Source organism: Lepidochelys olivacea (assembly GCF_965140295.1).
Source record: "Lepidochelys olivacea isolate rLepOli2 genome assembly, chromosome: 12".
Taxonomy (NCBI): Eukaryota; Metazoa; Chordata; order Testudines; family Cheloniidae; genus Lepidochelys; species Lepidochelys olivacea.
Genome location: NC_140422.1, coordinates 32,331,074 through 32,464,306, shown reverse-complemented (window position 1 = coordinate 32,464,306; position 133,233 = coordinate 32,331,074). Strand labels below are relative to the sequence as shown.

Here is a 133,233-nt window from a genome sequence, read left to right as displayed (position 1 = left end):
GTAAAAATGTTTCAACGCCTCTATCTACTCCGTCCCAGAGGCTGGTCCAGATTAGAAGGTGGAAAAAATGAACTTGAGACTACATGTCTGCTGAGCTCTTGCAGTCCCCCAGCAATGATAGGGCCCAGCTGAATGCATGGAGGCAAACAATTGCAGAGTCCTGTACAGCATTACATGAACATGAAGAGAGGAGGGACGCACGCGATGAGAGCAGGTAGGATGCTATGATCAAGCTCATAGGGGAGCAAACTGACATGCTCCGCTGTATGGTGGATCTAATGCAGGAAAGGCAGCAAGACCACAGACTGCTACTGCAACCCTGTATAACCGCCCTCCCTCCTCCCCAAGTTCCATAGCATCCTCACCCAGACGCCCAAGAACACAGGGGTGGGGAAGGCTACGGCGACCCACACACTCAACCCCAGAGGATTGTACAAAGCACCAGAAGGCTGGCAAATCCTAAATTTTTATTTGGTTTCTGGACTTGCCCTTCCCTCCTCCTCCACCCCTCTAACCAAATCCCGCCCCCGCTCTACCTTCTCATTTCTCTCAATGTGTTGTGCAACAAATAATAAAGAACGGTTTTTAAACTATTGTGACTTTATTTCCTTTCATGTATCTAGCTATATAGATATAGGGGGCGGCTAACTTCAAGAGAAAAACAACTATCACACTGTACCCTGACCAGTCATAAAACTTACTTTCACAGCTTCTCTGATGCGCAGCGCACCCTGCTGCGCTCTTTTAATCGCCCTGTTGTCTGGCTGTGTGAAACTGGCTGTTAAGCAAGTTGCCTCAACCTCCTACCCCACCATAAATGTCTCCCCCTTACTCTCACAGATATTGTGGAGCACACAACAAGCAGCAATTACAATTGGAATATTCGTTGTGCTGAGATCTAACTGAAAGTGCGCTGGCGCAGTTTACTGACTCAGACACCCAAAAGCACATTCTATGACCATTCTGCACTTGCTCAGCCTATAGTTGAACTGCTCCTTACTCCCGTCCAGGGTGCCTGTGTACAGCTTCATGAGCCACGGCATTAAGGGGTAGGCTGCACCCCGAGGATAACTATAGGCATTTCAACATCCCCAACAGTAATTTTCTGGTCTTGGAAGCAAGTCCCTTCCTGCAGCTGCTCAAACAGACCAGAGTTCCTGAAGATGTGAGCATCATGCACCTTTCCCAGCCATCCCACAGTGATGTCAGTGAAATGTCCCTTGTGATCCACCAGTGCTTGCAGCACCATAGAAAAGTACTCCTTGCAGTTTACGTAGAGGCTGCCCTGGTGTGCTGGGGCCAAGATAGGGATATGCTTTCCGTCTGTTACCCCGCTGCAGTTAGGGAACCCAGCGCATTAAAGCCATCCACAGTGGTCTGCACATTTCCCCATAATTACTACCCTTGATAGCAGCTGGTCAAGGATTGCGTTGGCTACTTGCAGCACAGCATCCCCCACAGTAGATTTGCCCACTCCAAACTAATTCATGACTGACTGGTAGCTGTTGGGCATTGCAAGCTTCCCCAGGGCTATGGCCACTTGCTTCTCAATTGTGAGGGCTGCTCTCATTTTGGTGTCTTTGCACTTCAGGGCAGGGGACAGCAAGTCAAAGTTCCATGAAAGTGGCCCTACGCATATGAAAGTTTCGCAGCCCCTGGGAATCATCCCATACCTGCCACGCTATGTAGTCCCACCAGTCTGTGCTTGTTTCCCGGGCCCAGAATCGGCGTTCCATGGCATGAACCTGGCCCAACACCACCATGATCTCCCAATTGCCACATGCCGTGCTTCTAGGAACACCTGTGTCCATGTCGTCATCAGTATCGTAATTGCACTGTTGTCGCTTCCTCGCCCGGTTTTGCAGGAACTGCACGTACTACTGGATAATGCGCAAGGTATTTACAATGGTGAAAACTGCAGCGGACACCTGAGCGGGCTCTATGCTTGCTGCGCTATGGCACCTGCATGGGTAATCCTGGAAAAAGGGCGCAAAACCTAGGAGAGCAGAGTGGCAGCGGAAGAGGTGCTGTTCGATTCATGATAGCCAAAAAAAGGCAGGAAAAGGTTGTCTTCTGTAGCTTCCAAGGAGGCGGGAGCCCAGGGCAGACAACATGGAGAGGCTCGGTCGCGCAGCAAGAGCAGGAGAGCAGAGTTGGCGGCGGAAGCTGTGCTGCTTGGTTCATGATGGATGAGCAGAGTTGGCAGCAGAAGCAGTTGAAGAGAAAGAGTAGATATTATAGAGATCACATAGGAAGAGGAGAGGAAATGCGAGGTGGATTCACAGTAGCAGGAGAGCTGCGGTGCACCATACTGCACTGTCTGCTGAAAGCAGTATGGCATCTGCATACCAAAAAGGCGCGAAACGATTGTCTGCCATAGCTTTCATGGAGGGAGGAGCGACTGATGACACACACCCAGAAACACCCGTGAGAATGGTTTTGTCCCATCATGCACTGGGAGCTTATCCCAGAATTACAATGGGCAGCGGGGACTGCAGGATAGCTACCCACAGTGCACCGCTCCGACGTTAGATGCTAGATGTGGACGCACTCCGCCGAATTCATGTGCTTAGGGGGACACACAAATCCGAATGTATAAAATCACTTCCGAAAATTCGAATAGAATAATTTTGAAATAATTTCATACTGTAGATGTACCCTGACTGTGTTGCAGTTAAGCTCATGATGTGACAGCACTAGGTTGACCAAACAGCAAGTGTGAAAAATCGGGGATGGAGGTGAGGGAATAGGCGCCTATATAAGAAAAAGCCCCAAATATGGGACTGTCCCTATAAAATCAGGACATCTGGTCACCCTAGGACAGCCTGTGATGTATATGAAGATTTGCAAATCACCAGCATGCAGTTGGCAGTGGCAATAATGAGAATAAACCAGAGAAAAGGTGTAAAAGGACAGAGCCACATGGGAATCTCAAACTGTGGGAAAGAAGAGGACCCACTTAAAGAAATGCTGAAGGCAGAGAGGCAAGAGGAGAGCCAAGAGAGAAGAGTCATGAAGGTCAAAGGAGAGGACAACATACTGAGGAAAGTTTGAATTTTAAGAACAGGCTGGAAAAACACCTGTCAGGAATGACTTACTTTCACTTGGCACCGCTTCAGCCCAAGGGGATGATGGACTAGATGCCCTCTCAGGGTCCCTTCCAGGCCTATATTTCTACAAGTGACAATGTAAAATCAGCATAGAGATCCAGGGGCGGAGCTAGGTTTTGCAATGGGTCATTGGGCTGGAGAGCAAGCCGACCCCACACTCACCCAGCATTGCAGGGCTCTAATGCATCACAGGGCTGGGCCCAGCTCCCCTCTCCACATGTTGAAACCTGGCACATGAGGTCACAGCACCTCTCAGGTTTGGCCTCGCTGCCCCTTCATTATGACTGAGGGGTGGCCAGGCCAAAGTGACCTCATGCACCACGGTGCAATGCCCAAAGCAGAGAGCCGGAGCCAGGCCCAGCCTGCAGGACAGGGTTCACTCTCCAGCCTCCAAAAGGTGCCATACATACACTAAAGGCTGCCAGGGAGCAGTCACCCCCTGGAACCAATTACCGCTGCCACTGGAAAGACCTAGGATGATGTGGATGGGGTACAGGCCTTGAGATTTGTCTAGGAAGAGCTCATGAGAAAACTTGGTGAGAGTAGTTTGAACAGAAGACCGTGCAGCTGCAGGTGCTCAGACCCTCTGAAAAATCAACCCACATGTGTATTTTGCTGCTTAGATTTAGGTTTTGATAGTTAAACTTTAAAAAGCCATGTTTCAAAGTTTTGGCAAGTGTATTATAGCACTTAGCTAATACAGTATTTTCAGCCTTACAAGGGTCTATTCTACCACTTGCCTGGGGTAAGTAAATTTTTCCATGGCAAGCTAAGTGTTTTTAGTTTGCCTTCATAGATCATAGAATATCAGGGCTGGAAGGGACCTCACGAGGTCATCTAGTCCAAACCCCTGCTCAAAGCAGGACCAATCCCCAATTTTTGCCCCAGATCCCTAAATGGCCCCCTCAAGGGCTGAACTCACAACCCTGGGTTTAGCAGGCCAATGCTCAAACCACTGAGCTATCTGTCCCCCTGTCATCCTGCCCCATCAAATTAGCCATTTGAAAAGTATCTTAAGTTAGCCAGCTTTTTGGGGTTTGCTATACTGGAGTAGCATATAAGTCAAATATTTCAATACCTTTTCCTGGTACCTGACGCTCCAGAGGAAAGAAAACCCACTAACTTCACACTATACCCGATAGTAGTGCCATGCTATACATGGGGAAATGGGGAACTCCTTCCATAAAACAGTGAGCAATCCCCTTACACTGCATTGGATTCAACTTCCCAGTTATATCAGCATATCACTGTCTGAAATGATGTACATGTACAGATGACCCCAACTTCTGAGCAGCAACAACAGACTGACATGGGGGTTGGGAAAATGAAGGAGGTGGGAAAGGAGTTCTGCTTCTCGCTCACTAGGATCGTGTCTCTCAGAGACATTTCAAGGCATGTGGGTGCAACATAACCTTGGGTTGCCCTTCTGTATTAAGACTTCATCATCATGCTAATGATGGCATTTGAATTTGGGGTGGTGAATTTTCATGGTATTTTTACAGAACTGTATTTTTCCTCCCTTTATGTTCAGCCAGTAATATTACATACAGTATTATTACATTTATTTTAAAATAATACTCAGTTAGCAAAGGAAGAAGGTGGGAATTGGATCAAATTTCTGATTTCCCCATCACTTAATAGAATTTCTACCTCTCTGGTAGACCGAGTCCTCTGCTTTGGGAGTTTATTTACCCTACAGCAAGTGCTTTCTAAACAGGTGTAGACAGTAGATTATTTCTTGGTTGATAGTTTTCTACAGCAAATAGTTTCTTGGCCAAATATGGATGGTGGCAGGCAGTCAGAGCATGGCAGGGTGTGATTTCAGTTTCTCTTGATTTATTTTGAAATTCAAAGAGAAGAGTATACAATTTTACCAATAAGATCCTCCCTGAGATCTAAGGCTGTTTGTCAGCACAAAACGGTGCATGCTCAGAGTTCCGCTGGGAGCTTGCCCTGGAAGCGTTTACACTGCTGTACTCTGGTTTTGGATCAAACTCTCTTTGTAAAATGGAAGACAAAGAACATACCACAGGACTACACCCTTGCCTGGCTCCGTGGTAGGGACACCCCGCAGCTCTCATATCTTGGTTTGTCAGAGGCAGGCGAGGGCACTGAAGTGACATGAGATCAGTACACAGGACTATAGTTGTCAGCCTCAGCAGACTTTGTAAGCCAAGGCAATCAAGTTATCACTATGTTGCACCTGGGTAGACCACGTTCTACAGCATCCATTTTAAGTCACCTTCTTTGAAGATGTAAGTGGACAGTTCACAATGCAGGGAACAGAGATAACTAATGGGTATGGAGGAGGTCCACAGGAGGAGAAAGTGAGGAAATAGAGGGGTTTTTTAACTTCAAGATAAAATAATGAATCAGGCCAGTGGTTACATATCAGCCATACCTCAGTACAGCCTGCCACTGGCAGCGTGAGCAGCCATTTTGCTGTTCCTTGAGTGGAGTGGAAAGAGGCCCATACTACTGAATGCTTGAGCTGATGTGCACAGGTTCAACAAAAGAGCCTGAAAGCAGGCTGAGCCCAGCAGGTCTCAGGGGTGGTGCTTTGGTGGCTGCATTGATAACACTATTGCTTTGTGTTTTCTGTTCACTGTCTCTCCCAGGCCTGTGGGTACAGAAAGTTTGTATAATTTGCATAAAACCTCCATGTCCTAATTTGAATATATACATTACCTCATTTACAAAAGTTATCCTCACAAATTCTTCATTTCCTCATCTCCCACCCCTTGCCAAATCCATCCTCCCCCTCAAGTTTCTGCTCCTTCCCTTCTCCCTGGATTTCCCAACTCACCACCCCACACTGGCTCCTGTCAAGTTTCCTCCACATCCCCCTTTTAAATTCCTTGCCCACATCATCTAGAGCCCCCACTTCAAGATTCCCCTCCAACACACTCTCTCCCTCCCCCCACCCCCCACTCTGCCTCTTCCCACCCCTGAGCGTCTCTCCCACCTACAGCACAGTCCCAAACTACACAGTCAAAGAGCGATGCACTACATGATGGCTAGAGCGATGCACTACACATCACACTGCCTGGCACTGCACTCACCGTATCTCTGTGGCCACGGACAGCTGGGAGCTACACTCAAGGGGGAATCTTTAAGGCTAGTCCTGTAGGACTGCCTAGAGCAAGCTATAGCCATAGAAATGCAGCCGAGAGCTCTCCAAATGTAAACAATATTTGGGAGCCAGGTGGAAACCACTCAGTCAGATCCCTCCCAGCCAAAGGGAGGCTTTATATTTCTGAGCACTTTTCTTGGGAATAGAGTTTAGCAGGCATTTAATACTCAGTTCAGTGCAGACTGTTGCCGAGAGGAGCCAGACAAATAACATACATCTATATTAGACAGTGGTGCACTTCTTTTCTAGCACTGCTGCTAATAACAGTGAAAGATACAGCACTGACAGAACTCGGGACATTTTGTGCCTGTCTCCTGTCAAGACTAGCAATGACACTGTTACTAAAAATAGTACCACTGCTGACCAATGGAAACAAAATTTTCCAGCCAAACAAGGCCTAGTCTTGTTCCTTTATTATAAAATAAATATAAAAGTCAGACTGTAAGCACGTTTGCTTTTGTGTATGGAAAAACAGTAGTGAATGTTTCACACAGTTCTCCGTATAGCTGCATGATAATAAAAACATAATGAAGCAATCTGTTTATCCTTGGACTTTGTGTGCATGTCCTATCAGGTATAATTCGTAACAACTTGTAGTTTGTCTACTCAAGAAGTAGATTAATACCTTGCTAAGCAGATGGGCAATGATATTATTACTTATATGTATTTTCAAACACAAGTACTTATCAAAATGACCTTTACTACTGAAGGACCTTGAAATTAAAGTGAAATTATCATCAATGCTTGTAAGCGAAGGTACAAATTGTTGGATTCAGTTTCTATAGTACCCTGACTACATTTTCCCATCTATTATTATTTTACCAGGTATGGACTGTTATCTTACTGAAATTATATTGACTGATATCTCGCTGTGCCAGGAGATGTAAGCTGTATTTTTTTAATCTTTGTTAACGATTGCCTTGTGAACTTGATCTTTTTAAAAAAAAGTCAGATTTATCATCTATGAATAATACTTATAAACAATTATTGACATCTACTGATAAAATCCTTAGCTATAATATCAATAGCTAAATTATAATAATTTACTTGTTTACCACTGTTTTGACCAAAATAATTGTTTCTATAAGGAAAACTTCGTAAAAAATGATGAGACTTGTCTTTTCCTACATTCATCTTCATTCATTCTAAAGACAGAAGATGTTATCAGCAATATTAAATTCATCATTTAAGTAAATACGACACAAAACTGTTAATTAAGGATATGTCGACACAGCAAATAAAAGGTTTATTCTTAACTCTGATTAGCTAAGCAGCCTTAGCTAACCTGGGTTAAAACAGTGAAGATACAGCACCTCTGCTTTTAACTCAGATTAGCAGCTCAAGCTAACTCTTACAGGGAGTTGGGGTTGAACTCACACTGCTAACCTGAGTTAAAGGCCAGGTAGCGGTGTTTTCACTGCTATTGTAACTCAAGTTATTTGCAGCATAGACATACTGAGAGTTAAGGATGCTCAAGTGGTTTCCTATCAAGGGAATTACCAATTGAGCCAACATTAATATCCACACCAACCTCAACTCCTTCAGTCATCAAAACACCCCAACATTCAATGACTGCTGATTCCACAACAGCCTCCTCCTCCTCCATTCCAGTGTGTAACCAAGTACGATCCACACTTTCACTTACTCACCATCACACTCAGCCACGTAATCGTAACGACAACCTCCAACAACGTCAGGCCATTTACGTGTTCTAATGTTCAACCAGCATGTTCTAGAATTTACTGAGACGTTTCTGTCTGTATGAGCATGGAGAATATATCTAAATCTCACGGAGGCTGGAGTTAGGCTATGTTGAGTGAGATTGTGGATGGTGGAGGTATAAAGGGATCTACAGTAGGAGAGATCAATGGGATTCCACTATATTTCCTATTATCTTCTGGTTTACGTTGTTTGGTGAATTTTAAAAGCCTAAAGTGTTTTTTTCCTTCTGTGCATTTTTAGTTTTTCACTCAGACTAATCTGCAGCTGTTTTCAGGAACCCTGCTGCCTAACCCAGTGTGGCCAAGTGGCTAGAACAGTGGACTAGGACTCAGGAGGTTTGGGTTCTCCTCTGTTCTTGGTCATGGGTCTGTTGTATGACTTTGGGCTCTGTGCCTCAGTTTCCCCATCTGTATAATGAAAATAATGATATTTATCTACTTTGCAAAGTTGCTATCTACTGATGAAACATACTGTAGAAGAGCTTTATTATATTATTATTAATGAATCCCACCTGTTGTAATCCTTTTCTCCTGTAGCAACTGACTTCCTGGCCTCATGTCAGTTGTTTTTCTCCTCTAAGCTCAGCAGCAGCTCAATAAGCAGAAGAAAAACTAAGCACCAGTTTAAACATCAGAAACAACAGGTCTGGTTCTGCTCTCACTTACACTTGTGAGAACTAGGAGTTGCAATGGCTGGACGTTCTGAATCAACCCAACTTTTTTGCAGTTCTGTCCATGCTATGGACAACTTTGTGTCCAACTATTCTTGTCCAACACTGAAAAGATAGTTAATGCTTTACCCAAGGAGGTTTAGAATGATAAAATCGCAGCCCAGGTCTCTAATTAAGATACCATCCAACTGTACCATTAGGGAGCTGTCAGGACATATCAGCAGGTATGTCATACAGCCCTTCCACATGCTATCTGAGTTCAAGACTAACCCAGATGCTCAGTGCAGGGGACATCTGACCAGCATGATCATGAGACACTCTTTGCACAGGTTTCTCCCAGTGACCTTGGCAGCAATCAAGTGTAGGAAGGGGCAAGAGATGCAGGAGTCTCAGCTGGGGAGGGAGTAGAAGACTGTAGTTGAAGAAACTTGTATTACTAGACCCAAGACAATTTTTAAATTTCCTCTAACAATATGCCAAGGGCTGAATGGAAGACCAGGAGGCCAGTCTGCCCCAGAGAGCAACCAGGCCGTATTCTCCAAACTGCCCCTTGTTACAAGAGCACTCATTTAGCACTATGCAGTGTTGTAGCCACAAGGTGGGTGAGGTAATATCTTTTATCCTTTATCTGTGAAGAGCAGCTCTGTGAAACTGCAACACTTGTCTCTCTCACCAATAGCAGCTGGTCCAATAAAAGATATTCCCTCCTGCATCTAGTCTCTCATTTGGCACTCACATTTATGCTCACCCCACACAGGCCTGTTTTATTCACCTGTCTGTGATGGTTTATCACTCACTTGTAGAGATGGGTGAATAATTCCCAACAAATGATGTATCGAATGCATTGCACCTCTTTCAGTCTGCAAATTGTCCATGAGCAAATAGATTTGCTGTTTGAACTTTTTCCACCAAATACATAATTTTCATTTATGGCAAAGGGGCCTACAGCTTTTGACTTGTTTAAAAAAAACAAAATAACCCCACAACTGTCAGCCAGGGACCCAGTCAGATTCTGTGCTGTGCCTCTCAGGAGGTGCAGAGAAGCAAAGGAGCAGGTGGAGGGAAGGTGGCTGCAAAATGGTGTTGCTACTTCCTAATATTAGGCTGCTCTCTGGGCTGCATGGCCTTTGCACAAATTAAAGCAGCCCTAGATATTACTCTCATTTAGGGCAGCCTTACCTGGTTCCCTGTGAGCTGTTCTGTAGCCCCCTCTTGCTTTCAACGTATTCCGATCTCACTCCCAGCCTGTGCCTAAGGGCAGCATGTCTATGTTGCCCCTGCTCCACTGGAGGTGTTCCCCAGAGGATTGCTGCAGCCCCTTCACGACACTGAAGCAGAGTAAAGTGGATATAGCAGGGCCTCGAATCCAATTCAATTTATTTTAATGGGACTGTTTTTGTTCTGTGTTTGTACAGCCCCTAGCACCTTGTGGTCCTGGTCCATGACTGGGACTCACAGATGCTACAATAACACAAATAATTAAAACACAAAGCTATTCTTGAATAGACTTAGTCCCATACTAGGTCATGGGAACAAAGAGGACACCTCTTTCAGGTTAGCACTGAACTTTATTTAATTCTTTCTGCCTCCGTGGTGATGTAGCTAAGATAACATGGACACTAATCTCTTCTCTACAGCCCCTTTTCACCTACATAGGCCTTAGTGTAGAATGCATTCCAAGCCACATCAGGCAATTGCTTACAACCCAACCATTCTCCAGTGCTGCAATAATCCATAGTTAGGGCCCTACCAAATTCATGGCAATGAAACATGCATCACGGACTGTGAAATTTGGTCTCCCCCCTGTGAAATCTGGTCTTGTGTGCTTTTACCCTATGCTATACAGATTTCACAAGGCAGGGTGAAACCAACATTTCTCAGACTGGAGGTTCTGACCAAAAGGGAGTTGCGGGGAGGAGGGGGTCGCAAGGTTATTTTAAGGGGGTCACAGTATTGCCACCCTTGATTCTGTGCTGCCTTCAGAGCTGGGTAGCCAGAGAGCGGTGGTTGTGGGCCGGGCGCCCAGCTCTGAAGGCAGCACCACTGCCAGCATCAGCGCAGAAGTAAGAGTAGCAGTACCGCAACCCCCCCTACAACAGCTTTGTGACCCCCAACTCCTCCTTTTGGGTCAGGAGCCCTACAGAAGGTCAGGACCCCTAAAATACCGTGAAATTTCAGATTTAAAAAGCTGAAATCATGAAATTTACAATTTTTAAAATCCTATGACTGTGAAATTAACCAAAATGAACCATGAATTTGGTAGGGCCCTACCCATAGTAGAACATCATGGCTGCTCTAACCCACACTGGGGGCAAACCAACCCATCCTGGGTTAATGGAAGCATATTTCCGCTCCTCTTGGTCCATGTAGCACAGAGATCAACTCCCCTGTAAGACTTTGGAACTGTTTTCAGCACAACTAGGAGACCAAAGTTCAAAAATATGAACCTTAGAGAACTGTAAATGCTTGGATGAGTCAAGCTTTCCTTACAGGAAAGTTTTGTAATAGAACGGAGCTCTGCAGTTGTTTGAACGTAACCCTGTGCTGTGGCTCGAGGGCAGCACATCTATTCTGAAGAGGAGTAAGGCTTACATTTTCAAACTGTGACTTCCAGTTGTGGTTGCTCAACTTGAGACCCTAGGGCCCGATTTTCATGGGGCCGAGCACCCACTGAAGTAAATAGGAGTTGTGGATGCTCAGTACCTCTGAATTATCAGGCTCAATGTCAAGCTGAGGTTCCAAAAACCAACATGCATTAACCAGCCCCAAGCATGCAAAAATAAGGAGTCAAGCCACAAAGTATCAAGAGGTTGGCTTAAGTATAATGAGATTTTAAAACTAAATGTTGGGTTATTTGTGTGTGTCTTGTTTAGCCTTCAGGGATCATATGTTCAAGCTGTGCTCCAGAACCACGAGGGCTAGAAACTTTTTTTTTGGCCGGGGCGGCGGGGGGGGCGGGGGAATGAAAAGTAAATTGTGATGTTCTCAAAATGCCCCGACTCTAGGAACTGGGGATTTAAGTAAAACACCAAATAAAACAAAACTTGTGATAAAATTGTGAGAGCGGGCACCTCTGGTCTGTCTATAATGATTGACGGTTTCTGGAAACCAAGGCCTGACTCAAGCAAAATCTCACATAGAAAATCAAGGGCAAAGTGGGGAACAGAACTCAAAAGTGCTGATCCCCAGTCAATACTCTAACCACTAAACCACATTACCTTTGCAGTCTCCCATGTATTAGTTTTTTGTTTCTACGTGTTTATTGCATCAGCCTGTGGTCAGGCCCCAGTTCCAGCCCCTGCATCAAAGGTCAGCTGGGGCTTATTTGAAGCCCAAGAAAATCATTCCTTCTTAGAAAACCATCATTTACTTTCCTGAAATGCCCCATCTCTGCCTCTGGGATGGCTTCTCAGATAAGCCAACATACACAGAAAAATAAAATGCCACCCTGCACCTAAGCCGGTTTTCCAGGATCTACACACTGATATTCCCCACACTCTTGAAGAAATGGGAAGCGGCTTTCTTTGCCTAGGACGTTGCCCTCCATAGATAGGCCTCATTAGGCATAAAACACAGCTACCTGGGCTCCAGAGGGATCCCCTTGTCTCATCTCAGCTCCCTGGAAACTCTCCTGAGGCCTAGCTGCTCCTGGAGCCTGTCTAGGCCAGTGTTGTGTCCCTTCATTACGAAAATTGGGGCAAAGGTGTGGTGACTATGTAGAACCCCTTTGGGGCCCGGAAGAGTCATGCAGCCCCTGTCCAGATAGACAGACTCATGCAGACTCAAGCTAGCATACTAAAAATAGCAGTGTGGACATTGCAGCTCAGGCTGTAGCTTGGGACCTCAAGACTAGGGGGCTGGGTGGCCTTCAAAACACAACATAACATCCACCCCATTAATTTTAGCACACTAGTTTGAGTCCCGCTAGTGTGAGTCTGTCTACTCAGGGAGGATGGCTCCCTCCCAGAAGTAGTGTAGATATACCCAGACATTTCAGGACAGCAATTTGCTGTCAACATTTTAACACAGTATCCCTCAAAAACTTTGTGCAGCAGTCTGTGGTACGTACCCTCTCTGCAGGTGGGGCTGGAGATGTCCTTAGATTGAAGTGTTTCTATTGTACCCCATTATTGCTGACTAGTCCAGCATTTTTCTGCTGCTGAACTGGACTCATCCTTCTACCTGGTTTTCCCGGTGATGTCACAAATCCTGGACTGTGACAAGTTTCAAAGGGATGGCATCGGCAGGGATTTGATACGGCTGCTGCACATCAGAGATTCTATTCTCACGTCACCTGGCCTATTGACAACATATAAAGCCATTGCCAGGAGAGTTGAGTCTGAGTTGTAGAAATTAAGACTAGCCAAATACGGGCCAGATTAACAACCACCATCATTTAGGGGAAAAGGCCAAGATTTTCAAACACAACAAGTGATTCTGGGTGCCTCAGTTTTTGGCAACTGAATTTAAGACACCTGAAAGGGGCCTGATTTTCAGAAAGCACAGAAGCCCTCTGAAAGAAAGGGCCCTTTAAAACATCACAAGCTTGGCACCCAAACTCACTTTTGAGAGTCTTGGTCATAGCTTCTGATCTCTAGAGAATGTCAAAGACTTCTCCCACTGCTGGTACACTCTCTCTTGGCTGGGTACAGCAGAGCAGGCTCATTCTACATGTAGCACCCAACAGCCACACCAGCCCTGCCATGGTCCCTCTTCCAATAACTCATCCAGGTCAGCATTTAGTTGCACCCCTTTCAGAATAACAAGAAGTCCAACAGATAAGTGTCCAGTCTCTCCATCCAGCCCACAGCCCTTGATCTAGGCCCAGTGGGTCATATGCCCCTTCCTCAGGGCTTCCTGTCATCCCTTCCCAAGGGCTTATGCCACCTCACCCATGGCAGACAGAAGAGCGCAGGTTCACCCTGAACACTGGAATCCAGTCAGGGACCTTAAGACAGACAGTCAAGGTTCAATCCCTCCAGCACCTTGCTGCTACCTTCCTAGACTTCTTCCAATCAAGCCTGCGAACAGGGCTCTCCCACAGCTTCTTCAAACTTACCCTTCCTGCAGGGGCTTGGATTCACAGGGCTCTCCTCTCAAATCCCTCAATAAATCCCAGAATAAGAGTATTAACATAACCCCCATTCTGCCCTCCTCAGGCTTGACTTTGCATCCCTCTTTTAGCCCTCAGTAGAGCACCTCCAAGGTACTTTCTACCTCTGATCCCAGAGAGAGACTGTAAAACTCCTTTGTGAGCCACACTTCCTTTCTTTATAGTAACCCCAGCTCCTCTCCCAGCTGAGATTCATCAGTAATTGGGGCTAATCAATCCTTCAGGTGAAACCAGGTACCTTAATTGAGACCTCACCTCCAGTTAACCTTTTTTGGGCCAGTGTGGTGTAAACACCACATCACACTTCCAAACAGTCTAGCAGTTGTCTTTCAATTCAACAATTACCACCTGCAAAGGTAAAAAAGGGGAAACGTTTTGCAGGGTGCTTTTGACAATCAGGTCTTATTTCATTGTGGTTTGTACCAAGGTCTTTTCTGATGTTTCAGACAGCACAGTGATTTCCCCCAGAAGACTTCACTTGATGGCCACCATCTTGTATGAGCTATAGGACAGGTTAAGACTCCTAGACTCCTAGGAGGACCCCTAGACACAATTCTCAGAAAGATGATGGACTTATTCCAATAGGAGCAAGGGAGTTCACAAATGAAGTAGTTATTATATGGCATCTTGGAGTGACGGTTTGAAAATATGGGAAAGCTTTGTCACTGTTATAGTTAAAGCTACAAGACACAATCACTTTGCAAAGTCCATTTCATTTGGATTAATGTGCTTTAAATTAGCAAGTCATTGGGACAGAACACATGCTATAGGACTGGCTGGTCTGAGACAGCAGATACATTACACAACAAGGATTAACATGTTCTGCCCTTTCTTTTACATTTTTTAGAGAGTTTGTCAGAATGCCTCAGTGCTTTGCAAAAGGCAAACAAAAAACAGAGTGAATGGCTTTAGGCATACAAAAAATCCAGACATCTGAAATGCTCCATTACGGCTAATACTTTCCTGCTGAAACCAGAGTGCTGTACAGTGCTTTCAACAGCTAGTGGTGATCAACTGCACATCCAACAACCTACCTGGGACAATGAGGGAGAGATTTAATTAAGCATTTTTATGTCTCCACATCAAAATATACAAATGCAGATCAAGCACTCATATGTACCAACATGATCTTTTGTATATATCAGAAGCACATGGCTATTTGAACTACTTTTGTTACCCCTATGTATCCCCATTTCATACAGTCCAGGAGAACAACAAACTATTGTATCTCGGTTCAATGAAGCCTCAATACTAACTTCTATCTTGAGGAAGCTATCTTAAATGAAGATGAGTTTATATGGTAAGAAAAATGTAAAAAATCATGTTTTTTACAAAGCATTAAATTCAAGGGGCACTTTCCACTTGAAATCTAGTCAGTTTCCAAAAATTAGTTTAAAGGAGTTTCAGGTACTGCATCTGCCCCTGAAAAAAATCCCTGCTGATTTTGGTTACTTTACAGAGATATTTTGCTGTCTTTAAATGTTTTTCTCTCCTCTGTTACTGTGTGAAAGACCCACACAAATACCAGAAAAGTAACTGACTGTTCACGAGACAGTGAAATGCACAAAGTCAGCAAACTTCTCTAATCTCTTTCACTTATAGGCGTTTGACGGGTTACTCGTGGCAACAATAGATTTAAAAAAAAATCACGCAGCTGCAGAAACTGTTAGCTGGGGATTCATCTGGAGAACCTGCTTTATTCTTTAGGCAGTTCTACTCACCACTGTGCTCTTACAGGCCTGATCCAAGGTCCACTATAGCCAAAGAAAAGACTTCCCTTGACGGCAGTGGACTTTGGATCTGCCTCATCAGTTCTTCCTGTGGCATCTCTAATTCTGGCATTTCTAACAGGATCTGCATGAAACTAGATTCTCAGCTGCAGAGAAAGGATCAAAAGATATGAAAGGATAGATCCATATCTCACAAATATGGCACTGTGTATCATTTGGAGGAACTGCATATTCCCATATCACTGAGTCAGACTCATGTAATAAAGCACAGCCTTCTGTATCTGGGCCTCCTCTCTGAAACCTGTGCTCTCAGAAACAGCATCTGTTCCACGGACTTAAATCAAGTCCAGCTTCCTCAAGGCCAGCCAGATCAACAGGGTATGGGAGGATTAAGGCCCTTTCAGAGAAATGTAATTAAAATATACAGTATTGAACCAAGTAAACAATGCACACATTCAGCTCTGCGCCTCATGACAAACTTTATAGTGCATGATTTGACCTTAAAATACCTTAGTTCTTCTGTGCCCTGCTGAGCTAGTTGAGTGGCTGGGAAGGGGAGTTGCAGGACAGTCTTTGAATTAGAAAAACAACAACGAGGAGTCCTTGAGGCACCTTAGAGTCTAACAAATTTATTTGGGCATAAGCTTTTGTGGGCTTTAACCCACTTCATCAGATGCATGGAGTGAAAAATACAGTAAGCAGGTATAAATATATAGCACATGAAAAGATGGTAGTGGCCTTACCAAGTTGGGGGTCAGTGCTAATAAGGCCAATTCAATTAGGGTGGATGTGGCCCATTCCCTCCACCTGCAACAAACCCCGTTGCCAACTCTGTCCACATATCTATTCAAGGGACACCATCATAGCACCTAACCTCATCAGCCACACCATCAGGGGCTCATTCACCTGCACATCTACCAATGTGATAAATGCCATCATGTGCCAGCAATGCCCTTCTGCCATGTACATTAGCCATACTGGACAGTCTCTATGCATAAGAATAAATGGACACAAATCAGACATCAAGAATTGTAACATTCAAAAACCAGTAGGAGAGCACTTCAGTCTCTCGGGACACTCAATAATAGACTTAAAAGTGGCCATTCTTCAACAAAAAAACTTCAAAAACAGACTTCAGCGAGAAACTGCAGAACTGGAATTAATTTGCAAACTGGACACCATCAAATTAGGCCTGAATAAAGACTGGGAGTGGATGGGTCACTACAAAAAATAATTTTCCCTCTGTTGATACTCACACCTTTTTGTCAGCTGCTGGGAATGGGCCACATCCATCATGATTGAATTGGCTTCGTTAGCACCACAAAAAGTAATTTTCCCTCTGTTGATATTCACCCCTTCTTGTCAACTGTTGGAAATTGGCCACATCCACCCTAACTGAATTGGTCTCGTTAGCACTGACCCCCCCCCCCCCAACTTGGTAAGGCAACTCCCATCTTTTCATGTGCTGTATATTTATACCTGCCTGCTGTATTTTCACTCCATGCATCTCATGAAGTGGGTTATAGCCCATGAAAGTTTATGCCCAAATAAATGTGTTAGTCTCTAAGGTGCCACATGGACTCCTCATTGTTTTTGCTTATACAGACTAACATGGCTACCCCTCTGAAGTCTTTGAATTGACACTCATACTGTAAGTGCTCATGGGCTTCAGTGCATATGGTTTTCTTGGTAAGAAAGGCTTGAAGCATAAGACTTAAAAGTGTCACATTTTTGTAAGACATGATTTATCATCAAACATCAGAGCCTGAATCTCCTTGCACTTACACTAGTGTAAATTGAGCAACCACACTGAATTCAGTGGAGTTACACCATGTAATACCCAGTGCAAGAGGAAAATCAGACCTGGAGACTCTAGGGTAAAAAGAGCTCTAATCCTATTGGGTATGCAGAGCCAGCAGACTTTGGGAAACTTGGAGGACATCCTTTGAATGAAAGCTCAAAAGCACGTATGCAATTTAGCTCATAAAGACTGCGGTCTAGCTTCCCAAAGGCCATCCCACTACTTCTTATTAGAGTGTCAGATCCACAGGCTTACAAATGTAAACTTAAGGTCCCCAAGACATTCTGATAACCAAGGAAATATTTTAATTTGAAAAACAAGTTTGTTTTAACATTAACTGTCTCATCTACTTTCTCTTAAAGCCACAAGGCAGCAATGATAGTATAAATAATGGAGTTCTGTTTAGCTTCACAGGGGATCATGCAAGCATTTTCTTTTTTGTCACCAGATATGGAATTCACCTGGGTTGTTTACTTGTTTTGAATGGAATACATTAAAAATCCCAAAGTGAAACTTAACTGGAACAGCTGAGAGTCTCCTGGCTGTGTGTTAAAACAAGAGCAGAGTGAATATCATATGATAATTATATATATCTTACACTAGCATCCCAAATCTGAAATAATAATAAGAGAAACTCAAGACAATTAGAGAATCTAGATGAGCAGCTTGGCTCTTTCCCATCTCTATAATTCCCTGTCCTCCTAAATTCTGATTTTTCTCCTTCTTCATTCATTCCTACTGATTACAGCTCTTTTTGTTGTTGCGAAGCACTCACCCACAAATGTTCAGGACAATGAATCCTTTGACGGCAAGGCATTATCTTAGCATACCATATGCCCAATGACAACATATATCAACTTTATCTTTTCCACTCATGGATGAGGTGAAAAGTCTAATGACCACTATGCAAACCGGCTTGATTTGGAATGGGACGTTTACACAATGGTTCTCATATCGCCCATTGCAGTGACTTAGCATCAACACTTACTGCATGTAGCCCCAGACGCAATAACCTTTATTTATTAGGAGCAATCTGTTCCCCATGCTATTGCTGGTATTATGTGACAAACAGCAAGGAGGAAAAAGAAAGATTAATGGTGTAACAGGATGACAGCCCAAGCCTTTGAAGAGAGAGGGACAAAAAGGGTGGTGATGTGGTGCAAAAAACCAGTGCTATGGAGGGCTCCAATCACTAAGTTAAGATGTGGCTTCTAATCACTGTTCTCTCCTCTCTTGTTCTCTGCTTGGCTTTGGAGAAAATTGCTCTTGAAGAGGGGATACCTTGTTCAAAGTACCAGGTGGCTTTCAACCTTTCGTGCTACGAGTTTGTGAGACTCCAGCGCACTTTCACGAGTGCCCAGAGCTGGTGCGAGAGAGGAGGGGGGCACCTCATTTTTATTGAAAATGAGGAAACTCAACAGTTCTTGCAGAAACATCTCTCCGAGGACAGGGAGTGGTGGATAGGACTGACCTCAAGTTCCCTTCAGAATGAAACTACAGAAGGTAGGTGATCTCAAAAGAGAAATAGTGCCTTCTTTTAAGTTGGGTTGCAACTTGAAAGAGATAGTACCTCACTGTAGTAATGCAAGGAAACCCTACTGTAGGGTTCTGCTGATGAGTCACTCTTTTGTTCTACTATCATCAGAGGACATCTAGGGGCATATACCAATGTATTACAGAGCTGCTTCTATTATGAGAGGCATCATGACCCTCTGGACCAGGAGTCTGGGCGTCTGGGTTCTATTCCCACCTCTGCTACTGACCTTGGACAAGTCACTTCACCTCTTTGCACTTCTTGTCCCCCTCCCACTCTTTGCCTGCCTTGTGTGTTTTGACAGTAAAATCCTTGGGGCAGAGACTGTCTTCTAAGATGTATTTGTAAAGTGAGTAGCCCAGTAAGACCCAGATCTTTGGCTGGGGCCAGTAGATACTATTGCAATACATAAAAAGAAAAGGAGTACTTGTGGCACCTTAGAGACTAACAAATTTATTTGAAAATAAGCTTTCGTGAGCTACAGGTCACTTCATCGGATGCATTCAGTGGAAAATACAGTGGGGAGATTTATATACATAGAGAACATGAAACAATGGGTGTTACCATACACACTGTAACCAGAGTGCTCACTTAAGGTGAGCTATTACCAGCAGGAGAGCGGGGGTGGGGGCCGGGGGGATCTTTTGTAGTGATAATCAAGGTGGGCCATTTCCAGCAGTTGACAAGAATGTCTGAGGAACAGTGTGCATGTGGGGGGAATAAACATGGGGAAATAGTTTTACTTTGTGTAATGACCCATCCACTCCCAGTCTTTATTCAAGCCTAAGTTAATTCTATCCAGTTTGCAAATGAATTCCAATTCAGCAGTCTCTCGTTGGAGTCTGTTTCTGAAGTCTTTTTTTTTGAAGCATTGCCACTTTTAGGTCTGTGATCGAGTGACCAGAGAGATTGAAGTGTTCTCCAACTGGTTTTTGAATGTTATAATTCTTGACGTCTGATTTGTGTCCATTTATTCTTTTATGTAGAGACTGTCCAGTTTGACCAATGTACATGGCAGAGGGGCATTGCTGGCACATGATGGCATATATCACATTGGTAGATGTGCAGGTGAATGAGCCTCTGATAGTGTGGCTGATGTGATTAGGCCCTATGATGGGGACACCCATGTATGGTAACACCCATTGTTTCATGTTCTCTATGTATATAAATCTCCCCACTGTATTTTCCACTGAATGCATCCGATGAAGTGAGCTGTAGCTCACGAAAGCTTATGCTCAAATAAATTTGTTAGTCTCTAAGGCGCCACAAGTCCTCCTTTTCTTTTTGTGAATACAGACTAACACGGCTGCTACTCTGAAACCTGTCACATTGCAATACATATAACTACTATTGTTATATGGACCCTATTTGGAAGACCTTACTGAGGTCCTATTCAAGCTGATGGCCCATTTTAAACACACTCACATATCCACACTCATGTAGACAAGAAAGACCATCTCAAACACAAGCCAGGACCTAATTTAATGGCTAGGGCAGGAAACTGTAAGCAAGAAAACCTGAGTTTTATTCATAGCTCTGTTACTGATTTTCTGTGTGACCAGGGGTAAAATCATTTTATCTCTCTCTGCCTTAGTTTTCCCATCTATATATTGGGGATAGAAACAATATTTAATATCTACTGTCCCAAAAGCTATAGGAATGTTATGCTTGTAACAGAAAAAAAACCCCAATGTCATGCTTGCTTTCTGCTTAACTCATTTCAAATGACTGCAGGGTTGTTCATCAGTTGTAATCATGGGCTAAATCGTGCTCTCCGTAACTCCAGTGTAAATCCATTGTAGACTTGCTCTATACTATAAAGTTAGAGAATGGAATTAGTCCAGATTTTCACTGGTATAGCAGAGCAGAATTTTGCCCTTTTTTATCAATATATATACACATAATATATACATATACACACACAAACAAGGTAAATTTGAGTGAAATTTAAGGGCCTGTGATGTGCAGGGAATCAAATTAGATGATCAAATGGTCCCTTCTGGCCTTAAACTCAATGAATTTATGAATGAATATAGATTCATAGATTCATAGATATTTAGGTCAGAAGGGACCATTATGATCATCTAGTCTGACCTCCTGCACAATGCAGGCCACAGAATTTCACCCACCACTCCTAAAAAAGACCTCACACCTATATCTGTGCTATTGAAGTCCTCAAATTGTAGTTTGAAGACCTCAAGGAGCAGAGAATCCTCCAGCAAGTGACCCGTGCCCCATGCTACAGAGGAAGGCGAAAAACCTCCAGGGCCTTCCACTCTGCCCTGGAGGAAAATTCCTTCCCGACCCCAAATATGGCGATCAGCTAAACCCTGAGCATATGGGCAAGATTCATCAGCCAGATACTACAGAAAATTCTTTCCCGGGTAACTTGGATCTTACCCCATCTAAAAACCCATCACAGGCCATTGGGCCTATTTACCATGAATATTTAATTACCAAAACCATGTTATCCCATCATACCATCTCCTCCATAAACTTATCGAGTTTAATCTTAAAGCAAGATAGATCTTTTGCCCCCACTACTTCCCTCGGAAGGCTATTCCAAAACTTCACTCCTCTGATGGTTAGAAACCTTCGTCTAATTTCTAATCTAAATTTCCTAGTGGCCAGTTTATATCCATTTGTTCTTGTGTCCACATTGGTACTGAGTTTAAATAATTCCTCTCCCTCTCTGGTATTTATCCCTCTGATATATTTATAGAGAGCAATCATATCTCCCCTCAACCTTCTTTTAGTTAGGCTAAACAAGCCAAGCTCCCTGAGTCTCCTTTCATAAGACAAGTTTTCCATTCCTCGGATCATCCTAGTAGCCCTTCTCTGTACCTGTTCCAGTTTGAATTCATCCTTCTTAAACATGGGAGACCAGAACTGCACACAGTATTCCAGGTGAGGTCTCACCAGTGCCTTATATAACGGTACTAAAACCTCCTTATCCCTACTGGAAATACCTCTCCTGATGCATCCCAAGACGACATTAGCTTTTTTCACAGCCATATCACATTGGCAGCTCATAGTCATCCTATGATCAACCAATACTCCAAGGTCCTTTTCCTCCTCCGTTACTTCTAGTTGATGCGTCCCTAGCTTATAACTAAAATTCTTGTTATTAATCCCTAAATGCATGACCTTACACTTCTCACTATTAAATTTCATCCTATTCCTATTACTCCAGTTTACAAGGTCATCCAGATCCTCCTGTAGGGTATCCCTGTCCTTCTCTACATTAGCAATACCTCCCAGCTTTGTATCATCTGCAAACTTTATTAGCACACTCCCACTTTTTGTGCCCAGATCAGTAATAAAAAGATTAAATAAGATTGGTCCCAAAACTGATCCTTGAGGAACTCCACTGGTAACCTCCCTCCAACTTGACAGTTCACCTTTCAGTAGGACCCGTTGTAGTCTCCCCTTTAACCAATTCCCTATCCACCTTTCAATTTTCCTATTGATGCCCATCTTATCCAATTTAACTAATAATTCCCCATGTGGCACAGTATCAAACGCCTTACTAAAATCTAAGTAAATTAGATCCACTGCGTTTCCTTTATCTAAAAAATCTGTTACTCTCTCAAAGAAGGAGATCAGGTTGGTTTGGCACGATCTACCTTTTGTAAAACCATGTTGTATTTTGTCCCATTTACCATTGACTTCAATGTCCTTAACTACCTTCTCCTTCAAAATTTTTTCCAAGACCTTGCATACTACAGATGTCAAACTAACAGGCCTATAATTACTTGGATCACTTTTTTTCCCTTTCTTAAAAATAGGAACTATGTTAGCAATTCTCCAATCATACGGTACAACCCCTGAGTTTACAGATTCATTAAAAATTCTTGCTAATGGGCTTGCAATTTCTTGTGCCAATTCTTTTAATATTCTTGGATGAAGATTATCTGGGCCCCCCGATTTAGTCCCATTAAGCTGTTTGAGTTTCGCTTCTACCTCAGATATGGTGATGTCTACCTCCATATCCTCATTCCCATTTATCATGCTACCATTATCCCTAAGATCCTCTTTAGTCTTATTAAAGACTGAGGCATGATCCAGTACCTAAATGCGATGCAAAAGGAAACATTTTCTCAGTGAAAATCACTGAGACTTGGAAGACTCTGTTGTGAAAGGTGCTAAGCATTTAAAAATACAATTTTAAAAGAATACAACCAGAGTCTCTTTCCAGGTCTTCATCCCCCACCTCTTCCAATGGCACAAGCTGAGCTCTGTAATGTACTAACAATAAATTCCATAGGCTTTTCAGGAATAGGACGACCAGATAGCAAGTGTGAAAAATTGGGATGGGGGTAGCAGGTAATAGGCACCTATATAAGAAAAAGCCCTAAATATTGGGACTGTCCCAATAAAATCAGGACATCCAATCACCCTATTCAGGAACTGCATATGAGCATTTCCATCAAAATGCAGCTTTATATAAGTTTGTCTGACCAATACTGGTGTTTCTCCCCTCAGTCATGTTTATGAGAATGCATTCTTATTTAAATGGCGATATAATAGACTAGAACCCCCAGTCCACCTTGTGTGTCCATGGACCCCAGAGACATAGGGATTGGCACAGGTTGAGCGGTGCATTTTTGTGGGTGTCCTATGTTAAAATGTTGGAAGCACCTCACTGTTAATATTATTATAACTCTAATCCAAGGACAATTCAGACACATCTTGCAGTGGCTTGAATTTCCATGGACTCAATACCTGCTCAGGAGGAAAACCTGAATCTCTGTCAGAACAACATGCCTACATTACTCCAGCATAAGCATTTGAGAGGATATACAATGTTGGTGACATTGAGCTTGATCCTAGCACCGCAACTCAGGAAAAACTGCCTTTGGCTTCAGTGGGAGATTTGTCAGAGTAAGGACTGCAGGACTTGCATTACAGCTGTGCTTCTTACTGACAATAGCCCATATCTTCCACGAGGTGTGGCTTGAGCCTCTTCGTTGGAACTCACTACTTGGAGTGGCTGTTCCCCTCTCCTCTTATGATTTGGGTTCTGGGTTCTTTTTTGTGATACTTGGTTTCTCCCTCCAAGGTGACTTCCTCATTGTGCTGAGATATAAAAGGGTGCTGTCCCTTGGGAAACTGAATAAGTTGCCACTGTTGGCAAGGAGTATAAAACCCAGTATACAGGAAACAACAAAGTACATCAATACAAACCCCAGCAAAAAATGCCACCAAAACCAACAGTATAACAAAGGTGAACGTTCCTGGGAGCAGGAAATTAGGATCTGGGGAAGGAAAGTGTTAGGATTAATTAACAAGTACTAAAAACATCACCAAATTTCTCACCTCCCACCTCTTCCCAACCCCCAGCTGCCCGCATGGCACCTTTCCAGGCAGATGGTACTCTGAGGGGTTGCTGCAGCACTGAGAATGTTGGCTGGTTTAAACAAAAAAAGGATCCTCTTACAGTGTCTTTGCCTCCAGTTGGAGCAAAGGCCTCTCCTGGCTCCCTGGGCTGCAGTCTTGTGTATGGTGACCACCTTTGTTAGATGGAGGAAAACGACAAGAAAAATAAGGCACAGTGCTTTATTTTAAGGGATATTTTAGGGAAACACCATTTCCCTTAGCATATCACAGATTTTTCTCTCAAGTGTACATTTCTACTGCCCTCAGTATGATATAATGAAATTATCATGCTTCAATTTAATGTTTAAAATGGTACTTATAATACATATCAATAAATCTTAAAATCAGTGACAGGTGGTCACCCTCAAAGGGACAAACCAATGAAATACGGGATGGTCCCTGAAAATAAGGGATGGTGCTCAACTTACTCAGCTGGCTCTCGGTAGCCGAGTCAGGTCTCTGCCACTCAATGCTGGTCTCTGCAGGGCTGGAACTGCCTGACCCATGCCCTAGATCCCACAGAAGTTCAAAGACTCTCTTTGTGGGGAAGGGGAGTTACTCAGAGACTGATTCTGAACTGTTCTGCTTCTCTCTGAGCTGCTCCCAAACTCCAAATTGAAACAAAAACATGCCTTTATATCTCTGAGTCAGGCCGTCCTCTCCCAGAGCAGATGAGCATCCCTGACTGCTTGACCCTATCACCTCTCTACTGACCTAAGCAGGAGTTTCTAGTCCATTCTGTCCCAAATCCAGACTCTAGTAGTCTTAATTGTTGTAGTCTAGACTCTGGAAGCTCAGTCCAGAGTTCCAGGAGCTGGCTAATTCCAAGTGATGGTTACAGACATTTTTGATGTGGTTTACTTTGTTCACAGGATCATTGATTTGGTTGGACACTTCAAATATAAGCTACAGCAACTGGCACGAGGATCAGCCGTCTCTCTTAGCCAATTGTGGGTACATCCTGAAGAATGCTGGCTACGAATGGGGCATGACAGAAAACTGCAGTCAGGAGTTTGACTTCATTTGTGAATTTGGTAAGGTGCACAGCAGATGGTGCTAGAACTTAGCATGCTGCATTTCAGGCAATGTTTAATTCAGCCAGGATTCATTAAAAGTCATCATTCAGTAAATAAATATCAAGCTTATTTAAAAAAAAACATAAAACCCAGGCAGCTGTTCCCTTTGCCTATCTGCTGGCAGAGGGAAAGATCCAGAGAGGGGTTGAGCACCAGAGTCAATGGGAGTTGTGGGTACTCAGCACTTCAATGGTACAGGTTCTAATCCTGACAAAGGAAGTGGTTGTTGTATGATATGGATCTTGATTGCAACGAGGGGCAAGGATGGGACTACCCAAGTCATTTCCACATGTGCCCAAAGCGAAGAATAGAAGCAGGTTCCAGAGATGAAAGGCCACTGCATTCGCTCACTAGGCAACTAGTGACTGGTTAATTTGGTCTCTAAACTCATAGTAGTAACTGGAAATCATTATCTGAGCATGTTCCTTTTGTCTTCTCTCATACCACATCTCCTGTACAGCACTGCAGCCTGCAATTTCCCCTAAGGTAAGGAGTGGGACTAGACCCAATAGTTCCCTCTGGCTCTCCAGCAGGAGACCAAACAAATGCAGCCTATGGTGCCTAATATTACCACCCAGGTAAATCCTGGCTTGGATCCAGCAGCCCTGGAATGGAGTGCTGACTATACTAGTTCATCCAATATACACACCCACATATAAGGAGAATTTGTGCTTCTCATCGGTTTCATGTGAATGAGGCATTTTAAGCTGCTCATTTGCATAAACTAGAGCTAAGGTCACAGGATCTTAGTATTATTCAAGATAGTTAAGTCCAAAGCAGACTGCGAGGAGTTAGGGGGGGATCTCACAAAACTGGATGACAGGGCAACAAAATGACAGATTAAAATTCATTGATGATAAATGCAAAGTAATGATATTGGAAAAAATAATCCCAACTATACACATATAATGATGGGTTCTAAATTAGCTGTTAGCACCCAAGAAAGAGTTCTTGGAGTCCCTGTGGATAGTTCTCTGAATATTTCTGCTCAGTGCACAGCAGTGGTCAAAAAGGCTAACAATGTTAGGAACTATTAGGAATGGGACAGAAAATAAGACAGAAAATATCAGAATGCCATTATATAAATCCATGGTGCACCCACACTGCTTTTGAATACCGTGTCCAGTTCTGGTTGCCCATCTCCAAAGGATTTAATGAAACTGGGAAAAGTTCAGAGAAGTGCAACAATGATGATCAAGGTTATGGAACGGCCATAAAGGAGAGACTAAAAAGGATTAGGGCTGTTCTACTTAATAAAAGAGACAACTAAGGGGGGGTGGATTATGATACAGGCCTATAAAATCATGAATGGTGTGGAGAAAATTAATAGAGAAGTGTTATTTACCCTTTCCCACGCTACAAAAATGTAGGGTCACCCGAGGAAATTAATAGGCAGCAGGTTTAATACAAACAAAAGGAAGCATTTTTTCACACAACGCACAACTAACCTGTGGAACTCATTGCCATGGAATGTTGTGGTGGCCAAAAGCATGACTCAATTTTAAAAAGAACTGGATACGTTCATGAAGGATAGGTCCATCGACGGCGAATAGCCGAGATGGTCAGGGATGCAACCCTACACTTAGGGCAACCCTAAACCTCTAACTATCAGAGGCTGGGAGTGGAAGACAGGGGTGGATCACTTCAGAAGTGCCCTGTTCAGTATACTCCCCCTGAAGCTCTGGGCTACTGTCACAGAAAAGATATTGGACAAGATGGTCTGACCCAGCCCGGCAGCTCTTTTGCAGCAGAGCCTGGCTGCAGGTTGACTAATATACACAGTCTCTGAATCCAGTATCCAGGCAGAGGCTGCAACAAGTTCTAGCAACGCTCCTTCCCTGCTCCACTGTCAAGTACAGTATTTTATGTATTTAAAATTAAAACAGGAATTTTTATTTACAACCAGAATTATCACCTCTCTCTTTGGAAGGAAGTCAGTGTTCATTACCACAGGGCCTAATCCAAAGCCCTTTAAAGTCAAAGGGACTCTTTCTATTGATTTCGCTGCAATGGGGTTTAGATCAGGCCTTTAATGAGCAATATTAGGGTTCAAAACGGATTAATAACAATGGGTTCCCTTACATTATTTGAAGCATAGAAACTCCTGGCATCAATCAACCATTTCAGAGACTGATCCAAATCACTGACTTGTTTTCAATATCTCCAGTCCATATCCACCAAGGCACAAATAAACTTCACTAATAGTTAGAGCAGGGGAGTGGGAGAGAGAACTATGTTCTTTTACCAGTTCTGCATGCTCTGAGTCTGGTCCTATGTCCACGGAGGTCAATGGCAGTCTTTTCATTGGCTACACTGGGTGTTGGCTTGAGCCCTATGTGATCTTTAGCCGCTCACATAACCGCATTGTACGTCAGTTTGCCCAGGTGTAAAACGGGAATCACAGTATTTAGTACCCCCCCACAGGGCTATTGTACGGGTTGAATAATACTTCTAATATGCTTGAATCCTCAGCGTGAATGTCTCTAAGGTCTAACAATCTAGTATAAGTGATCCTGTGACTAGATGTTCAGATACAATGTTGGCAAGTGCAGTATAAAAGCACAGATAGATAGATGGACTTGTAACTAAGCTTTCCTCCCTTCTGTCATTCTTCCCAGAACTTTTCATGCTTCTCTGTCTGCAGTTAGAGCTTCACAGACCTTGTGGAATTTATTCTTTCCATTTTGCTGTTAGATGCATAATAAACCATAGCACCATACTGTAGTCAAAATACACATTTCTAAACAGGTTTTGAATGGATAGTGTTAGTCAATGCGTTACCTGGGGAGGTGGTGGAATCTCCTTCCTTTGAGGTTTTAAAGGTCAGGCTTGACAAAGCCCTGGCTGGGATGATTTAGTTGGGGACTGGTCCTGCTTTGAGCAGGGGGTTGGACTAGATGACCTCCTGAGGTCCCTTCCAACCCTGATATTCTAGGATTCTATGAATTAATCCTACTTTTTTAAAGCATAAATGCCATGCAAAAGTTGCTGAGGGAGCAACTATAATGACAACATTCTTTGTGGAAGGAAAAAAAAAAGCACTAGATAATAACCCCAATTAGAATTTGACAGCAAATTATGTTACAAGCTTATTTAGACAGCTCTAATCTGTAATCTGGTCATGTTGCTATAGATACAGCTAGGCTTAGATTTAGCCATTAAATAAGGAAAGCATACAATTACCACAGTGTGCACACACTGGCACTGCTAATTAAGGCTTTCAAGAGGAATGGTCACAGTTCCATTGGAGAACGATGTACTGAAATCTGGGGCAATTGAAACAATGTTCTTCTGTGGCTCCCATAAGTGACACCAAGGGTTTTCAGGCATCTTCTTTCTTAAATAATTCAGGTCACTGGAAGAATCCTAGACAGTTATCATCTTGCCCCTCAAAGAATAAGGTATGTGTGTTTAGGGGCATGATCTTGCTATGTTTACTCACCCACACAGTCCCACTGAAGTCAATGGGACTTCACATGTGAGTAAGGGGTGCTCCCATGAGTAGGCTGCAGTCAAGCCCGCTATTCAATAAGTAGGCTTTTCTCCTGGGCAGCTTCCTGAGCCTAAAGCAGATCACACATCACCTCGGGGCTGTTTCTGATCTTATAAGTAGCCTGAAACCTTTAACTTTTAAATGAAAAATTTTTGAATGAATTTTTTTTCAACGTTCTTCATTTTTAATTCACTTTTAATTTTTTAAGAAATGAAGTCTGTAAAAATGTTCTTTTTTTGGTTATCAAAACCAAAAAAAAATGATGGTTTTTGTTCTTTGCCCCCTCCCCTTTTCCTCTCATTTCCCCATTTTCTTCTTGTTTTTCTTAGTTGTTGTCATTGTTCTACTGGGTGAAAAGAAAAAAGGGAGAGAAAGGGGGAAAACAACAAAAACTGAAAATTTTTGGTTTACTTTTTTTGTCAAAAAAACCCAGACATTTCAATAAAATGAACTCAAAACAAAAGGCATTATTCATTAAAAAAACTTGATGAAAAATTACAGCCAACTTTACCTTTTTGTTTTCCATCCCAGTGTCACTTAAACTTGTTTTTTTTAATACACACACTCTGCAGAGCCTTCCATCCCTCACTTCCTTCATATTGCAAATACAGCTTTTTGCTCATTCTAAGAGGCATTGAGGAGCCAGCATGCTAACAGTTGAGACTAGAGCAAGAGCTGATCAAAAAAGGGGGAGGGGGAGGGAACTGCAGTTTCCCCCAGCCCCCCGCCCCCATTTTTTCAGAAATTCACAGTTCTTAAACATTTCAACCAGCTCTGTAGTTGTTCAAAAATGGAGAAAGTTTCATGAAAATTCCATCTGCATTCCTCCCCTTTTTAAAAAATGTTGCAATTTTGTCAACATTTCAAAATTCAAAAAAAACCAACCCCACTTCAAAATAACTTTAGTTGAGACCCACCTTCAGGATTCACCTTGGGGGGTCTCATTTCCTGGGCAGGATAAGACAACACAGATTCCTGGTAGCGGAGAAGCTGTTCCTAGTCCCTGTGGCAGAGGATGAAAATAGGGCAGAGCCTGCACTGTATATCCTTGTCTGAGATGACATCTGCTCTTCCTTTTCCATCAGAATCTGGCCACAGCATTGCTTGTGATAATTTCAATGCCACCATGCAATGTGGATCAGGAGAAGTCATTCAGATTGCTGACAGTTTCTATGGGCGGAAGACCCCTCACTACTGTATATTGGAGACTCCCCTCCAGTTTGACATGGAAGAGGATTGTAGCTGGACCAGTGTCAAGGATGAAGTAGCAGGTAAATATCTCATTGCAGCATTTGTCAGAGTTCTACAGTAAACACTACAATGTGGTACCTAAAACAACTTACCTTGCTTTATTTCAATGGATGTTCATGGGTCAAATTCTGCTCACAGTAACACCAGTGCAAGGCCAGAGTTGAGTTTTATATTAGTGTTAGTGACAGCAGAATTTGGCCTATTAGTGGCAAATAAAAACTACATATACGCAAGCTTGATTCTAGCTGCCTTCTCCTATATAGCCCATTGTCCAGTGGTTTCAGCCACTAATCTAGGATTTGGGAGATCTGGATTCATGTCCCTATTCTGCCAGAGGCTTCCTGTGTGACCTTGGGCAAGTCACTTGACCTCTCTGTGCTTCAGTTTCACATTTGTAATGGTACTTTTCTGCCTCACAGAGGTGTTGTGAGGATAAATACATTAAACATTGTGAAGACCTGATGCTGTACTGATGAAAAACCTCTATACAGAAGCCAGGTGTTATTACGATTCAGCTGTGCACTTCTTATGTTTTTAGCTTTACTCGTTTTTTCACAGCATGATCAAAAGCTTTCACTGTCATTTCATTGCAGTTTTCTCAGCAGAATTTAGGTTCATGCCTTGTTCCTTCTTTCTATCAGACTAAGATTTTATGGAACACATTTAATTGTTTATTGCTAAGGCAGAGCCCAGTGGCAGTTGAAGTGAAACCTCATGGAAGAAAAGTACATGTATGTAGATGAAAAAGACTGGTATTTATCCACCAGATTTTAGGCTACAAAGTCTTCTATTCACTTGGGACTTTATTCATCCATTGTTTCCTTTGCACAAATCCCATTAAAGTCAATTTCTTCCCACATTTCTCTTGTCTCTCTGGCATGGAACCTGCACAATATCATTGACTCTAATTCATTATTACATCTTTATGTTTATCTTTCCATCCTATTTAGGATGTCAATTTCATCTACTAAATACCTAAAAATTGGGTTCTACTTTATAATTGACACAACTATAAATCCAATGCACATCCTAGTTCCTTCCACTTTTGTAATAGTAATAAGGTTTTTTTTGCTGGTCTCCATCCAAAGCATGACTGATTCAAAAATCATGCAGCTTGTCTGATCATCTGTTCCTTATAGAATCATAGAATATCAGGGTTTGAAGGGACCTCAGGAGGTCATCTAGTCCAACCCCCTGCTCAAAGCAGGACCAATCCCCACTAAATCATCCCAGCCAGGGCTTTGTCAAGCATGACCTTAAAAACTTCTAAGGAAGGAGATTCCACCACCTCCCTAGGTAACGCATTCCAGTGTTTCACCACCCTCTTAGTGAATTTTTTGTCCCTAATATCCAACCTAAACCTCCCCCACTGCACCTTGAGACCATTACTCCTCGTTCTGTCATCTGCTACTACTGAGAATAGTCTAGATCCATCCTCTTTGGAACCCCCTTTCAGATAGTTGAAAGCAGCTATCAAATCCCCCCCTCATTCTTCTCTTCCACAGACTAAACAATCTCAGTTCCCTCAGCCTCTCCTCATAAGTCATGTGTTCCAGTCCCGTAATCATTTTTGTTGCCCTCCACTGGATGTTTTCCAATTTTTGCACATCCTTCTTGTAGTGTGGGGCCCAAAACTGGACACAGTACTCCAGATGAGGCCTCACCAGTGTCGAATACAGGGGAACGATCACATCCCTCGATCTGCTGGCAATGCTCTACTTATACATCCCAAAATGCCATTGGCCTTCTTGGCAACAACGGCACACTGTTGACTCACATCCAGCTTCTCGTCCACTGTAACCCCTAGGTCCTTTTCTGCTCCTCTTTTCCCCATTTTTCCATTACAGAACTACGTTTGGTCATTTCCTTTCACCACTTCCACAACATGAGTGTAAGGTTCTGTCTCAGGCATTTAAAGTCCTTCTCTCCGGATTTACATATTATCTGTGTAAACTGGTTTCTGAATATGTATTAGACAGACTCTCCACTGAGTCCCTTGTTGGTCCATATAGCTATATTTTTACTAGTTGCCAATTCTAAATGTTGGGCTGTTGCTGAGATTCTGGGCCAGACAAAATCAAAACTAGTTCTATCCTTCTTAACTTTGTTTTTTGTTTGTTAAGCACTTCAGTGCTTTTGAAAAGCAGCCAGTTAACTACATAATGAAGTAAAAAGTAAAATGGGACTTTGCTCAGAAACCGATGGCATGAAAATGCCCCTTTTTTACTTCAATACCTACCTTTTCTTTGAGTTGTTGTGAAGTTTAAAGTTTCGTACTTTAATATATCAAATGCCAGTGCACATGAAACTGTGATGCCTTCCAGGGCAGTGCCACGGACTCCAGGCGTGCCAGGTGGCATCAGACGGGACCTTCTTTGGAGATCCTTGTCCTACATTGGGGAGCTACTTGTCTGTTCAATATCACTGCATGGAAGGTAAGTATTAAAGTTGTAGCCATAGTGCCCATGTACAATGTTTTAACATTGTGACTGGTGACATATCTCCTTAAAATAGCTTTAGAAGTTAGAGACAGGTCTGAACCAAGAATATCAGTCATGGATCTGAAATTCCCCAGTGTCTGAGGAGGTTCAGATCCAGCATTCAGGTTGGGATCCATCACACAGAGAAAGCCCCAAGTGGAGAAGTTCAGGTCCAGACCAAAATTTCCCCCAAATCCCAGGGGTTCCAATGGTGCTGTTCCAAATTCAGGTCCAACTTTAAAGGCAGACATTTGCTTTCTTTTATAATTTAATTATATGTGTGTGAGTGAACTCAGTACTTGTGAAAGATGCTGGCATGTTAGCAGTGGATATTTTAATATATCCACATGTAACCCTTCTGCCAATGGCATCAGCACCAACAAGGGCCAGATTCTTATTTTAGGAGATTTTCAATAATTCCTTAATTCTTGGTTCAAACCCCCATCCAGTAATCTGGGAACCTAAACCACTCTGGGGCCTTTGCTAGGCAAATCTGTACCCACGCTCAAGTACAGAGGTTTAAACAAATTAATTTTATTGGGGCCGGGGGAGAGAAAAGGAAAGTCCAGGTTGAACTAGGACAAATATTTCCAGTTCAATACCTTCCACCATCATTTACCTCAGGGTGTATAAATCAGAGTCCCAAATAATTAGACCCTGAATGGTTGATGCAGTTTGTTCTGCCTCCCATCTCACTTTGTGGGTCCCCAACTTCCTCACTCATAGTTTGTGATTCCAAGAGTCCAGGAGGACAATCAGGGTCCCTATTTTGTAGGTAGCTCTCTGATTTCAGCAGCTAGGACAGGGAGACCTCACCAGAGTCACTAGGCTGACAGATTGTTACTATGAATTCCTCTGTTCCTGCTGTAGTGCATTCAACTACTCTCACTCTGTTGTGACCTACGGGGGAATGCAACTACTACTTTGCTCTGTCTGCTGCTCACGTGACCAAAACTGCTGCAGGGTTCTGACCTCTGCTTGCCACTGGGTAGACAACTGGAACCTCTGGTGATCTCTGCTCCCCTAAAGCAATTACAGCTCTTAGCTCAGCTCTTCTAGATATAAGGGGACCAGTGGTGTTATGAACCCCTCAGAATCCCTACCACTCAGGAACAATGCATTCTCTCTGCCCTTTCTCTCTGGCTTTGTCCAGGGCCTCTTACTGGACTAGGGTTGCCAACTCTGACTGAAGCTATTCTGGAAGATTTTTTCCCCCCAGCATGATGTAATGTCATTTTCTTAAAATATCCTATTAAAATCTTCTGGATTGCTTTCACTAGTCACGAGGAGATGGATACCAATTCCAGGAGACTCCAGGCCAATCCTGGAGGGTTGGCCAACTTATACCCCCACCTCAGCAAACATCACTTTCATCAGGATGACCTCATACCCAGTCATTGTCCAGGCTTTGCCCAGGGAGGCTCCCAACAGGGTAATCTCAAAAATATGGGCCCTAAGTACAAAACTTAGTCAAATTATATATCCCAGTGTCCCCAAACTACTTGCAGTTAATATGTAAATAAGATACTGCCTCGCACAGTTGACTCCCCTGGCTGTCCAGTTGATGACAGCAGAGAACAGAGTTGATAGTTAAATGAGGTACTGCCTCATTTAAACTCTCCTTGCTCTCCAGCAGATGCCATCAGAGAGCTCACTCAGTTACCTCCCATCTCTGGTAGGTATCAAGCCACAGGGCTTACACAGAGAATAGGTGTAGCTGAGGCAGTAAATAGTACAAGTATCCTCAAAACTGCCTCAACAAAGTGGCTCAGCTGTGACAAAGAAGGGCTACTCCTAAATTTCCATGCCCATTCAATCCTTGGCCTCTCTGCTAAGAAGTTATCAGTTAGTGTGACACAGACACTTGTCCCCCCAGAACTGAAATGAGGCCACCAAACAGCCCTCAGATAGTCTTGAACTGGACTGGAGTAGGACCAGTGATCCAGAGGTGAATCTATAGCCTACTACCAGTGCCCTGAGCTACACAGTCCCCCAATTTTTTCTTCCTTCAGCTCCATATTCTCAAGGAAGGCTAGGCTGGAATAAGGATATGGCTAAATACAGATTAATTGCATAAGAAGAGTATGCTTAACAAGAAAGGTCACGTCAGATGACAGCTGTATAGGGCTTTGAATAAATACATATGACTAGGAATTTCAAGTATGTACAAAACACTCAAGAGTATAATTATGTTTCAACAAGAATCATGACAAGCAAAACCACGAGCAGGTGATGATGCTGTGCTCTGTGCATTATGTTTTACAGGTTTGCAGCTGGCCGTGACTGATACGTGCTTTATCTTTGAAAATATTACAGTTTCTCTGAAATGGCTACTCTCTCCCTATTCTGGCAACCTCTCCTGTATCATTAGCACTGGAGATGGACACACTATTGATCCCTATTACCCTCTAACGTAAGATGAAGATTTTGTACATGATTTTACAGAAAGGCTAAGGATTTTTTAGTTTTAGAGGTTTTGGGGGTATTTTGTGTTTCAAGTCACTTAAAATGAGACGCTGCAAATAAAGCAGTGACAGGACATGCAGGCAAGATGGGTGGATTGTGCTGTAACTTGCTTTGAAATTGTTAAAAGCAGCAATGCCTATTCTGCCAAGCTGCCAGGCATGATCTTTCATCTGCTCAGTATGAGTGAATTCCTTTTCCTTCCTAAAGTGAGCTTTAATGTAGATTCTGTACACACACAATTACTGAGAAACCTGTTGCCCTTCTAAGGAGAAACTGGCAAGGAGCTTAAGGCTAATATTTTGTTGTTTTTTTTCCAAAGAGTATTTTGCCATATTATTGAAAATGGTCCCATGGTGCTTTATTTTTCTTTATTTTTTTTCTAATTCCATGAAAACCTGGATTCTTCATTGCTGACAATTTTAAATCAAGACTGGATGTTTTTCTAAAAGCTATCCTCTAGGAATTATTTTGGGGAACTTCAATGGCTGGGATTACACAGGAGGTTAGACTAGAGGGTCACAGTGGTCCCTTCTGGCTTTGGAATCTATGAACTTTTTCTTTTAACAACCAAATATTTTTCTGCAGTATTTGAAAATCACACCTTGCTGCATTGTTCTAGTGCAGGGAAATCCAGAGAGAGAAACAGCCTAAAAACTCATCCATCTACTCACAAATCCAAGATGAGCAAAATGAAAAAAACAAAGAGCAGAAAGGGCAAAAAGTAAAGTGGCTGTTCAATATTCTTTCAGTGTTAATAGCTTATGGTGTTATTAATGACACAGGTAAAGAGCTTTATAAAAAAACATAGTATTATTTTTAGCTTGACCGTGTCTCAGCAAGTGAACATTTTTTATTGTTACCTCATTCCCTCACTCCCCCACTAACCTGGTTTGTCTGTTTCTGCCACCCGTTGTGTCTTGTTTGACATCTAGACTGGGTGCGCTATAGGGCAGGGATTGTCTCCTAAGGCCATGTATTACTCAGAAAAAGTGGTCCAGCTGAGATTGTGCTTAACCCACCGCAGCTAATGCATGTTAGCTAAACCCTATCTAAACTCAACCTTTTTCATAGTCAAGATAAGACCTTTATTACATGTCTATACAATGCCTAACATAACTTGGCCCTGACCTTTGACTGAGCTTCCTAGGTGGTACTGTAATAAATAAATAGTTCATAAATAATGGTCCCAGGGATATTTATTTTCTGCATTTATTTGCATTCCATGGTTTATCTCACCTTCTTATTCTGCTGTGGGCTTTGAGCTGGGCTAGACAGCATGGGGAGAGATTTTCAGAAGCCCTTAAGGGAAGTAATTGGGACTTGTGATCCTAAACCCCTTAGGTGCTTTGGAGGCTCTCCCCTGTGTTATTACAAACCCCAGTGGCTACAGGAGCCTTTACTATAATAGTGTGCCTACCAATGATGCTGCTAGTAGAGCTGCAACAGTGTTAGCAATGAGGAGACATTTTTGCCAACAAATCCAAACTGTCATGAGCAGGGCATGGGCAGTCTGAGCTAGTGGCTGGAGCAGGAGTTGGGAGCAAGCTCAGGGCAGATATCAGGAGATCAGATTCCAGGGCAGACTGACAGTCAGGAGACGGGCAGGGTCAGGTTACCAGGAGATCAGAGTCAGGCAGTAGGAGTAGGTAGCACCAGGGAAGCAGTCCTGGGAAGGGGAGGGGGCACTCACTTGAATGGACAACTTCCTATTCCTGGTTTAAATAGAAACAGGGAACCAATCAGGACCCCCAGCGTTCCACCAGTCAGATGGCAGCATTGGAGTCGTCTGTTGGAGTTCAGCTTTTAGTTCTGAGAACTTGTTAGCAAGTCACTGGGTGGCAGGTTGGAAGTTACTGGTGCCTGTGGACTGGGCTTCGAGACCCGCATTCCCCGACACAAGCATAGATAAGACCATGCTTAGGGAGAGAAAAATAGGCCAGCACTGGGATGATCTTGCAAGATGCTGAGTATCCTCAGCTCCCACTGACTTTAGCAGTAGGTTAAATATGGGGATGAAAAATTGGGAGGGAAGAAATGTAGTGTGACCATCCTCGACATACCGTGTTACAACGTATGAGCTGGGGACAGAGAGACAAACTTAACCTTGGAATAATATGCAAGCAAAATAGGAATCGCTGTGGTTGCAAGAGATAACAATCTCCCTTAGAGCCATAATTCAGGAATGGTGGCCATTGCTTTCAGATCAGACAGCTATAAACCTCTCAATGCAACCTTTCATGACAATTGGATGTCCCCTTTGCATTTTAAGTTTATCCAGCAATGTGACACACCAGTATACCTCTCCTGGAGAGTTTACTGTCTTCGTGGAATGCACAACCAGTGAATGGCACGTCACAGCACAAAAACTGGTGACAGTTCAGGATAAGATGGACCAGCTCAGCATTACTGGGTGCTACAGCAAGTATGAATCAGGAAACAGTTCTCACTGCAGGACCCTGTATGGGGAGATGTTATGGATCCAAGTTGAACTTAATGGAGGTGAGAGTAATCAGTTTGCACAGTTAAGTGGCAGGTTCAGTGGGTACAAGCAGAATCTCCACTAAGCAAATCTGTATTTCTTTAAATGAAAGCTTTCACTAAATGTTAACTTTTTCAAACTAACTTCACCGCATCCCTGTGCTATGGAGTCTATGTTATAGCTTCTGCAACATTTCAGATGTGAGCACAAACCTTTTTCTCTTCTGGATATGTCTGACAATCAAGGAGCACACAGGCCTAAAGAATATACCCTGCTCTTATTGGCACTGTGTTTAATAGTTAGAGCAGGGGCACTGGGAGTCCCATTCCTTGGTTTCTGGCTCTGCACAGACTCATGTGGCCTTGAGCAAGTCACATAACCTGGCTGTGCCTCAACTGCCCATCTGCATAAAAAATATAGCAATATTGACCTACCTCCGATGGAGGTTGTTAGGATTAATTCATATTTGTAAAGCATTCTGAGAACCTTGGGGAAAGCTGCTAAATAACTGCAAAGGATGATAATTATTATATATTAGAGCTGGGTGAATAATTCATTACAAATCACTTATTAGATGAATTTGTCACAAAAAGACCGATTTTTCTCAAATCATAGAATCACAGTCTATCAGGGTTGGAAGGGACCTCAGGAGGTCATCTAGTCCAACCCCCTACTCAAAGCAAGACCAATCCCCAACTAAATCATGTGTTTGTTATTCAAAATTATTTATGGAATAATTTCTATAAATGGTTCTTGGTCTGCAGCTTGTGTTGAACATTTTCAATAATCAATATTTATGCTGTTTTGACTGGACACATAGTGCTTGATCCTGCCAGGGAGCCGGGTGAACACTCTGGCTCCAATCCAGCAAGGCACATAAGCATGTGCTTAACTTTAAGCACAAGTCCCACTGAAGTCAACAGGAATACTCAGAGCCTTAAAGTTAAGCATGTGCTTTGCTGAATCAGGGCCAAAGTGCTCAGCATCTTGCAGGATCATGCCCCATGGCACGTCTCTAGTCCTTAACTGGGTGTTCAGACCTCTTAGAATAAGGCTTCTAGTCTACAGGCTCGTGATTAAGAATTCAATATTATTTGCTTGAATTTTGTTGTTTCACCTTACATTTCTTCCTTCATTTGTTAGAATAATCATAAAAAGCAACCACAAAAGGAGCACAAAAACAGATGAAGTGAATGAATTGAAAAACTGAGATGAATGTTTGCAGAACACTGTTGCAATAGTTGCCCAGCTTGGTTATTTATGCCCCTGAATGTGACACGGAACAGGTAGAGTCGGATGATCTGGGACTAAGTTCTGAAATCCTACTTTCCAGGTACTGGAGTGACCTACACTGTAACAGCTGACAACACAACTCTGATTGACTCCAGCGCAAAGGAAGGAATTGTCCCTCACAATCTGACGCTTGATGGTACCTCTCAGCAGCTGATTGGCCCAGGGGTGCATCAACTGGAAATTCTGGCAACCAGCAACACAACAACGTCCGAGATTTCTGAAAGCATTGTTGTTCATTTAGTTGAACCTATATCCAGTCTTCAGGCTGCATTAGCCTCTCACACACTGGAAATGGGGAAAGACCTGGAAATAAATGTCTCTGTGGCTCATGGTGCACCAGATAAGCTGAAGTTTGAGGTGGTCGGGTCTAATGAAACTTACTCTCACCAGAAAGACAGCCCTAAAGGAGAACCTAGAATATACAGTATTCCTGTTCATTCTGAAGGTACAGCTCACTAGCATGTTACTTTTTCCCGTACACAAAGAGTTTGAATTTTTTTTTTTACTTTAGATTAAGGAAAGCAAGAAAGAACAAAAGTCAAAGCTCCATGCGAAAGAGCAGTGTCTGTATCTCCTTTGCAACAGGCTGCAGCAGTTCTGAGAACAAAATAGCAGCTGTCTCTGCACACAGTCTAAGTTCAGATAGACGGAAAGGTGTCCTACATAGAAAACACGAGCATCGCCGTTTCAGAGCTATATAGGCCACATAGCAGATACTGTATTTTTTCTCTCCTTTAATATTTCTTTATAATTCTTTAAGAAGGCAAATCAATAGTTACTGTCAAGTCTCAGTTTGACAAGAGGTTTATTGTGTGTCTGTAAGTAGGGTGGGACATGCAGCTTGTTGCGCTCTCTGTGTGGCTGCTGTGCAGTTACATATTTTCTGTTTTCACTTCTTTGATACAAGCAGTTATTTTTGTGCAGCCTAAAGGCTCAGGGCCAGTTCTATACCAGTGTGACTCCAATGATTTGACTGGTGTCAGGTCAATGCAAACTTGGTGTAACAAAGTGGAGAACTGGGCCTTCAGTCTTTTATTTTTCTAACAGATACAAGATCCAACACTTAGCAGCTGTGTCTGCCCATGAGCATTAGTGCCTGGTAATGACCAGAGCTGGGCTTTCTGGCATTGCAAGCCATTGTACACCAGGCTTTGTATCATGACAGTGGTAGCACAACTTTCAAACTCTTGATGTGAGTCAGTGCAGTTAAAGTGTTCTGCCTGGTACCTGGAGTTTGGAGGGGGCCCCACAGTATCTGCAAGGCAAATGAGGGGCACACACTGTGCAAGCACATTTCTCTGGGAGAGTGAGGGGACAGTCCTAACAGACTCGGAGTGAGACTTGAGGCAGAAGCCACATTGTCTGGATGGAGTTTGCTCTGATGTGAGTCGTCTTGGACTGGCAATCACACTGGAAGGGTTGTTGTTGGCCCTGACTCCAGCTATTCTGTCTCCCTCGTGGGGGTATTGTAAAAAGCTGCAAGTGTAACACTCACCCACTCACTGTAGTGCTCTCTCCCCCTCTAGTGGTGGCTGGGCCACGCATAGAGGTTGATAAGTCTGCCACAGCTTGGTGAACAGTAAATTTTGCCTTTTATTTAGCTCAGGCAGGAGAAGCTTATGCTTTTTAGATTCAGAGGTCACAGGTTCAATTCCCACTGCTGCTTACTCACCCAGAGGCAAGCTGTTAACAGAACCCTAGAATCTGGGTTCAGAGTAGCAGCCGTGTTAGTCTGTATTCGCAAAAAGAAAAGGAGTACTTGTGGCACCTTAGAGACAAATAAATTGGTTAGTCTCTAAGCTGCCACAAGTACTCCTTTTCTTTCTAGAACCTGGTGGAGTTTGGGATCCAGTGAAGTTCAGTTTGGAAGCAGGCAGGTTACATTGTTCCTGGATTTGTTAACAATACCCTGGGATAGTAGGTGCTGAGCTGTTTTCTGGATTTGAAATTGGTGTAAATAAGACTGTAGTTGGAGGCTCAGAAGAGGGACAGAAGAAAGAGTTCTTTCCTCTGGAGCTAATTTGACTGAATTTTATGGGCCAATAATTGTAATTCTTGTAAAATCCCAAGAGCTCAATGATCAAATAACCCCTAAATAACTTATTTTAAAGAGGTAGTTTATTCCAGTATTGCCTAGTAATTCACAAGGGAGGAAGAGGATTTCTTCGTGAAGGCCTGGAACACAAAGTTGGATATTATGACTCAAACATGTAGGTCTAGTGCACTGCTGCTGCTAATGCCCAATCTACGTTTGGCACCCTGTCCTTCCTAGGTACGTTTGTGGTCAAGGTGCTAGCTTTGAATGCCTTCTCGAACATGAGTCTGGAGATTGGGAGCATCACCGTATTGGCCAACAATTCTCTTAAAGAAGGTAAGAATGCTTACCTAACACTGCTGTCTGCAGTCATATTCTGTGACCCTTTACAATAAATCAGTTCACTGCACTGAGTGTTTGCATGGTCTGCACATACGACTCTAATAATTGCTTCCCTCCAGAGCCAGTGCTGATAATCCTCTTGGACACTCTGGGGAAAGAAACCAGAGCCTACATATATACTAATTATATACTACATATATACTACATATATACTAATCTCCGTAGAGAGGCAAGAGACTGACTAGGCATGGAGAAGTAAAAACATGCTCCTCACCCAGTTCAGGTGTCCCCTTATATAGGGGAGAAGGCATGTTGGCTACGCAATACAAGGAAGCCGACACTACTCATTCTGTTATTGTCTCATTCAGCCCCAGTTGCACTACAGAACCATTGGAAGTTTTGCCACTGACTTCAGTAGAGCAGGATCAGGCCCTATGTGAGAAAATGGACTTCCAAGGACTGTCCATTTTGCACCTCTTACCAGCTCTCAATTCACTTTAAAAATAAAGTGAGAGATACAAGAATGTATAACCTTCTCAAGTCTAAAAATCCTTTAAAAAAAAAAAAAAGGCCAGTAGCTTCTTATTACTTCTGCCTAATGAAGAGAGCTACCCTGGCTTTGAAGTGGTCCCAGCTTGGGGTCTCTCCACATAAGGTTACACATTGCACATGTGCTGTTTGTGCTAGAAAGAATTAGCTATAGATGTGGCCTGTGAAATACCTCCAGATGTTGTGTAATACCTGAATCTCAGCATAACGTGAACTGCTGTTGACAAATAACATGCTGCTAGATAGTTCAAGTCACAGCTACATTCCTACTAGTGTAAAGATAGTGATACATTCGATCCCATGAAAAATGGGCTATTGTAATAACACCGAGCCCTTAATTTCCACTGTTCTTTCTCAAATTGTCTTTGCACCCCCACTTAGGCTGTAAGCTCTTTGGGGCAGAGACTCTCTCCTTGCTCAATGTTTTTACTTAGCACAATGGGATCCCAGTTCATCATTAGGGCTCCTGTGGATCATAATAATACAAATAGAGTTCTGATTTTTATTTCACTTGCACCAGTTTAACTCCATCAACTTCAATGAATTTACTCCTGATTTGCCCCACTGTAAGTGAGAGGAGAATCAGGATCCTCCTCTTTATATTAGTTGCTTGTTGTTATTATTTTGTCCATTGCAACATTTCTGCTTATCATAACCAGGGAGTTTGATTCCTGTAACCCTGACTTTCAGACAGATTGCAGGCAAATCATGATTTATTTAAGTCATAATGCTCAGTCACTGCTGTCTGGCAGCCTCACAAATGGCAGTAAAACATTCTGTTATCTTTTTTATTTTTAACAGATTTGTCTCAGAACAAAGGCAAATCCAAAGCAAACAGCCGAAAGACAAATGTGAGTATTGTTCAAAAGGTATAACCTTAGGTGGAAATGCTAAGAAATACCTCTTCATTGTTAAAGTACTTCCTGAAGAACATTTGCCACGCACATAATTATGAACCCGATTTTTCATGTTGCTGAGTACTATCAACTCCTGTTGACTTATTGGGGTTAAGAACATAAGACTGGCCATACTGGGTCAGAGCAAAGGTCCATCTAGCCCAGTATCCTGTCTTCTGACAATGGCCAATGCCAGGTGCCCCAGAGGGAATGAACAGAACAGGTAATTATCAAGTGATCCATCCCCTGTCGCCCATTCCCAGCTTCTGGCAAACAGAGGCTAGGGACACCATCCCTGCCCATCCTGGCGAATAGCCATTGATGGACCTATCCTCCATGAATTTATCTAGTTCTTTTTTTAACCCTGTTATAGTCTTGCCCTTCTCAACATCCTCTGGCAAGGAGTTCCACAGGTTGTCTGTGTGTTGTGTGAAAAAATACTTCCTTTTTTTGTTTTAAACTTGCTGCCTATTAATTTAATTTGGTGGCCCCTAGTGCTTGTGTTATGAGAAGGAGTAAATAACACTTCCTTATTTACTTTCTCCACACCAGTCATGATTTTATAGACCTCTATCATATCCCAATCTTATTACTGTCTCCTTATACAGCAGCCATTTCATACCCCTAGCTATTTTTGTTGTCCTTTTCGGAACCTTTTCTAATTCCAATATATCTTTTTTGAGATGTGGCAACCACATCTGCATGCAGTATTCAAGATGTGGGCATACCATGGATTTACATAGAGGCAATATGATATTTTCTGTCTTATTATCTATCCCTTTCTTAATGATTCCTAACATTCTGTTTGCTTTTTTGACTGCCACTGCACATTGAGTGGATGTTTTCAGGGAACTATCCACAATAACTCCAAGATCCCGTTCTTGAGTGGTAACAGCTAATTTAGACCCCATCATTTTATATGTATAGTTGGGATTATGTTTTCCAGTGTGCATTACTTTGCATTTATCAACACTGAATTTCATCTGCCATTTTGTTGCCCAGTCACCCAGTTCTGAGAGATCCTTTTGTAGCTCTTTGCAGTCTGCCTGGGACTTAACTATATTCAGTAGTTTTGTATCATCTGCAAATTTTGCCACCTCACTGTTTACCCCTTTTACTAGATAATTTATGAATATGTTAAATAGGACTGGGCGCATTACAGACCCCTGGGGGACATCACTATTTACCTCTCTCCATTCTGAAAACTGACAATTTATTCCTACCCTTTGTTTCCAATCTTTTAACCAGTTACAAATCCATGAGAGAACCTTCCCTCTTATCCCATGACTGCCTACTTTGCTTAAGAGCCTCTGATGAGGGACCTTGTCAAAGACTTTCTGAAAATCTAAATATACTATATCCACTGGATCCCCCTTGTCCACATGCTTGTTGACCCCCTCAAAGGATTCTAGTAGATTGGTGAGGCATGATTTCCCTTTACAAAAACCATGTTGACTATTCCCCAATAAATTATGTTCATCAATGTGTCTGACAATTTTGTTCTTTTGTGCTTTACTATAATTTCAGTTGAGAAGCTTAGCACATCACATGACTGGGCCCTCTAAATCTGAGGCATTGCTACCTAGAATGTTAGATTAACATAGAACCCACACTGCATATCTTTGAGGCAAATACAGTCTTTAGATCTGTTCTAAAGCTCTTAGTAAAAGCAGGCCAATAAAAATAAACAGACTAGAAAACTCATTTCTCCCAATGACTGATCATGCTTGGACTGAAACCCTCTTACAGTTTTTTAAAAAGTCAACTAAATTTTTTTTTTAAAATCCAGCTTCTGAGAAGGTATTCATTAAATAAAATGTCACAAATTTATTTTAATGCCTTTTTACATTGTTTCTGAAGGTTTTTCTGCTCCCCTGTTGATATTTATAAGGATCTTTTCAGCAAAGGAGAAGCTAACAGTCTACTGAGAGTAAAGGATGAAATTGATGATACCCTAAGTGCAGTCAAATTCACAACATTAAATGAACTGTAAAAACTAATTAAAAATAATGGTTTTGTTTTCTTTGCAGTGTAATAATCTTAAGGGTTACTTGTAACGATAGCAAGTACAGAATTTCACACGGACATGATTTTCAAGACAACAGTATCCCTTAAAAACAGACTTCACTCAAAACAGAAACTATGTCAGAAGAACAGGAGACATTACTCGTCTTTATGACTAGAGCCATTATGTGTCAGAATGCTGAGAAAAAGAAAAACCACATCATTATTCATGTGTGACTTATTGTAAGAGGAAGGATTGTCTGGTGGTTATAAGCACAAGACTAGAAGTTGTGACATCTGGGTTCTAGTCTCAGATCTCCTATAGACTTTCTGTATGATCGTGGACAAACCATTATTTAAGCTGATTGGGGCCTAATTTTTTAGCCCTGGCTCTCTCTGCTAATAGCATACTGCAAATCCCTTTTTCTTATTCATTATAAAATAATGAAAGGTTAGACAGCTGTTAACACACATTGCTGCTCTAATTGGTACTTTCACTTCTTGTTTAGGATGACAAAAGGAAAAATAAAATATACATTAAACCTAGTCGCCATGTGGATCCATTCACAACAGTTACCCTTGACTGGCCAGATGACAATGATAATTCTACCTTCACCTGGGCATGTGGTATGTGCAGTGCATGTTTTGACTTTTTCCTCCCATTAGCCAGCTGCCTAATGGTAAACTCACCATCATACTGGATGTGCTGGGCCAGTCTGACTGTAAGAGGGTATAGAACCCACCTGGCTTTAAACAAAAGCTACAAGCTCGTTGTACAGTCAAAATATAAACCTTCATGCTAATTCCACAATACTACTACATGGACCCCAGTCTAATCTTCTCCCTAGGGATGGTTGCTCCTTGAGCTCCATCTCTCAAGATGTGTATCCCCAGCCCTGAGCCTCCTCAGCCGTGGATCTACTTCCACCTGACCCATATTCAGAGTCTTATGAGCCCGCAAAAATTAACTGGCAGATCCCAGCAGAGTTCCAACACCTGACAGCAGAGGGTCAGTGCTGCCGGAGTATGATATCCCCTTTTTACACTGAGGAGAAGCAGGCCTGCTGCATCTGAAGCTGGGGGAGGCTTCGGTTTTTCTGCAGCAATGAAAAAGCATCAAGGTTTAAAATTGGACCGGGACTCAGGAGATCTGGGTTCTTTCCTCTGCCACTGGGCAGGTGGGCCACTCTGGTTAAGTCACTTCACCTCTTTGTGCCTCAGTTTCCCCATCTGTGAAATAGGGATAAAGAAGTTTGCCTCCCTTGTGAGGCATTTTGAGATCTACGGCTGAAAATCGCTACAGAAGAGCCAGATATTATTACCAACATTAAAAAGGAAATGTTTGTGCAGGGGCTTGCTGGCCTGGGTGGCAGGAATGTGTGCAGCAGCAAGTAATCCCCACTGACCACAGCATGGCACAGATCCCGCCTTCCTGCCTGCCCCCACCAAACTCAGCGGTGACCCTGCAAGTGATAGTCAGAAACCATGGAAAAGAAGAGAAGCAGGACGAGCAATGTCTGTACGTGACTGCCAGACAAGAACTGCACCCAGAAATCAGGTCTGCCTTGGAACCGTAGTACTTATTCCCCATTATTATTGCTACATTTCCTCTTGCAACCATTGAAATCAATGAGAGTAATGTGCCGATTTTCAAAAGCACCAAGGGGTCTATCTGCATCTTTAGGCACCTAAATACCTTTGCAAATATGGCCCTTAGGAGCCCAAGTTTCATGAGACTTAGGCCTGGTCTACACTACAGACTTAGGTTAATGTAATCTGCTTCATGTCGACCTCACTGTTAGCATCTACACTAAAATGCAGCTCCCACCAATGTAACTCGTCCACTACACCAACTTAATAACTCCACCTCTGCAAGAGGCATAGCACTTAGATCGATGTAGTTAGGTCAACACAGTGACAGTGTAAACACTGCATTGTTTACATAGACTGTTGCTGCCTTTCAGAAACCGTCCCACAATGCCACACACTAGCAGTTAAATTGGTGCAAGCGCTCCTGGTGAGGACATGCACCGCTGACCAGGAGCGTAGTGTGGACATGTAAAACCAATTCAGTTACTGCAGGGGCTGTGTATCGTTGTAACTTAGGTTGATGTAATTTTGTTGTGTAGACTTGCCCTTAGTCTTCGAAAGCCTGGTCGACACCTAAAACTTAGGTCGGCTGAGCTACATTGGTCAGAGATGTGAATTTAAGCCAACAAAAGCCCCACTGTAGACACTGCTAGGTTGAGGGAAGAATTCTTTCACTGACCTAGTGACCACCTCTTCAGAGGGTGGATTTAGTACAATAACAGAAAACCCTCTTCTGTCACTGTAGCAAGTGTCTACACTACAGCTGTGCCACTGTAGCATGTGTAGTGTAAACTAGGGCTGTCAAGCGATTAAAAAAATTAATCGCGATTAATCGCACTGTTAAACAACAATAGAATACCATTTATTTTAAATATTTTTGGATGTTTACTACATTTTCAAATATATTAATTTCAATTACAACCTAGAATACAAAGTGTACAGTGCTCACTTTATATATCCCTTCATACTTCAACCACCGTTCCAGAGGACATGCTTCCATGTTGATGATGGGTTCTGCTTGATAATGATCCAAAGCACTGCGGACTGACGCATGTTCATTTTCATCATCTGAGTCAGATGCCACCAGCAGAAGGTTCATTTTCTTTTTTGGTGATCTGAGTTCTGAAGTTTCCACATCAGAATATTGCTCTTTTAAGACGTCTAAAAGCATGCTCCACACCTTTCCCTCTCAGATTTTGGACGGCACTTCAGATTTCTTAAACCTTGGGTCAAGTGCTGTAGGTATTTTTAGAAATCTCACATTGGTACCTTCTTTACATTTTGTCAAATCTGCTGTGAAAGTGTTAAGTGAGCGGTAGCTCACGAAAGCTTGTGCTCAAATAAATTTGTTAGTCTCTAAGGTGCCACAAGTCCTCCTTTTCTTTCTGTTCTTAAAACGAACATGTGCTGGGTCATCATCCCAGACTGCTATACCATGAAACATATGCAGAATGCGGGTAAAACAGAGCAGGAGACATACAATTCTCCCCCCAAGGAGTTCAGTCACAAATTTAATTGACGCATAATTTTTTTAACGAGCATCATCAGCATGGAAGCATGTCCTCTGGAACGGCGGCCAAAGAATGGAAGGGGCATACGAATGTTTAGCATATCTGACATGTAAATATCTTCCAATGCCGGCTACAAAAGTGCCATGCAAACGCCTGTCCTCACTTTCAGGTGACATTGTAAATAAGAAGCAGGCAGCAGTATCTCTTGTCAATGTAAATAAACTTGTTTGTCTTAGCAATTGGCAGAATAAGATGTAGAACTGAGTGGACTTGTAGGCTCTGAAGTTTTACACTGTTTTGTTTTTGAGTGCAGTTATGTAACCAAAAAAAATCTACATTTGTAAGTTACACTTTCACGATAAAAAGATTGCACTTCAGTACTTGTATGAGGTGAATTGAAAAATATGACTTCTTTTGTTTATCATTTTTACAGTGCAAATATTTGTATCAAAATAATAATATAAAGTGAGCAGTGTGCACTTTCTATTCTGTGTTGTAATTGAAATCAATATTGAAAATGTAGAAAAAGATCCAAAAATATTAAATACATTTCAGCTGGTATTCTATTGTTATAAGTGCGATTAATCGTGATTAATTTTTTAAATCACGATTAATTTTTTGGAGTTAATTGCGTGAGTTAACTGTGATGAATTGACAGCCCTACTGTAGACACATCCTCAGTACCTCTGTTCGTTTTGAAAACAGGACATAGGCTTCAAAGTCACTTGGGAGTTTTTGAAAATGTTGCTGTTTGTGACTTCTGTGTACCACCTGCCTCATAACCCATGAGTTTGGCAGATTCCGTCCAAAAGACGGAAAAAATAGGGTGGGCTTTTAGCTGGGATTACTGTCATCTATTGGTTCATAACTATTGTCTTGCCTTCCTTTTAGGTGTGAGACAAACTGCAAGCTAGTGAATGTCACTACAGAAGTTGCTTTGAGAGCCACTGTGCAGGAAGGCTCCCAGGCCGTACAGTATAACTGGTATTTAGACAACACATTCCAGTCAAAGGTGAGATGAGTGGGTTGGTCAGGAATGCTGCACCCTCAAAAAATAAACACCCAGATTGAAAGGAAGCCCTTTGAGGTAGGGGAGGGGATGTCTCCCTAGGTACCTTTAAGGCATTTGCTGCCAGTAGAGATAATCATGGTAATTGCATGTGTAAAAGCAGGCACACAGTTGCACATGCATTTTTCAGGCAGATTTCCAGCCTTATCATGTGTATTCAGGTGGATGAATGTTTCACCAAATATAATTCATTCTTTGTCACTATTAGTGCACCGTACTCCCATGTATCATAGTTGGGAAAATCTCCTTCTGATGTCAACAGGTACGTTTTTTGAATAAAGGCTTCAGGTCTGGGTCTATAAATAATGTAGCACACCGAACTCTCTGGATGGAAATCGCAGTAAACAGCCTCTTCTGCTTTGTTAATTTTCCTGTTGGGTTTTCCAGCCTCCCTCCCTCCCTTCAGTCTGCAGTCTGAAGGGTTTCCGACAGAGCTCCTTGACTTTGCTTCAGAGCAACAGATCTACATTGGTATTGAACAGCTCCTTTCTGCAGACACACGGAGAAGCATTTCGGATTAAAGTAACAGGTGGGGAAAGCCAGAGTTTTGAAAACTCCACCAAGATACAATCTCTTTGCAATCTGGAGACATCATAGAATCATAGAATCATAGAATATCAGGGTTGGAAGGGACCTCAGGAGGTCATCTAGTCCAACCCCCTGCTCAAAGCAGGACCAATCCCCAACTAAATCATCCCAGCCAGGGCTTTGTCAAGCCTGACCTTAAAAACTTCTAGGGTAGGAGATTCCACCACTTCCCTAGGTAACGCATTCCAGTGTTTCACCACCCTCCTAGTGAAAAAGTTTTTCCTAATATCCAACCTAAACCTCCCCCACTGCAACTTGAGACAATTACTCCTCATTCTGTCATCTGCTACCACTGAGAACAGTCTAGATCCATCCTCTTTGGAACTCCCTTTCAGGTAGTTGAAAGCAGCTATCAAATCCCCCCTCATTCTTCTCTTCCGCAGACTAAGCAATCCCAGTTCCCTCAGCCTCTCCTCATAAGTCATGTGTTCCAGCGCCCTAATCATTTTTGTTGCCCTCCATTCTTTTCGATTTTTGCACATCCTTCTTGTAGTGTGGGGCCCCAAACTGGACACAGTACTCCAGATGAGGCCTCACCAATGTCGAATACAGGGGAACGATCACATCCCTCGATCTGCTGGCAATGCCCCTACTTATACATCCCAAAATGCCATTGGCCTTCTTGGCAACAAAGGCACACTGTTGACTCATATCCAGCTTCTCCTCCACTGGAACCCCTCGGTCCTTTTCTGCAGAAGTGCTGCCTAGCCATTCGGTCCCTAGTCTGTAGCGGTGCATTGGATTCTTCTGTCCTAAGTGCAGGACTCTGCACTTGTCCTTGTTGAACTTCATCAGATTTCTTTTGGCCAAATCCTCTGATTTGTCTAGGTCCCTCTGTATCCTATCCCTACCCTCCAGTGTATCTACCTCTCCTCCCAGTTTAGTGTCATCTGCAAACTTGCTGAGGGTGCAACCACACCATCCTCCAGATAATTAATGAAGATATTGAACAAAACCGCCCGAGGACCGACCCTTGGGGCACTCCACTTGATACCAGCTGCCAACTAGACATGGAGTATTGATCACTACCCATTGAGCCCGACAATCTAGCCAGCTTTCTATCCACCTTATCGTCCATTCATCCAGCCCATACTTCTTTAACTTACTGGCAAGAATACTGTGGGAGACTGTGTCAAAAGCTTTGCTAAAGTCAAGGAACAACACGTCCACTGCTTTCCCCTCATCCACGGAGCCAGTTATCTCGTCATAGAAGGCAATTAGATTACTCAGGCATGACTTGCCCTTGGTGAATCCATGCTGACTGTTCCTGATCACTTTTCTCTCCTCTAAGTGCTTCAGAATTGATTCCTTGAGGACCTGCTCCATGATTTTTCCAGGGACTGAGGTGAGGCTGACTGCCCTGTAGTTCCCAGGATCCTCCTTCTTCCCTTTTTTAAAGATGGGCACTACATTAGCGTTTTTCCAGTTGTCTGGGACCTCCCCCGATCGCCATGAATTTTCAAAGATATTGGCCAATGGCTCTACAATCACATCCGCCAACTCCTTTAGCACTCTTGGATGCAGCGCATCCGGCCCCAGGGACTTGTGCTCGTCCAGCTTTTCTAAATAGTTCCGAACCACTTCTTTCTTCACAGAGGGCTGGTCACCTCCTCCCCATGCTGTGCTGCCCAGTGCAGCAGTCTGGGAGCTGACCTTGTTCGTGAAGACAGAGGCAAAAAAAGCACTGAGTACATTAGCTTTTTCCATATCCTCTGTCACTAGGTTGCCTCCCTCATTCAGTAAGGGGCCCACACTTTCTTTTACTTTCTTCTTGTTGCTAACATACCTGAAGAAACCCTTCTTTTTACTCTTAACATCTCTTGCTAGCTGCAACTCCAGGTGTGATTTGGCCTTCCTGATTTCACTCCTGCATGCCCGAGCAATATTTTTATACTCTTCCCTGGTCATTTGTCCAATCTTCCACTTCTTGTAAGCTTCTTTTTTGTGTTTAAGATCAGCAAGGATTTCACTGTTAAGCCAAGCTAGTCGCCTGCCATATTTATTATTCTTTCTATACATCAGGATGGTTTGTCCCTGTAACCTCAATAAGGATTCTTTAAAATACAGCCAGCTCTCCTGGACTTCTTTCCTCCTCATGTTATTCTCCCAGGGGATCCTGCCCATCAGTTCCCTGAGGTTGTCAAAATCTGCTTTTCTGAAGTCCAGGGTCCATATTCTGCTGCTCTCCTTTCTTCCGTGTCAGGATTCTGAACTCGACCATCTCATGGTCACTGCCTCCTAGGTTCCCATCCACTTTTGCTTCCCCTACTAATTCTTCCCAGTTGTGAGCAGCAAGTCAAGAAGAGCTCTGCCCCTAGTTGGTTCCTCCAGCACTTGCACCAGGAAATTGTCCCCTACATTTTCCAAAAACTTCCTGGATTGCCTGTGCACCGCTGTATTGCTCTCCCAGCAGATATCAGGGTGATTGAAGTCTCCCATGAGAACCAGGGCCTGCGATCTAGTAACTTCTGCAAGTTGCCGGAAGAAAGCCTCGTTCACCTCATCCCCCCGGTCTGGTGATCTATAGTAGACTCCCACCACGACATCACCCTTGTTGCTCACACTTCTAAACTTAATCCAGAGACTCTCAGGTTTTTCTGCAGTTTCATACTTGAGCTCTGAGCAGTCATACTGCTCTCTTACATACAGTGCAACTCCCCCACCTTTTCTGCCCTTCCTGTCCTTCCTGAACAGTTTATATCCATCCATGACAGTACTCCAGTCATGTGAGTTATCTCACCAAGTCTCTGTTATTCCAATCACATCATAATTCCTTGACTGTGCCAGGACTTCCAGTTCTCCCTGCTTGTTTCCCAAGCTTCGTGCATTTGTATACAGGCACTTGAGGTAACCTGCTGATCGCCCCTCTTTCTCAGTATGAGGCAGGAGCCCTCCCCTCTCACGCGCTCCTGCTCGTGCCTCCTCCCGGTATCCCACTTCCCCACTTACCTCAGGGCTTTGGTCTCCTTCCCCCTGTGAACCTAGTTTAAAGCCCTCCTCACTAGGTTAGCCAGCCTGCTTGCGAAGATGCTCTTCCCTCTCTTCGTTAGGTGGAGCCCGTCTCTGCCTAACACTCCTTCTTGGAACACCATGCCATGGTCAAAGAATCCAAAGCCTCCTCTCCGACACCACCTGCGTAGCCATTCGCTGACTTCCACGATTCGACGGTCTCTACCCAGGCCTTTTCCTCCTACTCGTACATAGTAGGAGAAGAAACACTGTAAAGGACAAATATACTGTTAAATAATTTGATACACTGAGTGCAATGTTTACAGTAACCTTTTCTTTATTTTGCCAGAATATGATGTATAGTATGGTACTCACACACTCACACACACACACAAAAGCATAGAGTAGAGGTATGGCAAAGCTGCTACTGAAACACGTCCCTAGTGGCTATATGTGGTATTGCAACAGCTGTGCCTCAGTTTGTCCCGTGCCTTCTATGGCTGATTTCAGCCATTGGTGTGTTCTGGCCTTCCTGCTAAGCCAGGTAACAGAATCCAACCCTTCTCAGGGCCTCAGAGTACTTCATTTAACGTCCACCAGAATGCAGCAAAACAACTGAGTCTTCAGCCCAGCTGGGCTCGACTGGTCGCCTTCTTTTCAAACCATTCCAACACCAGCCCCAGGTCCTGGATTTGACTGTTACCACTGAAGGTGGTCAGGTCGCACTCTCCCTCCACCCACGGTTTCAGGCAAGCTGCAGTCCCTGATCAGCCCCTATTTCCAGTCAGACTTCCAGCTCAGGGCTCAGCCACCCAGGCTTCTCTCAGCCCTCAAGAGAAAGCTCTCAGCTACCATTCCTCCCTGGCCCCTCCTCTGGCATACCTTTTTTCTTCCTTTATGAAGACTCAGCAACCCTAGCTGTGTTTGACCTCCAATTAGGCCAGATCCCCCTTCAGGCAGGGATGCTGGAACAATTTGCATAGTGGGGATGCTGAGAACCATTGAGCCAAACTGTAATCTCTGTATATGATGGAAACCACTTCAAGCTAGGGGGTGCCTTCAGGTGCAGCCTGGTAGGTTAATTGGCCTCTCAGGCCACTTTAACCCTTTTGTCACCTGTATAGCAGTAATTTGAGGTGAGTGAAGGCTTGTCTATATGAACACTTAGTTTGTGGCAAAATGCAGCGGGAGGGGGAAATCTACCCCACAATGGCATGCTGTGCATCAGGGGTCTATGTGGACCCTGTTGCCATGTGCTAAAAGTACCCTAGTGCACTTTAGCCTACTCCCATTTCAAAGAAGTGTAGTGCCCAGCCACAGGGTCGTTACAGACACTTAGTGCATGGCAGGCTAGTGTGGGGTAGATTTACACTCTAGCTTGCCACAAAGTGTTCGAAAAGACAAGCCCTGATTCAACAACCCTAATCCAAGATTATGTTAATCATCTGATTTAGACACATCTGGAAATAGCCCTATGATGAATATTCAATTTTATAATCCAGCTTCTCTTTACAAGGGAAATAAATCTGTGTTTGCATAGTGCTGTCTATGCTATAGATTAGCCTATAAAGGTATCTCAGCTCTGGTTAGACAACATGCCATTCCCAGAGCCTGAACAAACTGCATCATTACTAGTGTATGATGCTCAGTGCTGGTGAAAGTCATCAGATGATCATCACTGATGTTTTCCCTCTGAACTTTCCAGCAATGACTCAGCATGAATATGGCGATGAAACCTACGTTGTCAGCATGGTGCCCTCACCAGTGGTCCCAGTCTGTGCTATATTCCCAGAGGAGGGATCGGTGTGCACCAGCTTCACAATCTCCTGCAGTACTGCCTGCTCAGAGGACTCCTGCCCCCCTGCACACAGCAGTCTGCTCACGTACTGCTTCTACCTGAAATCAGGTAAGTTCTGGGGCTGGTTTGTTTGACTAGCAGCTTCCCTGTGTGTGCACCCAGCCTTGTACTTCCACCACTAACGAGCAAAGGCTTAACCCACTTCCACTGCTGGCCAGATAATAACTGGACAGATTCTCATACCCTCAACTCAGACAGAGTAGCCCCTTGTTCTGCACATAGGGTTGTTCACTTTAAACTTGTGGAGTAAGATGCAGCCCTTGCTCAACCTGGCCCTATGACAGCAGAAAGAAAAAACATGTACAAACAGGGCATATATGCATAAGAGGGCCATGAACTTTACAATAGTTTCCCTTTAGAAACTGCAGGAGATTTTTAAAGAATCCCTTTAAGGACTGTGGAATCACCTTAGGCAAGGAATCTGAATTTAAGGGTCATTATCTATTTTTCCCCAGAGGAGCTATTTTAATTTAGCAAATCAAAGCAAAGCGACATGATTCCATAGTGATAACTATAGGCCCAATCCTGTGCGGTGCTGAGTGCCTCTTTGGAAGATGCTGAGCTGCTCAGTAGGGTTTGAAGTGTATGACGGGTAACACTGTCTTTCCTCTTTCAGGTTCCCTCCTGAACTGTGGCCCACATCCTGAACTCCTGTCAGTTTATCTTCCTCTTGGAGAAGAGGAAAATAACTTTGTTTTACACATTACAATTACTGTCAGCAATAAGTTTGGTGACACGGTTCAGACTGATGCTACTGTCAAGGTACATGGAAAAATCTTTTCCCTTCTAGCCTTCTGACTGCCGAAAGCTAAACCTGTGATTCTGAGGGTTGGGCCACCTTCCAGAGCTTCCTCTCCCCATTTTATACCCATTACTCTCCTGCGATCCACAGCCACCATCCTTCTGACCAAGGAGGACTAGACAAGCTTCCTTGTAGAATCCCATGTGCAGCCAGCAGTTTCTTCCATCACAGTTTGTTCAGGCCAGAATTTAGGGAGACAGTGAACAGCACAGGCTATGTTTAGTTAGTCTTGGAGTTAAAAAAACCAGAGAAATACTGGAACCTGTCTCCAGGGGGCCCAAAAATAAATCTTCATACTAATTAAAAGAATGTGCACCATTGCTTCATTAGTGTTATTCAATGGAGTTACTCATCACTACGCTGATTACAATGGCATCATACTGGAGTCAGACTGAAGTACTGCAGAGGTGAATTAGGCCCGCTCTCTCTCTTCTCTAACATGAAGGATACTACTACCTATCAGTATCTTTCTTCAGTCAGTCAGGTGGACCAAACCAGAGGCATCTCCAGAAGAGACTGTAACTGTTTTGTAAGTTAAGAGTTGGAAACTTTTGATCAAAACATTTTTTCAGATGAAAACAGAGATTTTTTTTAAGCAAATGCTTCTGCAAATGTTCTTTTCTTTTTCCTGGGTGGTTCTAAAGACGGTTGGAAAATTTCATTGGAAAAAAAAGATCCTTGGAAAAAGATGGAACAAACTCAGTTTCTTTATCAGCTCTCATTATGAACATTGTTAGGATGATAACGGAGGTTGTGAAAGGGTAATAATACCAGCAGGCAGCAGTAACAATGCTCTGAGCATGTCTAATTGCATCATCAGGTTCGACGTGAAGATATGAACACTGGGAACCAGACCCTGCAGGCCACTCTGGCTGAGAAAGCTAATGCTATCCTAAAAGAAGGAAACAACAGCATGTCCCTGTTCCAGCTGTATAAGTCAGTGTCTTCAGTCCTTAATCAGGAGAGGCAGGGAGACACCTTTAATACATCTCTGCAGACTGACACCCGAAGGGAGGTCAGCCAGCTGGTTTATTTTCTTACACTACAATGATGCATTTTCCATTTTCTGTAAAGACACTGGACCATTTCTTGAGTAGCACCAAGGGCTTACATACCTCCTTCCGAAGTCAATGGGAGTTGTAGGTTCTCAGTATCTCTCAGGATTTGGGCCAGCATTTGCCATAGGTTTCAGCTAACAAGAAGCAGCTGTTCATTTTTCACCACTGGCCCTTTTGAGTCATTGACTTTTCATCCCTTCCATGTCAACATTCTCCCTCTTGGCTATCCCAGCACCACCTCCCTGAGTGCTGCTCATGACATTGCACTTACCCAGAGACTGACTGCGGGCAGCCAATCCCTACTAAAGCTAGGGCACTAGCCCACCAGCAGCCAGTGGGGGATGCTCAAAAGGGGTGAAATCTCTTCCCTTCCCTACCCCAGGCCCCTTAGAAATAAGAGATTCCCTCTGTGATTCTCCAAACCCTCTCCCCCTGGGCTGAGGTAATAGAGTCCCAACATCTGCCTTGCTTCTGCAATCCCTAAGTAAACTGCACACGAAAAACATCATTCATGTTGAATGTAGTGGGGATCTCTCAAGGGTGAGAGTATGGCTGGAGCAGGGCACTGGGAGTCAGGACTCCTGCATCCTATTCCCAGCTTGGCCACTATTTGTGTGGTCTTGGGCAGCAAAGCACAACCACACTGGACCTGTTTGCCTGTGTGTATTACACACCTCGCAGCAGTGGGATAAGGCTCCATTCAGGTGTGGTATGAGGCTCAATTAAATGTTTCCACTGCCTTGAGCTCCTCAGTGGGGAAAGAGGCTAGAGAAGTACAACATATCCTGAATTCATCAGCTATGATTCGTTGTTCTTCTGAACCAATTGTCTGCAATTCTGCTTTCAGTGGAGGTGGTATTTGTACACTAAGGCCTATACATTCATCCCAACGGGTAGGAATTCACACAAGTTGCTTTCATTACTGTTAATGGATGTTATATGTGTAAATCCCCTGTGTCTCAGAGTGACAAAATATCCCTGTGATTATACAGTCAATAGCTACAGAAAGTGGCAATTTGTAAGTAGAGCTAATACTAGCTTGAATTATCCATCCTGGGGAGCTTGTTTCTGCCATTAGATCTATAGCAAACTAGACTGTCAATATTCAGCACTATTTACATTTACAGTCTTAATTAACATCTTTGTTCCTGTCTCTAATTATCTCCTTTCATCCCAAGCTGAGAGAGCTGATGCTGACAACTCTGTCTGCTGTTAATGTAACATCAATACAAACTGCTCTTACGATGTCAGAGGTACTGAAAGAAACCACTTACAGGAGTGAAGAGCTCTCTTCCTCAGCACAGGTAAGCAGAGCTTTGATACACATCTTCACCCACTGAACCACACCTCCTGGCCCCTGGCCCTGGGAGAGCATCACTACTTGCAGTAGCCTGTTCTTTATTTAATGTTTCAGAGACCAGGGATCATATCAGGAGACAGTATTGTCTAGAGTGGGAGACAGGGAATCAGGACTCATGGGTTCTATTCCTGCTCTGCCACTACCTCACCAACAGTGAATGGCCATTTGGGTTAAACTTAGTGACAAAGCTATAAAATAGGTATAATAATACTTAGCTGTTTCACAGGTGGGGTAATTCATTCATGCCTATAAGACACTTTGAGATCTTAGGATGAAAGGTATTGCTATAAATGTGCAAAGCTGAGTTATTCCAAAATCCATTTGACTTCATGCTTGTAACTTCCTGGCATTTGCCTCACTGTCATGTACATGCTCTCACTGAACTACATGTTACAAGCAACTTTCCACAAGAGGAGTTTCACAGCAGCAGTACCTGGGCATAGCTGTTCAGCTTTACCATAGGAATCCCTGAATGTTACTTGAACAACATTATATAGTCAAACAAATTTATTTGAGCATAAGCTTTCGTGACCTACAGCTCACTTCATTGGATGCATGCTGTAGCTGTAACTCACGAAATCTTATGCTCAAATAAATGTGTTAGTCTCTAAGGTGCCACAAGTACTCCCTTTCTTTTTGCGAATACAGACTAACATGGCTGCTACTCTGAAACCTGTCATTATATAGTCAGTGGATGGTGCTATTTGTTTCAATTTTCATCCCAGTGTTTTTTGTGCTGTGCTGTTAGGGAAGTGAGTCAATGGGGAAGGGACAGAATAATTCTTTTTTGCAGGCTGTGTTTTCCCAGCACACAATTTATTCACAGCACATTAGCAATAAAAAAGCAGTTTCTCCTGATTTCTGAGATTGTTTCAAATGCAGCCAGCAAATGATGATGGAATATTTCAGCAGTGGCCAGGAACCATAGTCAAGACAATGTAGTTCAGTCAGATTCATGAGCAGAAGCTTAAGATTGAAGTTGCTGGGGTAGCAGATCTGAGGGACAGGCAGCAGCTGCACTGTGTAGTAAAATTTGCACAGCCCCTTGACCACTCTGGGCCAGGCTCCTGCCCGGGTAATTATTACCTTGGTTTCATGATCACAAAATACTCAGTGTCTATACTTAGGCATAAATGGGAATGCACAACACCCTTCTATCTTCAGCATCGAGCACAGGGCATGGAGAGAGGTAATATTTGTTGATAAACTGACAGTTTTCATGGAGAAAAAAATTGAAATACGTTAACTACATACACTTAACAATATAGTAGCATTTCTTGGGTACCGTGACAGGGACACTCATCTCTCGTGGGTGCCTCCTGTCACCTGGGTGGGATGCTGCAATCCCTTTTCTCCCGTGCTCTTGGCACCCCCTGTAGGTTGTTCACCTCACTGGGTGGGTCTTCAGTGGCTCAGCCCTCCAGCCAAGTCACAGTCCAACAGTGAATGGACCCCTTATGGTAGCAAAGAGTTCAACACACTGTCTGCCCTCACCAGTGTCTTCAACCCTGTCTCAGGGCCCCTTTAAATCCTGCCTTGCACTTGGGCTTCCCAGCACAGCCTTGTCCCCTTCTTGGGTCTTAGGCCACTTTGCTGGAGGGCCAGTGGAGGGGACCCAGGCCTGCCCATTCTTATGTGTGCTCACCCAGGGATCTTACTCAGAGCAGCCCTGTATGGCTTCCTTCAGTTTGCTGCTGCTGTTCCCTGGGCCTTTTCCCCTGTAGCCTGTTTCTCTTCACCCTGACCTCAGGGCTTAAGTTTTCAACTCTTCTTCCTCCTCACTGAATGCAAGTACCACCAGAACCCATCTTGTGGCACTCACGTGTGCTCCTGTGACTAGACTCTGCCATTGGGCCAGGTTGTGATATGCTCTCTCACACTGAGCCATTACTTAGGTTGTAAACTGTGTGGGGCAGGGAACACCTGATTGTTCTGTGTTTGTACAGCACCTAGCACAGTGGGGGTCGATGTCCATGACCAGGGCTTAGGCATGATGGTAATACAAATACATAATGATGGCAATACAAATACATAATAACAGTAAAAATACTTTTCTCTGCAAACAGCCCCATTGGACTATTCATGTTGTTTGGCAGTGTTTCCCAAACTTGGGACGCCGTTTGTTCAGGGAAAGCCCCTGGTGAGTCGGGCCAGTTTGTTTACCTGCCGTGTCCGCAGGTTCAGCCGATCGTGGCTCCCACTTGCTGCGGTTCACTGTGCCCGGCCAATGGGGGCTGCGGGAAGCGGCAGCCAATATGTCCCTTGGCCCGCACCGCTTCCCGCAGCCCCCATTGGCTGGGCACAGCGAACCACGGCCACTGGGAGCTGCATCAGCCGAACCTCTGGACGCGGCAAGTAAACAAACTGGCCCGGCCTGCCAGGGGCTTTCCCTGAACAAGCGGCGTCCCTAGTTTGGGAAACACTGCTGTAAGGGACCATATAGCAAGAACAGTGGCTTATTTTAATGCGTATTATTTTTAATACACACACACAACCATTTCCCCATATCTCCTGTTCAGGTGGAAGCCAGTAACTCTCTCAAAGATGTCAGTGAGTTCTTACTCACTGTAAGCACAGAGGACAGTGAGGATTATCAGAAGCGAAAGGATGCAGCTGGCTACCTGTTCAACGCAGTGAGCAATGTGCTCACAGCTTCCATACAAAATGGGACGGAGGACGCTTCACCGTCAGAGGCTGGACAGGTTGTTTTCACGTGGTTCAGTTTCTAATGTACAGTGCGTGTGTGTCTGCCTGGCGTAGAAGATAAAAAAAGCCCTTCTGACTTGGACATGTTTGAAAGTGGCATTGCTTAGAGTGCACGGGGGAGCTACTCAGTGCAAAGGGGTTAGGCTGAACATCAAGGTAAATAGGATGGTGAGATCTGTTAGACTATGGAATAGTCCCTTAAGGGAAGTGATAGCAGCCTCTTAAAACATTACTTGAGATATATGAAAACAGACTGGCCAGAGTAGTATATTCCAGAATATACTGTAAGGAGTAATACTTCCCTTTGTGGATAAATTAGATCACCTACTGTAATAGGATTTTTCCATCTCTGATTCTATCCTTCCCTACTGAACCAAATCCTAGGAAGTTACATGTGCTCAGCACCTCTGAGGCTTTAGCTCCACTGATTTCATCAAGGGACTAAATTGAAATCAGTTACCTTACTTGAACCTTCTGAAAAGCTTCCACCTGATTTTCTATTCAGATTTATGTGGTACGGGTTTTTCATACTTCTACGTGAATTATTTCAAATGCCTTTGTATGCTTCTTATGGGGAACAAGCATTTTAATTCCATCACTGTGAGTAGGGTGTGATATTAATCTAACCTGAGAAGTGAGGATATGAATACTTTATAGGGACAGCACAGGGTATTCAGTATAGAACATTAATACATTAATGGGAGGCTGAAGATACTAATTTTGACAGAAGGGAGACAAAGTGATCTGATGACCAACTTAAGGGGTAGAGTTCGCTAGCGGCTAGAGCACAGGCTTAGCAGTCAAAAGATCTACATTCTAATCCCAGCTCTGACACTGGTCTACTGTGTGATCTCCAGACAATTTCACTTAAACTCTCTATGCTGCAGTTTTTCCATTTGTAAATTAGGGATGATAATACTCCCCAGGCCCGGGGTAGTGTGAAGGGTAAGCAATTGGGCCCTGATTCAACAAAGTATATAAGCATGTGCATTAAGCACAGAATACTCCCTTTGAAGTCATGTACAAAAGGAACTATTCACATACTTTGGCATAAGTAACTTCTTCTGAATCACAGCCATAAAGTTTGTGGTGCTTTGAGATCTTTGGATAGAGTAGTACATTATAAGATTATAATTACTATTATAATATTTAATTTATTCACTGTATGCATTGCTCTCATGAGAATTATGGATATGGACTACACCATGATACCCTTTGCATGCTTTCATAATAGACTGACCTTTAAAACATCTAATCTAATCTATCTATCATTTTGCACTATTCCATCACTTTGGTATCTGAGCACCTGATACTTCACTCTTTCATTCACAAACAGTACTTTTCCAATTTCTCCAATTTTCTCCAATTTTCCAATTAACACTAAGGCATGTTAATTATTTATTGGAGTCATTTTATTGTTTATAATAACTTTATCAGAGGTTACCAAGATTATTACCCAGTCTGCTGCCTTAAAAAGAAACACTGAAAATTGGAATTAGGGAAGTATGGTTATAAATTCAGACAGATCACAAATGGAAATTAATAAAAAGAATGCGTTCCCTGCTCTTTTCAAATAACAAGTGCATATCAGGAGACACCCTTGTCCTTTCCAGAGTTTGGTCTCACACCAGCTGTTGGACACAGTTGAAAACCTGCAAAGCACACTCCTGATTGGGAAGCTGCCAGATGATGAACCAATGGTACTGATCGCTCCCTCTGTTGCAATGTACATAAACAGGTAACAGTCAGCACATTTCAGTTATGGCCTGTGCGTCTACACACCTGACAATCTCCAATCATTCTCAAGGAAAATATCTATCATTTTCTCATTAAATGGAGTCACCCAACCAAATATTATACAGGTGATAAGAAATCCATAGGTGCTGTGATGTTGTAACTGGTTATCCATTGTAAAAACAGTTTTAACTCCAACTAATTTCAGTAAGACTAGACTGAAAATTCTCATATATGATCTGTAGCCAGAGAACGATTCTCTGGGATTACATAGGTCAAGCATCACCCACTTAAATTTGTAGGTATGTGGAAAACACTTGTTGTAAAAGGCTAATTTTTCTTTCTTACTGATGCTGCTCTAGGTAAAAAATTGTCACAGGTTTGGGCAGAAGAAAACGTGAGTTCTCAGGTCATAAAATCATCCCCAAATCTGTTTACTTAGAGCATGATTTTCAACTATGCAGATCACACTTGACATTCAATTGCTCATCTAATTTGTGCAGATGCAACAATAGTGCATAGAAATCAAGTATTTGCTCATGTAAATGGATATTTAGATGCACTTCTCTCCCAATTCACAATATGAGTATAACTGCAAGCCCAAATTAAGTGCGCAATTGCAGGTGGACATTTTTAAAAAATCATGCCCTTTAATCATTCATTACCAGTGGCATGCAGAGCGTTACAGCAAGCAGAGACAAGACCTGAAGTATTTGCCACTGGAGTTAGAAATGGTTCTCCAGCACAGTTACACTCACTCAGCCAGGAAGCCTTTCTGGATGTAACATCAACTATGCTTAGCAACCCTGCACTGGGCTATTAATACTTCTCTGTCTTTGTCTCCATCTGTTCTTATTTTCTCTGCTTGCATCTGACCCCAATTCTGGACAGGTTACAAACAGACAGTATGGACAGCACATCCATTAACATCTCCAATTCTAGCTCGGCCAGCTTTACTCTCCCCTCTGCCTCCTCTCTCAGTGTCTCAGGAGACAGTGATGAGACTGTGGATATAAGGGTAAGTGACTGTTACTCTGACTTGATGTATTCGATGAACACATTCATTCTCTTGTTCTGATGAGTTTGGAGCCTTTTCTCCTTTCACACTGATCACACTGGCACATGTGGTGTCCTGGTTCTTGGCCTTCCAATTATGTCAGCAAATTCACTTGGAATTTATCAGGCTTGAGTAGCCTTTTCCATTTTCTTATTGCATGGGATTTGGTGCAGGTAGTTGAAGGGACCTGGGAGCCTACTGGAAAGGCACCTCCCATCACAGCCCCTGCCTGATTCACTGCTCTCTCGGCTGCCCACAGCAATGGACTCAATTGATAACTCTAACCCATTCACCATTTGGTTGCATTCACTGTCATGAGGAGTCAGCTGATCACAGTGTCTATACCATTATTTAACCAGCAAGGCTGAAACACTGCTTTCCCCAAGCGGCATATGAGTCAGTTGGAGCTACTCAGATCTTATAGGGGACAATAGGGGCCCAGGTTTCCTGCCAGTTGGGTGTCTTCCATTGTCTGATCTAGGACACACGCTATTCCCTAGTACATTTTTGTGTTGTTATGATATTTTTATATTCCTCTTTCTAAGGGTCTCCCAGGCTGATTCAAAACAATCAGCCTGGTGAAATCCTATATACTGCTGCAGGCTAAGTGTCTCCTTCCAATTCCCCCTCTCTATTTCAGCTCTGTTACGTCATGACCCAAAACTTACTTACATCAGTGGAAACACTCCCATTATCTTCACAGGCTTTGGATGTCCCTCCTTTTTCCCCCTGCATCTCTGTACTCATGACTCTAACATACTCTGATATGCACCCCAGGCAGTAGATTTATATATGTTGTCAACTCCAGTAATTTCAGGAGAGGCACAGCAATTTGACTTTGATGGAATAACTCTGGATTAACACTGGTGTGACTGAATTTGGCCCCAAATATCTAAATCAATGGTTCTCAACCAGGGGTACACATACCCCTGGGGAAAAGCAGAGGTCTTCTAGGGTGTACATCAACTCATCTAGATATTTGGCTAGTTTTACAACAGGCTACATAAAAAGCACTAGCGAAGTCAGTACAAACTAAAATTTCATACAGAAAATGACTTGTTTATACTGCTCTATATACTATACACTGAAATGTAAGTACATTTATATTCAAATTGACATTTTAAAATTATATGGTAAAAATGAGAAAGTAAGCAATTTTTCAGTAATAGCGTGCTGTCACACATTTGTATTTTTATGTCTGATTTTGTGAGCAAGTAGATTTTAGGTGAGGTAAAACTTGTGGGAACGCAAGACAAATCAGACTCCTGAAAGGGGTACAATAGTCTGGAAAGGTTGAGAGCCACTGATCTAAATGACCCATGAAGAGGATTACATATGAATGGAAAGTGATTGCTGCATGCTAGAGATACATTAGAGATGGGTCTGAGCTGCAATATTGATATGCAGATCACAATCCAAACTTTCCCACAATGTAAGGTCTGGGATTGGTCCATTATTGAGATATGGGCCAGCTTCAAACTTGGATCTGGATCTGAACTTCCCTGAAGTCCAGGGTTGTTTGGCTCTTGGGTTTGGTTCTGACTTCATCTCCAATCTACATGGAAATCTAAAAATTGTGACTATAATAAAGTATCTTGTACAACTCAAATGCTGCTTGTCATTCATGTCTCCTTGTAGATGGTGAGCTTTTCAGTGAATCCCTTTTCCTTAAGTGACACCAGTTTTGAGATCAGTGGAACCGTGGGAGGCCTAAGTCTTACTAGTGTGGATGGATTGGTCATACCAGTTAATGACCTTACTGAAAACATTGAGGTAAATCCAATCCTCTCTTTCAGTGTGAACTGGAGTCTAATTAGATCCGTGGGTGGCACGTGCTCTATAAATGTCAGTTGTGTTATCATCATCATCATCTCTCCAAGTAGCAAGCTCAGTAGAGAAATGGTAATGTTGTGTTTACTGCCAACACACAAAGAGAGAGCATGGTGTATGCACATGCTAGGAAGGACTACATGTGGTTTGCAGGGTGAACACAATAAGCATCCCTTTCATGAGGTCTATGTGTGGGACCCTAAAGTGCATCTTACTTGTACAAGTGATTCAGCCTTTCCTTCTCCTTCATCATGTGGATGAACAAGGAGAAACATGAGAATCCTACTGGCTAAGGAAGATGGCTGCTGGCTATGGTCAGCCTGAAACACACTGTGATGTCTAAATAATAAAACCATCATAATCCTGCCTCGGGGTAGGGCAATGGACTTAATGACCTCTTAAGGCCCCTTCCAGCCCTACATTTCTTTGATTCTATCATCCCAATATTGCATGCCCATATTACTATTTCCTAGGCCTCCTAGCCCGTGTGTAAAATCATTAAACTAATGCCTAAATCATTCAACAATGCATTTACATATCAATTTGTGTTTCAGGATGACCATAATCTCAACTCTTTAGATTTAGCAGGTATCTGTATTGTTACTCATCTGGAAGACACAGTCTGGAATCGTTTTGATGAGTAGCATGCCATTCATTTCCTAAAAACTCACATATGGAACACTTGCAAATGTACTTCAAGCCTGCCCACATTCCTCTCTAACCCATGTATGCACTCAGCAAAAAGAGCTTTGAAATGAACCAATGTAGAGTTCATATGGACTTTTCAGAAGCTTGTTCTAAGTATCAAGCAAATTGCATTTGAGCAGGCATGCAATAGGGAAGTCTTATTTACGATAGCTGTCCACCAGGATGGATTTGCTTGGGAATGCTTTCCCCACAGTATGTTTTGAAAGAAGAAATTAAACGGTTTTTAGAAATAAATCCCATAAAATGTGCTTTGATCTTAGCATGTAGCCACATCGTGTTACTATGTAATAGGATCCAGGCACTGTCATACATTTTTAGGAATGAATTTCTGTGTTCAAATATAGATAATGCTGCCAAGACTTTCAGCACCTCAGGAAGACAGAAGCCTGTTGAATCTGGGCAATTTTAGTGCTCTCCAAGTCAATGTCACCTCAGAAAATACATCTCTAGTGATCCACCTGGAAACTGAACAGGATATTCCACTAATACTGTACTTGGGATATGGCTACCATCCAAATGAGACTAACTATGATATGAAAGCTCATCTGCCCCTTAAGAAAAACACTGGAGGTAAGATCATTTACCGAGGACATTTGATTCTGGGCACTCTAGGCTCATCTGCAAACTACATGAGCACCCTTAACTCACACTTTCCAATAGAAGCTTAGCACACTCAATATGAGCTCTTAGGCCCAGATCCACAGAGGTACTTAAGCTCCTAACTTCCACTGATTCAAATGGAAATTAGGATCCTAAACACCGTTGTGGATCTGGGCCTTAATTCTCACATATAGTGCTGTCATCCACATTTTTGACAGATAAGAACAAATATAAATTGTAGAGATGAGCTCAAGCTCAGAAGTTTGGATGTGTAAATGGCAATGAACCGCCTCAAAGACTGAAAGAGTTCCAATCTGTGTCCTGGTTCAGGCCATCTCTAGTAAACACTATGCACAAACAGAAGCAAAGAACAGGTGCTTTGAATAATTAACCTAATAAATTAACCAGAATAATAACCTATACTGACAGTTGTTCTGATAACTGTTCTGTTATTCTATTTAATTTATTTATTGGCATGTATACAATATATCTGTACATTGCTGAAACAAATGCTTTCTTACATAGCCTGCAACTAAATATTTCTGTTCAAGATAAGTCAAACACATGGGTTCTTAGCCCAGAAGAACTCATTTTCGGAGAAGGGACTTACTATCTCATGATGGAACAAGACATGGAAATGGATTCTACAACCAACCGTGATCTAACCATAGCTGTCACTTCCTTTGTATCACAGTGTGTGTTCTGGGATGAGCTACGGGGCAACTGGAATAGCTACGGGTGCCATGTAAGTAGAGAGAAGCAGAAGAATGTTGTCATGGATCTTTCCTCAATACATTTCAAAGCCAGCCTAGATAACAATAACATTTGTTAAAACGAGTGAACATGTTTCTTTGAACTCTTGATAGCACCATGAAACAAGACCAATTTGGGATGGGAGAAGGTCATGAAGCTCTGGTTAGTCCAATATAAAGGGGAACTTAGACACGTTTTCTCTAGGATGTGCTTCTAAGTGAGAAGTGGTTGAAGCATTTTGAATGGATTATGTTTAGTACTATAATACCGACTTCCGCTTAGGTCTTAGAATCACTGTCCTCTACTGGATTTTGTAGGATCTGCTTACATATAACAATGCTTCACACCTATCTCAGCTAGCTTTCCTGTTTCTTTAGCTTGGTAGGTAAGTAAGCTGTAAACTTTGAAGCCAAAAGTTGAGAATGTTTTGAACATGATCATTCTTTGGCTTTCAGGTAGGTCCAAAAACAACCCCCAGCAGCACCCAGTGTCTCTGCAACCACCTGACCTTCTTTGGCAGCACCTTCTTTGTCACGCCCAACACCATTGATGTCAGCAAAACAGCGGAGCTTTTTGGCACATTTGTGGACAACCCCGTGGTAGTGACAACTGTGGGCTGTATCTTTCTTGTGTATGTGCTGGTGGCTATTTGGGCTAGAAGGAAAGACATTCAGGATGATGCCAAAGTAAGCATTGTGCTAATAGATAATGTGATAGGAAGTATTTCCCCTCTGTCTGGCCTGCTCTGCTGTGGTCACATTAATGCAGTCACTTAGGACAGAGCGAGCAGTCAGCTCCCTTTGGAGCTGATGCCACTAATTCTCCCTAAAGGGATTGTGATCCAGGAGTGATTAAAGAGCTAGCATTGGATTGTGTAATTTTTGTGTAATGTCTTTCTCTGTCATCTTCAGTGTGTTCCCGACAGTATACATGAAGAAGGAGGGAGTCTAAAGTTTTAGTGGTTTGTTTTCATTAAACTTTTACATCAAGAATATAACACAAGACTGAGTTTATCACTCAGGGTGTCCCCAAATGCTGTTCATTTCTATGTCTCTCTCTAGCCTACTTCTAGACATAGCCAAAAAATGGAGGGGAAGTCCTGTGGAAAATACTGACAAAAACAAAAGAGTTTTTGTCTAAATATTTCATGGAAAATTTTGGCTTTCTGCAGAAATTTGAATACTGAAAAATTTGGGGGTTTGGCCAGTATATCTCAGCTTTCAAACATTCAGCTTTTCAACAACAAAAATCAAAATTTCCCATGGAAAGTGGACTTTTTTAAAAAAAATTAATTACATCATAAACCTAGTTTTGTATCAAAAAACAATTTTGATGAAAAATTTTCTACCAGCCCTACCTATTCCCCTTGCCTCCACACTTCCTGCTAGGTATATTCAGTGTTCACAAGATGGCACCGTGTCACATTTCCCATCCAGGAGCCTGGAGAAAGCCCTGCTCCAGGCACTGTTACTATTTTACCATTCATAGGATTCTCCTGGTGGTGTTGTCTCTCTTTCCAGGTGAAGATCACAGTGTTGGAGGATAACGACCCCTTTGCGCAGTATCGTTATCTTGTGACAGTTTTTACAGGGCACCGTCGTGGGGCAGCCACAACCTCCAAGGTACTGATGGAATTACAGATCTGTAGGTATCTTCTGAATGTTTAATAGACCGTGAACATATAGAGCTCCAGCTTCAGAAACATTTGTCTCATCAGGAAATTGACCATGTCATATTTAAACCTAGCGTGTAAGGGAGCCAGCAGGCTACCAAAGAGAGCTTTGGCTCCTCCAAGGGAAAAAGCAAGTAATGAAGCGTTTTCTCTTCCCCTCCCTAGGCCTGGGAAGGGGACCTCTGGATCTGGCGGCAGAGGTAACAGCAGCAGTAGGCAGTGCCTGGCTCTGGAGGAGGAATGGGGAAGTCCAGAGGATTCACTGGGCACGATTAGATCTGCAGCCTCACTCACTCTGCTGCAAAACAGGCCGAATGAGTGAAGCTCTCCCTACATGCACAACGACGTAAGAGCAGTTGCTCTTATGCTACTCAGCAGCTGCGACAGCTTCCATTACACTCAGTTCACAGGATATGGCAAGGCTGTCGTGGCATCCTGCCAACTGTAGGCCAACGCCTGAGCTCCTGACTCAGTTTTCACTAAGTCCCTTTGGGGGGCAGCTTGGCTTCAGTTGGAATTTGCCAGAACAGAGGCTCAGTAAGGAGTTCAGGATTGGAACCCATGTCAATACAAAGTATCCACGTCCAAGCCATGAATGCAAACAAATGGTGCCTTGCTGTCAATTATCAATACACTCATCCGGTATGTCTTTCAGGTGACTCTCACGCTTTACGGCCTCGAAGGAGAGAGTGAACCCCACCACCTGACTGACCCTGACACACTAGTCTTTGAGCGTGGAGGAGTGGATGTTTTCCTGCTCTGTACCCTGTTTCCTCTTGGGGAACTGCAGCATATCCGACTGTGGCATGATAATTCAGGAGACAGTCCATCCTGGTAAGCAAGGGGAGAGGCTATGAGGAGACAGAAGATTATCCTTTCTGATAACACTTTGCCCTTCTGTTGCACTTGTCAAACATTCATGTATTTATCCTCTCCCCACCCTAGGAAGTTGGAATGAGTTATCTCCATTTTGCAGATGGAGAAGCTCAGTCACAGACAGGCAAAGGGTCAGAGTCTGACACCCAAACTCTCAGTGAATTGCACTTCCAGTGACCTGAATTCCATAGCGTCTTCCCCACATGAGTTAGTTCTTTATTTTTATGGCACAGGTATGTGAATCGCGTGCTGGTCCATGATCTGGCTCAGGATCAGAAATGGTATTTCCTCTGTAACTCTTGGCTGGCCATTGATGTTGGAGAGTGTGTCCTAGACAAAGTGTTCCCAGTTGCTACTGAGCAGGACATGAAGCAGTTCAGGTAACTTCTGCCTTGAGTTTGGTTATTGGCAGCAATCCATTTGAAAAAAGAAGGGATGCAAAGAGGGCCTAACCCAAAGCCCTTTAACGTCAATGAGGTCTCAGCCTTGACTTCAATGGACTTTGGACCAGAGCCAGAGTGAGGACTGCTTAGCTGCGTCTGACTGTTAAAGTGTGGTATTACTGCTCTGCAAACACTGAGGAGAGGGGAGAAAGACAGTTGGAAGTACCCAGTACAAACCCCAGCGCCAAATCCGCTTTACTATGTTTTTTCCCTGACAGACTAACAGAAATTGCTTTTGATGTATTTGGTCCTCACCCTACAATTACAGGGACAGGAGCTACCTTTTAGGCCTCTGCAAAAGGCATTGGTCTCGTGGATTTTGGGGGACTTGGCTATATCCAGTGCTAACACGACCATCTCACACAACCCAAACAATGAGAATCCTGTTGAGTGTCATCTCATTGTTATTTAAAATCTGTATTGTGGGAGCACTTAGAGGTGTCAGCCAGGGTGGGGACCCAAACTGATCTCTCTTTCCCCCTCTCCTTTCTAAGCACTTCCTTGCATCCCCCTCCTTCTTCCCAGTAACCTGTTTTTCATGAAGACTTCCAAGGGTTTCCAGGACGGGCATATCTGGTATTCGATTTTCAACCGCTCCCCACGAAGCACCTTCACGCGAGCTCAGAGAGTGTCGTGCTGCTTCTCCCTGCTGCTCTGCACCATGCTGACCAGTATCATGTTCTGGGGGGTGCCGAAGGACCCAGCTGAGCAGAAAATGGACTTAGGTAAGGCTGAGTGACTGCTCGGGCTGGGCAGGGGGGAAGGGGAGACACAGAGCCAGGAAGCAGTTTCATTGGGGGATCACTCAGCAACAAGGTTTTTCCAAAGGGGAGGGGCTCTAAGTCTGGCATTTTCACTTTGCTCTGGGACTATTTTTACCCTTCCTCTCTGCCTGACGATGGCAGGTAAGATCGAGTTCACATGGCAGGAGGTGATGATCGGCTTCGAGAGCTCCCTCCTCATGTTCCCCATCAACCTGCTCATCGTGCAGATCTTCAGGAACATCCGATCCCGGGTGACCAAGGAGCAGAAGGAGAAGAAACCAGGGAAAAGTGGCCGAGTGTCTCCAAATCTGCCCCCTCCCCCTCAGGCAATCCAGAGCATCACACTCACCCCTGAGGCTGTGATAAAGGCAAGTCCCTCTGCGCATGGACTGTTACAGGGAAATGGTTGAGAGTACTGATCTGCCCCAACGGTGTATAAAATACAGTGCACTGCCCCCTGCTGGTGGCTGTGTGCACCAGCATGAACTCACTGTTTACTATATGTGGCAAGTTTCAGAGTAACAGCCGTGTTAGTCTGTATTCGCAAAAAGAAAAGGAGTACTTGTGGCACCTTAGAGACTAACCAATTTATTTGAGCATAAGCTTTCGTGAGCTACAGCATCCGATGAAGTGAGCTGTAGCTCACGAAAGCTTATGCTCAAATAAATTGGTTAGTCTCTAAGGTGCCACCAGTAGTCCTTTTCTTTATGTGTGGCAAGAAAGCACTATTTTGTCCTGTACCAGATGTGCTTCATAATTCCTTAAGTAATAAGCAAAACATTCACTGAGGGGGTGTCTCTTTGTTAGAGGTCCTCTTGACTCTGAAGGATGGGATTAAAGAATGAGGGGTACTTAGCTAGGATTACCATTGTCAGGGTCAAATTCTCCATGTAGGGGACTCTCGCTGATTTCATGTACCTCCCTAGGCAGATATGGAGCCTTATGGGTATGTACTGAGGGACTAATATCACTGTGTTGTGTGGTCACAGTCTAACATCAAAGAAATGGATAACATTTGTTCCCATGATACAACTAACAACATGAGACATATGTGTAGTCATGTTGCTTAATGCACAACTGAAAGGCACTCCACTCCTGTCATGATGAGCATGGTATAAGAACCTATATAGAATAGAATAGACTCCCCAGCCCTGGTGAATTGTGTGTATTTTCACATCCTGCAAGCTTATATTGTTGGACTTAAACCTGTCAGATCAGGGCTGTCCCATGGGACTGTCTAAGCCTGTGAGAGTCTAAGGCCTTATCCACACGGGGGCAGCACTGTAGCTACAGAATCAGTGCAAACCCCCATTGTAGATGTGGTACACCCACCAGTGAAGCTTACCATGGTTTTAAACTACATCAGTGCAAGTAACCAGAGCCACTAGGTGACTGCCATGCTGTTGCTGCATCTTCCAGGATATCAGGAGAATTGCCAATTCACTGTTTAAAACCCTGAAGACTCCGCTACCCTCCTCAGAAACAGACCCTGGAAAATCTACTGACATCAACACACTCTTGGCCTTGGTTGAGGATATCATCTGCCAGCAGAACAGAGCTGGGCAAGAGTTTTATGATGAGAGTAAAAAGAAGGATGATCCTATTATCATCACACTAGGGTCTGTAGATATACAAGGTAAATCGCAAGCTAAGAAAAGCCTCACAGAAATGCCTGTAAGTGAAGCCACCGCAATCGCTAGATATGAGGACCACTCTCTTACTTCATTTTGAGTTAAGGACAGTTCAGTGTAAATACTTTGTTTCCTTTGCGGTAGAGTGAATGGTGGCTCTCAGCTGTCCTGCTTTTAAAACCAATGCAGGCTTTTCGGTGTTTATGACGAGTCAGTGTCCATGTAGCATCAAGAGCCTCATGTCTCAGTGATTCTATAATCATGTTGTCCTTTCCCTCATCCTTCCTCTCTCTGTGCTGTTGTCCCCTCCAGTTCCAACTCAGGGCTTGATTCTGCCACCAGGGCTCACGTTGATTATTAACTTAGTCTGTAAATTGCCCCAATGATTGCAATCCCAGTTTGCCATTGGCTTTTTCAATAGATTTATGCAGTTACAGACTGCACAGGTAGCCTATGAACAAGGATGTTTGGTCTTGGACTCATCTGTTGAGGTTCTGAGGTTATTGTCATAAAATATTGTTTGCCAGATGTGAGGAGAATGCTACTGCTACATGGTTGTATAAGTTATGAAAGCTAGATTATTAGTATTAGCAGTCACCATAGATGTGCATCACCTTCAGTGTAATTCCCCGCCCTGAAAATCCTAGGCCCTGATTCTGCCACTCTTATTCACACTTTATTCCATGAGCAACCTCATTTATTTCCCTTTTCCCGCCCTCCCCCACTTCCCTGGAGAAAAAACAAGAAGCCCAACTCCGGAGAAAGGAATGGGTGAAAGGCTGAAACACAGTGACTACAACCGCTACTTGTACATGCAACTCCAGCACGTGGAGATGGAGTTGGAATTACTGGGACCTCATAAATTCCAGAAGACTCAGAGTTACGTCCAAGCTGTTAGGCAGGTCCAGCACATGAAAGGCCTCCTGGAAAGCCACCTCTGCTCTTCAGGATCCATCAGTGAGAGGTAACAATCACTCTCATCATTGGTATACGTAGATGCAGGTCACTGATTCAAATCCAGCCCAAGCTGGTGGTGATTGAAAGTCATTACCATCTGATGACTCCTTGATAATTGTATAAACACTCTTGGAGGAGCAGCAAGGGAATTTCAATTGAATGATTACTGCATACTAGAGATGTAGGGGCAACTCATCACTCTTTTGTTTATACCAGTGGTTCCCAAGCTGCTTCCTGCAGCTCCCATTGGCCGAGAACAGCAAACCGCGGCCACTGGGAGCTGCGATCAGCCAAACCTGCAGATGCGGCAGGTAAACAAACCGGCCCGGACCGCCAGGGGCTTTCCCTGAACAAGCAGCACCCCTAGTTTGGGAACCACTGGTTTATACATTTATACCTCCAAAACTAAATGTTCCAATGTAGTAAAACATTATAGTAAAGAGCTGAGGACAAGCTCTGAGCTCCAAAGTGCTCAAGGGTCTGTAAAATAATGGATGTGTGGAAACCTGTTAACAAACAACAGAGACAGAAATGGGTCAGAAAAATCTGATTTTTAAGTAGGAAGTATTCAACAATTTAGTGATGCTACTCTTCATGGTCTCTAAGCCCTTTTTTATAGGGGCATCCAACAGCCACAATGTAGTGGTGGGTCTGTCAGCATTTACATTAGAAATCCTATTATTCTGGGGTTTTAGAAATAAAGCCCATAAAATGTGCTTTGATCTTATATCTATATGCCTGTTTGTATCTGTATACCTGTGATTTGTGTACCTGTTTTTGCCACTTTCTGAATACTATTCATATCATTGTATCTGTCAAAATTATTTGAAAATAGTTAATAGTTTTTAAAATCTGACTTTCACATAAGGTGTTTCTTATCCCTGTTAAGTCCAGAGTTTGCACTTTATTTTGTCTTATTTGTGGTTTGCTTCTGTCTCACCAGTAAAATGACTTTCTCACGATGGTTGACTCTCCAGGTGCTCCCCCACTCCAAGTTTCTCTGGGGATGGCAAGAAAGGTTCCTCTTTCAAAGGCTTGCCCTGGTGGTTTGTTTTCATTGGCTGGTTTCTCATAGCTGCCACCAGTGGTGTGTCCGGATTCTTCACCATGCTTTACGGGCTACATTATGGCAAGGAGAACTCCATCAAGTGGCTGATCTCCATGGCCATCTCCTTCTTTGAAAGTCTATTCATCACACAGCCCTTAAAAGTAAGGTCACTATCAATACAAAACACTGGCTAGGGAAGGGTTGATCCTGCAGCCCTCTCAGGCACATCACTCCCATTGAAGTGAACTTGAGTTTTACATTCAAAAGGACTGCAGGACAGAGCTCTTAAGCAAGAGATCCTTCCTGTAAGTTAGGGGTTTTGTTACAATTGAGTTATAATGTCGTGTTGATTTGTCTTGGCAGGAATCTTGTTCCCGTTAGCTTCATTTCATTCTTATTTTGCAAAAAGAAAAGGAATACTTGTGGCATCTTAGAGACTAACCAATTTATTTGAGCATAAGCTTTCGTGAGCTACAGCTCACTTCATCGGCTGACGAAAGTTTCCAGTGGGAAAGGTATGGCCAGAGGCAAAAACCAATCACATTTAGTGGGATTCACACAGCATCTTGGGGTCCACTCTCTTTCTGATTTCTTGTTCATGGAATTAGCCTGTGTTTATAGAGCAAATTAAAAGGCAAAATTCTCCTCCCCAATCTGCAGTGCATGGATCAGAGACAAGCATTTAAGGCAAGGTCTAGACCTCTCCTCATGCAGAATGTGCAGACTCTGAACAAATAGCTAATGTCTTCCAGGTGTTGGGATTTGCTGCTTTCTTCGCTCTGGTTCTGAAGAAGGTGGAGCATGAAGACGAGGAAAACACTGCTATTGCTGGACCTCTGTCTGCACCAGGTAATTGTGTGTCAGATGTAAAACATGTGGGGACTAATTAATTAATGTGAAATGTCTTATCTGAGACTTTGAAGTGCTTTATTCATGCATATGGTCAAGATGGACAAATGTGACCAACCGCCTATAACCTTTGTCTGCTCCTGATCCCTAGACCAGCTGCTCTAATTTACACCAGCTAATAACAACACAGGCCAGGGACCCCTGGAGTGCCCAGCGGATCTAGCTCCATAATTTCCCCTGAGCATGTCTCCAACATGCCCTCTAGATTGGGGGGAGGGGGGGTAAGCAGCTACATTGGTTCTGTTAGTTAGGGATTTCCCCTTGCTTGAGGAATTCTCAGGTGCCCCGTGAGGGCAGCTTTAGGGCCCTTTTGAATGTTTAGAGCATAAAAATCTATTGGAGTACAGAAAAGCTGCTGTAGGCACAATGAAAAGGAGAGCATAAAACCTGATCATACGTTTTCTTAGGAAGAAACTCTACATAGCACATAACAGGAGGGCCACAGAACCAGAAAAGGAAAAATCTTGGATCAAAAAGAACTGTCTATCCCCATGGGTCTTTCTTCTATATCTCAATTCACACCCCTTTGACCTAGCACTGTTGTGAGATTGCCCTTGTAACTGGATGGGTTTAATCCTATTATTTGGGACTCGTCTACTTTCAGGACTCTGATGTCAGACCCTTCCTCCCCACCATCACTTGCTCTGTCCCCTCTCAGAAGTGGGAATGAACAATGTTCTCATTCTTAGTAGTAGTAGACCAAGAACCGTGAATGGGTCCTGTTGCTATGGCTGACTGCTATTGCCTCCCGCACTCTCACCTGCATGCTGCAAACTTCAGTTACAGTTTCAATATCCAAGTAACAGAATTCAAAAGAAGGGAATAATATTTAGCAGACTAGCTGAAAACTTAAGAACTAAAATAATGGAGTAGGATTTCAGAGAGATGCATATATGAAGAAACCAATTTAAATGATTCAGCTCTTATCCAAAATATAAAAAACAAAATTGCATATGGAAGAAAGAATGCACACAGCTTTCCATTCCTGAACACAATGCAATTTACATTAGTGCTGTGCTAACTTCCCAATGTTTATATCATGGGTTGTTTTGCAACAAACTCCACAACAACTCCACAACTTAATGAAAATGCACAGGGTGATATGCTGCACTTTTCACTAGATTTTGTAAACCCGGGCCTGCAAAAATATCAATAAAACCCAGCTTCTATCTTAGACAAGTTCCCTATATGTTCTTCCTTGCCATTATATGTAACTCCTTAGTTTACTACTGGTTTCACTTCTCAACTGTTGTTCTACCCAAGATGGAACTAATGTGCTACATTTCTCATAATGCAACTGGTGGCTCATGTGGCCTTACTACACTTTATTTAAATAGTGTGTATAAATAAAATGTATTGTAGTTAGTGGGGAGCTCCATTGTCCAGTGTGCAGAGTACTGCCTTAATACTAGAACTCGTTACCACAGTTCTCAGGCTTCTGATAGGCACCTCCTACTGAGCAGATCCTGAAGAGTCCTTAGGACACCTCCGTTTGCCTAAGTAGGAGGCCCAATGAGACAAATTGGGTTACATAGTCTCTTTGTGTTGATGAGGACGGGGCTCTTAACTCTCACTCCCCTAGTCCCTTTGGCTACTCTCAGATTCTCTAATCTCAAAAGGGGACAAGGGCTTGGGGCTTGCTGGACCTATCTTACCCAGCCAGTACACCCGGGGTTGCTGTCTCCTTATAAGCATGGGGCGGGGGCAGAGGGGAGCTGGTAAATGACCTTCCCAAGGGCAGATCCCCCCAAAAGCTTCCAGGAGTCTCCTCTGCGAGCGTAGAACCACCCTGGACTCTCTCCTAGAGCTGTTCTGCTACTGCTGGGAACTTCCCATTTTTAAGACCTTATTCCACCCTTGACATGACTGACAGGGCCGAGGGGCAAAGCCAGCCTTCCCCAAGGCAACTCTTAAACCCCTTCCATCACTGAGCAGGGTTTATATACCCCATCACACTCCCTCCCCAATATATCACAAGAAAGACATCCCAGTAAGGAGTCGTGGACCTCCCAAACTGGTAGAATGAAGGAAATGGTGCTATTCCCCAGAGAGAGGGGCTTTGTGTTTGATTTGCTATTTTCTTTCAGCCGGATCTTAAGAGGCCAGCAAGTTCTAGGCCTGCTTTAATTTATTCACCAGGTGGGGAAGGGGGGTCAGTGGGTAGAGGAAGCAGTTTTCACCTGGAAAATTGCCTTTTGCTGTAGCAAATGCACCAACCCTCTTACAATTTCCGGCACTGGACTGGACGTCTGCCAGGCTTCCCTGTATCTTTCTGAAGTGTAAATCCTGCTGCCTGTGATCAGCCCTGCAAGCTGTGCGCAGGTCATTCCCCATTGTGTTGGGATCTATTTTTATCTTTCTCTTCATCTGAATCTTCTTTTTCCCCTTCTTACAACCCAGATGGGTGTTAAATCATTTATGGTACTTGATATTTGTAGCCTGTTTGAGCTAAAATCCTCGGTTCCTTGTCCTAGCTAGTCGGTAAGTTTCCATTATTTTTCATTTTCTGGATGTTCAGCCTTTGCTGCTAGGCTTAGTTATACATGTATAAATATACCGTGTAAGTGTCTGCATGTATGTACCGTATGTACATACGCTCTGGGCCAGAGTGTGGGGCAGAACCTCAGTGGGTGGAAATTGTCTTGGCTCAGTGAACTCTGATGGGACTATGACAATTTACACTGGCTGAGGGTCTCTCCCATGGCTTTACCATTTACTGCTGTGTGAGATGGGTGCTGGGGGACACGCTCTCCTGGCAGTTCGCAGAGGCACTGCGGGAGTGCACACAGGGACTGGAATGGCAGAATCTGCTGCCCTGTGCTGAAAGGGGCTGGGACCAAGGCCCCGACCTTCCCAGCTGTCTTTGAAGCCTGTGCTGCTAACCCCGGCCCCATTGTACTAACTGCACAGGACACAAAGACTGGGGACATGCTGCCTACCCCCTACCTCTGTGGGCTGGCGTAGGCTGGTAGACAGAGCCATTTCCTTTCTGGCCCTTCTCTCTCCCCCCTCCCTTTGTTCCTATTTGTCATTTCTTATTTTTATCTATTTTTTTCTTTTTTGCTCTTCTGCATGTTTTTTGCTGACTTTTCTCACTCAGCAGAAGGCTTCATGCTGTTGGGCATTGGATCTGTGGGGGTGGGGCATCCTTTGGAGCCACCCCAGGCTGGGCTGAGAGCCGTGGGAGCAGAGAAGAGAAGCCTGGACTGTTGGGTTGTGGCCTGAGCCTGCAGCCCCGTGTTTATAAGCTGCCCACACAGCTATCTACATAAGGGACACAGTGGGAGCGTGAATGGAAAGTCAGCAACTTTCAGACTGGTCACTTTACCTGAAGAAGTAGCAGCATGTGGATCTGGTAGTTTCCCCCCAGCACTGATCCTTTCCTCAGCCCTTCACCTCCATTGTCCTTTGAACTAGCCTGTTGCCCCAGCCCAGGGTTAGTCTCCCCCACCCCGGATGAGAAACCCTGTATAACTAGAAATGTTTCCCTGAAATGGCTGGGGTTCCCTAAAAATAAAAAGTAGGACTTGGAGGAGCTACTGACATGTTGGCTTTTATCGCTCTTGCACACAGGCGACTCAAACCCTCTATTTGGAGCTCGAAGGGATAGCAGAAGCAACATCTACCAGCCACCCCCTGCCACAGACATTCAGAGAATGAAGAACAATCACATCAAGGAGCAGAAAGCGTTTGCCTTAATCAGAGAAATACTGGGTCTGCAATCTGCCCACAGATGATCTTCTTGTTTTAGTGACAAAGCTCTTTCATGTGTTTGCAAATCAGTGCTAATATTATCCTGCTGGACTCCTTGGGTGGGGAAGGGAGAGCTTTACACAGGCATACCTATTGGATATATGGATTGTAAATAGTGCATTCAGAGGGTGAAAGCGATAATGGGGTAATAGCTGGCGATGCCAGTGGGGTTAAAGGTGGGTTTTCTGAGGAAGGGGTGAACACAGCTTGCTTGTATTTTAAGAGAACAGGCCAGAGGAGTGTGAGAGTTTATGAAGAAGGCCGAGGGAGAGGATGAAGGAAGTTAGTAGCTGGGAGAAGATGGGTTTGCTCCTTCCTGTGAGCAAGAATTACTCATAGTTACTATCCTAGGCGCCATTCTTCCTCCCTCTGAAGGCAAAGAAAAAAAAATTGCCTTGATTTCACTGAGAGCATCTTTGAGCCTCAGGTCCTTTTTATAACCTGAGTTACTGCTGGTGTCCTATCCATTTGTCTGTTCTTTTCTTGAACCCTACTCAGATTCTGACTGATGTGATGTGGGAAAGACACAACAGTCTAAGCCAACCCATGTAAATTCAACACTGATCTGATATAGTCCAGAGAAAGAAATTTTTCTAGACATCTTCTTAGCCTAATACTAAGTGATAGCAATAATTGTCATGTTGTTCTGTACTAGACGAATGATATCAATTCTAACCTAAAAGCATATTTGCTGTTCTTTCCAGCCTACCTGGGATTTTTATGGATGCTACTGTTGGTTGCCTATGGACAAAGAGATCCCAATTCCTACTACCTGAACAAACACATTGAAAGCAGCTTTACGGATGGGTTTCGGGATATCTACTCTTATCAGGACTTCTTCACATGGGCAAGAACTACCTTAGTCAACAAGTTATATGGCTCATATCAAGGTGCAGAGTTCTGACTGGATTTCACATTGTTTGACTTGGCATTCAAAACTCTGACTTTTGTGCATGCCCCCAACTTGTCCATGTGTATTGGGCTTCTGGGGAGGGACATTAGGGTCCAAGTCTGGTGTCCTGATAATTTACACAAGTTAGTGTCATCCAGTACATTACCCTATCAGCTGATCAATATCTGCATAGCTGAATGGATACAACTCAGACTGTGCATTTAAACACAATGGGCCAAATTCATCTCTGGTGTAACTCCATGGAAGTCAGTAGAATGGCCTCAAGTTGATTTTGTCCTGATACTTTAATTAACTTTTTTATGTAATGTACAAGATCTGTGTCTTATTGTAACGTTACATAATCTGTGTCTAGTGTTGTACTAAAATATATGTCTGATGGTTTTTCCATGAGCTTCTGTCATTTAAAACAAGGCCAAAGAGCTAGATGGCAGGAGTGATACTACCAGCTTTTCCCCCAGATCTGTGCTCGTGGCTTAGGTCACCAATGAATACAAGTATTGGGGTTCTCGTCCTGCTCCCCATCAGGGCAAATCCCAGAACATACATTCAGCCCATTTTTGGTGCTCCAAAGTGTCTCTGTGCTATTGAAGTGCGTTGGCAGAGTTGTGTGTAGGGTAACTTTGATACAATAGACCAAGACTCATGAGTTCTAGGTTCTATTCCTGGCTCTTGCCTATGTGGTGACCTTAGACAAGTTGCTTCCCCTCTCTGACCCTCAGCTTCCTCAGCTCTATAATGGGGATAATGATACTGACTGCTTGTGAAATACTTTGACATCTATGGATGAAAAGCTCTAAATAAGAATTAGCTCTTATTATTACATTATGCCTGACTCAAACCAAGTCAATTAATCCTTTGTTTTCTTGAGGATTAAATTCACATTGGTTTTGTTTTATTTAAGAAACAGAATCAAATAATAAACAAGACAAAAAACAATCTTTCAGTGAGGAATAAATGGGAGTTGAGACTATGGTGATTATTGAGCCTGCCATAATGTCAACACTGACTCTTCTACATAACTCTTTTAGGCTTCATTACAGATGGCAACTCCAAGTTGGTAGGCAGTGCCCGAATTCGTCAAGTGAGAGTGAAGGGGAACACCTGCCCGATAGCTCCCAAACTGCAAGGCTCAGTCCAAGAATGCCATGCTACGTATTCTCCCCAAGCGGAAGACACGTCAGACTATGGGGAACACTGGAATATCTCAGCCTTCGATAACTCCTCTGCCTTGACTTCTGCATGGAAATATCAGAGCCAGTCCAAACTTAGAGGGCATCCAGTGTGGGGCAAACTTGCCATCTATAGGGGAGGAGGATATGTGGTTCACTTGGGAACTGATCCAAAGAATGCAACCAGGTAGCATTTTTATTGTATTTGGGTTTTGCTACTGTTGTGATTTTGATTTGATTCATGTTTTATGTCTATTGTCACCATGTGTTAGATCATGTATTAACCAAAATCTAATTCAGGATTATAACCTGATTTTCTAAGATTAGAACTATGTGCATGCACATGGATTCCAGATTTACACAAGCAATTACTAAACAATCAAAAAAATTAGAGCTGGAAAAGACCTAGTACTTCCTCCCACTCAGTGCAACATTACTCCCTCTTCCGCACACTCCAGCATTTGGTTTAGTCTACTTTTCAATGTTTAAAGCAATAGGTTTTCTACCTCTTCTGTTGACAGATCATTGCATAGTTTAACTGGATGCCATTGTTAGGAAATATTTCAACCTAATCTTTCAGCCTAATCTTCCCCTGCTCATGTTCGTCTTAGTAAGATCTTCTTGGTCAACCCTATGCTTTTCATTTCCCTCCTCAGTGTTTATGCTCTTCATAGATTCATAGAGTCACAGATACTAAGGTCAGAAGGGACCATTATGATCATCTAGTCTGACCTCCTGCACAACGCAGGCCACAGAATCTCACCCACCCACTCCTGCGAAAAACCTCACCTATGTCTGAGCTATTGAAGTCCTCAAATCGTGGTTTAAAGACTTCAAGGAGCAGAGAATCCTCCAGCAAGTGACCTGTGCCCCATGCAACAAAGGAAGGCAAAAAACTCCAGGGCCTCTTCCAATCTGCCCTGGAGGAAAATTCCTTCCCGACCCCAAATATGGCGATCAGCTAAACCCTGAGCATATGGGCAAGATTCACCAGCCAGATACCCAGGAAAGAATTTTCTGTAGTAACTCAGATCCCACCCCATCTAACATCCCATCACAGGCCATTAGGCCTATTTACCATGAATATTTAAAGATCAATTAATTACCAAAATCATGTTATCCCATCATACCATCTCCTCCATAAACTTATCGAGTTTAATCTTAAAGCTAGATAGATCTTTTGCCCCCACTGCTTCCCTTGGAAGGCTATTCCAAAACTTCATTCCTCTGATGGTTAGAAACCTTCATCTAATTTCAAGTCTAAACTTCCTGGTGGCCAGTTTATATCCATTTGTTCTTGTGTCCACATTGGTACTGAGCTTAAATAATTCCTCTCCCTCTCCGCTATTTATCTCTCTGATATATTTATAGAGAGCAATCATATCTCCCCTCAACCTTCTTTAAGTTAGGCTAAACAAGCCAAGCTCCTTGAGTCATTATACAATCATTATATCCACCCTCTAGCCATAGTTAGAGATGGAGTGAATTGTCCATTACAGGAAACAATCTACAGTACTGTGTTTGTGAATAACAACAGAGATTGCTTCTAGGAATGAAATAACAGAAAATGGAGGCCTTGGGACCCAAGGCTTGGAGACAAGTTGGCAGATAAGGGCCCTGTGTATTACCAACAGGAAATAGTGTCCACCAGTGTTGGAAACCCACGTGTACCTATTTGCCTACAGGTAAATTAGATGTTGTTGGAGATAGCTGCATAGGAACTTAGCTTTTGCCTTGCCAGGCTGGGTGACTGATCCAGCCAGTATCTTGGCTTCAGTACTAGCCAACACCTGAAGCTTCATAGGAGAGTAAAAGCACTAGACTAATTGTGTAGTGTAGTCCATAGAGGGACAGAGAAATTCCTCCCTGTTTGGACTTACACTTCAGGTGTCCTTTGAAAGTCCCTGCCTCTTGTTCCCACTTTCTGTATGTAGTTTCCAAACACTTCTACTCCTCATGTAACACCACACACCTCTAATATGAGTCAAAAGTGATTAGTCACTCTCTCTTTTGTGCACTCTTTGGCAGAATTCTCCAATATCTCTTCAACAATGTCTGGCTGGACACCTTCACAAGAGCAGTATTTGTTGAATTTACAGTCTACAATGCCAATGTGAACCTGTTCTGTATTATAAGCCTGATGTTTGAAACAAACGCATTAGGTAAGAGCCCACTTTCAATTCTAGCACTTTCAGCTCTTGCACTGCAGTATACAACAAGGAACAGACTCAGGGAGGAATTTTCAAAAGAGCTGAGAGCTGAACACAGCTTTATTTTTTCAGGGGCCTTCTTCACGCATGCAGAACTGCAGAGCATCCGGCTCTACCCCTACACAGATGGTCTGCACATCTTTGTTGTTGCAGCAGAAGTGATTTATTTCCTATTTGTCATCTACTACATGGTAGCACAGGTAAAACCGAGCAGAAGCTTCAGTTGCCATGTGTCACTAGATCCGATTCTGATCTCAACAACAAGGGTTTTACATCAGTGTAATTCAAACCACTTCATTGGTGTTGCTCCTGACATAGGTGCTGGAAGTAGGCATGCTGGGGGTGCAGCAGTACCCCCTGGCTTGACGTGGTTTCCATTATATACAGGGTTTACAGTTTGGCTGAATGGCTCTCAGCACTCCCACTATACAAATTGTTCCAGCACCCCTGCCAATGTGAGGTCTGAATCAGATCCTGTACCTTTAATAAATAAAGGAAAGGGGGGATTTCACTTGACTGGAGTGCATGCTGAGAAGGTGGTAACTAGAGAACAGCACAAGAACTGGTTGAGCAGATGTGCAGGGATCTCTTCTTGTGCAGAGGGGACCATCTGAATCCCAAATGTTGGACTGAACTGTCTGTAGCTCCAGGCAGAGCTGGGGGCTGGATCAGCAGCCTTAGCAGAAATGAATGGAATCAAAGTTTGTTAGAGTAACATGGCAGTGATATATTTGATTTACTCTGCTCACTTATACAGTCATATTGCCGAGATTCTAGCCAAGGGCTGTTGGAACTGAAACTCCTGTTTTCACAGGGAAAGCTCATGAGGGCTCTGAAATGGAGGTATTTCCACAGCAAGTGGAACCTGCTAGAGCTGGCCATTATACTGATTAGCTGGAGCACCCTATCAGTGTTTGTGAAGAGGACAATCCTGGGAGCACGCGATATCAGCTACTATCAGCATCACAAGGATGAGTAAATGTTCCATGACTCTGCCTTTCTCTGCTTTAGCTTGTACCTCCCTTGTGTTCCCAGCACCTCTGCTGCCTGAGATATATGCTCTCCAGAGGTAGCTACATTTCACTGGTAGATGAAGTGAATCTGTATGGCTGTATTATGTAATCCGTGTAAGGATTTTAGGACTTGGATTTATGTCAGTGACAGAAATTAAAGCTACCTCACCTGGGGAAACGCTGAAGGACAGCAGGCATTAGCACCACCTCCCCTAACATGGTGTATATGGAACTGATGGGCCTTGCTGGTGCAGGCCGTATATTAGTATCATCTGCCTTTCCCTCATCTCACTGCAGCCACCCTGGGTAGGTACATGGCTACTGTTTAAGAGCTCAGAGCAAAGCCAGACTCAGCAATATCCTAGGACAGAAATTAATAACAAACCAGTCACAACAGAGAAGAATTCAACAGGCCCATGCAGATTTTAGACACCTTTGTGGTATGCTCTGTTGCAAAACAGAGTAACAAACATAACGAATGTGCAGCCCCTTTAAGCAGCAAAACACAAACATAAGTGGCTTCTCTCAAAGCCAAGCTTTTGAAGGATGGCTTACTTCAGCCAAGAATGCCCCCCTCACCCATCCTGCTCCAGCCCTATTGCTAGAAACCCCTCCCCCTTTCACTGTTAGATTTTTATTACCCAACTTCCTGCAGCACATTCTTCTTATAGAATTTACAGGGCATTGGTTATTTCTACACAGCTGGCCCAGCCCTGCTATCCTGCAGACCTAGGAGGAAACTGGGGTCCTTTTCAGAGCAAGATAGTAAATGCCATCCCAGTCAATCTCCAGAAAGGGTCTATGCACCCCATTACACTACCCAACAGTAAACTCTAAGCATTTGCATTAGGTGCCTGTTACTCCAGGATTTGGTGAGTATCTAGCCTGACTGAGTATTAGAAGTACTCAGGCTTTAGTCTATACTGCAGATAGGCCAGCCAACTCAGATGTAAAGCATCACCATGCACAAGAGACTCTTGTGTGAGGATGGGATGGGAGGGGAGTTAGGAGCAACATGTTAGTAAGAACCTGAATTAACTTTGCAGTGAAGACAAACCCTGACCGACCAGTGCTACCAGCATGCTCATTAATCACAGTGCACAGAAATGTTCTGAAAGTTTTTCATGCATTGTTTATTAATCTTCTTTTCTCATAGGTGTGTAAGTTTCAATGAAACAGCAACAGCTGATGCAGCTCTTGGCTACCTAATTGCTTTCCTGGTGCTTCTCTCTACTGTGAAATTGTGGCATCTCTTGAGGCTCAACCCTAAACTAAACATGATCACCTCCACCTTGAGGAGAGCTTGGGGTGACATCTCTGGATTCATCACTGTTATTTTAATCATGTTCCTTGCCTATTCCATTGCTGTGAGTATCTTTGTGGTTCCTGTTTGCAATCTGCTAGCTGCAGATAAAATGAATAATTTCTGAATAGTGAAAACAATGTGGCTCTGAAATGTAAAATGAAATAAAGCTGTCCACCTAGATCTTAGGTGAGCAGTTTGATGGCTGCAATATGCTGCAGAAGGATCCACTCTCCAGCATATATGAGTGGCAAGTTAAAATATCCACTTGTCTGCCCTTTTGCAAACTGAAATGAAGTTCAATAACAAACAAGATGATAAAAAAAATAGAGATTTCCTGTGCATGGTGTATATGTGTCAAAGAGCAGAGTACAAAAATATACTTAGTGGGCAAAGATCTTACAGGACAACCAAACAGGGGAGAATGATTGACTGACAGCACCAGATATGATATGGTCTGGAACATGTAAAATAAACATAGGGAAGATTTTTTGGGTTTCTGCCCATTGCTGGTTATACAGGAATAAAGTTCATTATTGTGTAAATATACTAGTTTATTCAGTCAGGTTAATTAATTACAGCACTGTAACTATTTATGTGTATTTATTGTTTTATTTGAAACACTGTATTTACATTACCATGTAGTGAGCAGGTGGGATATAGAACAAATATGTTCAATCTGTCACTGAAAAGTTTAGGTAGTAATTAGAACTTTTCCAAAATAGCAATAAATCAGATCAAAACAGTAATCTCAAAGAAGGATAAAGCACTGAACTGGAACTCGGACCAGGGTTCAATTCCCAGCTCTGTCACAGACTTCCTGTGTGGCCTTGGCCAAGTTAGCTAATCCCTCTGTGCCTCAGTTCCTCATCTGTAGACTAGAGATAACAGGTCCAGTTTCTCACTCTTGTCTACTTACACGGTAAATTCTTCAAACTGAGACCCCCTTTTACTAAGTGTGTGAACACGCAGCGCGGTAGGGCCCAGTGTTGGTTGGGTACTATTGTAAAATAAATAAATCTCCTGCAACCCAAACCACTATTTGCATCTTCCCTTACATTATTTTCTATTTATATTAAGGTAGCATCCAAAATGCATTCGGTACTGTACAGGCAGAGGAAGATGTGGTCCTTATCCCTGAAGAGTTTGCAATCTTTGTTCATTAACAAATAAATTAATCGGAGAGACATAACTAAACAGTATTATTCACTTCCTTCCCTACAGTGCTCTTTAGTATTGCTCTGTATTAAACACCACAGAGGTGACTGCATTTCAGTGATAGGTGAAGTGATTTATGTATATAGTTTGTAGAATACTTTGAGATCTTCCAAGAAGAAAGGCACCATTGATCTGATATTGAGAAGTGCTGAGCACTCACAAGGCCACTTGAAGCTAACAGGAGCTGCAGGTGCTCAGCATCACTGATAAATCAGGTTATGTATGGATGCAAGATATTTTATTGCGGTTATGGCCATCCACCACGTGCTTCCTTGCTGCTGAACTAAACCCCAACAGCTGGTTCCCACATCGTCTCCCTTGCAAACACTCCTGTTATTGACATAGAGAAAGTCAGGAACTGAGTAAGATGACTTGTCTGATGGGCCCATTAGTTTGCATGTGCATCATGACCCAAGTCCCTGTCATGAAGGAGAAGTAACTCTCAGATCCTAGGTTCTTGCTTGCTCCATGTAACTTTGATGTCAGACCAGGACAACTTTCTTTGAACATAAAAGTTGTGAACTAAATGGACAACAAACCGGTGTGATTATGACGCAAGATCTGCCTTCTTTCCTTTGCAGACAAATTTGATATTTGGCTGGAAGCTGAACTCTTACAAAACCCTCTTTGATTCAGCAGAGACAATGGTCAGCCTTCAGCTGGGAATCTTCAACTATGAGGAGGTACCAGATCTACCCTTCAGAGACTTATTATTAATTACTTGTATTGTGGTAGCACCTAGGACAGTGGTGGGCAACCTGCGGCCTGCACGTTCCTGTGGCCCGCGCTGCTTACCGCGGCTCCCACTGGGAGCTGTGGGTAGCTGTGCAAATGTAAACAAACTGTCTGGCGGCCCGCCAGCGGATTATCCTGACAGGCCACATGCAGCCTGTGGGCCGCAGGTTGCCCATCACTGACCTAGGAGATGACCATCTTTTGTACAAACACAGCACAAAAAAATATAGTTCCTGTCCCACAGAGCTGTCAGTCTAACTAAGTTGTTTTTATTTGCAGACAAATAAAATGAAAAACCGAAACACAAAATCACGTTATGGTTTTCTATACTTAGGGCTCAATCCAGCTCCAATTCAAGTCAACGAGAGTCTCTCCATTGAGTTGAATGGGAGGTGGATCAGGACTATAAAGAGCAGCCATGTGGTTTCAGAGTGATTTATTTTAAATTAAAGAAAATGAAACATGAAAGAAAAAAAGTACAGTAAAGGCTCCAGGAGGGAGAGCACAGTGTGTGTTTTGTCTGTAACATGCTACATTTGCTCTGCTCCGCAAAATGACAGCAGCCACTGCAGACAGCAGACTTCTAGAAATGTACAGGTGTAAAAACAGAAAAACCTAACCTCCTAAAAGGTTGTATTTAAAAAAAAACACTTTAATATTAATTTTAATACAAATTCATAAAAGTAGATCTGAACCCAAATCAGACCTGAGCAGTCCCAGAATTTGAGGAAGTAAGGGTACAAAAAGCCAGATCAGAATCTTAGAGCAGCACCCATGATTACTATTATTTCTATCCCCACCAAAATGTGTGGTGGTAGGTGCTTATCCCTGTCCAACAGAGATTACAAAATAGCTGAGGCACGACCAAACAAGGAGAAAACAAGACAATAGTGAGGAGCTGGAGCAGGATGGGGAAATAGCAATAAGAATACACAGTTACTCTGTGAAAGCAGTACACAGTTGAGTGGATTCAAGAGAGTGGGACTCATGATTTTTTAATGACTAAGTGAATGTCTTATGTAGCTAATTTCCTGTAGAAATTTCAGCAGCAGTGGGGTTTCTTATAAACAACAGATGATCTCATTTGCGAAGAAAAAGTACCAGCTCTGAAATGTATTCACAACTGCAGAAAAGCAGATAAATAACTCAGTGGGGCACGATGAAACTATTTTGAGAAATTAACACAGCTGTATTTGAATGTTTTCCCTTTCTAGAAGAAACTCAAAGAAAGAACATTGCTCATGACAATCTCGAGTTCTGTCCTGCTGAACTCAAATCCGAGTATTATAGATAACACTTCTTCATTTTTAAGAAAACATTTAATATTTGATGCTGTAAAGGGAGAAGAGCTTAATGCTCTAAGCAAACAGGGAGACTTTAGATTAGTGTTAGACATGAGTCTGATTTTAAAAGCTCAACTGCCTGCTTTATATCTGAGAGCATTTTCTCATCAAGCCACGAAAGAGACACTAGGGTGCAATATATTTCATACCCTATTCTCCATTTCATTTAAACCCTCTTGAACCCTTCACTAAGAAATGTACTCAGGTTTTAAATAGCCACCTTCCCTGCTAGCCAATACAAAATTATTGTATGGTTCATCTATGCAACAGACATTACTATCAATAGTCTATATGCACCCCTGAAACACAGACCAACCGTCCTCTTGGGGAAGCTACATACATACACCTTCTGCTCTCCAAGGGGAGTTGTGTTTGCAGAATAAGGGGCAAATGTAATGTCTGGATTTTTAATAACGTTTTATTTATTCCTGACTTCCCAAGAAAAATTCTTCCATGTTACAGTTTTTTTAAGCCAATTCTTTTGTGGATTAAATTAGTTCCTCTTTGTCATCTTTCATCACACGTGGGCTTCTCTTCATTGGGTACTGAAGGTTACCTTGTAGTCATATTATAGCTTTAAAACTTGTTTGTGTGCTGCTAATCTCTGTGACTCTTCACCTTTGATATAGTTATCTTGTGCACACCATCCTGTCCTTGTATGAAACATTTGTCAATCAATAAATATTTGCGCAAGCCTGCAAACAGTTACTACCATGTGTTCTATTTGCCACTGTGAGAAATCTCATTGAAGAATTGTAAGCATGAATCCCAGTAGTAAGTGTTTGCAGATGTCCCTCAGCCTAAAAGGAAAAAAACAAGTCTCTTTCACATAAGGAAGCACATTCTCAAAAGGAGTTAAACTTGTGGATACAGTAATTTATAACAATACATGCAAAAGCCCATGCTTTTCTTGTGCATTTTTGTGGACTATTTGAAAAACTAGTCCAGCAGGAGACTGGATGGTTCAGAGGACTGGCAATGGGCTAGAAAGGTGTTTCACATCTTGGTCCTAGGTTCAAATCCCACCCAAGTTGCTACATATGAAAAATTGTTGCTAGCTGACTCCTATTTTGTAGTTCTGATTAAATGAGTTTGGTGGCTCTCGCTACAAGCTCGGTTTGGCAAGTGTCCACATCACCATAGTTAACCTCAGCAAAGAGGCCCATGACTGAATACATATGGGGGCTGACCTGTCCTTTCACTGCAGGAGCAGACTCAGGAATGCATGGTGAAGATTGCACTGCCTCTGCTAGTTTGTTCTAGGGCAGTGTTTCCCAAACTTGTTCCGCCGCTCGTGCAGGGAAAGTCCCTGCCGGGCCGGGCCGGCCGGCCCAGCTTGTTTACCTGCCGCGTCCGCAGGTTTGGCAGATTGTGGCTCCCAGGGGCCGCAGTTCGCTGCTCCAGGCCAAGGGGAGCTGCGGAAGCGGTGCAGGCCGAGGGATATACTGGCCGCCGCTTCCAGCAGCCCCCATTGGCCTGGAGCAGCGAACCGTGGCCACTGGCAGCCACGATCGGCCGAACCTGCAGACACTGCCAGTAAACAAACTGGCCCGGCCCACCAGGGGCTTTCCCTGCACAAGCGGCGGAACAAGTTTGGGAACCACTGTTCTAGGGATAAGCAGAAGCCTTTGGTCTCCAGGTCTGTCAAACTGACACCTTCATGATCACTAAATTCGCACACAAACATTTAAAAAATAAAAGAAAGCATGACCCATAATACATATGGATGCATCACATGCATAAAAGTGTGTTCTATCAACTCTGATGTATAGTGCATCATGGCATGAAAATCACTCCTGGAGAGAGAAAATACATATTGCATACTCTATCAACAACTTGGATGCCCTCTTCAGGGTTTTAAGTTGACCCTACTTCCAACCTTTTTCTGCTATAATAAAAAACATAATGCCTTATTTTATTTATTCTCCAGGTCTTGGACTATAATCCAATTTTGGGCTCCTTTTTAATTGGATCCTGTATCATTTTCATGACATTTGTGGTGCTCAATCTGTTCATTTCAGTGATTCTGGTTGCTTTTAGTGAGGAACAGAAACATTATCAGGTATGTTCATCTAAACTGTTTTATTATTTAATATTTACATTACAGTAGCACACAGAGGCCTTAATCTGGATTTGGATATCCTACTGTACTAGGCCCTGTACAAACACTGATGAGGACATAGTCCCTGCTTTTAAGAGCTCACAATCTACTCCAATTAAACACATTTTAGCTTTTATAAAGTTACACTGCTCTTTTCAACTCACAGAACTAAATTTTCTAAGTCAGCCTAAATTTTATTAATAGAAATATATACACTCTCAAAACAACTTGTGCACACAAGTCAGGTAAGCATCTAACTACCTACTTTTTGTGCATTAATCTTAGTTTTATCTGTAATTTCTATCGTATGCACCCACACCAAATCCAGCATAAAGGTTGAAATTCACTGAAGTCCATGGCAAAGCTTCCTATTAAGATATTGATACTGTGATATGAAATCCTCTTTGATACTATACATGAAGCCCTTGATGAATCTGTTGTATTGTATATAAAACCAAGGAAATGGAAAACAGAACAGATTGTTAATGTAAGCACTAGATGCAAGTATGCAACATCCACTCATTTTACTAGGAGTTATAGGCATGTATCTGTGGGAACTGTCTGGTGCACAGCTAGCTGATGCATTTCTGACCCCACTGAAGTCAATGGCAAAACTCCCATAGACTTTGAGTGGAGCCAGATTTTCACCCAGCATGTTGCAACACACTGAGGTATTGTTTTTTTGTTTTTTTTTCTGAAGTGATGGTGATATTCTGCCTCATCCACCTGAATCCATGTCTGTTCTACCTACAATATTTACATTCTCTATGTGTAATCTTGGCTCAGTTGAAGCCAATGGTAGTTTGCCATTTACATCAATGGAGCCAGGACTTTACTCCATTTGTTTAAACTAACAATCCATACACAGCTGCAGCAGCATGGGGCTTCATTTTTGTCATTTTTTTAGGCTTCAGAAGAGGAAGAGATTGTTGATCTAATGCTGATGAAAATTTTCAGTTTCCTTGGGATTAAATACAAAAAGGAAGAGAAACCGACCAATGTTGAGCAACTGAAAGAAGCTGCTAGCACCTGACAACTATAATGACCAATTGCTTTGGGTAAAGTCTTTCTCTCTATCCATTTTAAACTACAGCTGCTGTGGCTGGACTTAGATATTATGGCTCCTATGTGTAAAGTGGTGTCGTCTGCAGAGCTGTGACATAAGCAGGAATATGTTCAATAATAAAATCTTGTGTTGTATTATGTTATGGGATATTATCTGTGAACTAGTAGTAAACAAATAATGTGTCCAATTATGTTTATTGTCTTATTATTTCTGTAAATTTACTGTCATGTATTTAATAAATGCTAAGTGTTCACTGCAAAGTTTATCTAAATTATTTGATCATAAAATCACCAAGTGATAGTGTCCCACTTTTCCAGTCTGTGAAGGAACCTTATGTCTTAATGTCTTAGAAGGAATATGCATTTAAAATTCAGCATCTCTCTTTGCATATTCAACATGGGCCATATCATCACAACAACCAGGTCACCCAGGGCAGTACTAAGGTCTCCTTCCCTGGAGCCATTATAGCTTGGGGACCAAAAGAGATCTTTCGAGAGACAAGGTGGGTGAGGTAATATCGTTTATTGGATAAGTATCTGTTGATCCAGTAAAAGATATAACTTCCCACCTTGTCTCTCTAATATCCTGGGACCAACAGGACTACTACAACACTGCATACAACACAGATCTTTGTTTTTCTTGGGAAGTGGTGTACTTAAGGATCATCAGACTTAACGGCCTTACAACTTGTGGACAATAGCTTCAGCCTGAGTCATTATCTTACCAAGTATCACTGTATCCCCACTGACTAAGGCTATGTTTACACTGCCACTGTGAAAAAACACACCCCTGAGCAACAAAAGTTTTAGCACTGAAAAGCGCCATGAGCCGCGCTTTAGAAAGCACTTTATTGCCAGGAGTTGCGCTCCCGGCGATAAAGTTACCACCCCTCGGCTCTGCCCACGTCACATCGCAGAAACACACCCTCTCCCCCTTATATGTTATGAGTAACAAGTAACATCAGAGTCTGCAAAAGTATGGTAAGTAAGGAATAGCACTTGACATGGGGTACAGTTGCTATGAGTTAACCACACACCTCAGGTGTACAGGGAAGCACAAAGGCCAGCTCCTGAGAAGAGCAGTTAGGCCTGGTTTACACTAGGAAATTAGGTCAGTATAACTTTGTTGCTCAGGGGTGTGAAAAATCCACAGCCTTGAGCGAGGCAGTTAAACCAACCTAACTTCTGGTGTAGACAATGCTAGGTCGATGGGAGAATTCACCCATCGACCTAGCTACTGCCTCTTGGGAAGGTGGATTACCTACACGAACAGGAGAATCCCTCCCGTTGGCATAGAAAGAGTCTTCACTGGGGGCTTGGCAACACTTACGCTTTATAGTGCTCTAACTCGCTGGCTCAGGGTTGTGAAAAATCACCCCCCCACCCCGAGCGCAGCAAATCAGAGTGCTTTAAAGGGCTAGTGTAAACAGGCTCCCAGCGCTCAGAGCTAATCCCCTTGAGGAGATGGATTACCAGAAGCGCTGGGAGAGCTCTCTCCCAGTGCTCGCACACGACCAAACTCGCACTTCAAAGCACTGCTGCTGGAGCGCTCCCACGACAGGGCTTTGAAGTTTCCAGTGTAGCCATGCCCTGAAGCACTACAGCGGCACAGCTGCAGCATTTTAAATGTAGGCAAGCCTTTGGTTTACATCACCTGAGCTTCTAGTGAATTAGTCCACTCCAAAAATGGCATAGCTAACTTTTAGAGGCAAATTTCCAGAAAACTTCCTGAATTATTCTCACCAAATTTGCAAGCAAATCCGTTTTAGATAAGTGCACACCTAACAACCCACAGGGACACAGTTACCTGATTCACATGTGCAAATGACATGCTTCCAAATAGGCCCTTTGAAAAGGTTGTCTTCAGAATAACAAAAATAAATTATGTGGGCAGGAACCTTAGTTGCCTAATCCACTTGCTTCCTCAGTCCTGCCCCTTTTCTAGCTCTCTATTATAATAATAAAATCACAGTGTTGTTAGTGTGATATACACATCTTTAAAAAGAAAAGGAGTACTTGTGGCACCTTAGAGACTAACCAATTTATACACATCTTTGCATCTCTTAAACTCTGAAAAAGTCATTACTAGCTACCTTACATTATTTTATTGATACAGTTATTGCATACAAGTCATATTCTCTGATTGATTTTGTTCACAAACTAAGCAAGTAAGAAGTTACCACCAGCTTTCCTTCTATAGGTTGATTCTGAACATAGTACAATGGACACTCACAGTCCAAAACATACAGCCAATGAAATGAAAATATTCAGTGCCATGCTAAAGTGGTTACACAGGATTTTAAATAAAAGTTTGTCTACTCAGTAAGTGGCAATCACGTCTCATTATTAGCATGTCATTGTGATAGTGTCCAGAGGCCCCACTAAGAGATCATGGCCCAACTGCATGAGGTGCTGAACACAAATATACATAAGAGTAGCAGCCCCGGAGACCTTGCAATCTAAGTATAAAACAAGAGGTTACAGATGAATAAAACAAAGAGATGGGGGGGGGAAGGGGGAGAGAGAGACCACAAGAGAAGAGACAATTATGACAAGTGCCTCCACTGGTGCAAGTTGCTGAGGGACAGACTTGGAAGGTGCATGGGAGGAAATACCAGTCGTCTGATCCTCCCGCACTACTGAGGGGGATTCTAGCCAAGCACTTTCTTCAAACGGTGAAGAAAACAGAAAATTATATCACTAGAACAGAGAAAAAAAAACCACTAGAGACCAGTAGGTTCTGCAGGGGATCAGCCCCTCTGGATATCTAGTCGTTACTGTATTGGTGATGCCCATAATTTTTGTTGTTATTATTTAGCTCTCTAAGGTTCCACAATGAGAACCATGCAGATGGTTCTCTGCACCTACATAGAGCACAATTTCTGCCTGAGCACATCTCCTCTGATAGTATGTTATCTGCTGGACTCTACTGGGGATCTCAGCTGTCCTCACACATCTTTTCACATACTGGGTCACGGCCTACAAATATGGGAAGAGATTTATGATAGCAGACAGCAGAAAAAAACATAAGAGCCAATGGAGGGAAGCTGAAAGTAGACAAATTCAGACCAGAAATAAGGCACAAATAAATGAGGGTAATTAACTATTGGAACAATTTTTCTAAGGAAACCAACTCTCTATTTAGGAGATGCAGTTTCTGGTTACGGACAGACTATCTTTCCACTCTGTCCCTCCTTGTCTTTGTATTTCAAAAGAGACAAGCATCCCTATTTATATTTTTCACCTGTTATCTTGTTTGGTTTTGTACCACACTGAAGCCATTACAACTATTCTGACAGGTAATTCCAAAGTACCCATAATCATAACATTTAGGCTCTGTTACACAGACACTTCCATGTAGAAGGCATAACATAGACAGGAGCAGGGCTCCCTGCCCTTTCCCCCCACTCCTGCAAGGCCCCTCACCAGAATGGCTGCAAATCTGTCAGATATCACAAAGTTACCCTTGGTTTGATTCCACATACCTCCCCCATATCAGTTTTTGGGAATTTTTCTACATTCAATCCCACTGACCCTAAAGCAGTGGTCCGCAAACTCCTGGGGGTCCGCAGACTATGTCTAAGATTTCCAAAGGGGTCCACACCTCCATTCAAAATTATTTAGGGGTGTGCAAATGAAAAAATGTTGAAAACCACTTCCCAAAAGGAATCTGGAGAACACTGGGCCCTTAGCCCCCTCCCCCAAGGTCTCCACTCCAAGACTGCACTGGTGCCTAAAGTAGAGTAGTGCCTGATGTGTCTGTGCAACCCAGAGCCATCTTATCTGCCCAGCTACTGGGTGGGGACGGGGGCAGGAGCACAGAATGTTTGCTCCAATTGAGTGTGTGTAGACAGCAGGGTCCCCCAGTGACCCTGCTTCCACCCTGCAGCCTCAGCACCATCTCACACACCCTCCCACAACAACAAGCAACCTCCCCTCCCAGCTTCTCTTACCCCACACACCTCCCCGCCTCACACTCTCCTGCCTACATACCTTCCCCTTCCCCCCAGGCCCCTCCCAGCCCCATCCTCACCCCCCAGTTCTGTCCTTCCCCCCCACACCCTCCCTCTCATAGCCCCCATCCCCTAGCCCCCTTTCACACCCACTCCCCAGTTCTGTCCTTCTCCCACAGCCACCCTCCCACAGCCCCCTCTCACCCACTCCCCAGTCTGTCCTTCTCCCACAGCCCCCCACACCCTTCTCCCATCACAGCCCCCTGCCCCCCTCACACCCACTCCCCAGTTCTGTCCTCCCCCCACACCCTCCCTCTCTCACAGCCCCCCTCCCCTAACCCCCCCTCACAGCCCCCTCACACCCACTCCCCAGTTCTGTCCTCCTCCCACACCCTTCCTCTCTCTCTCTCTCTCTCTCTCACAGCCCCCTCCCCTAACCCCCCCTCACAGCCCCCTCACACCCTCTCCCCAGTTCTGTCTTTCTCCCAGAGGCCCCCACCCACAGCCCTCTCCTACAGCCCCCTCACACCCACTCCCCAGTTCTGTCCTTCTCCCACAGCCACCCTCCCACAGCCCCCTCTCACCCACTCCCCAGTCTGTCCTTCTCCCACAGCCCCCCACACCCTTCTCCCATCACAGCCCCCTGCCCCCCTCACACCCACTCCCCAGTTCTGTCCTCCCCCCACACCCTCCCTCTCTCACAGCCCCCCTCCCCTAACCCCCCCTCACAGCCCCCTCACACCCACTCCCCAGTTCTGTCCTCCCCCCACACCCTCCCTCTCTCACAGCCCCCCTCCCCTAACCCCCCCTCACAGCCCCCTCACACCCACTCCCCAGTCTGTCCTTCTCCCACAGCCCCCCACACCCTTCTCCCATCACAGCCTCCTGCCCCCCTCACACCCACTCCCCAGTTCTGTCCTCCCCCCACACCCTCCCTCTCTCACAGCCCCCCTCCCCTAACCCCCCCTCACACCCACTCCCCAGTTCTGTCCTCCTCCCACACCCTTCCTCTCTCTCTCTCTCTCTCTCTCTCTCACAGCCCCCTCCCCTAACCCCCCTCTCACAGCCCCCTCACACCCTCTCCCCAGTTCTGTCTTTCTCCCAGAGGCCCCCACCCACAGCCCTCTCCTACAGCCCCCTCACACCCACTCCCCAGTTCTGTCTTTCTCCCAGAGCCCCCCACAGCCCTCTCCTATCACAGCCCCCCACCCCTCTCACACCCACTGCCCAGTTCTGTCCCGCCCCCGCCCCCAGCCCCACCCCTCCCTCCAACACGCCCCGCCCTTCCCCAGACGTACCCCCAGGGCGGATCGCGTCGGTTAGTCCCGGCCTCGGCTCCGCCCGCCGGGTCAGGCTCAGCGCGTCTCGGGACTCTGCGGGGCTGGCGGGCGCCGCGGCTCCGGGCGGCAATGGCGGCGTTGCGAGCGCTGCGGAGGCTTGGCGCCAGCCTGGCTCCGCGCTGCCCCGGCCCCGTCATCGCGCCCCGGGCGGGCTGGCCGCAAGCAGCCCCTGCCCGGAGCCTGGGCACCAGCGCGCTGCTGGCCTCGGGTGAGTCGGGCCACGGGCAGCCGGGGTTGGGAGCAGCGAGGGCGAGCTGCGGCCGGGCCCACAGGGCGGGAGGCCGGGCCGGGGCCCCGGTGCACGCGGGCTGCCTGGGGGGCCCCGGGGCGAGTGCACGGGGGCCTGCTAGTCGGGGGTGCGTGTTGGGGCAGGCGCGGGGGGGGGCCTCCGCGTGCCTGGGCGGGGCTGGTGCGTGCGAGTTGCGGGGCTGGCGTTGGGGCGCGGGGCTTGGTGCACGCGGGAGTGGGGGCTGCTGCGTGGAGTGTGGGGTGCATGGACCCGTTAGTGCGTGGGCAGCAAGCTGTGTCCTACAGTAGTGTTTGACCTCTCGGGAGAGCAAGGCTTCCCGGTGACCGCAGTGGTTTTCAACCTTTTTTCCTTTGTGAACCCCTGGGAAGTTTTCAGATGGAGGTGCGGACCCGTTTGGAAGTCTCCGGCATAGTCCGTGGACCCCCGGTTGACAGCCGTGGCTTCGAGGAAAGGGGAAGGGTCTTGTTCTAAATGGCATAGCAGATCACTTGCAAAGCGGGCCGTCTAATCCAGAACGCCGGACTCTCATTCTCACCCTCTGAAAGCTATAAATCTGCCTGAGTCATTAATCTGCGGAAAAGGGGATTTATGCCTAAAAATCACACATTTTTAAAGACGTAATTTTTAGTGACGCACAAAGTGGGCTTGGAGTCAAGTTAGTAAATCATGTTCCACTGTATATAGCCTGGTTTAAAAACAACACATCACCTTTTGCAAAATGGACAGTGACCCATTATTTTGGTCACAGATGCCTTCTCTGCAATACCAAACGTCTCACCTGTTTTTATCAATATGTAACGCTTCAGGGGGGCTACTACAGGTATAAGCATTAGGTAGACGTGGTGCAGCCATTTTCATCACTATGGCATAATCCGACCACTCGTTAGCATTGCTACCCAAGTGACCATGTGGTGCTTCCCGTTGACGTTAGCGGGTAAGAAGTTTGCTAATGTGCCTTAGGTGGTTTTACTTTACTATGCATAGTGTGATACAATAGAAGTTTAAATGTTTACCGGATCTAAAAGAAGGCATTGGCAGGCTTTTTTGTAGACACAGGAATTGAACATTGTTACATATTCACTGATAGCCGTCGTATAGGTAAAGATGACAGATTAGGTGCTGATCCTGCAACTCTTATTCAGTGTAGATCCTTAGTCATCTAGCAGGTGTCAACAGGTGAAGTTTTGATGACGCACCAGCCAGTGTGATTACAAGTTTAAGGTGAATGAATCACTCAGCTTGCCTCTCAATGGACTATATGAATTTAGGACTGAATGAGCTTTATGCAGGCACATTCACAAGGGCACAGGAGTCCACTTTCATAGAGCTACTTGCAGGATCAGGACCCTGAACCCTGTCTACATTAGGGAACTTGGACCAATGTAACTATACTGATGTAGCTATGCTATACACTGATATGAACGCCTCGTATAGATGTGCTGCACTGGTGCAAAACTGGGCCTGCAGCAGTCTGACTTATTCCACTTGTGCCTAATGTAGGATAGGTACTTTATCCTGTAAGACAAAACAGTGGGATATGTTTCTCCTTTTGACTTGATTTACCATGCTAAAAAAGATTTCTGGCAAACAGCGTATATTACCCATGAAGTTCTTAATCAGAAGCAGGCTTATAGTTTAAGGCAGAGGTGGGCAAATGTCCTGCCCGGCCCTTGAGCTCCCAGCCAGGGAGGCTAGCCCCGGGCCCCTCCCCTGCTGTCCCCCCTCAGGGCAGGGGGTCAGGGTGCAGGACGGGTGTGGGGTGTGGCAGGGGGTTGGGCTGCAGGAGAGGTTTGGGAGGCGGGCTCCAGCCTGACGCGCACCAGGGTCAGGGCAGGCTCCCCGCCTGCCTACCCTGCCCCCGCGCCACTCCAGGAAGCGGCCGGAACCTGGTGGCAGGCGGGCGGGTGTAGGGGCGGCCACAGGGGTCTGTGTGTTGCCCTGGCTGTGCCTCCAGGCACCGCCCCCCACAGCTCCTATTGGCTGGGAACGGAGGAGTAGAGGGGAAAAGGAGCAGACTGGAAGTTGAAGGAATAGGATTGTGGACCTGTTTGTTAAGAAGAGGTTAGGGATTAAAGGTCATGGAGAAGAGATGTCTTCAAATGGGATTCAAAGAGGGAGAATTAAGTATGAGGAGGTAGGGCATCTGGAACATCAGCATGGAAAATGGCGCACTCTGGAGAGAATCACAGTAGTATTTGTAGAAATGTGACTAGAATACGTGCAGAAGTATGAGTGAGAATTGCTGTGAAGTGATCAAACTTTAACTGGGTCTTATATATAATTGTCTCTTAAGAATACAATTCTCTGGTGATCTGGCAGTAGTTGCACAACAATTATATAAATGTCCCAGAAATTGATCCTGCAACCTTTATTCCTGTGGGTAATCCGTACTTGCATGAGTAGTCTGATTAACTGTAATGAGCATAGGGTGCAAAATCAGGCCTCTTATCTGGATTTGCAGAATAAAATGCATTCAGTAAAATATGGACAGTTTTGGGGATTCAGTGATCTTATTTCCATTTTTTAAAACAAAGTGTGAATTATTGCAATAATGAATAAGTGAAAAATAAATGTACTTAAAAACCATTATGGTTGAGTTTCTGCAAGCTGAAATAGTTTTTCTGCAAAGGGATAGCATGACATCTCCATGTCATCTAAGAAAGTTAAAATATAGTGCATTGCATGAGGCACTGTGAAAGTTCCAGTGTTACAGAAATGTCATTAGGGCTGGCTTTAGTGGGAATAATGTGGAGAATTGGCTTAATTAAACAATTCTGAATTTGAGGGGAAAACCTTTTAAAAGTTGTATTAGACACACATAACAATAAAATTCTTAAACTGTCATTTTAATTAATAATACAATCAATCTTTTTTTCAACTAAATCCCATCGGGTGGTGGTTCATGCTGCACGCTTTGATTTGGTAGCTTTAAATGTGGTTTCCTATGGCATATTTAGATTATTCAGGGCCAGATTTTGCCATCTGTTATCAGCCCCCTACTGTGTAAATCAGGCAGTCTTTTTTTTTTTTCTTTAAATGGATCTAAATGTTAATGCTTTAGCAATTCACACTTGCTATTTATATATTTTGGCATCTACAGGTAAATGATGGGATTCTGATGCACATTTCAACACCTCACATGTGGTCTGTGTTAATATAAAGCATAATACCAGTACCTTCAAAAAGCGCCCCACACATCCACACCATAGTTGAACAATACTGTTCAAAGCCAAACTCAAGAGAAAAGTGTTTAGGACTTCCAGTATATTAGAGTATTTATAAAAGTAAAATGTCAATTTTTTCTGAAATATCAAGTCTGTTTCATTTTAGCCCGCAAATTCACAGACAAGCACGAGTGGATATCAGTTGAAAATGGTATTGGGACAGTAGGAATCAGCAATTTTGCACAGGTATTGATTTTGGGGGAGGGGGGTGTCCTTCAATATTTACTTGTACATTCCTGCTCTTGTCTTTGATCTTTGAGTTATTACTGTGTCCTTTTATTATTGTTGCATATACTGTACACTGAAGCATATTATGGATTTAGATCTCAAACTGTTTCTAAAGCACATTATGCCATATCAACATTTGTGGATAATTTTTTGATCATGTTAGTTCTCCATTGGATTGACTTAGACTTGATGAACTTCTTAGTTGTTAAATCAGAACAATAGCAAATCAGATTTATTACTCTTACTGTTTTAATCTTGTTTTTTACTTTCTTTATAGGAACACTAGACTGCATAAGGAAACTATTGCATTGTGCATGTTTAGGTCAAATTCTGCTCTGATTTTTACCCCTTTGATTTAAGTGGAGTTGTGAATAGGAATAGAATTTGGTGCAGAGCGCATCTGTAATGTGTGTGATAGTCATTAGCATCCTCATCTGTGATGCTTACCAAAGAGATTGGACTATTAGCTTTCAAATCCTTGGTCAAGGATATTTTTCTAACTTCAGTCCCTATTATGACTGGCTAATAGGATGCTAGTTAAAGATGTGCATTAAAAACGAAACAAAAAATCCAAAGACACATGCCTAAACCTGCTAACAACCAAACATGGGACATTGATGTACAATATACAGGACAATGTCAGAAACTTTGACTGTAGTGGGATTATTGTTCTTTAGGATAAATAGCCTTTTGGTAATTTCAGCTTTCTGAATGTGTAAATAACATATATTATTATAATAAAAGATCCCAAGGTTTATGTGGGGTAGAGTTAAATTTGGGCCTTAAAGGGCTTGACCCTGCTCTTGTTGAACTTAATGGCATAAATCCCAGTCACTGAAATGGCCCAAAACCAGACAGCTGATGCCTAGTACATAGTACTCAATATGTAAATTTTCTGCATTGGAAAGATTAGGAGTCAGATATTGCATGGTCTTTCAAATGACACAAACAGTAAATGTTTCATGCTTTGAGGGTCAAACCTTAGTTCCCTGACATCACTGGGAGTTTTGCTGTGAGGACCCATTTTGGTTCTATAAAGATCAGTAAGAGTTCTGTCACATTGTGCCTGGAGGAATGATTTCTTTCTCATGGACTCACAACAGAGCCTTAAGCTTATTTAAACCCTAATATATGAACACATCTTGCAATTTAGAGGGCATGAGAAGCTAAGTAGTTTGCAAGTTGTTTATCAGAAAACATGATTCCTGTTAAAAGCGTGCAGACTTTGAGTGGGATGGGCACCAACATTAAGCAGAGGAATATAATTTTAGTCTAATCAGTTGTGTAGTTACAACCTTAAATCCCTCCCCCACATGCTCACTTAGCCTTTACTAGTATATATTCCTGATGCATTTGGTTTGTTTTTAGGAAGCATTAGGAGACATCGTTTATTGTAGTCTTCCGGAAATTGGGACAAAGTTGAACAAACAGGGTAAGTATTTTTATTTTAAGCTGTTAAACTATTGCTATAACGATTGTCTTAGGTTTTAATATAAACTAACGTTATGCCACTTCCTCAATTCTTGTTGTTTTTCATATAGTTGAACATTGTTTGTTTGATGTTACCCTCGGATCCTGTAAAATTTAATTTCATTTATATGGTTGCATACTTGTTGGATGTAAAATATGGATTGCTCACATTTTTAAGAGGGCTAAAGGCCTTATTTCTAAACTCTGAATGTTAGAACAGAGCAAATAGTTCTCAGATCTTGCTTAATGGGAGAACCTGCCTTTAAAATTGTAAAGAGACACTTAAAACCAGTTAAAAGAACAGGAGTACTTGTGTTCTTTTTGCGGATACAGACTAACATGGCTGCTACTCTGAAACCTTAAAACCAGTTGTTTAATTTAAATGTTTGCTTAAATCTTTAATTATACAAATTTAAATAGCATTGCTACAATAAACTTTTAAAACTGTACAATTTTCCATACTCTGATTTGACAACCTGCTAGTACTTCTAGGTGGCTTATTTGTTGCTGTTTTGCAAGTTTCAGAGTAGCAGCCGTTTGTCTGTATCCACAAAAAGAACAGGAGTACTTGTGGCATCTCAGAGACTAACAAATTTATTAGAGCATAAGCTTTCGTGGGCTACAGCCCACTTCATCGGATGCATAGAATGGAACATAGAGTAAGAAGAGATCCACCTTCTCTGTATGTGTAAGTTGCCATACAAACTGTAAGCAACTAATTAATTAAGATGAGCTATTATCACTAGGAGAAAAAAAACTTTTATCGTGATAATCAAGACGGCCAATTTAGACAGTTGACAAGGTGTGAGGATACTTAACATGGGGAAATAGATTCAATATGTGTAATGACCCAGCCACTCCCAGTCTCTATTCAAACCCAAGTTAATGGTATCTAGTTTGCATATTAATTCAAGCTCAGCAGTTTCTTGTTGGAATCTGTTTTTGAAACTTTTGTGTTGCAGAATTGCCACTCTTAATTCTTTTACTGAGTGACCAGAGAGGATGAAGTGTTCTCCTACCGGTTTTTGAATGTTATGATTCCTGATGTCAGATTTGTGTCCATTTATTCTTGTGTAGCGACTGTCTGGTTTGGCCAATGTACATGGCAGAGGGGCATTGCTGGCACATGATGGCATATATCACATTGGTAGATGTGCAGGTGAACGAGCCCTTGGTGGTGTGGCTAATGTGATTAGGTCTTATGATGGTGTCACTTGAATAAATACGTGGACAGAGTTGGCATTGGGCTTTGTTGCAAGGATAGGTTCCTGGGTTAGTGTTTTTGTTGTGTGGTGTGTGGTTGCTGGAGAGTATTTGCTTCAGGTTGGGGGGCTGTCTGTAAGCAAGGACTGGTCCGTCTCCCAAGATCTGTGAGAGCGAGGGATCATTTTTCAGGATAGGTAGTAGATCTTTGATGATGCGCTGGAGAGGTTTTAGTTGGGGTCTGAAGGTGACAGCTAGTGGCGTTCTGTTATTTTCTTTGTTGGGCCTGTCCTGTAGTAGGTGACTTCTGGGTACTCTTCTGGCTCTGTCAATCTGTTTTTTCACTTCAGCAGGGTATTGTAGTTTTAAGAATGCTTGATAGAGATCTTGTAGGTGTTTGTCTCTGTCTGAGGAATTGGAGCAAATGCGGTTTTATCTTAGAGCTTGGCTGTAGATGATGGATCGTGTGGTGTGTAGGATGGAAGCTGGAGGCATGTAGGTAAGAATAGCGGTCAGTAGGTTTCCGGTATAGTTACACAGCAGCTGATGTGGTGCTTTACAAATTCAAAACTTTGTACAAACCTTGACCCCGATGGCAAGTAACCAGAGCTGGAATTAGAATTTGATAGTTTCCAGCTTCCAGTTCCATGCTTGGCTCATGCTACTTGTCAGTAATTTAATTATGTATTAAATTATTAAGAGTGTAATAACTTGTAAATCACTACAAAAGAGTGAGTGTTAGCAAGCAGAAGGAGGCTTTTCCTTTGTTTTCATGAGGAGTGCTGATGTTCTGGTACATGTTCCAGAAATCATTCTTGCTTAGAGACATAAATAATCCACCTGGACTACAGATGCAGGAAATTGCAAAACAAGATGACAAAATATGTAAAGCAGCAGGACCTCTATTCTGAAATCCTTGTAGTGTAAAATGTCCCCAGCAGATTATTTAGCCATATCGTCTACACAAGGCTTGAATGGTAAATGTTGGAGAAAGGCCCTTTGCTTTTGGGTTCTAATTAACAAACTCAAAATTTTTGTTTTACTTTATAGTGAGAAAATTCATTCCTCCTAGTTCCTATCTGCTTCACCACTTCTAATGCTGATTCTGCACCGTGCACATCTAATTCCAAATTCCCGGACCCATTTCATTCTGTGCTCATACCAACCTGCTGTTCTGACAATTCCATGTTTCTCCAGACTGTTTCTCATTTCATTACAGTTTATGGCTGCTTTCAATAGCATTGTCCCATCTGCCATTTTAATAACTGTATAAAAAATAAGGAGAAGGGGGTGAGCAATTCAATGGTCCCACTTCCTGATTCTGAATACTAAGGCATTTGTTCTTCTCCCATGCATGTACATTAGCTCCTGATGGTGTTTCTGAAAACACCAGGTGCACTCTTAGGCCTTGTCTACACTACCAAGTTTTGTCAGCAAAAGTTATGCTGCCTTAATTAAAACTGCTGTTGCATATCAGCACTACTCCTTGTGTCGGCAGAATGCATCCACAGTAGCGTAGCAGCTCTTGCATCGATACAGAGAGCAGTGCACTGTGGTAGCTATTTACTCTGCAAGTGACCGCAGGGTGCTTTGGGAATGGTTTGCAATGCCTCATGGGGCAGGGACAGTGTCACATGATGCAGGTTTCTCAATCCCATGGTTCCAGGGGCATCCTAGTAGATTATCAGCTGCTTTTTCAACTGAAGTGTTGAGGAGAGTGGTGTGTCTGGGATGGGGAGACAGCAGACTGACCAACTTATCCTGAGGCAGGGAGAAGGAGATGACCCCCACGTCAGCACCTGGCTCTGCTCGGCACAGCAGTTTCCCCCCAAGCAGCCCGCTCTGCCTGCCTATGGTTCTGAGATTCCCTTCTCGCAGCCATTTCAGCTGCTGGGAGCAGCATCCTGAGCAACTCTGTGAGAAATGTGCTGAGAAATGTCAAAGCAGCACAGCAGTCCCCCTGCCTGCTCCCCACAGCAGGCCCCTGTGTTCCTACTGCAGGACAGAACAGGAGCATTCCACGGTAATGATCTGCTCTCCAATGATCTGCTCTCCCTTCCCAGAGCAGCACGCTCAGCTGTCAGATACCCAGAGCTTTGAAAGGGGAGGGGCACCTGTCTGCAGGGCAGCAGAGATCGACACAGTGAGTAGAGCAGTCACAGCATTGTGGGATACTGGTGGAAGCTGGTTCTGTGGACAAAACAAATAGTAGTGTCTACACTGAGGCTTTGTCACTTTAACTTTTCTGCAAAAAGCTTTATGCCTCTCATTGAGGTGATTTGGTTTTGTCTGCAAAACAGCAGAGTTTTGCCACCAAAAGTAGCTGTGTGTGTGAACACCTCACCTGTTTTGTTGGCAAAAGGCAGCTTTTGCCAACCAAACTTTGTAGTGTAGACAAGGCCTCAGCATGGTGAGAAATCAGAGTTCAGGAGACTAGTGCTTTGACTGTTTCACAGGCAGATTTATTGAGGTAAAGGCTAGTTAGCAGCTACTCAGAATGGATATATATACTCTGCAGCAAAGGGCTAGATGTGGCTCCTGGTGCCTAGCCCCTCTTTGCTGGTCAGAAGTTTTGCTGTAAAGCATTGGAAGTAGGCTTGGCAGAATTCAAATTTTTTTTTTTATATTTGACAGATAATATTGATGTTTAAACACTTTCTTATTTTGATCTATTCAGTTTTGCACAATTACACAAAATTCTGGGTTTGAAGGTTTATGTTATATCAATTTAAATGTACAATTGCAGAAAATTATGGGTGGTGGGTCAGAGGTAGCTATTTAATGACAGTAGATATCCTTAAATCAAATTCTAATAAGCTCTCAAGCAGCATTGGTCTTACCTGGCCTATCTGTACCTTTCAGTTATCGACGAAAATATTTTTTGTTTGTGTGCAATGAAATCAATATTTACTGACATTTACTGATAAAAATTGAATTCTTCCAAGCCTAATTGTAAGCAAGGCACCAGCCCGCAGGATGAGCTAAGTGACAAATTCCCATCCTTTGTGCAGTAGCAGGTAGTGTTATCCCTCGACTGCTGTTTCATCCAGAGTACATAGTGCAAAAAGAAATTTCAAACTTGAAGCCTCTAGTCGTTGTAATGAAACCAGGACCTTAACTTCAGCCTGTCTGAAAGTCTCATCCTTTCTTCCTTGTTTCGTTTCCAGAGACTTATTGGGGCTGGGTCATCTTTAAAACCTTTATTTACAAAAGTAAATCATCAATGTCTTTTTTTTTTTTTTTTTCTTTTTTAAATGAACACAATCCTGTATTTCAGATGAGTTTGGTGCTCTGGAAAGTGTGAAGGCTGCTAGTGAACTCTATTCTCCTCTCACGGGAGAAGTGACTGAAATTAACACCACCCTTGCAGATAATCCAGGACTTGTCAATAAATCTTGTTATGAAGATGGTAAGAAGCTATTGTTTCATGTTCAAGGAGTAAATGGCACTTCTCTGATTAAGATCCAGATGGTGTTTCTATCACAAGCGGATCTTTTGTTGTCCATGTCTCAAATTAATTATTTGGAAGCTAAAAACGACATGGAGGGAACATGGCCTGGTCCACACTACAGAGTTAAATCAACATAAGGCAGCTTATGTCGACCTAATTATGTCAGTGTCTACTCTCATGCTTTGCTCCCGCTTGATGTAAGTGCCTTACTACACTGACATAACTCCACCTCCATGAGAGGCTTATGTTGGTGTAGTTAGGGCGACACAATGTCTATGTACTTACTTACATCAGTTGTTGGCTATCATTCTTGTCAATTTCACAGCTTCCTGCTGGGGTCGTGAAATCGACCAGAGAGGCTGGAAAGCTCCCTACTGTGAACCCTATGCCCGGATTAGGCTGTTGCCCCAGGGCGGGTGGAGGTCTCCAGCTAGAGCCTGGGCTCCCCTCCCCCCTGCTCCGAGCCGGGCAGCAACCTAGGACTCCCCCCAGGAGAGTGGTGAGCCAGGGGGGCAGCGGGCTCCTGAGCTGAGCCCACTACCCGCACGGAGCTGAGAGTCTGGGTGGCAGCCTGGCTTCCGGCAGGGGGTGGGGAGTTGAGAGCCCTGGGCTCCCTGCAGGGAGCAGAGCTGAGAGCCTGGGCAGTAGCTGGGCTCCCAGAGGAGAGTTCTGCTCAGAGCTGAGATCCCGGGCTCTGAGCCCCCCACACTGCCCTTCTTAAGTCAGCAGAAATGCTTCTGGTGAGGACGCACACCACTGACCGAAGGAGGGTAGTGTGGACATAAACAATCGCAGTAACTACTGCAGTGGCTGTAAGTCCACCTAACATAGGTCTACTTAAGTTTGTAGTATAGACATGCCTCATGTCTCTGAATATCTCCAGTTTCAATAAACCCCATAGTATGAAATTGTTAAACATTTTAGTCCTGTCTTCACTAGGAAATTGACATGTTGCTTACAGCTTCCAGAAATCTTCAGAGCTAAATATACTGTGGTTGAGTTTAAACCTCCTTTTAAATAGCGAAGGAAGAACATATTTAGAGTGGTTATATTTCCTCCTCTAAATTTAACAGAACTTAAAAGCATCTGAAAATTGTTTTGCCCATACTAGACGACCAAGCCCTTGAGTCCACTACAGTTTTAAAGAGCTGTAGGTACATGGGGGTGAATTTAAAAAATTATTTCCTTAATGTTTGGATTTAGATGCCTTTATTTTAATAGGTCTAATTCATTTTTTTTAAAATGTAATTTAATTTCTTTCTTACAGGTTGGCTTATCAAGATGACTGTGGACAACCCTTCAGAACTTAATGAACTGATGAATGAGGACGCGTATGAGAAATTTATAAAATCCATTGAGGACTGACCTGGAACACTAAAATAAACCACTATAAAACACTTACTTCAGCGTAGTTTCATAGATTAGTGGTGTACAGAAGGTTTGACAGTGGGCAGCTTGAAAAAATTGCATATTCCAGGAATTTTGGATAACATTTCAAGACAAATATGCTGCCTCTGAATCGTGTTGTACTAAAGATCAATCCTGTGACAATAAGAGATTGCAGATAGGAAAAAGAGAATGCTTAACATTTGCTCCCTTTTGCTAGTGATTTTTTTTAGCCTACTAAACTTAATTATGTAATTTTCAAAGTTTGGAATGTCATCTAGAGTAAAATAAATTTAGTTTGTAAAAATACACACTTAAAGCGTAGCATTGCAATATGCAACAGTCTTAACAGCAGCATGGTAACTGTGTTGCTTTTTTCAGCACTGTAGTTAGCTGTCCAAATACATTTACATGGCTAACAGGGTGTTGTGATAGAAAAGCTGCATCAGGTTTCAAGTGTGCATAACAATATAATCTTTAAAAAGTTTAGTTTTAGTTAAGATTTTCTACAGATAAGGCTACAGCCTTGCAGAAGACTAGATAACAGAAAATTAAAAAAAAAAAATGACTTTACCATTTATGTTTGCTGTTGTTTTGTACCATAACCCGTTTTACATATTTTATATAAAGTTGGTTATCCCGTTTGGAACTTGCAAGATTAACCTACCACTTGCACAACTTGGGACTCAAAATACATGTAACCCTTCAAAGGCTCTGGATCTGTATATTCTAACTATGCATTTGCGTGCTAGAATGACTAATATCTCATTGTGACACATACGTGATAGGACAGCCCTCTCTAATGCTTTAACACAATCTTATGCCCTTCTCAGGCAAAACTTTGATCGGTTCATTGATGGGTGAAGAGGACCTGAAGTTTCAGTGAGAGGCCAGCTGTATATTATGTATACAAACTGAAGGATAAGTCCAATGTACTTAAAAAAAAAAAAAAAAAAAAAAAAAAAAGCCTGCTTTAGGATTGCAAGGGGGATGGGATAAATGGAAGTGATGGGAATGAATGGTAGTCTCCTGTTGAAACGTTTAATCTGGGAGGTGAGAAAAGGATACAAGCACAATTTGATTGAAGGACATTACCTGTATATGTCGCTCTTCGTATGAGTTCTAGAGCTGTTAGGATTTCATTGTTTTTTCTCTAACCCTTGTGCAGAAAGAAACTGAACTTTAACATGATTTTTAATAGAAGTAAATGCTATCAACTGATGGTTAGGAAACAGCGGGTTCTACCCATTCTTGAATGTGACCCAATTGGGAAATGGTTGCTGTGATCATATGTGAATGTTCAGGATCATGTGTGACATCCTCTTCTGTATCCAAGTGGCTTTTCTTCACTACACAAATGTCAAGCTTTTGGAAAGTGGGTAGGGAGTGCCATCATAAAGGGAATTAGTAACAGTTTAAAATGTGTTCAACTGCAGGAGTACCACTTGTTATAGCCAGTACTGCAAGGTGGCCGAGAATGACAAGAGTTGTGCAGCCTGAGCCTAATATAAGTAGGCTGTGAAACATAGTATGTTCCCTACAAGTTTTAATTTGCCATGTCAGAATATCCTGGGTGTATTATTGTGAAGGGGTCTTGCTTGGGTGTACTACTGCTCTTGTTCCTGGAGTTCTGCAGGGAAATTCTTTCACTATGTAATCAGTCTTTCTGTTCATACTTCATTGCTCCCTCATGGATGGCGCTGGTAGTGACATCTTTCATTAGACAATTGTCTTGTGTCTGACTCTCTCAAACTTTTAGCCCTGTATTATAAGGACTGTCCTAGGAGGCTGGATCTAAAATTCCGTACTTAAAACCTTTTTAGGTGATCCAGATACCAAAAAGCAAACTTCCTGATTCTTGACTATATCATCTTCAGTACATCTTAGTATAAAATCAAGAAGTTTGTCAAGAATAGGGATTCTATTACAGCCAGAGAAAGAATCCCCAATCTGTATGTTTTCATACCTCAAACTGCATCTTATAAGGACTGTTGCTGTCTTTCTTGTAGATCTGTAATGACTTTATAGAAAATTCTGTCCAAGAATCATGCCTTTGAAATAGTAACACTGTGATAGACAACACTATCAACATGTACATGAACTTAGGACTGCCTAAAACCTACTTTTTAGGAACTATTTGTTTTAAGCTTTTGAGTAGTACAAGTGAGAGAGAATGCCACTAAAGCCAATTGCTCTGAAATGAGTCATTTCCAGGAATATATGGAAATTACACAATCAGTGTCCTGCTTCCATGTAACTATTCATGAAAGAGGTTCTAGCTGGCAAACTATTATTTCATCGTTCAATCTTTGTTTACCTGGGATTTTTAGAGCATCTTGACTTTCCTTTCAGCATGAACTGCAGTCACAGAGATGTCATCTAGGGGCTTGATCACCTATCTGGGACTAAAGCAGTCTATATTTTAATCCTAGCTCCTTGGCTGACTGTGACACCTTGTGTAATTCATTTAATATTTAGGCTTCAGTCTCACCATTTCTAAAATGGAACTACACACACAAGGGTATTGTGAGGATAAGTAACAAATGCTGTCAGAGTGCTTTAAAAATGAAAAACCCATTATGCAAATACAAAGTATAACAACTGGGTCTCAGTAGGCCTACCTCATTGTTAACCCAAATCCACAACAGTCATAACCCATGTACTAATGTAGTGTTTCCCAAACCTGGGACACCGCTTGTTCAGGGAAAGCCCCTGGCGGGCTGGGCCGGTTTGTTTGCATGCTGCGTCCGCAGGTTTGGCTGATCGTGGCTCCCACTGGCTGTGGTTCGCTGCTGCAGGAAGCAGCGTGGACCGAGGGAGGTACCAGCCGCCACTTCCCACAGCCCCCATTGGCCTGGAGCTGCAAATCGCGGCCAGTGGGAGCCGCGATCGGCCTAACCTGTGGACGCGGCAAGTAAACAAACCGGCCCGCCCACCAGGGGCTTTCCCTGAACAAGAGGCCTTCTAAGTTTGGGAAACACTGTTCTAACACAAGGCTTTAACTTCCATAAAAATTGAGCGCAGAGAGGAAGGACAGAATAAAGTAATTCTGAAATATATGGCTAATCAGGATTTACTAACACAAAGGGAATATATTCTGAGATACGTTTCCCTTCTCTTACCTGCTTTCCATAATTGGGAAGAAACACACTACCATGTTTTGTGAATATGACATCTCAAGTGTTCTGTTATAGGGGTGTCTATTACATTTAGAAAACACTAAAAACAAATTACTAACAGCAGTTTATAGCCAAAGTGTATATACATTAGGATACTAAAGTCTAGTATTATATAAGATTTAGAGATGGGAAGGACCCATTAAATTGTCCAGATTTATTTGTTTGTTTTTGTATTTATTTGTATTTATTTATTTAGGATACATTAGGATACTAAAGTCTAGTATTATATAAGATTTAGAGATGGGAAGGACCCATTAAACTGTCCAGATTATCCTGCTGCCAATACAATATGTCCATTGCCTTGTCTAGGTTATTATATGATTTCAGAGAACCCAACACTTCCTTTGGAAGACTAGCTCAAATTCCTATTTCTGGACAGACTAGACATGTCATTGTGCAAGTACATCATGCTATTAGAGCACGGAAATACTGTAGGTATCATGTTGAAAGCTGTGCCTTGGAATATGTAACCTTTATACAGGTCTGACTGATTCTGTGGGCTTGTCTGGAAATTGAGTCAACAGCCAATAAGCCAGATTTCTCCATGCCATCTTTCTGAGAAACTTAGGTATGCTTGTCTTAGTGAATTAAGCTTCATAAAGCGCTGATTTGACCAAAATGGAGGCAGGGGGAGAGATGACTGGTGTTAGATCTGTCAGCATAAACTGATTTTTTTCACAGTGTCTAATTCCTTAAAAGGATTATTTTTTTATATATATTTTCATTCAATGCTTCACCAAATCTGTGAGTGTCCTACTAAAAAACAGTCATTTTTACTCAGAGCGTTATGGGACCATTAGAAAAAAATGGTTAATCACAGAGTGGGTCTAAAGCTAGATCTAGGATATAATCCTGCTCCTGTTGAAATCTAGGAATTAACCATTTACATCAATGGAAGCAAGATCTGGCTTCTGTTCTGTACAGCAGTGTTCCCTGGAATGTTCCCGACCATTCCCAAGAAAGTTCTCCAGCCATTAGAAAGCACCAAGTCCCAGGATTTTCTGACGAGCTGCCCAGTCAATCTAAATGAACAAACTCTTGTTTGGCTATCTTTAATACAATTCCTTGCATGCTCACGTATTCAGGTTCCATGGTGAAATTTCATTTAACCACTATGTAATAATTCCAATATATAGTTATATCCCTGTGTATTTTTATCTCTTACTATTTACCCTCCATTTTGCTCCTTGACATGAGAAATTCATACCACAGAACCATTTTCCTTCCAGTTTCTTTAAAAAAATGGACTGTGTAAGCCATATGTTTAGAAATTTATATATTCAACCTTCACATAACAAAATTGCCACAGTCCAAAGAAGCAAGAAACTATTGCTTAGCTACTTTAATAGTTTTAGAACAGAAGATGCTCTTGCATACAATATGATCAGCAATACTTAGGCACATTATGCTGAGTCAAATGCAACAACATGTAGGCACAAATATATACCAGTCACCAGCATGTGGCAACAGGTGTGAAAATTGAACTTTTATCTACCAAACCTGTGACCTAGGAAAATCAGTTCCACTAGTTCAGAACCTAGGCACGTACAAATACGTTTGACATTCCATCCACTAGAGGGCAATGGTGATTTATACACAAACCAGTAGATTATGAAAGGATCGTTGATTTGCAGCCACAAAGATATAACAAGTTTTTAGTCTAACGCTTCCTTTCCTACTTCAAAATAATGATTTGAAAATAAAAATAAATACACAACAATAGAAAGAGAAACCAAATATCACTAGTGGAAGATGACATAAAAAAGGCTTATTCATTATAAAAAGACAAATAAAGGCAAAATTCCAGTCCATGTTCCTTTGAGGGTCATTTTCAAAACCCCAGTCATTCTTCAGGTTGTAAAATACGCTAGAAGCTAGCCAAAAGACTCATATGAATACTTAAATGTCATCTCCCACAAAAACTGGAATATAGGGAAAGGTACAAGTTTTTTTGTCTTAAAAGATCTCAAAAAGAGTTTAAACGTGGCCAGCAGAGACTGGTTCAGCTGCGGCAGGGCATGGGGAAGCCCATATCTGATAGCTCCTCCAGCTGCCAATGTATAATTCTGCCCATTTTCTTCATGGAAGCTCCACTGGAAAACAGGGATAATTGGAACCTCAAGATCCTGTGTCTTTATTAATGCAGGTTTGTCATATACACACAAATCTCTTCTACACCAGAACACTGCAGCTTTCACAGCTACCGGGCTCCTTGGCAAAGATGCCTTCTTCTTTCTCCTTCCCTTTTCAGCTCTGTTTATAGTCTTATTTGCAGGTGAGATCTTCACTAAGAACAAACACAGTTATCCAAAGAATACAAAACACAATCTTCAGGCTCTGGTTAGCCATGATATGCACTTTCTATAGCTATTGACAGTTGATCAGTCTCATAACTTTTCTGAGGACATTTTACATTATCAGAGCAGCTGTTTTTCAAAGTTCATGAAGATGTCCAGTTTTCATTTTTGCTCTTTGGTGCTGAATTCTGGGCCACAGCAGCAAATGAAAGTTTATTGGAGATGCTTTGATTCACACTTAGAAATTCAGGGTGAGTGGTAGATGAGCAAAAATTCCCAGAACATTGGCTGAATCAGCCTCCTGAACAGACAAAGGTAAAGGTAGTTCCAGATCTGTCTGGAGTCAAATGAGGGTAGGAGTGCCTGAAAAACATGGAGAATAAAAATGTGCTCATTTGACAAGTTAAGGCATTTTACCTTCCAGCATTATCCCTTAATCTTTACAGTGAAGCGTTAAGTATCCAAGCATTACCTGCCCTTCATTCACTGTTACACTGTCACAGATGACATGTACCTTTCTGAGTCCAGGTATGAAATCAGTTAGAGACAAACCACATTTATTTTTTACCCATATTTTCTCCTTAAAATACTAGTTTTCTTTCCTTTAAATCAAATGGGTGCAAAACAGTCACCACAGCCTGGAGAGCATATAAGAGTCACTTCTGACATTACCTTACTCACCTTGTCTAATACCCTGGGACTGACACAGCTACAAGTACATTGCGCACTTCTGACATTGTCATTACTTAAACAGGCTGCTGGGATGTAGTCAAGTGTGAAAAAGTCTGTGTCCTCTCCCTCAAGGTTCTCTTGGCCTGCATTATAAAAGTCATGCGCTTGCTTCCAGATATGGGTAGCCAGAATGACAACTTTCTGAGCTACCAGCTGAGCCAGAATTTAACATTTCTTTAATGAAATGCACTTAGAAAAACGATGATCCTGTGATTAAAGCACAGGACTGGAAGTCAGGGCATCTGTCAATTCCCTACTGTATCATGGGTTTATGTGTGATCTTGAGCAAGTTACTTAGCCTCCTAGTTCCTCTAAAAAATGTGGGGACAATACTTCCCTGCCTTGCATGGTTTCATTAATTAATGTCTGTAAAGTGTTTGAGATCCTTGGATTGAAATACCTATGCCCGGATTATTATCAGAGAAAAAGCTTCCATACACCACTCACCAGTGTGACATTCATCAGTGTGAAACTAAGCTAAAGTAATAATAATAATGCTCTGCAGCTCTGTAACAGCTTGTACCTGGAGATCTGAAAGTACTTTACAAACACTTATTAATTAAGACTCAAAGCGCCCTGGGAGGTAGGTGGCTTGATATTAATTTTACGAATGAGGAAACTGGCATAACACAGAGAGACTGTGACTCCATGGCTATACAAGCAGAGCCAAGAAAAGAACCCAAGAGTCCCAACTCACAGTTCCCTGAGCTAACCACTAAACTTTTAATTATTTTTCTATAATTATAGACTTTAGAAAGTTCATCCATGGAATTTTGTTTTTGCTGCATTAATTTAATTCATCTCATTTCCAAAATGTTGCATCTACAGTACTGAAAAATGGAATCAGGTTTGCATGATAGTATTATTCCTTTTGAGAGCTAACGCTGTAATATTTACCGATGCACTACTGTTTTTAATTTGTCAGCAAGGTCATCAGAAGTATTCAGTATCAGCTTCACTGTCAAATTAAATTAGCAGTAAGACAATTACTTAAGCAGCTCTGATTACTGAGCTACAAAGATGGCACATCTCCATTTCTTAAATGCAGCATGTGTTTAAATTTTATAATGCTCTCTTTGACTGGTGCGTCCAGTCAATCGATGACCTGTAGATAAGGATCCTCTTTCCTTTTATTGATATATTTGGAATTTACAATCTTCTTGTATTAGTATCTCCCCATACAGAGTTGTAATATACCAAGCTGACATTTAAAAAACATGATGGTTATCTTCATGTCACCTTAGTTATCTGAGAAACAGAACTAAAGTAATAAATCTATCCAGAGCCATCCTCTGCTCTTCAACTGGAAATGTGAGCTTTCTGATTCTTTGTGCTGATGGGAAGTGTCAAAGAGTGCAAGGAATATGCTAGGACTGCACTGGGTTTTTTGGAAAGGAGAAGTATCTTGGTTGCATTATCACTATTCCATGACATCTGGGGCTGGGTGGAGTTTCATCTCTGCTATTCAAATAGTACACTTAATTGAAATACCATATTTCCTGTTTAAAACCTCAGTGCCACAATTCTACCTCTTGGGGCACTCAAAATGTAAAAGACAAATATCTGCCAAAGAAAAGAAAAAGAGCTGAGAGCCTGGGAGAATCAGGCCTAGTTTTCTACCCAAATCATTTTCCTCTCAAAGGCCTTGCATTAACATGCCCATCTCAGTTTCATTTAACTCCTCCATGAAATTTCAAGGGTGGAACCAAAGACATGATTAAACATAGTGGGCGGGGGGGAGAGAGGGGGACGGGTCTGACTTCATTAGGAAAAAAACAAAAAACTGGAACCAACATGATATATATGCAACAAAACAAATTATGTGAGCCTTATTTGTTGTACCCATCATCCTTCCCTGCCCTCTCCCCAATAGGCTTTTCTCTTCTTCTGCTGTGTTATATCTAACTGAAACTGTAAGCTCTTCATGGCCAGGACCTTTTTTTTTTCCCCATGTGTCTGGAAACCATCAAGATTTACCACATTTAGGGGCCAATCCAATTTCCACTGAGTCAATACAAATCTTTCCATTGACTTTGACAGAGATGGTTTGAGTTTTCAGGCCCTACTATCGCTTCCCTTGAAGTCACTGGCATAACTCCCTTTAACATGAAAGGAAGCTGGGTCAGGCCCTGAGAGAGCAGAGCAAGAACAGCCAACTTACATAGGGCCAGATTGTTCCACCACCCTTACTTATGCTGAGCAGCGATACCTTTTTTATGCAAGTAGTCCCTTTGATTTCAACAGAATTACTTGTGTAGTAATGTAAGAGGGGTACAATCTAACTGTATGTATTTCCCAACAGTCAGGGCAGGAGTATCCCTAACAATGCTGACCTGGGGATTTCCTGCCAGGATTGAATCATTATAAGATAACTTTAGCAGAGTGAATGCCGGTACATTCTCCCATTTAGGAGGATAATATATCTCAAATTTTTGTGGGGCACCCAGATTGTATAGTGATGGGTGCATTAAAAATGTGCAATAAGCTGAGATGCCCACAATAAATAAGTTGATAATACTCCCTATTTCTGTTATCCTGACCTGTATCTTAAATAAACAAAAAAGAGTCACCAAGGTGTGCACATGCCTAAAGTAAACAAGCATGTTATTGTGTGGTCCTAACCTTTATCCTTTCTTGTCCCATCTCCACCTACTATTTACAACCCTCACTTGGTTTGTTACATCTAAAATGTACATTGTAAGATCACTGAGATAAGGGCTGTTCTTGGGTGAAGCAACTCGTACACTTTGGAATCTATAAAATAAAATCATAAATAGTAATCTTACCAGAGGGAAATAACTGCAGTAAATGTCCTGCAGCTGAGAGTGCTGATGTGCATGATGCCACCTCAGACTTTTGACAATATGCAGGAACTGAACTTGTAGTCTTATGATGTTCCAGTGAGGAAAGAACCAAGCAGAAACACTCCTCAGCTTCCTCGTTCCTTCTCTCCAATTCTAGCTTGTGTACATCAATCTGAAAGTCTCTCTCACTGGGGATCCTGAACTTATCAGTTTCTACATCCTCCATGGTCCTTCAACAGCAGGTACTTATCTGTTCCCAAAGCAGCTGTTATACAATCTTGACAACTGCATGTTTTGTAACATTGCTGAATTCACAACTGTCCTTTGTGACCCACTGTGCACATGCTCAGTCAATGTGTTTGAAGGCAGGGCTGCTCCTGGATTCACCTGGGCTGTGCGTCTAGCAGTGATACAACCTAGTTCTGCGCCTGCAGTGGATCAAACAGCAGAGCAAATTATCTGTTGTGTCCGTGCACCCCCTTCACCACGACCATCTCTTCTGAAATTCATCATTTTTCTCACAGGTTTATAAAATAAAGAAAACTGTAAATTTAAGGCTTCCTTGTCCTGTGATATCTGGGGTTAAGTTACTTGGAACTAGACAGCAACATTCCCCTGAGATTAACATGTATTCTCCACGAGGGCTCAGCCATCTTCAAAGTACAGTTCCCCTGCCTGCAGTCCTCTCCCTGTTGTCTTGGGTCTGTGCCGATGGGTGGGTGGGACTGAATGGGCCAGATGAAAGAATTGGAGGCTCAGGGCTAGGCGATGCAAATAGTTCCCTTTCTGGCCCTGCAGAACTTACTCAGAAGAGGAAATATACCTCCAGAACCAAGGGTCATGGTGGCAAGGGGTAATTTTAGGATGGCCCCATTGCTGCTCTGCTACCATGGTGCTGCGTGAGGCCCCTGGGGTGCAGAACTGGTGTGGAGGCAGCAGGCTTCTGTGTAACTGACCCTGGCCTTCCACAGATCCTCTGGGGTCTGCCAGGTTTGGGGATAAACTCTAAACATGTGTGTGTGAAGTAGCAAAACTGAGCTTGCCTCACCCAGTAGCGAATTTGTGTGAATGTTCCAAAAAGTCCCCTCCTATGGGCTATGATTTGGCCCTTGACTGCAAGCAAGCCCTGTGGGGCAGGAGCACTGCTGTGCCTTTTCTGTGTTGTGCAGTATCAAGCAGTTGGCAGCATGTTATAAAATACAGAAACAAATATTCTGGCATATACACAAAAATAAAAATCCACATAATTAACATCAATCCAACATTATTCAATATTTTTTATCAATGATCTGGAAGTAAATATAAAATCACAGCTGATAAAATTTGTGGGTGATACAAAAATTAGTTGAGTGGTAAATGAAGAGCAGTCATTAAAAGTGATCTGGATTGTTTTTTAAGCTGGGCCCATTCAAACAAAATGTGTTTTAATACAGCCTAATGCAAGGTCTTAGCTCTAAATATGAAGAATGCAGACCATATCTACAGACCTGAGGACAATATCCTGGTCAGCAGTGACACTGAAAAAGATGGAAGGGATCATACTCCACAAACAACTGAACAGAGCTCCCAGTGCAGTGCTGTGGCAAAGAGAGATAATAATGCAAACCTTGAGCGTATGAACAGGTGAGAAGCAAGTAGAAGTAGGGAGGTTATTTCACCTCTGTGTACAGCAGTGGTGAAACCAAAAACTGAATACTCTGTCCAGTTCTTGTGTCCATATTTTAAAGAGGATGAAAAATTGGAGATGGTCCTGCAAAGAGCCACGAAACTCATTCGGGAGCTGGAAAAAAATGCCTTACAGTGAGAAACTTAGAGAGCTCAATGTTTAGCTTGTCAAAAAGAATATCACGAGGTGACTTGATCCCAGTGTCTAAGTACCTTCATTGGGAGAAAATACCAGGTACTAAAAGGGCTCTTTAATCTAGCAGATAAAGATATAACAAAAAGCAATCACCGGAAGTTAAAACCCGACAAATGCAAATTAGAAATAAGGCACAGATTTTTAATTGTAAGGATGATTAACCGTTGGAACAGATTGCTAGGGAAGTGATGGATTCTCCATCTCTTGATGGCTTCAAAGGAAGACTGGATGCCTCTCTGGAAGACATGCTTTAGTCAAACACAAGGAACTGGGCTCAATATAGGGTAACTAGGTGAAATTCTATGGATGGGTGTTATACAGGTCAGACTAGATGATCTGATGATCCCTTCGGGTCTCAAAACCTACACATTAACTAACAGTCCAGAGTTAAAGAAGGAATCTGCAACATAATGTGCTGAATTTGAAGTTTGCATATTTAATTTTCAAGCTATATTTATGTTCATCTTCACTTAATGTCCTTGTATTGCTATTATTTGTTATCCTAATATATACAGTTCTTTCCTGCTTTTCCCATCATATATTAAGCAGGATGGTAACATTTTGTTCCTGCGTGTACACCTTATCTTTTTGTTTTGAACATGTTCCACTATCTTGGAGGAACTGTCCTTGGTGGGAGAGATTATTCAGTGGTATTTAGGTTTGGGTAGGTTCCCTCACAATATCCCTGCCCCATCTCCCTGCTAATGCAGAATTTGATCACTTGAGCTCTAATAGTGCTGCTCTGTTCAAGTATTGAACATCATTTGCTCTCAGACCATTTTCTTGTACATTTGTTTACAATCTTTATTCATGACATGGAATATGTTTTGCTTACAGATATATTTTCACACAGATACAGAACTTGATTTAGATTATTTTCTAACTATGAAAATTATTCCACAAACTCGGCGGGTGATTCTGTATTTTTTATATCAGAGAAGTAGTCTTGCACAAGAATTCCCCATATGTAGGGGATTTTCATGGATTTGCCACAGAAGCTCCTAAACCACTACTCCACCTTGCAGCCAATGCTGGGTTTGAAATTTGGGTAAAGGATTAAGGTTGAGACATTCCTATGCCCTGGAAATCCCTGGCTGCTATAATAGCCCCCTAACTTGTGCTGCTGACAGGCCCAACACAGAGCAGCCTGAGGCTCAAAGCTGGGCAACTGTATCTGTTCTTAGTTACCATGACAAAAGGTATCATTCTTATAGCAGATTAATTTTTGTCTTGATTATATGGTGTGTTTTGAATGACAGTCATTCAAAACATTCACAGGGAACAGTTTTTTCACTTCTCCACAGACTTCCATAGATTTGTCATCGCTAATAAATATCTCATCTTGTGTTAATACATACTTTCTGCTTCCTCATGCTATATGGATCTTACTTGATTTCCCTGAAAACAATCACACAAGTGTCTCTGGTCACGTCAGCCAATCAGGATTGTGTGTGCAGATTGGTTATGGGAAAGAGCCTAGTGCAGTGCTGGTGAACTAACATTTGCAGTTCTCGAGGTAACAAAATGTGGCTGCTGAGGGCAACTGTGTTAAGAAGAAAATTTGTATTTGATTAAGAATTGAAAATATGTTCCCTGAGCTGTGACTTTAAAAATGAAATATTTGTATCAGCTTAATCTATAGGGAGGAGGTAGAGGACAGAAAATATCTTCCTATCTGTCTCTCATCTTCCCAGCAGCCTCTGGTGTGAGCCAGAAGTGCACCTATCAGCTCCCATCCCTTCCCTATTGTAGCTTCTCTGGCTGCCTGCTGCTTTGCAAGGAAGGGAGAACAGTAGCTCTGGTTGCACCATAGCCTGCTCCCTTACCAGGTTGTGGGAGCCCCTTCAAAACAGGATGGAGATCAACTGGCTCTGCCTGAGTCTGGAGGAAAGTTTAATAAGGCTGTCTCCCTTCCTCCAAACTGCCACCAAAGGATAGCCCAGGAGAGGGTAGAAAGACGAGAGACTGAGAACCAACAAACAGGACAATCCTAAGCAATGGACTTGCAGTGCAATGCAAGGAAAGGGAGACAATCAAGTCTCTGCCCTACAGTATTACTTGTAACCCCTTCATCTTTCTGAAATAATAGATTGGGCCTTCAGGCTGAAATTGGACCCCACTGTTTTAGATCATGAACACATTAACTCTAATTGCTCTATGCTTGGTAAAGCTAATTTTTCCTTTCCTAAATATAAAGGCAAGATGGTGAAAAACACATTTAACAATGGATTGTTGTGGCTCTCAGTCTGACCACAAAAAGTGACGTTAAGAGATGGACTCATTAGTAACCACACTCCAAAGGAGCGTTTCAGTCTGTAATATCAGTGTGTTTGAAATTATGCTGATTTAATCTAGACGACAACAATCTAATTTGTACCGAGTGCTGGAAAAATCTTTTCCATACAGAACTCTGAGTAATTCTTTGCACTCCTTTTAGAACCATGTGGACAAGAGTTATTCTTCAAAATACAGCAAGCCATGTCTACGGGAATGTTACCTAAATCAACTAGATATTAAAAGATTGAGAAATTGGTAACTTGCCTGGATACACAGCTACAGAGTTTTATAAAACAACAAACAGTTTAATGGAAAGGAACCAGAATGCCAATCCAGTGTTCAGGAGAGGACAGAGCCTGTGGGCTTACAACAATGCACAGCAGTAGCGTGTAACTGCTATAAGCCTTAAAGCAAGAGGAAAGAATCTGACAATTTAGTTCCACCTGACTAGGCCCTGGTCTACACTAGGACTTTAGGTCGAATTTAGCAGCGTTAAATCGATGTAAACCTGCACCCGTCCACATCATGAAGCCCTTTATTTCAACTTAAAGGGTTCTTAAAATCGATTTATTACTCTACCCCTGACAAGTGGATTAGTGCTTAAATCAGCCTTGCCGGGTCGAATTTGGGGTACTGTGGACACAATTCGACGGTATTGGCCTCTGGGAGCTATCCCAGAGTGCTCCATTGTGACTGCTCTGGACAGCACTCTCAACTCAGATGCACTGGCCAGGTAGACAGGAAAAGAACTGTGAACTTCTGAATCTCATTTCCTGTTTGGCCAGCATGGCAAGCTGCAGGTGACCATGCAGAGCTCATCAGCAGAGGTGACCATGATGGAGTCCCAGAATCGCAAAAGAGCTCCAGCATGGACTGAATGGGAGGTACGGGTTCTGATCGCTGTATGGGGAGAGGAATCTGTGCTATCAGAACTCCGTTCCAGTTTTCGAAATGCCAAAACCTTTGTCAAAATCTCCCAGGGCATGAAGGACAGAGGCCATAACAGGGACGCAAAGTAGTGCCGCGTGAAATTTAAGGATCTGAGGCAAGCCTACCAGAAAACCAGAGAGGCGAATGGCTGCTCCGGGTCAGAGCCCCAAACATGCCGCTTCTATGATGAGCTGCATGCCATTTTAGGGGGTTCAGCCACCACTACCCCAGCCGTGTTGTTTGACTCCTTCAATGGAGATGGAGGCAACACGGAAGCAGGTTTTGGGGATGAAGATGATGATGAGGAGGAGTAGGAGGTTGTAGATAGCTCACAGCAAGCAAGCGGAGAAACTGGTTTTCCCGACAGCCAGGAACTGTTTCTCACCCTGGACCTGGAGCCAGTACCTCCTGAACCCACCCAAGGCTGCTTCCTGGACCCGGCAGGCAGAGAAGGGACCTCCGGTGAGTGTACCTTTTAAAATACTATACATGGTTTAAAAGCAAGCATGTGAAAGGATTACTTTGCCCTGGCATTCGCAGCTCTCCTGGATGTACTCCCAAAGCCTTTGCAAAAGGTTTCTGGGGAGGGCAGCCTTATTGCGTCCTCCATGGTAGGACACTTTACCACTCCAGGCCAGTAACACGTACTCGGGAATCATTGAACAACAAAGCATTGCAGTGTATGTTTGCTGGCGTTCAAACAACATCCATTCCTTATCTCTCTGTGTTATCCTCAGGAGAGTGAGATATCATTCATGGTCACCCGGTTGAAATAGGGTGCTTTTCTTCAGGGGACACTCAGAGGAGCCCGTTCCTGCTGGGCTGTTTACCTGTGGCTGAACAGAAATGTTCCCCGCTGTTAGCCACGGGGAGGGGGGAGGTTTGAGGGGGTAGCCACGAGGTGGGGGGAGGCAAAATGCGACCTTGTAATGAAAGTACATGTGCTATGTATGTAATGTTAACAGCAAGGTTTACCCTGAAAGACTGTAGCCACTGTTTTATAAAATGTGTCATCTTAAATACTGCTGTCCCTTTTTTTTTCTCCACCAGCTGCATGTGTTTCAATGATCACAGGATCTTCTCCTTCCCAGAGGCTAGTGAAGATTAGAAAGAAAAAAAAAACGCACTCATGATGAAATGTTCTCCGAGCTCATGCTGCCCTCCCACACTGACAGAACACAGACGAATGCGTGGAGGCAAATAATGTCAGAGTGCAGGAAAGCACAAAATGACTGGGAGGAGAGGTGGTGGGCTGAAGAGAGTAAGTGGCGGGCTGAAGAGAGGGCTGAAGCTCAAATGTGGCGGCAGCGTGATGAGAGGAGGCAGGATTCAATGCTGAGGCTCCTGGAGGATCAAACCAGTATGCTCCAGTGTATGGTTGAGCTGCAGCAAAGGCAGCTGGAGTACAGACTGCCACTATAGCCCCTGTGTAACCAACTGCCCTCCTCCCCAAGTTCCATAGCCTCCACACCCAGACGCCCAAGAACGCGGTGGGGGGGGCCACCGGCCAACCAGCCACTCCGCCACAGAGGATTGCCCAAAAAAAAGAAGGCTGGCGTTCAATAAATTTTAAAGTTGTAAACTTTTAAAGTGCTGTGTGGCATTTTCCTTCCCTCCTCCACCACCCGTCCTGGGCTACCTTGGTAGTCATCCCCCTATTTGTGTGATGAAAGAATAAAGAATGCATGAATGTGAAGCAACAATGACTTTATTGCCTCTGCAAGCAATGATTAAAGGGAGGAGGGGAGGTTAGCTTATAGGGAAGTAGAGTGAACCAAGGGGCGGGGGGTTTCATCAAGGAGAAACAAAGAGAACTTTCACACCATAGCCTGGCCAGTCATGAAATTGGTTTTCAAAGCTTCTCTGATGCGTACCGCGCCCTCCTGTGCTCTTCTAACCGCCCTGGTGTCTGGGTGCGCGTAACCAGCAGCCAGGCGATTTGCCTCAACCTCCCACCCCGCCATAAACGTCTCCCCCTTACTCTCACAGATATTGTGGAGCACACAGCAAGGAGTAATAACAGTGGGAATATTGGTTTCGCTGAGGTCTAAGCGAGTCAGTAAACTGCGCCAGCGCGCCTTTAAACGTCCAAATGCACATTCTAAACACCATTCTGCACTTGCTCAGCCTGTAGTTGAACAGCTCCTGACTACTGTCCAGGCTGCCTGTGTACGGCTTCATGAGCCATGGCATTAAGGGGTAGGCTGGGTCCCCAAGGATACATATAGGCATTTCAACGTCCCCAACAGTTATTTTCTGGTCTGGGAATAAAGTCCCTTCCTGCAGCTTTTGAAACAGACCAGAGTTCCTGAAGATCCGAGCGTCATGTACCTTTCCCGGCCATCCCACGTTGATGTTGGTGAAACATCCCTTGTGATCCACCAGAGCTTGCAGCACTATTGAAAAGTACCCCTTGCGGTTTATGTACTTGGCGGCTTGGTGCTCCGGTGCCAAGATAGGGATATGGGTTCCGTCTATGGCCCCACCACAGTTAGGGAATCCCATTGCAGCAAAGCCATCCACTATGACCTGCACATTTCCCAGGGTCACTACCCTTGATATCAGCAGATCTTTGATTGTGTGGGCTACTTGCATCACAGCAGTTCCAACAGTAGATTTGCCCACTCCAAACTGATTCCCAACTGACCGGTAGCTGTCTGGCGTTGCAAGCTTCCACAAGGCTATCGCCACTCGCTTCTCAGCTGTGAGGGCTGCTCTCATCTTGGTATTCATGCGCTTCACGGCAGGGGAAAGCAAGTCACAAAGTTCCATGAAAGTGCCCCTACACATGCGAAAGTTTCGCAGCCACTGGGAATCGTCCCAGACCTGCAACACTACGTGGTCCCACCAGTCTGTGCTTGTTTCCCAAGCCCAGAATCGGCGTTCCACAGCATGAACCTGCCCCATTAGCACCATGATGCATGCATTGGCAAGGCCCATGCTTTCAGAGAAATCCGTGTCCATGTCCTGATCACTCACGTGACCGCGCTGACATCGCCTCCTCGCCTGGTATCGCTTTGCCAGGTTCTGGTGCTGCATATACTGCTGGATAATGCGTGTGGTGTTTAATGTGCTCCTAATTGCCAAAGTGAGCTGAGGGGCCTCCATGCTTGCCTTGGTATGGCATCTGCACAGAAAAAAGGCACGGAACAATTGTCTGCCATTGCTCTGACGGAGGGAGGGGCGACTGATGACATGGCTTACAGGGTTGGCTTCAGGGAGCTAAAATCAACAAAGGGGGTGGCTTTACATCAAGGAGTATTTCAGGCAGGACTTCACGGAGGGTTCCAATAAGAAATGGTGCACCTAAGTTATTGTTCTTATTGGAACAATGAGGTTAGTCTGGCCTCTGATTGATACATGGCTACATTTACCTTGCTGCACCTTCTCTGTGAGTGACTGCAGTGTGACCTAGAGGAATGAGTCCCCTAGATGGGGGAGGGGGAGGAAGCAAATGAGTACAGAACAAATCTGGTCTATTTCTTGTTTTGATCCACTCCATCTATCTTTTACATCTTTGGCTGGCAGCAGACGGTGCAGAAGGACTGCATGCCATCCACATCTCATGGCTTCCCGGTAGAAGATGATGCAATAGGACTGCTAGCAATCTGTATCGCCTGCCTGCTCACCATAAGACGGTTCAATAGGACTGACTGCAGGACTAAAGAGAATGACCTGGTCGAGTCACTCCAAATTTAGTCCCTGCGCCCATGTCTGCCCAGGCGCTCATGGCCGACGTGGCCACGAGCACCTCGGACATGACGAGGACGGCTACCAGTCATATTGCACCGTCTGCTGCCAGAAGGCAATGGGTTGCTGCTACTGTGTAGCAATGCAGTACTGTGTCTGCCAGCACCCAGGAGACATACTGTGATGGTTACCTGAGCGGGCTCCATGCTTGCTGGGGTATGGCGTCTGCACAGGTAACTCAGGAAAAAAGGCGCGAAACAAATGTCTGCCCTTGCTTTCACGGAGGGAGGGAGGGAACGGGGGCCTGACGATATGTACCCAGAACCACCCGCGACAATGTTTTAGCCCCATCAGGCATTGGGATCTCAACCCAGAATTCCAATGGGCAGCGGAGACTGCGGGAACTGTGGGATAGCCACCCACAGTGCAACACTCCGGAAGTCGATGCTAGCCTCGGTACTGTGGAAGCACTCCGCCGAGTTAATGCACTTAATGCACTTAGACCATTTTCTGTGGGGACACACACACTCGAATATATAAAACCGATTTCTAAAAAAACAACTTCTATAAATTCAACCTGATTTCGTAGTGTAGACATACCCTAGGACGGTAATGGTGACTGTGAAATGCTTAGGGAGATTAGAGAGGCTACAAAAATAGAAAACTCAAAAATAATGGGGGGATTTCAACTATCCCCACATTGTCTGGGTACATGTCACCTCAGGATGGGGTGCAGAGATAAATTTTCTAGACAGCATTAATGACTGCTTCTTGGAGTGGCTAGTCCTGGAACTCACAAGGGGAAAGGCAATTCTTGATTTAGTCCTAAGTGGAGCACAGAATCTGATCCAAGAGGTGAATATAGCTGAACTGCTCCGTAATAGCAACCAGAAAGTAATTACATTTACCATCCTTATGGTGGGAGGGGAATACCAAAGAAGCCCAGCACAATAGCATTTAACTTCCAAAAGGGGAACTACACAAAAACAAGGAAGCTAGTTAAAGAGAAATTAAAAGGAACAGTCACAAGACTGAAATGCCTCAAGTTGCACGGAAACTTTTAATAGAGGCTCAAATTAAATGTATATCCCAATTTAAAAAAATTGGACAAAAAAATTAAAAAAAGGACAAAAAATGCCAACATGACTTAATAACAGAGTAAAAGAGGCAGTTAGAGGCAAAAAGGCATCCTTAAAATTGGAAGTCAAATCCTACTGAGGAAAATAGAAAGGAGCACAAACTCTGGCAAGTCTAGTGTAAACATTGAATTAGGTTTCAGAGTAGCAGCCATGTTAGTCTGTATCCGCAAAAAGAAAAGGAGTACTTGTGGCACCTTAGAGACTAACAAATTTATTTGAGCATAAGCTTTTGTGAGCTACAGCATCTGACGAAAGCTTATGCTCAAATAAATTTGCTAGTCTCTAAGGTGCCACAAGTACTCCTTTTCTTTTTGCATATAATTAGGCAGGCCAAAAAAGAATTGGAAGAGCAACTAGCAAAAGACACAAAATCTAGGAGGATATGTGATACCAATTTTTTAAAAAGGATCCAGAGGTGATCCTGGCAATTACAGCCCAGTAAGCCTAACTTTAGTACCAGGAAAACTGATTGAAACTATAGTAAAGAATAGAATGATCAGACATATAGATGAACATGGTTTGTTGGGGAAGAGTCGACATCGCTGTTGTAAAGGGAAATCGTGCCACACCAATCTATTAGAATTCTTTGAGGGAGGTCAACAAACATTTGGAAAAGAGTGATGCAGTGGACATACTGTACTTGGACTTTCAGAAAGACTTTGACAAAGTCCCTCACCAAAGGGTCTTCAGGAAAGTAAGAAGTCATGGGATAAGAGGGAAGGTCCTCTCATGGATCAGTAACTGGTTAAAAGATAGGAAACAAAAGGTAGGCATAAATGGTTAGTTTTCAGAATGGAGGGAGTCCTCCAAGGATCTGTACTATGACCAGTGCTGCTCAACATATTCATGAATAATCTGGAAAAAGGGATAAACGGTGAGGTAGGAAAGTCTGCAGATGATACAAAATTATTCAAGATAGTTAAGTCCAAAGCAGACTACAAAGAGTTACAAAGAGATCTCATAAAACTGGGTGCCTGGGCAACAAAATAGCAGATGAAATTCAGTGTTGATAAATGCAAAGTAATGCACATTGGAAAACATGATCCCAACTATACATACAAAATGAGAGGGTCTAAATTAACTGTTACCATTCAAGAAACAGATCTTGAAGTCATTGTGGATAGTTCTCTGAAAATATTTGCTCAATGTGCAACAGCAGTCAAAAAAGTTAACACTGTTAGGAACATTAGGAAAGGGATAGATAATACGACAGAACATATCATAATGCTACTTTATAAATCCATAAACCTTGAATACTGCATGCAGTTCTGGTCTCCCCATCTCAAAAAAGATATATTAGAAATGGAAAAGGTACAGAGAAGAGGAACAAAAACTATTAGGTGTGTGGAACAGCTTCCATAAGAGGAGAGATTAAAAAGACTGGGACTATTGATCTTGGAAAAGAGATAACTAAGGAGGGATATGATAGGGGTCTATAAAATCATGAACGGTGTGGAGAAAATGAATAAGAAAGCATTATTTACCCCTTCACAGAACACAAGAATCTGTGGTCACCTGATGAAATTAATAGGCAGCAGGTTTAAAACAAACAAAAGAAAGTACTTCACACAACACATCTCTGGAAGTCATTGCCAGGGGATGTTCTGAAGACCAAAAGTATAATGGGTTTCAAAAAAGAATTTGATTCGTTCATGGAGGATAGGTCTATCAATGATTATTAGCCAAGATGCAATCATGCTGTGGGCATCCCTAAGCCTCTAACTGCCAAATGCTGGAACTGGACGACAGAGGATGGATCACTTGATAATTGCCCTGTTCAGTTTATTTTCTCTGAAGCATCTGGCATTGGCCACTGTTGGAAGACAGAATATTGGGCTAGATCAGGGGTGGGCAAACTATGGGCTGTCAGGGCTTTGGATCTGGCCTGCGGGATCTGGCCATCCCACACCCCAACCCACTGTCCCAGCCCTGCATACAATTTCCCCACCCAGATGTGGCCCTCAGCCCAAGAAGTTTGCCCACCCCTGGGCTAGATGGACCATTGGTCTGACCCAGTATGGCCGTTCTTATGTTATTAGATGAATGATTAACCACAAAACACATGCACACACATTTGAAGAGATGAAATTAGTGGCAATAGTTTGTTTTCTGCCTTTCCAAAATGACAGTGAAGAGAAAATGAAAAAGTGAAGACAATTAAGTGTACACTCTTGTAAAATGATATACCCAATGCTACAGATCAACCATGGAACTTTTGTTATCACACACAAAAAAGGCCAAACTACTGCTGCTTCTGCATCCAGCAGCTGCCATTCATTTAAAGTTACAAAAGAAAATGAAAGACAAATTAGACTTATCCCATTCCCCCTCCTTTTATCTTTTTTTTCCCCATGTACAAAAAAAGCCTGAAAGGTTTTTCTCAAAGAAAGGTTTTTATCTGTATTTTACATTAGAAATTCAGGTCCTGGCTACCACAGAAGACTGTGAGACTAGTGAAATCATGACATTACAAGAGGCAAAATTGAGAGCTGAGCACTTGAGACGGAAATGCTTAATCAATACTTGGAGGAAAAGGATGTGTTGGTTAAAGCTTCAGCACCCTTGTCTCTTCACAGCTGAAGTGTACAAGCTCAGTATATCCTCCACCAAGTGGTCCTCCAGCAGTTAGGGTAAATTATACTAAATATTACTGATATTTCTAAAGTCAAAACAAACAAAGCTCACACCTTCAATCCTTACCCCTTCCAACCCTCAAAACAAAAGTGTTCCTTCACTTTCTAGCACCTAGAACGGGTTGGGCAAAATATGTCCCACGAGCCGGAACTGGCACATCTAACATTTCTGTCCAGCCTCCTCTGCCCTCATGCAATCTCCGAGTCCAGGCTGCTAGGAGTCCCGCGGTGCAGTGGGGCGCTCAGGCAAGCTGCCTGCCTGCCGTGGCCTCACACCGCTCCCAGAAGCTCTGGCTGTTGCTGGCAGGTCTCTGCATGCCCCTGGCAGGGAGGGTGGGGCGAAGGCAGCTCTGTGCACTGCCCCCACCCCCAGCACCATCCTCACAGCTCCCAATGGCCAAAACCCGGCCAATGGGAGCTGTAGAGGCTGTGCTTGAGGGCATAATCAGCACACGGAGACCCGCTGCCCCCGTCCCCCCAAGGGGCACAAAGAGACATGCCAGCAGCAGCCACTTCTGGGAGTGGCATGGGGCCACGGCCTGAAGGCAGCCTGCCTGAGCCCTGCTGCACCGCAGGCCAGGAGCGACCTGTGGTAAGCGCCTCCTGGCCAGAGTCTGCACCTTGCACCCACTCCTGCACCCCAACCACCTGCCCCAGCCCGAGCCCCCTCCTGCACCAAACTCCCTCTCAGAGCCCATATCCCTCACCCTCTCCAGTACCCCAGCACTCTGAACTAGCCCAGAACTCCCTCCCAGGCCCTGCAGCCCCTTCATTAATATAGTAGAAATGTGCGGCCCATGATGATTTACCAAAATTCATGGAGGGGTCCCCCTGCAAAAATTATTGTCCACCCCTGAGCTAGAACATGCCTTGGCAGCTGGAGAAGCTGAAAGCAGCCACAAGGCTGCTCCAAACTTATGCTGGGGGCTGTACTCATGCAAAACCAATCCCCAGGATTGAAAAGACACACAGAGCCCTTTTGATGCCTCCCCCACCCCAATCTGTACCCATAGCTCACTGAGTGAAGGTGAGTATCTGACCTATGGAGTGAGAAAATGCTGTATAGAATGTGTCTGTAAGATGTGCTGTGATACATGAGTATGAGGGTAGCTACATCATTTTTTTACAAGCTTAGAACCTGGCATGAGAGCTCCTTGCAGCTGGTGATACTTAACATTACTTACAGTAACAGAAAAGGTCAGATTTTCAAAAAAGAGCTCAGCACACAACAGCTCCTTCCTCAATGGAAGCTGCTGGATAACAAGTGCCTTTGGACGTCTGTCACCAATAGTAGGTTCTGGGAACTTTTGAAAATCTAGGCCAAAGGGATAAGTCTGCCCTCACATGTGCAGATATATTGCCCATTGCCTTCAAACAGGTTGTATGGACGTATAAGAGCACAAACATTGGCACTCTTTTTACACCCTGCAACTAATAGAACTTCTTAGCTCATCAGTTCAACAAATAGGTTTATAATTATCACACTCACAGTTTGTACCACACATCTTTAATGACAACTAGTAGTTACATGTTTATAAATATACTTTTTCCATCATAGTGACACAATCAGTGACTAGGTATGATTTAAGTAGACAAGACATGTAATGTTGTTGTAAGGCAAGATAAATCACATTTTTATTCACAGGCTTCAAAAAGAGAAAAGGCATTAAACCCCAGAATCAACGTTTTATATTACTGACAGGAAATAATTTTAAAAAAAAATTAGAAACAGCAAACCAAGATTAACTTTTGAAGTGCAAACATTACAGAAAAACACTAATATCAAAGCCAATTTACCAGTCCATGTTCAGAAAAGACAACTTTTTTTAAATAATGTCAAAGTGAATCAAAATATATAACAAAAGTTATTACAACAAATTGCATATGTTGCTAAAAGAAGGCAGTCTTGAACAGCTAGTGTCTTCATTTGTGATTAGAGAGAGAAACAATTTATGTAACACTGTAAAAGCAAAGTTTGTTTGGTTCAAACCATTTTAAGAATGGAAGACACCTTATAATATAGGCCTTAGTCCTGCAATTGGATCCATGCAGGAAGGCCTTTCCATTCAAGTAGAGCTTCTTGGATTATCAAGGGGTGAAGTCCTGGATCTACTTAAATAAATGGATTTCACCACTGCTCACATGGATCTGACTGAAGGATCAATGCCACAATTTGTTAGGATCCACACCAGCAAAGCACTTAAGCACATGCTTAAACTTTCAGTATGTGAGTAGTCCATCAACCTCAGTTGTACTACTTGTGTTTAACTTGAAGCACAAGTTTAAGAACTTGGTGGATCAAAGCCTTAACACTACTTAGTGTATTTTTAAGGTGTAAAATAAGAAATATGACCATATTAGTAAATAATAATAATACCATATTTTGGGGGCTCAAACCAAGCAGCTTATTTGAACAGCATTGCAGAAGGGATTTTATATACCAAATCTTCTGAAATGCTATTTTTTTAGTATCAACTATAAAGGGCCTGATCCTGCCCTACTGAAGTCGCCTAAAGTTCTACCACTGATTGCAGCAGGAGCAGGATAAGGCCCACAATGCAAACATTATTTAAGACATATGTTTTTCTTACTAAGCCCTTTCATATGGTACTACAGATACAGTAGACCAATGCAGGAACATTAACTAACATTTCAAGTTAATCTCTAAAAAAATAGTTGTACCACAATATTGCATAGAAAAAAATCCCTGGTATAAATATGCTTACACTGGATATGGAGGCTTTTTGCCTGCATTTTACTAGAACAAAGCCCATATATTTTAAGTAGTACAATTCACATTTAATGATGATTTCCTTGACTATGTTCTTTGGAATTGCTAGTGTACGTATTATTTCAATAACATTTTTTATTCTGCATGCTATTGTTAAGTATAAGACAATACACATTGTGTGTTGTTGAGTTTTACAGCAAATTTAACTATTTCCACTCCCTAACTTTATTGTGAAAATGTGTGTAAAGCCTTAGAATAACTTCAGACCTAACAAGTTTTCATTTCAATATGTAATTACTATGTTAACTGGTGATCCTTTCATATATCAGAGGTTGCACAAATGAGTTGCTGACAGTATACAAACTCATTAATATTCTGCTAAAAAGCCATGCGCATTAATTTAAAGCTAGAAGAAATTTTATTCAAAGACAGCATGTTTCTTATATTGAGCACTTGAATCTTGTGGTAAAGACTGTGCAAAGAAATGAAATCCATCCACAGATATCATGATGTGTATTACGCACCATACAAGCAACTGAAACACACATTTAAAGGAGGGGTAAACACTACACACATCAGCCTTGTAAAAAACTAGAATTTCTG

General features: G+C 43.2%; 2 protein-coding genes across 2 annotated transcripts; both read left to right on the top strand.

Moving 5' to 3' along the window:
* Nucleotides 1-18,481: 18,481 nt before the first annotated feature.
* PKD1L3 (polycystin 1 like 3, transient receptor potential channel interacting) lies at nt 18,482-92,090 on the top strand (the record flags this gene model as incomplete). Its single annotated transcript, XM_084644400.1, has 43 exons — nt 18,482-18,782; nt 25,065-25,226; nt 29,847-30,032; nt 32,337-32,447; nt 34,758-34,905; nt 37,228-37,457; nt 38,771-39,175; nt 41,003-41,101; nt 42,458-42,525; nt 45,066-45,183; nt 45,907-46,114; nt 48,549-48,669; nt 49,114-49,255; nt 53,969-54,169; nt 54,738-54,883; nt 55,744-55,938; nt 57,160-57,285; nt 59,861-60,043; nt 61,661-61,785; nt 62,673-62,799; nt 64,477-64,611; nt 65,721-65,946; nt 66,528-66,721; nt 67,185-67,415; nt 68,250-68,351; nt 69,057-69,235; nt 69,511-69,657; nt 70,246-70,445; nt 70,626-70,852; nt 71,904-72,120; nt 72,851-73,079; nt 74,050-74,281; nt 74,873-74,969; nt 78,603-78,743; nt 79,487-79,672; nt 80,724-81,051; nt 82,893-83,026; nt 83,147-83,274; nt 83,889-84,049; nt 85,244-85,454; nt 87,190-87,291; nt 90,617-90,748; nt 91,695-92,090. 43 exons carry the CDS (start codon nt 18,482-18,484, stop codon nt 91,818-91,820), a joined length of 7,467 nt encoding a protein of 2,488 aa, XP_084500526.1. The 3' UTR covers nt 91,821-92,090.
* A 5,023-nt stretch (nt 92,091-97,113) lies between these two features.
* On the top strand, nt 97,114-108,372 carry GCSH (glycine cleavage system protein H). Its single transcript, XM_084645130.1, has 5 exons — nt 97,114-97,353; nt 100,726-100,805; nt 102,216-102,279; nt 106,798-106,929; nt 108,239-108,372. The coding sequence occupies exons 1-5, from the start codon at nt 97,215-97,217 to the stop codon at nt 108,334-108,336; spliced, it is 513 nt and encodes a 170-aa protein (XP_084501256.1). The 5' UTR covers nt 97,114-97,214; the 3' UTR covers nt 108,337-108,372.
* Nucleotides 108,373-133,233: the final 24,861 nt, after the last annotated feature.

Coding starts and splice junctions, on each gene's coding strand:
- GCSH (XM_084645130.1), top strand. CDS start 97,215: ATGGCGGCGTTGCGAGCGCTGCGGAGGCTTGGCGCCAGCCTGGCTCCG. Junction 97,354..100,725: donor CAGCGCGCTGCTGGCCTCGG/GTGAGTCGGGCC, acceptor GTTTCATTTTAG/CCCGCAAATTCACAGACAAG. Junction 100,806..102,215: donor GAATCAGCAATTTTGCACAG/GTATTGATTTTG, acceptor GTTTGTTTTTAG/GAAGCATTAGGAGACATCGT.